This window comes from Pyxicephalus adspersus, chromosome 5, assembly GCF_032062135.1.
Source record: "Pyxicephalus adspersus chromosome 5, UCB_Pads_2.0, whole genome shotgun sequence".
NCBI classification, from domain to species: Eukaryota; Metazoa; Chordata; class Amphibia; order Anura; family Pyxicephalidae; genus Pyxicephalus; species Pyxicephalus adspersus.
Genome location: NC_092862.1, coordinates 31,125,225 through 31,245,322, shown reverse-complemented (window position 1 = coordinate 31,245,322; position 120,098 = coordinate 31,125,225). Strand labels below are relative to the sequence as shown.

The 120,098-nt window shown below is 38.4% G+C and overlaps 2 protein-coding genes across 2 annotated transcripts; one reads left to right on the top strand and one right to left on the bottom strand.

Annotated features, from left to right (window-relative positions):
* Positions 1-7,900: 7,900 nt before the first annotated feature.
* JPH1 (junctophilin 1) lies at positions 7,901-75,239 on the bottom strand. Its single transcript, XM_072411041.1, has 6 exons — positions 74,737-75,239; positions 56,834-57,587; positions 27,189-27,307; positions 20,626-21,257; positions 14,759-14,854; positions 7,901-13,719 (listed from the first exon to the last, which is right to left on the bottom strand). The coding sequence occupies exons 1-5, from the start codon at positions 75,113-75,115 to the stop codon at positions 14,774-14,776; spliced, it is 1,965 nt and encodes a 654-aa protein (XP_072267142.1). The 5' UTR covers positions 75,116-75,239; the 3' UTR covers positions 7,901-13,719; positions 14,759-14,773.
* A 13,844-nt stretch (positions 75,240-89,083) lies between these two features.
* GDAP1 (ganglioside induced differentiation associated protein 1) lies at positions 89,084-98,897 on the top strand. The gene is made up of 6 exons (XM_072411040.1): positions 89,084-89,219; positions 90,482-90,674; positions 92,291-92,464; positions 93,511-93,605; positions 94,802-94,916; positions 96,220-98,897. Exons 1-6 carry the CDS (start codon positions 89,136-89,138, stop codon positions 96,606-96,608), a joined length of 1,050 nt encoding a protein of 349 aa, XP_072267141.1. The 5' UTR covers positions 89,084-89,135; the 3' UTR covers positions 96,609-98,897.
* Positions 98,898-120,098: the final 21,201 nt, after the last annotated feature.

The window sequence follows — 120,098 nt, the reverse complement described above, 5'->3', positions numbered from 1 at the left end:
ATTCTGTTTGGGGCAGGAAAATAAAATATACAAATAGCAAAAATAATCTGCCGTTATCCAAAAACAAACAAAAACAGGTTTTGGCTTCATTAAGTTTTCCAGTGTGATAATAGTATAACAATAAAAGCTATTTACACAACATAGTAGATCAGAAACTCCAACATCAAGAACAAGGGCAGAATTTACACCCATTTTCAAGTATTACATGAAAAAGTAAGGCAGTTCACAGTCTGTAAGAAGCTAATTGTGATTTTTCTGATCTCCTGCAGATTTGGTTAGTTGTTCCAGGCTGAACATTTCATTTTCCATACTTCTCGGGAACTTTCCATGATACGTAATATTGTATTTCTGTAATTTTCTCTGTGAACAACCGTTTTTTCCATAACTCTTAATGAATTTCTGTAAACATCTTTATAAAGTCGCATCTGACAACAAGGTTCAAATAGGAAAATATAATTAAGGCAAAACATATTACTAGCAAGGAAAATGGCCTCAGTCTGGATAATGATATACTTATTGTATAATAGTTTATTGCACAATATAGCATAAATGAAGAAGATTACATATTCAGAAAAAGATTTTGTTCAGAACAATTGTAAGGATTGCAGCTTTTTGCTTTACCTTTTAGTAGACTGATATACCAAGGGTGCTGGGTGTAGGTTGTGAGGGTCCAGACAGCATTACAGGTTTCTAATTGCCTACAACTAGCTTTATAGTTTTCCCAGCATCAAATAAACCTATTCAGGATTGGATAAACACAGACAGCTGCACCAAAAACACAAAATGTAATCCTCTCTGGCATCATACACTTTGCTCAAGAAAGTATATCTTCTGGAAACATTATTCAATAAAGTTTAAAAGGTTCAAGAGTGAGAGAATGTTTTTTTAGCATCTATTAAATAATTAGGGGGCCAGTCCTAGAATAATAGGTAATTTGTCAAAAGTCAAAAAACTACTGCAAATGCTTGGGAGCCAAAAATGTTCCCTATCATCTTTAAACCATTGGGGTGTTTCATAAGGATGAACGACTCTGGCTTACCTATTAGTGCAAATACCCTACATTGATCACTGTATGCAGGTGATTTATATGTTTCAGATACCAGGCTACACTTGCCAAAAATCACAGATACTAATAAACAAATTGGGTAAGGTATCAGGGTATCTCATAGACCAGTTCATGCTCCTAATAGGGGAATGGACCTTCACAAAACAATCGTTGTGTACTTTTGCAGCTGCCACCACATTTGCAGATTCGTACATGGTTATATTCATAAAGTAAAACTGTGGCCAGACTATGATGCTGTAAGTATTTACGTGTTTATAATGCCCCCTGTAGCCATTGTGGAATGATCCATAACCTTCAGCTCAAGTTCTATTTTACATTCACTTTCTCTGAAGAGTTTTGCTCTCCACTCCTAGCAGTGACAGAGACCATCATGATGAGAACTAAACAGGATTTTAAAGACATATCAGAGGAAGAACAAAACAACATTTGTGTGATAACAAATATTGAAAATATATCTGTTATATAAAGGGAGAAAAGGGAAGGGGAAGAGAAGACTTCACAGCATTTAAGTATGGAGCTGAGAGAGAATCAATGCCGATGAACCGTTAAAAGAAATCCATGGCTCCCAAATACCATTGAATAATACCAGAGAGTTTTTTAGTGTGTGACAGTTTAATATTTATCATCACCCAGTTCAGTTTGGTATAGATGGGGTCTAGGGAAATTGAATTGGTTTTCCAGGCTTTGGCTAGGGGGATTCTACCTGCCAGGAGTATCAGCTTGGAGAGTTTTATTGTTGGTTTGGGAAGAGCCAAATTCAGTTTACCAAATAGAGCCGCTTTTGCAGAGCATTGGATCTCCTGACACAGGACCCCGGGAAATCAGGTTGAAAACCTCTTTCCAGAATTGCATAGCAATCAGACACAACCACCATATGTGTAGCATGAAGCCTCTAACCCCGTAAACACAGTGGGGAAGTGCATGGAAAAAATTTAGCCAATCTGTCCAGTACTAAGTACCATCTGAGTAGAACTTTGTAGTTGGCTTCTACCAGAGCAGAATTTAAAGAAACATTAGATATAGAGTAGACCAGTTAACACCATTCCTCTAGATCCCATGTTATTCCTAAATCATGTTCCCAGTCGGCCATATATTTAGGTTTTTCGGTTGGGGAAAACCAAGGCTAGATAAATGATAGATATTTGCCCTTTTGTGGTAGCTATGGACAAACAGGAGCTCTGAAATGGAGATGATTGCAGGGGTTTTGAGGCCTGTCTGATAATAGTATTGACAAAAGAGCATAATTGTCTATAGCTGAAATGTTCCTTAGGTGGTATTTCCTGTTTGCTGGAGAGATATTCCCAGGTCAGTACAGAGCGTACATCTATCAAGTCTTTTACTTTTGTAAAACCCTTCGAGATCCACTAGCTGAAATGTTCTGGGTTTAAATCCGGGGTAAATTCAGGGTTATGCCAGAACAGTGATAAGGGTGCATGGGGGGAGGAAAGCTTTGGGTGGCTGCGATATTTATCCCAGATTTGGACAGAGTGCAGTAATGAGGGGCAGCCTATAGTTCCCCTGGCCTTTTTCTGTATCTACATGAGGGATTTGATGGATCAAAGGAATCTATTGAGATCCTCTATCTCCACTCATTGGGGACAGGATCCTCGCAAAGTCCTCAGAGAAAATTGGGCCATCTGTGCCGCGACAGTAATATTTCAGGTTGGGAACACCCGAACCTCAAAAATTGTTAAGCGGCAAACAGAGTGGCTTTCTGGATTCTACCTATTTTGCCCGCCCAGATAAAGTGCATTATTTTAGATTGAAGGAGAGAGATCTCTTTCTGGGGGACTTGAATCGGAAGGGTACGGAATAAGTAAAGTAACCTGGGTAGGAGATTCATTTTTAAAGTAGCAATCCGCCCTAGCCAGGATAGGGGAGATTGGGACCAAAGCTGAAGATCTGTGTAAATTGTCCTAAATAGGGGCATGTAGTTGGCCCTAACAAGGGTGTTGTAGGTAGGCATCAATTTGATACCCAAATATTGGAGGGAGCTGTCATCCCAGCTAAAATCAAATTTTACTTTTGAGAGCGTCTACTGTCTTTGTTGATATTAAGAGCCTGAGACTTAGAACAATTACCTGTAGACCAGAAAATTAGGCAAACTCATCTAAAAGTTAAAAAGATTAGGGAGGGTACTGGACGGAGATGTTACATACATCAGTATGTCATCCGCACAATAAGGCACATTTATGTTCTACTTGACCACATTTTATTCCTTGTATATTTTGGTTAGCAGGGATAGCGATCGCTAATGGTTCAATTGCTTAGGAAAACAGGAGGGGGGGGGGGGGGGGGGGGAAGGACAACCCTGTCAGGTACCCCTTTTAACTGATATGGGGGAGGAGAAAAGGGGCCCTAGGGAGATTTTAGCCTCTGGAGTATCATGGAGAAATAGCAGGAGATTGGTGAAAAACGGGCCAAAACCCATAACTGAGAGAACTGTGAACAAATAAGGCCATGTCAAAAGCCTTCAGGAGATCTATGGAAAGCAACATAGCCAGCTGGGGGGAACCCCCATCCCAGTGTGAGTTTATTATAGAGATAAGGTCAATAACACGTCTCATTTGATCAGGGGCCTGTCTGTGTTGCATAAAGCCCACCTGGTCCGGATGGATATAAACCCCTAAAAAGGAGCCTAAATGTAATTTTAGAGAGAGAAAATTAGACGAGAGAATTTTCGTCATGATTTTGAGGTCACAATTAATCAAAGAAATTGGCCATTAAAAAGCAATACCCGAAGTGTCTTTCCCTGGTTTAGGAATCACATTTATATAGGCTTTATTTGAATTACAAGGGAGACGGCGACCCTCTCTCAGGAAAAGGATTTGTATTAAACATAAGAAAATCCGCTTGGGCCAGGAGAGCTTCCCATTTTAAGTAGTTTAATAGTAGAGACAGGTTCCCCAGAGGTGGATGGTCTTTCCACGATTTCTAAATCCAACAGGGACTTGGAGAGATTCTTTCCCCAACAATGCCATTGAAATCCCCCCCCATCCTCTCCCAAATCACTTGCCACAGACACAACATACAATGACTATGATTCAGCATGAAAGTGTTTCATTTCTCATGTAGAAAGATTTCGAATGTCCTTGTTGACTTTGTTGGGTGTAAACAGCACTTCCAGCACCATAGTTTTTTCCATGTAGTTCTGCATTTGTAGATTTCTTAATTACTGTTTAAAATCAATGATGAACAGGAGGCGTCTGCCATTCACATATCATGCAGGGCACATTTCCATTGCAGGGTGGTTATGCCATTCAGTCATTTTTCCAGCTGCCCTCCAGTCATTCTAATTGATTTGTAAAGATCGTGTCTGGACAGGCTCTACCTTATATAACCTTATCATCCAAGTCTGTTTTACTTGTGTTAATCAAACTAGAAAAATTGTATGCACACTATTAAAGCATTATTTTGGATTCTTGAAATAACAGATAAGCTTCCACATAAGGGTATAAGGTGAAGATTATGAAATGGTAACACCAACTTCAAGCCAATAATCCGGTTTGCTTTATAGTGATCAAATAACAAAGCAATGTCTCAATAAATTGTGCCTTTTGCTACCTAGCCCTGTAATTGTGCATATGGTGATTTATAGAAGTATGACAATGAAAATAGAATCTTTACCAAAGGCCTATTCCTAATTCCAAAATGAGAAACTATTTAAATATGGGCATTTTGTGCTGTGTTTTTGCACACGTTGCTATTGCCATCTATTTCATTTTTAACTAAATTAGCTGGTACATTCTGTTTAAATGTAACCAAAACTAAAATAGATTGTACTGTGTTATCTTTCCCTGGCTGACAGGAACAGCTGTGTTGACTGTGGAATTCATTCTAGAGCTGCAGCTCCCTTTGCAAGCTGCTATCTCGGACTCATGCATCCATTTCAAGCCGTATCTGAACTGGCCTGCAGCACTGTCACTTTTTAATTCAGAATTTTGGTTTAATTCATGCTAGTGATTGCTGTTTCAATTTTTATTCTAGAGATATATTATGATGTAGTTGGGTAAGCAGAAGGTTTGCACTCAGTGAAAATAAATGCATTACCAGAGGTCCCATAAATATTTTAAAATTATATTTATTCTGCATATTATACTTCAAAGCCTATGATTTGCTCAATATTTATGTAGTTTGTCTATTTATTTATTTTGATCTGATACTAAAAATGAATGATTCAGTGCTCTATGTGAAGTAAGATACTTATATAAATGTATGGGGATTTGGGGGGGTAACTATAATTTTCTAGGAGGCTATAAGTTAAATAAACATATAAAGTACACACACTTTCCAAATATAAAAAAACTAAAAGTGCTGTCAAAGAAAAAGGGTATAAACGTTCTTTTTACCGATTATTTTCCCACAATATATCCTTTCTATGTTGCCTTTGTAGAAGAAAACATTAGGAAAAGTTAATGGACTAGAGTTAGCCTTCAAACCTCAAAGTTAAAAACTGACCAGGTAGATCTTTAGCCTAAGTTCCCCTCTACCCCAGAACTTGATTTCTCAACTTGGGGCATAAACAGCACTATGCTTCTTCACCCGTAGTCTTCCTACCCAATGATAATGCTTTGTTGGCCAACAAGGTAGCGTAGTCTATTGCCTCAAGTCCAAGCCTCCATAGCAAAGTCACAGGTGTTCATTACTTTTTTTTCCCATAAAAGTGTATTGAGATAATTGTTAAGGTCTGGCATTTGCAGAGTGAAACAGAAAACATTTATGAGTTTTTTTTTTTAAATAATAGTACCAGTAGGCACCTAAAATCACAAAAAAAAAATAAATGTGCTAAAAGATATTTTACTAAAAAGACAACAGTTCAGTCATAATAAGGTCACATGGCTGCTATAATAATAAACCCATAAACCTAATGATAAATAGATGTGCTCCACCCAATTCCTGGACTAGGGAAGCATCGAGTTTTTCCCAACATCTTTCTTTCATTTGTTTTGCTGGTAGCATGTCAATGTTCAAAAACTTTTTGTTAAAAAACAAATTCTGTAACAATAGGGTGTGGAAAGTGTAAAGTAAATGTATTACTGAACTGCATTACAAGAGATGCTAAAAATATTGTGGAATTTTGGTGCTGCTTCTGTGAACAGGCAAAGGATGATGTCAGACAAGTTATTCTGCACTGTGTACCATAAAAAATAAAAGAAGAGAGACTTTTTGTTTTACATCACTACAAGATTAAACACGAGAGTCTGCTAAACTTACCACATATAATGATAATGTTTATTTGCCCATGCATTACAAAGCAAGAGGTGCCCCCTCCCCAGAAGCGTGAATCTTCTTTTCCTTGTTTGTTGCCCCGCTACCACTTTTTCCTAATAATATACAAACACACAAACAATTTATTGCTACAAATAAACTTTCAATACAGGAAGAAATCTTGGCATTCAATTTTCAACCTTAAGAAAGCTCACTATTAATATTTGTTGGGCAGTCTATATAAAACTGATGGTTTCTCTTGTTATTTAGAAGTCTGTGTATTTAGCTTTGTCTTATATTAGAGCTAATAAATATTTTTCAGAAAGCTGGTGATCTAAACACTCAACATCTGTTGGTCTTAATGCATTGAATTTATATTCTCTTTGTGCTCCACTGCTGCAGAAAAAATGTAATTGGTTTAAAACTATTTCAAAATTACATATCATATAGCTCTATTAACTGAAATCTCATATGAATAATAATGAGATAAGTGTTTAAAGCTACAGATTTTAGCTAAATATTATATAATGATCCTATTATGAAGGTTCTTGTTTAGTCACTTCCTCATGCAGGTTCACAGCTTTCTATATCCTAGTTTTGCTAGTATGCAGTCTGAAATTTAATGGAGATTAACCATTTCAATGCAATGCACAGAAAATTACATTACATTTAGAAAACCAGCCCAGAGAAATGCAACGCAGCCATCCCTGGAGGACATCCATAAAGACAGGAAGTGGCTGCATGAGGCTAATGAAAACTAATAGTTTACCTAAAAGAAAAAAAAATAAATATAAAAAACTAATATTTAAGCTACAATTCTACATTATATTATTTATATGGGAAGCTTTTGTTTTACTTTGGAGTTTAGCTACAGGGTTACATTAGGAGTAAGGGCATGTACACAGGCTAAATGTATGGAGCTGGAAACCATCTTTCCTGACCATTTTCCCTCAGTGGCTAGCAAAATTGTCTTTGCAGCACTGTGTCCTAGGTTTGGATCTTAGGTACAACACTATCTGCAAGGTGTTTGTGTGGGTTTCCTCCCACATCCCCCCTCCAAAAAAAAAAGACACACAATAAGGTTAAGTGGCTTTTCCTAGAAATTGGCCTTAGACTGTATTATTGACATGATAAGGCCCCTTTTTAAATACAGTTAGTGATATTACTATGTAAAGTGCTATATATTATGTTGGCGCTATATAAATACAAGGTATTTGAATGGTTTTATGGAGAGGAGAGGAGGAGCAAGGGGAACCTTGATTACCTTGAAGTTGAACCTTAAAGTTTACCAACTTGATTGTTTATTGATCCACCAGTATAGGAGTGTATGCCGCACATATGCCAGTTTTTCTCCTGAGACGATCATAATCGTTCATCTCCAGAGATAATTATCTAGTTGGTGTACATTAGAATAGAAAGAACAATTACAGCATCAATAGTCATGTTATCAATAGAGAGCTCTAAGCCATTTACATGTATTTTTGTATACTTTTTTTTTTAAATAAAAACTTTTTTATTTAATGAATAAATATATGAATTTAATTGTAACTGATGATCTTGCATTTATTAGTTTCCAAAGTCTAAAATGCTGGAAAAAGTTATTATATAAAAAAACAAAGAGAAAAAAAAGATGATAAACAATTTTATTGGATCTGGTAAACCATAAGTTCAACATATTGAGAATCATAAATTCAAAATTTCAGGTTTAGGTTTATAAATAGAGGAACCTTGAAGGAAAAAAAAAAAAAACCTTTTTCCACGGCAAGAAACTTAATTAAACAACATTCCATTGGTATGTACGTTGGCAGACTGCTTGCTGTCCAAAAACGTAGTGTACAGTATAACAACCAATTATAAATAGCCTTTTTATGTAAAATACAGCTGTGCACATCTTTAAAAAAATACCAACATTTTCTGTTTTAGCTTTGTGTTTTTTTTTTATAAAAGCCTATAAATCATACATATAAATTTATCCAACATATTTATTTCATTTATAAACATTGTTACAAGAGGTCTCTTACCCATTTTGTCAAAAGAAAAAAAAATATGGGAAACATTTTAAGAAACAGTATTTGAGTAAGAAACGTATAGACTTCCATTAAAAGAGGCATCTGGGCTTTACAGGAGGCAAATATATTGTCAAATATTTATATATATACACATAAAAGAATTTAAATAATTTAGTGTTTTATTACTCTAACTAAAACTATTTTGCAAAATATTTTAATAAATATATTATTTCAGTGTTTATTATCATAGTCTGATCAAACCAAGGGATAATTAAAATAAAAATTTTGTAAAATACACTGCTCCCATCCTCCTTAGTTTAAATGAATTCACATCATGCGTTATATGACACTTCAAAGGAAAGTTAATACCAGTATTACTAAGCACTTTCATTAAGCCATGCAGACTACTTAAAACTGTTACAGATAAACTCAAAACATCAAACAAACAAAAAAAAAAAAAAAAACTAATGGTGCAGTTCGATCTATTTTTTCCTACATCCAAGCCCTTTTTTTCAAGAATAACACCACAAATGTTTTTTGTTTTTAATCATATAAAAAATAAATAAAAATAAAATTAAAAAGAACTCTTAATGTAAGCTAGTAAACAGACATGCCTTGCCATATAAAATATAATGTCTTGTGTAAAAATTACACTTTAAAACCCAGCATGTCATTTGTAGGTAATATCAATTTAAGACACTACGCAGGACACAGCTAACAGTTAAAGCAAAAAATGAAGGACATGTGGCACTTTTTTTTGCGGTCATAAAAGGCGGCATACCCTGCTTTCCAATTGCCTCTTTTTTGGCAAGTCATTTCATTACATGGGAGCCAGAAACTGACAAAATTGGGTAAATAGTGTTACATTAGGAGAGTAAGGGTTCCATTGACTAATATCCTGCGGTACAGTATAGGGGATATTTAAAAGAACGCTATAACAAATACAACCTTGTTTAGGTTAAATTATCCTAGCATTGCCACTTACATACATCTATGTGTCCGTGTTGTCCACTTTCTTGACATTAAATCTTACTGGCTCCAAGGGGACTTGCAAATACACCAAGAGCTTTACAAAGGTTACGTGTGTGTGTGTAAATACACACACATAAAATATATATATATATATATAAAAGTCAATTTCATATGAGGGCCATTTGCCTCACTGGTGAGCTAATCCATGTTCATTATTTTTGAGTTGGAAGTAACATACAAAAGAGCTGCATAATTGTTTTGGGTCAGTGACCTGAAGTATGGAAGCCAGAGGGTCAATATTTTAGCCATGGTAGGGAATCAAAAGTAAATTGTGGGTTACCCTATTTTGTACTAGGATTTTTGGCATGCAAAAAGTAATTTTAGCAAGTCTTATGTATAAAACCTATTTTAATCTAGACAGCTAAATTAGCAGAAAAAGCCTCTTTTTTTGTCCCATAAAAAGTTATTTTCATGTAAAGTAGTTTTATAGAAAAGTAGAATTCTGATGTAAATGAGAAGCAATTAACATCACCAATCAACATTTTTAGTTCTGGTGGGGAATGTTGTGTTTGTGCTTTTTCCCCCACCAAGCTAACTAAACAGACAACAAAATTGTCCATACAAGAAGACAGGGTGTCATCTTGTGTAATGTGGGAGTGCAGCTATTCATTACCTAGGTTTAAGGTGATTCTAGCCATATTAGCGCACTTGCAACAACAAAAGAGTTAGGAAATTTTAGGACAAGCTTTCATGGGTATACCCCCACTCTGAGTATTAAAGAAGAACCAGACCAGAGAAAAAGTGGGGTTAGAACCCATTATTATTATTATTATTAATAAACAGGATTTATATAGCGCCAACATATTACGCAGCGCTGTACATTAATGAAACTCCATCCCTGCTACTGCAAAAAGAAAATAAAGTGTAAAAATATTTAACTCTGATGTTATTTTAAGATTCACACTTACAACTTCAAAATTCTTAGATGGAGAGGTAGCCACATGCAAGTTTTTAATATTTCTAATTTGTTTTTGACTATATGAAGGATGGAGCCCAATAAACAAGGTTTTAATTTATAAAAAGGTTCCTTCTTTTCTAAAATTGTATTTTAGAATACATATTGATTTTCTTTTGTGGTGAGAGTAGATACAAACAGTTCTTGGTTTTCTTATTAACAATTATACTATTATAATATTCATGTTTTAGGTAGTGACCTGGCTTTGTCAACAAATGAAAATGGAGCCAATCTGTGCAAGCCCAGTGAATCTGTAAATAGGTTGTTTGGTTTGCACAGATATTTATGCTATTGCATCTTTTTCAGCAGTTTGTCCTGCTTTAAGTACAAAAACATTACCAGTTTACCTGCCAATAAAAAGTACTCTGTGCTTTAGAAGTGAATAGTAAAAACAGATGTAGTCAGAAGAACAGAAAACATTTAGGCTAAGCTTTACAAATTAATATATTTTTAAATACATTTTGAATATTTTAAATATATTATTTCATTTTGGATACAGCAGGGAAACTTTTAGTGTCTCCTGCACCTTTTTGGAAAGTTTTCCTTACTATGTCATGTTACTGAGAAACCAAAGTGACAAGGATGCTAAACTTTTCCCAACTTTAGAAAATAAATAAAATAAAATGGATCAGTTAGAAATGATTATGTCTTTTACGTTGTGCAACATGTATGTAGGGTAATCCCAATGCCACTGCAAACATAACTAAATACAATTTTATAATATCCCCACACACAAAAACATTATTTAAAATATATTTTCTCTGGGTTGAACTGAATATGCAATTCTATCTCTTTTTTAGCATAAAAATAGCTAGCATTCAGGTGAACAATTCTCTTTAGTCAATCTTTAAAAAAACGAATGTGGGTGTTTTTAATTGTTAAAGGGCTGCACTCAAACACGCACAAACACGCACAAACTATCACTCTATGTATCAACTGCCACAAATATCATGTATTCAATGTGAATGCAAGAAAAATGATATTCTATAAAATGAATTATATAACAGGGATTAAGAAATAGGAGCACAGTCTCAGGATCACATCTGGTATTACAAATCATCAGCCAGAATAGAACTGCTGCCATACAGAATTTTTTTTCCTGAACTATAGTTCTAGAGTATGTTAGATATTCTGTGTCTACGGTTCCGGGGATTTGTCCAGCCATTATGCACATATCCATCTATATACATAAAAAAAAACAAAATGGTAACTAACACAAGCAAAAATACAATGTGAAAAAAATGTGTTCTTCTATACTACCAGAAAATAAATATAAGCACAAAAATCTTAATCATAAATTGTAAAATAAATGTAGGGCACTGGAGGGATCCATTTTGTACCCTGAAACAATTCTAAATACGGATAATACTTAAAGACACACTGTCTCATAGAGGTTACAGTGTGTTTGCAAAGGGCCCCCACTTCCCATACCTGCTTTCCCTTATCACTGTGGCCACAACTATCTGGCGACTATACCCGATGCTTAAAGCGATGAGGGAGCCTACAATCTCCAGCCATGTCACAGTGCTGAGGTCTAGGAACCAATTAAGCACTGTCACATGACCAGGTTAGAGATACGGCCATTCTCCTTAGCGTCCCAGCCAAGCCAACATCTGAGATTTCAATCTGCTGCAGGGGCTGATGGGGTGCTGGTAGGGTGAATATATAGGGGAATTGGGGCTCTTTAAAAACACATGGCCACTTTGTCTTGAATGAATATATATTTGTAGTCCACCAGTTTTGGACACAAAGGGAAGACAACCATTGAACTGAAGAAATAGGAAGTCATTTAGAAATGGTTGTGTGTGAAATTGTGGTGATGTGTGATAAACTATTAGTAAAATGAGAGGCTTGGTCCAGCCAACAATTGTGACCACACTGCACACTTTAAAGAGCAATTATACATACATTGCAAAATATTGGTGAATTTTTTTAATTCATAAATGGCTCCCTTTTTGGAAAATTAATGTAATACTGCCAACTCAAATAGTGTAAAAAATAAACAAAAAAGGGCAACGAGTAAATGATATAATCTTAACACAGTTTACATCTCACTTTTCATACTGTCATAAGTATTTTAACCTATATAATGAACTATATTGCTTCGTGGAATATGAGCTTTTATCCTGGTTAGACCTGCTTACCAAACACATGCTAAAGAGTGCAATGGCCACACAAACCTCCTCTCTTTTTAATGCTTTCAGATGTGCTTTGGTGAAAGCTTGTTTTTGTGAAAATTCTGTAATTGTGCCAGGGTTATGTTATATGAAGGGTTATATTAAGAAGTGCAGTTTTCATTAAATAAAAAATAATTATTCAACTAACAAAATGGATTCCTTCAATGTTTGAATGATTGGTTCAGTTATGTAAACCTTTTACAGTCATGGGCAATTCAAATTGGACATATAAGTGTATAGGCATTGGTTACATTCAAAGATAACGTCATGTCGAACAATAAGCAGACCCAGAAATATAGGTAGTTAATAGTGAATGCATTTATAAAAGATGTTTCTCTGTTTTTTTATTGATCTGGTTGGATATTCTGAACTTGTTTGCCTCCTGCTTCCTAATGATTGGCATCCTCAGTAACCATTAGGTGGGCTTAGGATGTGGGAAGGGCTAAACCCTGCTTCCCATTGTGGCATTATCAGTGAAGATAAACTGCTTAAGGATTTATTAATGCTAGGGTCTGTTTGAATTGCCCAGGTCTGTGACAGGTTTATGTTAACCTCAGAGTATAGGTTGATAATTTTACCAATATATAAACTAGTTAGCAATTGTTAAATCAGTGTGAAATTTTCGGTTTACCCTGTATTAAGATAGAACACTTATGTCTATATAGGTCCACTAGAACAGAGAAAGTAGCCTCCAAGCACAAGCACATGAAAGACTGTCTTCCAAAACGCTGCAGATGTTAAAAGCAGCAGGTAATGGAATAAGACTGGTGAGTGATGCTGCTAACTATTTCTTTGGAGATAGAAGCAAACTTTGGAACTGCATCCACAGCAACTGAATCCTCTGAGCACATTCTGCTGGCACCGGCTCTTCTATCTCCACTCTATAAACGTCAGGACAGTAAAATAGTAAGGCAGCTGTTAGCTTCCGTCAACAAAAAGTGCTGGTCTGTACATTTCCAGTTCAATCACACTCTGCTGGGACAGGAACAGCAGCCATCTTCACTGACTAGGCTGTTTCAGCAGATTTGTGTCTTCAAACATGGCGTCTGACCTCCTCGTTCTGTGGCGCCCAAGAATTATTAGCAGAGATCAGAGAGACCCACAGGCTTAGACATGTACATTTTTGTGTTTTAAAGTTTCAAGTATCTCTCTTCCCAAGCTGAAACACAAGCCTTCTCATTCCTGTCTCCGTATATGACAAGTGCCACAAAAGCGGTTTAGGGCACAAACAACAGGAACTGTGCGCCAACATCTCCGGTTGTCCAAACGTTACTGCAAAAAAGGAAGCAAGGGTAAGAGAGTTTACAGAATGAAACACTTTATTAACAATTTGTAAATATAACGGACCTAGACAAGTTAATAAAAGAGAAATGACTGTCTGTGGCCATCGAACATAAGGACTATACGTGCTTTTGGAACATCCCATAGCGAATACTATAGCTATTACTATAAATGCCTCCGAAACTATAAGAAAAAGTAAACCCAAAACAAAAAAAAAAATCACACCTTCAATTTTGCAGATTAGTCTATGCGTTCGGAGGTTTCTTCCATCGGGTCCTGCGTCGTCCCGGTATCCGTCTTTGGCCTGGCACAGAGGGGGCTCCGGGTGCCAACACCTTCTCCTCTTTTCTTCTGTGTTCTTCTTCCTACATCACCTGATCGTGTGATGTAAATTGGAAAAAGATCTTGCCGATCTCACTGCACATGCGTGAGATTGGCAGTTTTTTTCCAAAGTGATGAAATTCACTGCAGCATACACACATTCAAGTTTTGTTGCTTGAAATTATCTTTCATGATATTTTCCAATGGCATAAGAATGATGAATGGACGAGTGCTGTACATACACCGCTGTTCTATGGGGAGGGGTTAACAAGTCAGCAGCCCCCCGCTGTGCTCTTCTTCATTGGAGATACTGGGGGCAATGTAACTCCGGTACAGGGGTTAGTTAAATCATTAGAGGCCACCCAACAGCTGAAGAGGATCACCATGAACTCAGCAGACTCAGAAGATGGCAGCTTCTGGGGATGCAGCAGTGACAACTTTCTGAACCCGTCAAGCAGCATACTGAATAATAACAGTGAGTGAGCTAGCCCTTTAAAAAATCTAGTGTTACACTTTTAGGATGAATCTGACATTCATAGAAACATTCTCCGGTGGAGAATCTCCCAGGTCCGTGTGTTTCAATGGTAGTAGTTAATTCTCCACCAGGGAATGTTAGATTCAATGCTTTATAAATAGACAACTTGGAGCTATTTACTACAATTATGCAGACACAATCACTATTCAACAACGAAAACATATAAATTCTCACCTGTACCAGCAGCAATCAGGTAAGAAAATGGACGAAAAGTATAGCTAACCCAACATTTAGGAGCATCACCAAGGCAATCATGATTGAATTGGGTCTCTGGAAAAAAAGCAAACATCAGTATTAGTTATTAAAATGTTATGTTAAAATGTTAAGCAAAATCTCACTGTAAGTGATATACCTCTAGGATAGTGGATCTTTGTTGGAACAGTTTATGTGCAAAAAAATCCTTCATTATCAATACTGTGGCCTTGTGGCCCTACTCTTCTTCCTTTTTTTCTTTTTCTATACTGATCTAAATTAAGGGCTGGTCAATACTATTAACAAAATAGAGGAAGTGCTGTCCATCATTTTCATACTCTTTCCTGATCAGTTTTCCAATTCTTCTCCCACTTCAAGAACAACTGTAAAAAAACAGACAATATGATCCTCTCTGCTGATCAGGACATGTTCAATAACAGCATTAAGCTGCAGTGTCTGGGGGGGAAACTATATGTGACATAAATGAAGGAGGAATTGGCTCAGTCTGGGAAGGTAAAGTACATTTCTTTTGCTTGTTTATAACATGCATTGGATTGTAACAAGATTTGGTGCTTGTTCACACTGTCCTATGGAAATGTTTAGTTGTACTTCAGAACTTACACAAGTTAGTAAAGTCATGTCAGAACTGCAAAATACATTGTTTTATTGAAAAAAAGGTTCAAGTCACTAAAAAAAAAGTCCAGAGTAGGCAACCAAGCTTACTTAGTTTTTGGCAAATGGGTAGATTGTAGGTGCTTTATGGAATAAAGTGATTGAGTATAGATGTTTTAATATAACAGATCCCATCTGGAAGAATTGCAGTAAAAGAAAAAAAATCAAAGGAACATTTAGGGGGCAGAGATTTATATATATCGAATAAATATATACACATACCAACTATAAACAGATACAAGGCTTCCAAAATATTTTTGCTCACTGATAAGACTGTTTATCCCAAGTCTGAGAAACAGGAAACACACCATAGTTCTAAAAAAGTGAAAGTTGCACCACAGCTAGTAATCAGATTTCAACTTTCACTTCCAATGGTTATCACCAGCTACATAGAACACCCAACTAAACCTTACAATTAGCTGCTCCAACATCACCAAACAGAGAGAATGAAGGTAGTTGAGAATTTAATGCATATTGATATAGAATTCCTGTTAAAAAATATTGCTTATGTATTAGGATTTGTAGGAATAGGTAGATGCAGTGTGCTTTCAGATGCATTCAGTTTTAGATTGCTTTCTTCTGATATACTATGGGGGTGTTTTTAACCCCACTGTAAATTGATTGAGGCCTGCTTGACTCATAGAAAGATAAATTTATAATTTAAACTTAGATGACTGGTGCTTATCGTATGGGGAGGCTGATTACCAATTGTGTCTGCACCAGGTATGTTAATGCAACAGTGAAGACTTCTGTATTCAGTGGCAACACGCAGTACTTGAAATAAAATTGAACCTTAGGGGGGATAACTTTTGCTTTTGAATCAGAATTTATACCTGTCTGTAATGAATAATTTTACTGGAACCACTAGTCGTTGATGACCCATTGGTCATTGAAGACATCCAGTAAGAATTAATCAAAATTATTCTTAATCAATGCACAGGCTGCTTTCTGTTGAGGCCAGAGCAATTGGTGGATAGATCTCTTGAATACAACATTTATAATGTCCCGGCAGTCATGAAGTGTTCTCATACCTGCAGTGATGTTTTCTTCTTTGAGGTTTAATGAAGTAATTATTAAAAAGTTCTGCAAACCATTTAATGGTTATAAGAGCAATATTCAAGACTATGAACTCAATCCTATAAATCCTGTTGACTTCTGCTCCTTGGGAAAAGTGAGATATGGACACCAACACTTGCACCTCCAACTCTACTACACCTCAAAATTATTCCCATAATTCATGTCGATTTCTGCTCTTTAGGAAAAGTAAAGCTATGTACATACGTTCAAAAGACAAAATACTGAACAAACGCTGTACATACAGAGCCATTCTGCTTCATGGAGCGGAAAGGGGGGGGAGAATTGCGCTCTCTCCTCTTCACTTGTATTACGATCATTGGCCATCTGTGGATCCGTCAGGACGGATCTATAAATGACGTTGGATGAGCGCTGTACACACTGTACATGCTATATATATATATATATATATATATTATACAAAAAGGTAATCACTGGCAACCACAGCATAAAATAAAAAACAGCAACAATAATCTGGCATGGTGCAGTGAGGCTGTACACAGCTGTTTTCCCTGGAAACTGCAGATTTGCTGATTGTAGATCCCAATGTGTGTCCAAATCATTTACTATAACAGCGACTAAACTACACAGCCTTACATGCAAAATATGCAGCAGATTATTGTCTGACTGAGGCTACAAATAACATAAGTACTAAAATTATCATCGCCCCACAAAAGGTTCATTTACCACTGAGAAGAGAGACTGGCTCAAATTCTATTTACTCCAACTGCTAAGACAGCCTGGCAGTTAAGTTAATGAACATTAATATATTCATATTTCATTTTTAAAATGATTTGCAGAGACATTTGATCAGTTAAAAAGCTCCACTCTCACTCTAAAAAACTGGAAATGGAGTATAATGATTTCTAATGGAGAAATGTCCCTAAAGTATATATGTTGTTTGGAAATGAAGTATTGTTTTTAGAGATTTGCAGTTAAGCCTAATGCTATTAGTTTACAGATACAAAAATAACAGCGTTAAAATGAATACTTTCCTTTCTGGAAACCCTGTAAAATGAAATTCTGAATGAAATGCAGGCATTTACATGTAAACACAATTTTCATTATTTGCACTGCAGAGATCCCTGGACCTTGGTTCCTTTTTTTTTTAAGTAAATCTTCATTCTCCTGAGAATGTTAAGGGTGGGCCAGAAGTATACCTCTATAATGGGCTTTAAGACAGCCAAGGGACAAAACAAAAGGCAAGTCGTAGTGTCAGCCTATGGCATTCTAGGCAAAAGTAAAGACTTGTAGATTACAGTTTTTGGGCTATAAAAGCTTTTTAAGTCCTTGTGACAAAGTATGTGAGTACTGAAGGTGGCTTATTTTTTAAGACATATGAGAATATACAAAAGCTTTCTGCAGGTACCGGAATTCACATTACTGTCATATCTGTACCAGCATCACAGGTCTAGAAAGAAGATAATGCCATAGAATGAAAACAGAAAAAGATGGCTCCATCAATCAGGAAAAGAAAGCAGGTGAAGGCATTGTCTGGAGGATTACTGTGATCTCTATGCAAGGTAATGCACAACTGGAATTTTTACACTTAGACATTGTTTGACATGTATTTACAGGTCATAAAAATGTCTACTGCAGGGTTATATTTAAAAATAATAATTATACCCTCCTATCCTTCAGTGTCATCTTAGCCTGTACTTATATCAGTAGTTGTATTGGTGCTGCATAAGTGATCAGCTCGGATACCTGTGATTAGACATCTTTCACAAACCCTGAAGAAGCTTTATGGTTTTATGCAACAACACCGTTGAGTAATGTCCATTGTACTTGTTTTAATTTGCACATACAGGTATTTGTCGTAACAAGCTTTCAGAGGTCTACTCTCTGCTTCTAGGTTTAGTCAGTACTGATACATACTTCTAGAACGACTGAATTCTACAGAGGCGCATGGTTCTTCTAGAGTTTACTATGTATTTTTCGAGCTGTGGTCCATTGACCTCGGATTTAATGATGCCTGTATAGTTATAGGGACAACACTGCTTGGTAATGCCAGCTGCAGCCTATAACGCTGGTATTCTATCCAATAATGTAAGGATGGATACTCTTCCCAGTCGATTTTAAAAATGCAATATGCAATGGTTATATAATGGTATTTCTCAAAGTGAAGTTGCCCCCTAGTAGCCATAATGTGGCCATTTAAAGATTCACATTGCACTCTATGTTGCCCAGCGCTTCATTTGTGTTTGACATGCCTGGTATAGGTGAACATAACCTACAAACATTTGCTAGAAGTAAAATAAGTATGCAGTCTAAAAGTATCTATGAATTTTATTTACCGGTAATTACCTCCAAATACAAAGCCTACAAATGCAGAATGAATATAAAAATGCGTGGTGTTTTGATTGCATCTCTACTACTATAATTTTAAATCAATGTTCCATGTAGAAAAGTCTCATTCAATAGATTGTAATCCCCTTTAAGATGTAAATAACAAGCAGCTCGCACTGATGAAGTAATCATACCTCCCCAGGGCCATTGCTTCAATTCCAGAGCTATTTATACACTGCCTCCTAACCCTTTAGGTCTTCTATGGAACTGAAATGCACTGTGTCCTTTTTGCCTTGAGGGTGATGTCACATGGGAGATTTACATGCTGCAATTTTGGAATTATTTTTCCCATGCTGAGTTGACAACCTTAGCATCAGTTTCAATTGGGATCATTCCTTGCTAATGAGATGGAACTGTGAGAGCATTTTTTAAAATTATGGTTATATGAATCAGAACATGTGTGAAACAATTCATATCAAAACCTAGAAGTTAAAGCATAATGTATATTCTCAGGATTTAAAAAAAAATAGAAAAACTTTATTGATTAAAATATTCAGTGTGGGTATTTCCTGTGTGACAACATTCTGCAAGGCTAGGAACACATGTGCAATTGTTCTCGTCCAATAATCAGCTCAGGGCCAATATCGGATGAGAATCTGGCGTGTGTACAGCGCTCGTCGTCTATCGTCCCAACGACCGTCTTGGCGGATCCATGAATGATGGATGACGAACAATCTCAATGAAAGTCAAGGGGAGAGAGTGCAGCAGGGTGCCACTCCGTCATTCTCCCTCTCCATAGAGCGGAACGGTGATGTATGTACAGCACTCGTTCATGCACCGTGCAGTCGTTTGTCCTTGGAAAGGATCGTGAAAGATCTTTTTCAACGATAATTATTGCAGGTGTGTACATAGCCTAAGTGCTCGCTAAAGCAAACAAGTTTACTCAATTGGATTTGCAAGTCAGCAAAGGACACCTGCTGGTTCCTGCTTAGCTGTTACCTTTCAAGTATGGTGACAGGTGCAGGGTGCATTGTGTAGACTAAACTTATAGCTGACTTGTCTTTTCCCTGCAGACATGAAAAAAATGTTTTGTTCAGAGTGAGTCATATAATAAATGTAGCTTTAAAGCTGGACCACAGATTGGTATCAAATATTTTTGATACAGTTAATTCAAAATATGAAATGTATCTGAACTAAGTTATTTTTTTGCCTAAATCTTTCTTTTTGTATATGTCTAATACACAGTAGGAATAACAATACCTGCTGCTGCCTGGGGAACAATGCCAACTTCACAGCATTTCCCAGGCCGAGATGCAAAGTATAATATACAAAAAAAACACATCTGTGCATTTTGTTCTAAAGTTCCGAAGTTTTTTTTTTTGAGATTATATCAACAACATGAGTGTTGAGCGGTTGTGCTTAATCATTAGGATCATCATTAAGAGCTATGATGTAAAATACTTTTAGGCGTACTCACACAGGTGCTACCAATGTGATCTTTGATCATAAACTCCTAAACGTATCCTTTGTATGCTGACCCTACAGTACTCTGGAAGAATAAGGCTCAGTATTCTCCATCAATTAGGCTCTTTCCAACGCTAAATGTGCTGACAGGCAGCGAACGTGATCTCAGCTACTGCTGTTTGTCCAGTCAGCACCTGGGAGAGGCAACATTAACAATTCTGTCCTGCTAAAGAGTACACTCACCTGCTCCTATATACACATCCAGACAATGATTTTTAATTCCTTTTTATCAAGAAAGTCTGCTGGTAAATACAAAAGGTGTCACATTATATTATTGTGTCAAAACTTACCGAGTTAATTTCATTTTCAACTGGAGAAACTGAATTTTTATTGGCTTTATTCTTTGGTGCCACTTGCTCAAACTTCCTAACTTTTGGCTCAGGTGGGCTTTCTTTGGCTTCTGGCTTAGTCAGTGGCTTCTTGGGACTTTGCTTCTGGGGCGGTGGCACATTTGCAACTGTTGATGTTCTTTTGGGGTTGGAGTCTTCTTTAACAACTGAAGGCAATGATGGCTTCACATAGTAGTTGTGAAAGTCAGCATGCAGTTCCCCATTCCCTGTGCTGCTTGGATTAAGGCCAAAGGAAGCCTTTGGTGATGGTTTAGAAATGGCCTCCTCTTTCACAGGAGCTTTAGGAGGTATGGGTTTAATGGAAGAAATAGGTAGATTTTCAATTGATGCGCTTTTCCTTTCAAGAATAGCAGGTGGTTCCACAACAGAGTTAGAATTTTTTCTCTTTAATTCCTTTGGAGGAGGCTTTGAAGGCTCTTTTCGTTTTTCTTCTGGTGTTCCCGGAGGAGTTGTTCCTTTCCTGTAAAAATGTGGAGACTCTTTTGGAGATGGAGGTTTCTTAGGCAACTTTTCCTCAACGTTCTCTTTCACCTCTACAACTTCTTGAAACTTTTGCCTGACATAATCCGGTCCTGAAATAACAAAATGTGATATAAGACACTGCCTTTTAATTTATATGTAGATACAGGATATACATTGACAGAGATAAGCAAATGTTTTACTAATTTTTCCTGAGGGTATTTAATCTCAAGTTTTACATTTTCATTGTAAAAGGCAAAAAAAAAATTAGATCACAGAAAAAAAATGTGAATTAAGAAGATGTAATTAATTTATATGTACTATTTTTACTCTAATGATATCCCAACTTGTTTTCACAGTATGTATCAGAATAATATTTGTACAATCACAACTTCATTTTATAAAAACACTTATTAAACCACACTATGGTTATCTACATTTGTTACAAGGGTTCTCTGTTTGACTCTTGCACACAGACTGCAGAATAGTGAAACATTATTATATGCAATATGAACGTGTTAAGCTTCTCATAAAAACAGAATTATGTACAACAACCAGATACTGACAACATTGCAATATGTGCACTGTGAGGTGGCCAGGCAAATCTGTGGCCAGCATTTACACCCTGCAGCATTGGGCTCCCAAGTTTGAATCTAGCACTGGGGGTCTCAGGGTTGAAAGTTGGCCAAACATTATGGGCCTAATTTATTAAAGCTCTCCAAGACTGCTAAAGATAGACGGGTCACAGGTGAACTTGGGTGATCCAGCAAATCTGAAATGGATTTCCTAAAAAGCAAAAGCTTTCAATCTTGGACCTAATCCATTTAACGTTTGCTGGATTACCCAGGCCCCATATCAATAGACTTTGTATGTTCTCCCCATGTTTGTGTCGGTTTCTTCAAAATGCTAAAAACATACTGGTAGGTTAATTATCTACCCAAATTGGGCCTAAACTGTGGTAATGACATATAATTTTACAAGTAAAATTAGACCGTGTGCTTCTCTGAGTGACATGGCTAGGTAAAGTGCAGCCTGTGTTGGTGCTATTATCAATACATGCCAACAATAATATGTAGAATATTTATATTGTTTCTGTAATGATTGCTGTACATTTTATAATATCTGATCAAGCCAAGCGCCCTTAAATCATGCAGTAGAACTGCTACGGCATCAAAGAAAAAATGAGTGGGAAAAGGTTAGCTATTCTGTCAGACTTTTATTGTTGTCTGCATCAGGGAAAGTTTTCCTCACATTCTTCCAGCAACACTTCAGTGATAAAACATTTTCTAACCTAGATAAAGATACTTTCATTTAGGGTTGGTCAATCACCATGGGACTTTAGCAGCATTGTATGACTCCATCTTAATAACAATTCAATAATTTATTTAACAATCAAACAACAATTATTTATACAGATAAAACAATGCAGCGATAAAACCAAGAGTGGTATTCAGTAAATTAGTATGTAGTAGGTAGGCTTTAAAGTTCAAGTTCAACGCGTTTCTCGGATCTAAGTCCGCTTCATCAGGAACAAGACACGCCTACAATAGTAATAATAATAATAATAGCAATAGTAGGCGTGTCTTGCTCCTGACAAAGGACTACATAGGACAAAGTTATGGACTAGGCATTATGCTGGCAAGCATTTTGTTATTTCTTGTAAATTCAAGAAAATTGCAGGCACAACATGAATATATAGAAGAAAATTAGAGCTTAGCAGGTCAAATACAAGTCAGCTGCCCTGAGTAATCTGGAACACAATACTTTAATGTTCTTGATTGAAGAAGTCATTATACACTTCAAATAAACCACATCAGTGTCAAATCGTTCTGTACACAATGCAAATATCTCATAATGAAAATGGGAGTCCATTTATCGTGCCACAAAATGATGCTTTGCAATAACATTTCATGAGCCATATAGCTGAAACTAAACCCCCTCTATGACCTTACAAGCTGTCACATTTTATTAACGGTTATTAATAAAATCTTCACACAATATCATATTCAATACCCTTCTGTATTCTGTAAGCCCTCTGGACACTGGCTAAGCCTATTATAGTATGTGGCACTTGTTTTAGTGTCACCTAGTACACTGGAGACTTGTTGTGCAGTGAAAGTGTTTTTTATCTCCGACAGACTAAAGCAATTTTCTCTAAAGAGATGTATTATCCGAGTTGTCAACGCACAAAGCATCTTTGTATTTCTCTGCATCAGTCATGTTTGAGAAGGGAAGTCTCTAATCCTTCAAATAAGCAGACACATTAAAATATGAAAGTGAGGATTATTAAGATGCATTGATAATTCACTCTAATTGATAAAGCCAATCTCTTTCAAATGCAAGGAGAGAAACATTCTCTCAAGACAATAATGTGTTTGTCTTGCTTAGAGTTTCTGGCACTAAAAAGTGACAACTTGGCAAAACAGTTCGCTTCCTAAAAGAACTGCAGGTAGTCTACAAAAACAAGCTGGATGCACAATACTTGTTTCTTACATCAGGGACAGTGCACCGCTCTACAGTAGTACATATGAGTGCTAGGAGTATGCAAAGTGCTCATTTAGAGGTAAATACCTAAAGCTGTATCACAGCATGCTTCTGTAGAGGTTGCAAGACTCTAGATTGACTTGCAATATTTTATTACAAACACACACACACACATATATATGTCACACCAGCGTGTATACTTGTATGATATACTTTAATATACACCTCCCCACAGGCTACCCATGAGGATAGGAATTTTGATGCCATATTTATGACCTGCTGAGCAGTATTCTTTCTTATAAGACTTATGCAGCCACTATATATGTCTTGTTCCTATAAGCAAAAGCAAATGTAATAATATTAATGTCACACTTTAATGTGTCTGCTTATTTGAAGGCCCATTCAATCACTTAAAAGAAAAAAATGATCTATTAGCAGGTATAAAGTGTGCAGACCTGACAAGGTCTACGTGTAGGTACCAGGAAAATCTCGAGGTGGCCTCTGTTCTGGCCAAACGCCAGGCTGTTTTGGACATTGTTGGTGCTTGATATCTCTATCCCTCCATCTCAATAGTATTGGGCGTTAGTAAGAATTTGTGTACAGCAGGGGAGGCACATACATGTAGCTATATATACTATAAACTTTATTTATGGTATTCTGCATTGTTACACTCTGTGGATACCCTTAGCACCACCAAGAAAAATGATTCCAACTCTAGACTTTATCCTTTGTCTACTGTAGTCTCAAGGTATCCAAGGCTGCTTTCAATTTTGCCTGAACCTGGCCAAGTCAGCATGGTAAGACTGTGATATCCTTTACTGCTTTGACATAAGATTCAAAATTCTAAATGTCCTTTGCCAGTAACTAATTGAACACCTCATGGTAAGTACAAAAATTAAATTTTGCACTAAAGCTAAAATGTTTAAATTTTGTTGCATCTTGTGCAAAATGATAAATATGTTACAAAACATATTCAGCTACTCGTCCTTTGTGTCTTCATGCCTCATATGCATGGTTTATTTACTAAGGCATGTTATAGGGCACAAAAAGGTCTTGTGAACCTCTTGTGGTAACACAAAAGTCAGGACTCACCTGTAAAAGACAACGGTAAATACTCACCTGCTGCCTAAGCAAAGCTGCTCTGATTACTTAATGCCTCCCAATAAAAAGACAAAAGTAGAGTTTAGTAACATTGGGAGCGTCCTGGGCTGAGCTAGTCTCTGCTTTGTTTTGCTCTTCAAAACTAAAACAACCTTCATGCATTTAAACACCTCTTATACTATTCTACAGAACATGAAATATAAGGAAAAAAAAAACAACAGGGAGAGGGAGAACCCCTCATAATAGCGGGAGAAGGAGTGCAGAGCCAAATACTCATCAGAACACAATTCTGATGATTTTGTAAAGCTCTCTAAAGCTCTTCAAGACTGTAGAAGATAAACTATCATGGGAGAACCTGGGTGACCCAGCAAACCTGAAATGGATTTCTTTTTAAAAAACTTGCTGTTTGTTTGCAAATGTTTTAATTCAGTCCCAGATCCATTTCAGGTCTGCTAGATTGCCCCTATTCTCCCATGATAATCTATTTTCTCCAGTCTTGGAGATCTTTATTAAAACAGCCTCACTGTGTGATACCAAACAGATACACAGATACCAAAAAGATTGAGAAAATTTAATGTAGTACATGTGCTGTGAACACTTTTTCATTTAGTCACTGGGCAGTCTAGAAGATCTACCATATATGCGGGCCAACATCTAACTGAAGGAGCTTGGCTGGTTGAAATTAAAAAGTTTAAAAGAAAAATTTGAGTCCTCATTTTGGATGCCAGAAAAAACAGAATCCATCACTTCTAGATGTGTCAGATGCATGGGGTTCCTCTCACCAGGCTTCTACATCATTACATTGCTCTGTAGTGTCCTAGGGGCCTTCTAAGAGAACCTCAGTGGTAACAGACCAGGCATACAACACATTACAGGTATCAGATGTTGAAGATTGTATCGCAGGTTGTGGATCTTTAAGTCAGTGAAGTGTTTTTTTTTGCTGGCACCATTTTTTTCACAGAGAAAAATAAGACAGAGCTGTTGCAACCCTGAAGGATGCCAATGCCTGTAGTACCAAGCTAAAGAAGAAAGCGTTTTATGTAACATGAAGCTGTGCGTTTAATGAGGAACGATGTTAATTTTCACCTGCTACATCACTTGCAGGCAGATTTTTTAATTTGTGCCAAAGCTTGCTATTTATAAAGGATCACAATGTACCCACATTGGCAAGCTTAATTAAAGGTCCAATTAAAACCTGAAAGCCAGACAATAGAAACAAGCAACCTATGTGTATCCGCACTCTATGTTGTAAACAAATGCTGCAATCAGAAAGCAATATATAGATATTTGTATGCTCTGTGAGCAGGTCATTGTTACAAATGGGTAAGGGACAATGTAAAGCCATTCTTTTGTTTTAGTCAGCAGGCAGAGAAAAGAAGAAACATATTTATTTCACAATGGGAAAAATCTACTACTGATGGAGCCAATCCCTATGACACAAATGGAATGGTCAAACGCATTTCTCCATGAATTAAAACTTTGCATACACCGAGTGGGAAACCACATGCCTACAAAACCAATTTTTACAGCTTCACTTTATACTTGGGGTTATTTAGGTACCATAGATAAATTTGCTCTGTATAGCTAAAAATCATATATTTATTTATCTAATTTATTAATTTACATTTAGCATATAAAAAAGAAGACATTTTAATACATGAAGATATCCAAAAATAGATCACAAGATGCTTTTGCCTCTATGTTTTAAATCCCTAAACTTTGTGTCCTTTACAGGTTTCACCATTTGGCTTCATCAGGAGGACCAACTTTCATACATACCTACTCCACCATATATTTACCAAAAATCGCAATGTTCAATCCAAATCACCAGTGTAAAGCCTAATAAATTACCCCATTTTCATCGGTGTTGATACATCTATATTGCTTTCAACAAACAGCTAGATTTACAAGTAGCAGTATATTCCCCCCTCAAGATTAGGTATCACCACGTGGTGCAATAAGTACAATATCACCAATATACGTAGGATTTCGCTGCCAGTGATTCACTCACTTATAGATGCCTAACCATCAGGACAAAGGTGGAGAAAATTACTTTTCTGATACACACTGCTATAGTAAACAAAATCTCATGTCCAATTAGAATCCAGCAAACCTGGAATGGATTGCTGGATGACCCAGGTTCTTTCTTCTATCCTGGTGAGCTTTAATAAATCAGGCCTGATGTCTACATGAGGCTGTAGTTGGTTCAGAGACACAGGGCAGTGCTTAAGCAGCAGACACAATGGCTTCACTTACCATGAAATCAGATTTAGAAAGAGATAAGAGAAAGGCTTATATTTAGAGCCCATTTTATTCTGCACGGAATGGGATTCCAGAATAACTTTAAATAAAAAATGTCTCTACGTTTCATTTATCATGTTACATTTTTTCTGATTAAATGGTTTTTGGGACAAAAATGTTGTATGTTAATGCTATGGCACATAAAACTGTACACATACCTGGCTGGTGGAAGCTTGGTGAGAGTTCTCTTGCTACGGCTCTTGCAATATCCGATTCTTGACGTGCTGCCTGACTTGCTTGGTCAGCTGCATCACCTTTTGCACGTGCATGTGCTGTCCTGTGCAGAGAAAATGAACAAGATGGAAATCAGTATTTAGAGAACTGTACCAGCTGATCTTACAGGACAGTCTGACAGTAACTTTAAGGATGCCTGGGGGTTAAAGTAATATTCCATTACTTTGTTGTGACAATAGTCTGCCAGGTGCCCCAAGAAAATATTTACAGCTGTCAACAGGAAAAAATAGGCAGATGTCACTGAAGTGTGATTACAGGAACAGATACATTATCAGCTTATGGTAATAACAATGGACATGTTAAACATCGTTATTAAACTCCTAAATAACAGTTAGTTATTCGTCCTTCCCCTCAGTAACATTGTCTTGGCTTCACCTTCGATTCTGCTTTCTCATTTACCCCCCATATTCAGAACATTTCCAGGTCCTGTCACTTTCTCCTGCGCAACATCTCCAAAATCCACCCCTACCTTTCCCCAGAGACCACCAAACTCCTTGTTCACACCCTTATCATTTATTATGAATGGTGCATCCATCCTTCTCACCACTCCACTTCTGCTGCATCTCTTTGTAGTTCCCTTGATTGGCTTCCATTTTACCGTACAATCAAATTCAAGCTCCTGTGCTTTGCCTTTAAATCTCTCCACAGCTCTTGCTCCACTTACCTTTCTGACCTGTTAGAAAAATACTCCCCTAGCCACGCTCTTCGCTCCTCCAATTACCTAATAATGACTTCCTCACTCATAACCTCATCACACACACGGCTCCAAGACTTTTCTAGAGCTGCCCCGACTCTCTGGAATGGTCTTCCTCGTCCTACTCGGCTTGCTCCTACTTTCGGCTCATTTGAAAGAGCACTCAAAACCCATTTTTTCAAACTTACCTACCCATCTTTTTCTGGTTCTTAAACCCTCACCTACCATCCCATATCCCCTCCTATTATGTGCTACTTCCCTCTCCTCCTGGATTGTAAGTTTAATTGTATTTTATAATAATAATAATAAAAAAATCTTATGAGCACACTGCAGTCATGGCACAGTACAATGGCAAAACATTCAGGCCATTACTCAATTTGATGTGCCAGAAACACAAATCATTTTGCAATACGGGAATAATTGAAAAACACAACTTTCGAAATATTTTTTTCTACCTGTTTCATTTTTCTTTTGAGAATTCCTATTTCTCTATTTGATTTTTGCACTGTGCTTTGCCGGAACTCCCAAAAATAAGTACTAGAATAAAACTGTCTGGCCGCACCTTTTGCACAGGTAGAGCATTATCTGAAGAGGAAGCATGTCTGACCGCAAGTTTTTGGCAACCAATGAGGGATTCCAGAAACACAAACACAATGGAAGGTGACTATACTCAAGCCTCAAACTATGTGCACGGCAAGCTGTGGTCTGCAATGGCATACTTTTAAGGACCTAGAAAAAGGAAGGGGGCAGTTTAAAAGGGAAGTGTGATGCATCCTAAGATTGTTAGGTAACCAAGTAACTGAAAAATAAATCATATAAAAAAAAGAAACAAAAATAAGAATGCAATACCTGACTAGAAAAAAGAATATGCAATACAATGTCATATAAATATTAAAAATTGTTCTTGTCCAAGCATGATAACTGATATCTTTAAATGTGTAGTACTTGAGTAAAGATGTTGGCCTAAATTCAGATGCATGGGCGCATGGTTTTTACCATGTTTGTGCCTCTTCAGGTAGCAAAATTACACAGCCAATTTATTCCAAACAGATTAAGTTGAGTGGTCTCTGCCAGCACAGAATTTTTCAATGACGCAAATTGACATATTGGTTGCTTTCTACATTAAAACTATCCTATGTGAGCTGGAAAACAATCTGGACTTCTTGGAATCATCTTTGACAGTGAACAGCTGACATCTCTGTTTTTTTTAAGTCTAACCTGCTAGCTGACAGCACACAATGAAGAGTACACTCTGCCACATGCTCAGAAATGGAGATTTGAAAGGCACAGACAATTCCATGAACTCTTTTAGATTAACAAACTGTTTTTAACCCTGTTGTACATATCTCATTGTAAAATGTGCTGTCAGTTCTTGAAGGAAAACCTCAGTAGCAACCAAATGAATGAATGAGCATACCCACATGTGAGGTTTTACACTTTATTATTATTATTAATAATATTATCATCATCAATAAACAGGATTTATATAGCGCCAACATATTATGCAGCGCCGTACATTAAATATGATTGGTATTTCTTTGATTTATATATAAAATATAGAAGCTCCCTAGCAAATGATTTTGGGCAAAATGGCTCTCAAACTGCTGCAGTGCACATGACAATAATAATAAATAGCCAATACATTGCTCATGCTTGGCATACATAAGGGTACTGCTGCTCCAGAGTTCTGTCAAGTGATCTGAAGCCTAGGCAAGTTAGATCACATGGTCTCTGGTTAGCAAAAGAATTATGTACATCTCATTTTAGAAACTAGGTCCCCTTTCAATCAAACAGTTTAATTGGTGGGCAATACAAAAAGTTAGTACAGCGTTACTAAGCAGGAAGCAGTAACTGTACAAGCAATGGGTAAATATGGCTGCAGCCATATACATAAGTACATAATCGCACATTTTTTACATTGTTTTAATTGTAATTGCATAAAATGAATTACATAAAATCAAACCTAAACCTTTAACAAACTTCTTTAATGTACTGTGTACAATATTTCAACTTCTAGGGATCTATTTTTAAAGCAGTGAATCTGACAGTCACTGAAACATTCCTTGGTGAAGAATCCTGATGGACCTGGAAGATTTTTTTCATCTTGTTATAGTGTACTTCATGTTTTCACACATTGTATTGTAGAAGTCTTTATCTTGGGTGTGCAAAATCACTGTTTTTGTGAAATAGCACCCTACATACATGCTTGTTGGCTATGTTTGCATATTAAAGTTTTAAAATGGTATGCATAGAATCACAGTGGCTCAGGGGTTAGCACTCCAGCCTTTGCAGCACTGGGTCCCAGGTTTGAATCCCAGCCAGGACACTATCTGCATGGAGTTTGCAGGTTCTCCCCGTGTCTGTGTGGGTTTCCTCCCACATCCCAAAAACATGCTGTTAGGTTAATTGGCTTCCCCCTAAAAATTGACCTTGGACTACATTAATGACATATGACTATAGTAGAGACATTAGATTGTGAGCTCCTTTGACGGACAGTTAGTGATACGACTATGGACTGTGTACAGCGCTGTGTAATATGATGGCGCTATATAAATACTGTGCAATAATAATAATTTGTTTAATGTCTGTAGATCTCAACCATTGGGGTCCCAAAGGAAATAAAATCAAGAGGGAATGATCACTCATGTATAATCTGTACGTACAGATAAAACTATATTCGCCTGCTTAGTTTTAACTCTCTTTTTCAGTGTGTTGCTCTCTGTATCTGTAAAGTCACACTGTCATGAGAGAGGTGCGGAGGCTGTCCTTACTGGTCTCCTTCTAAAATTGGTAGTTGCCTTGCTGTGGCTGGTTTAGGTTCACTGATCCAGAACAAGCATGCTGTACCCAAGTGTAAGAATAGGTTTATGACTCCTTATCTCGGTTCTTGTTCTGGGTCAATAATGGGCAGCATTGAAGCTAAAGCATCAACATGACCGACAAAGAACTAGCATTCTCTACAGCAATGGCAGCCTCCACTATTCTCTTACAACAGATTCCCCTTAAGTCACAGAATTATAATATTTACAATGTAATTATGTAAGAAATGAAGGGTGTAAGCTTAGCTTTATTTCATCACTTCTTTATGTAACTGTAATAGTACGTAATAATTTGGGTACAATGTGAAACACATATCTACTGACATTGCTCCAATACTTCTGCACATTGCCTGTGGCTACAACTTGTCCAGTTAAAAATAGTATGGAATGAAATGCTTACAACAAATGGCAATGAGTAGGACATAGCAGGACGTAGCAAGAAGGACAGAGAACAGATGGCCAGGAAGAGTGATGCAGTAGTTGTGTTAGGCCGAAAAACACTACGGATACAGCCAAAATCTAATCAACAGGCTCAAGAGGGAAATAGGTCTGTTCGATCCCTGACAGAATAACATGAAACCTTACAAATTAAAGAGAAAAAGGAACAGGGTCTGGAAGCGCTGGATTATAGAGGCAGGAAGATCTGGATGATATTGAGACAGCTACAAGATCTAAAGCTAGACATATGTTCTAATCTTTTTACAATCCACATGTCCTATATGTTTTTTGTAGCATCTTTATAAGGTCACCGTGCACAGCATTAAAATGGTGCAATCTATTGGTAATAAGTGTTTAGCTGATCTAGGACTGAATATACAATTCTCTCTAGTCCTGGTGTACATAAGTGATTATTCTATTTCTGACGTATGTTTATGTAACATTTTTTAAGGATTGTTAACGGATCATTCTGCATCAAGTCTTATATACATTGTTTTGTTTTTCCATGCATATAATTAATTTTATACCTCCAGACACATCAAGTGAATGCATCTCAGGCAAATCCTTTACCTATGACCCCAATCTCATTGTTACCTCAACACCTTCACTATCCTCTTGGTAAGCTTTACCCTTATATAAACCATTTTTTATTGTACAGCGCTGTGTAATATGTTGGCGCTATATAAATCCTGGTATATATAAATCCCTGTAAGCAATACTCCATTATTGACACTCCCTGTAAGCCTTACACTAATGCTAACCCTCCCTGTAAGCAATACCCTTATATTAATCCTCCCTGTAAGCCTTCCCATATATAAACCCGTCCTGTGTGCCTTACTATTTTATTAACCCTTGTTGTATGCCTTACCCTTATGTGAACCCTCCATGTAAGCCTTACCATTTATTTTAGCCCTCTCTGTAACCTCAACATTCAATCTACATACAATAGATGCACAAATCTGATCCTTCATGAGAACATTGTGTGTGTGGATATTAGGAACAACACTCTTGTAACTGTGTCCTAAAGAAATGACTGCAACCTTGTAAGAGCCCTGAACACACAAAGAATGTCACTGTGCAATCCCTCTGATGCAGAATATCACATCAACAGCAACACGTTAGACAAAAATATAAAAAAAATCAACCTGAGACAAATGTTTAATGGTCTGGTTTTTCTTATGATGTATTTTTGATTGAAATTAATAAAAACACATCTCACTATGCATTGACACACATTGCAATGCACTTTGTATTGAATATTAACTGTGCATCATCACTAGTGTTTTCACCTTTTCTGGGAAAAATACCAGCCTTAGGGTCTTCTTCCTGCTAATAACAATGGCAGCAAGTCCAAGTTCACCAGCTGACAGCCTTAGTCATCTCATGTTGACTTGTGTCAGGACGCATCAACATCTTTGCACATTGGTTGACATGACTTTGCATCATGCAAAACCGTGATAATGTGAATCCAGACTAAGAAGGTAGTTTTCACTTTGTGTGTTTCTCTTACTTCTTTTTATATTTCTGGGATGTAAAGCAATGGGAGATCTCCCTGGCAAGACACAGATACAAATAAATGGATTGTAGCCATTTTCTACACTATTCCAAACCTAAAATAATACAATAAAATAACTTAAACCTATTTTTAAGAAAATAAATAAAAAATATAACTGGCTGGTGTGCAGATAAAATGTGTGGGGAAACCTGCAGGTGACCTAGGCGGATGAGAATTATATATTACTAGAATAATATTTCTGTATGGATGGAAATGTTACTTAGCTCCAAATGGGTCCATAAAAACACAATTGACGTAAACTGAAGGCAGAGTGCTGTAAATAAAAGTTTTACTTTATAAACTTATGGAGTGCATATTATAAGAATAACCATGTCTGCAATGTTTACACAGCAATGGAAATGTTCCTTTTTCAGTTGTAGCTTCCCTTTTCTATACACGGCTGTTGCTGTATTTATGAATATTCCCCAATTCCTTCCATAGACAGAAGCTGACATAAAGCGTTAATCCTAATTAAACATTCTTTCGTCATTCTCAGTGTATAATTGGACTTTCTACCCAATAAAACCAATGAAGGTTTTGTAAACTAATAAAAACACCAGGTGCTGGATGTGTGAATAATAAAGTCAATGTAAACAAGTTGATTGTACCAAACACTTTACATCTGGACCATTGCTCCTCTACATACTGACACATTTATTATACACAGCAATGCATGTCCATTTACACATATACATGAAATTAGAATAAAGATCATGCTTTGCTTGTAGCAATTCTGTTGATGTGGAAAACCAGGTTATATCAGATGAGATGGAAAGAACCATCTCCATAGCAACAATGCAGCTCTTAAAAGTGGAGGGGGAAGGGCAGCTCATCTTTTGCTAAAGGCCCCAGTAAACAATTTTAAGTCAGATTTTTTTAAATCTCAAGGGTATTGCTGTGACAGCACATAGTAATCCCCCCTGTTCAATCACCACCGGTGTGTTCGGAAATGTACACACGAGCGGGATGATCTGAAGCGGTGTTTCTCAACTTTTTTATGTTTTGTACACCATTATAATAGCACGTGTTTGCCAAGTTATTCTACTTTTGTAATTTAAAGTATAACTAAAAGTCTGCAAACTCTAAGCCAGTATGCTCCAAATATTTATTTACTTTTCTATGAGATCTGTGGTGTTTAAAAACATATTAGTTTACAAAGTGTTTTTGTTTTTCCAAAATTAGTGAGCACTTTGAAAATGTAAACCATACTTTCCCAAACTTTTTACCCCAAAGGGACCCTTGAAATCAATTTGGGGTCTGAGGAAACACCTGCTGCTGGGTACAAAGCTCTCCAAGACTGGAGAGGATACACTTTCATCAGTAAAGCTGGGTGATCCAGCAAACCTGGAATGGGTTTTTAAAAAAGTCTTTTGCTATTTGTTAGCAATTATTTTTAATCCTGGACCAGATCCATTCCAGGTTTGCTGCATCACCCAGCTTCAATGATTAAAGTGTATCCTCTTCAGCCTTGGAGAGCTTTCATATATCAGGCCCAAAGTGTGGATACCTGCAAATACCTGTGGCAGCAACCATCCATTGACTGGCAAAGGTCCAAAAAACCCAATAAAAGCTTGCATGTCTTTTTCTATCTCTTGTATATTACTATAAAGCAGGCAAGAGCAACCGAGTAATTGCTCCAATAAAGCAGGGCAGCAGTGAGGGAATAATGGTGGGTGTACCTTGCATTATTGGTTGAAATACCAAGAGACTTTGTAAAGGGGCAGAAATATGATCTGTCGATGGGCAAATGTTCACTTAAAAAAAAATGTTGTATTCTGCTATGTCTGGTGTATTCAACATGAGGTCCTTTTGTCAGCCCGTCAACCCAAACTTAATACTTAGCAGTCATTTGATGCTGTGACTCTAATCACTGACTTCTTCTGCTGGGCTTCCTGTGCTGACTTTGTTTACAGCGGTGAGTGGCTCCTGACCCTGTACATTACACACACCTGACCCCTGCAACATGTACAATACATACTTCCTATCTCTGTACTCTGGGCTGTAGGTTAGTTTTACTCTTGGCTACTCCAAGTAAACTAGACCTATAAAGCGCTACAAAGGTCAGGGAAGGCGTGTTTTAAAGCTCTTTTATTGCTTGTTAAGAATAAGTTAGTGGTTTAGTGCACAAAGTATGGACACTTTTACACTTTAAAGTTGCAATCAAAGATTTTTACTACTACTTTATAACTTACTACTGGAAGTTTGAAATTCTTTAGTAGTACCAGATGAGGTTTTTCATTTTAGGTGCATAAATGCAAAGATATAAATCAGGTAAGCCGGTTGGAACAGAACTAAGTGTAAAGCTACGTACACACATCAAATTTTTCTTTCGTCTTTCGGCTCAGGGTGGATATTGGGCGAGAATCTGGCGTGTGTACAGCCCGTGTAGTTCATTCTCTGTGGATCTGTCCTGGGGGATCCACGGACGATGAACCACAAGCGATCCTAATGCAAGGGAAGGGGGAGAGCGCGCAGCAGGGGGCCGCTCTGTCGCTCTCCCCCTCCCCTCTCCATGGAGTAGAACGGTGCTGTATGTACAGCACTTGTTCATGCATCGTGCGGTTTCTATCGTTGGAAAGGATTGTGAAAGATCCTGTCCAATGACAAGAATTGCACATGTTTACGCAGCTTAAGGGTTGGTCCACCCAAAAAGGATATTTCTCTCCCAGGAACAAAACCACTGCTCTTCTGAGTAGTACTCAGACAGGGTGCTGAGATGTTTTAAAGAAGATATAAACAGCACCTAGTGAAGTTTATTTTTAACATTTTATCATAATGGTAATGGTCTTCCAGGTAGCAATTGATACCATGTATTGTGCTATGTGTTTCATTCATCAACCCTAAAGAATTGTTGACGTATAATCTGTCTTTTTTTTCTCTCTAGTAAAATAACATTCTGTGAAGTAAAGAACAGATTTCAACAGATTTTTCCTTCCTCCATGTGGAATGAGACACCCTCTTTGTATTCTGTGGGCTGTTTCACAAGAAACAGATTTCTAGGCAATCGTTCCAAAAGATTGTTTTGATCTGTACATCTTCTCTCTACAGATCCCTAGAAATGGGACTTGTATGCTCACAGCTACAGCTCGCAAATCTGCAGGCTGAACTGTAATAAATAAATTTCTTGCATTTTTTGCTATTTTTTTGCACCAACGACAATTAGAAATTCTTGGAAGTCTTGGGAAACCCCTGGACCTAACGTTAGATATAACAGTGTCTGACTATTCCTTAAATCTTAACACACAGATATTTTATGAAAATTCTCATCATACATACACATGCTTGGTATCCATACAATACAATTCTTGATTTGTTATGTATGACTAAAAAACCATTAGATTGATTATACTTGTAAAGCTCTGAATAAACCTGTTATGTTTAAATAACTTTTTATAACAAGTCTTGGGCTGTTCTAAAGGAACTGATGAAAAAATCTTGTGCACTGTAATTCACAATCAATCCATCTAACTTGCATAGTTACTTTCTGCTATTGCATATGATATTATAACAATATAATATGATATGATATTAATATCACTACAGCACAATCAATGCTCCTTATTTGTAGTTATGTTTTTAATGTAAAACTAAAAATTGCAATCTCTTAATGTTTCCTGAAAACATTCAATATATTTAGACATCATTGGTGTAAATGGCTCCAGGCCCCAGCTCTACAGTCCAACTGTGCTACCTGCTGTGCTGCTTGGCTATACAACTGTATAGGACAGCTTGCTGGGTGGTGTGGGGTACCAATCAGCTATGTAACAAACAAATGGGACACATGCTTTAAATGGCTTCACCCACATCCCTCATGAAACATTTGCAATCCTTCTCTTCTCTATCATAACACCTTTCACAAATACATATGCCAGTATTTTACTGCCTCATCAGAGCTGTAAATTGTGGGGATAAGGCCGTGCAGTCCTGGGGATGGCATTGTTTTTCTCTCCATATATAGTTTATTAAACATACCCTTAACAAAGGCTTTGATTTTTCTGAAAACTGCAGAGAACAATAACTTTTTGAATATTTCAGTTTTGGGAGTAAGCCAGCAGAATGAATCACATACTAACTTCTCATATGTTTCATGGTCCTGTCTTTATTCTTTTCATTTGACAGGAAGTCAACTTGGAGGATTAATGCTAGGAAAAAAACTAGATGTATAGTCCATCCAGCAAACAAATGATTCCCTGATCAAAAATGTATTGGGAAATAGATTGTTTACCTATTTTTACAAAGTAATAATGATCCTTGATTTGCACAGAAAAAAAGCTACAATTATATTATAATATACAATTATCCAATTATTTATATAGTATTTATATCACATTATGAAGTATACCTGTCCAATGGCTTGCCAACAAAAATGTCTATAATCAGCCAATCATATGGCAGCAGCTCAACGCATTTGTCAAGATGACCTGCAGACAGGCAAGACGACCTGCTGAAGTTAAAAACTAAGCATCAGAATGGTGAAGAAGTGTGATTTACACTACTTTAAATGTGGCATAGTGGCACTGTTGCCAGAAAAATGGTTTGATAAGGGGAACGTAAGAGGCAGTTTTCTGGGTGAAAATGTGGTATTGGTGCCTGTGTGCGACATCTGAAGTGTGTGTGTGTAAATATATATATATATATACATATACACACACACACACACACACACACACATACATACACACAAGGTATATATATATATATATATACACACACATACACACACACACACACACACACACACACACACACACTTCAGATGTCTCACATTTACTATTCACATAGTGTCTACACACTCCCTTCTATGAATAGTAGTAGTTATTTTCTACCTAGGAACTTTGACTATTCGCTCTCGAGATCATCCAAATGCTCATCCTACAAAGAAACTTGAGAAGGAAACATTTTTTCAAATGCCAAAAATGAAGACAAGAAAAAGCAACCTCTCTAGATAGCTGATGTTAAAAATTACTTTTCACTTTAACTAACTGCCTACAATATTTATCAATATTACTGTATATTATAAGATTTGGGTCACTGTAAAAGATCCTGCTAACTTTTCCCATAATATGTTGTTAGCCATATTAAATGCTATTTTCAGTCAGGTGACTCATATTTTCTCCCCTATTTAATGTACAGCGCTGCGTAATATGTTGGCGCTATATAAATCCTGTTTAATTATAATAATTAATAATAACTTCTAATTGCTCAAAAAACATTGTATCTTGGGGATTATTCAAGCTTATAGTGTTTAAAAAGGTCATACTGCCTATGACATTATTATAAAACAGTCAGAAACCTAGGCAATTGAGCCTGAGCAAACAATGAAAACCTCTACAAGATAGTATGACAACCACATATCAAAGGCATCAGAAGATACAGTGATATAGGCACCTAAGGTTATGAGCAAATCCCCATTTGCCCTGTTTAAATCCATCCCCTCAGCCTGGTTATTGGGTCCATCATAGAGGCTTAAAAGATCCAAGCTTAACTTTTAAAGGAAATGGTGAGATCTGTGTATAACATAAGCTGCCAATTTTCACATGGTTTTTAACTATGAACATAGTTGGTAAGGCAGGGAGTTGGAGGGTGTTAATTAAGTCCACACTTAAAAATTTTCTTCCTAGGTAGAGGAAAAGAACTCATGATTCAACCAGGGGTGAAAGAATCAAATGAATCAACATTACTGTCACTTTTACCTGCCCCCAGAGACGACCAACTTCCTTGTACACGCTCTTATCATCTGACTCTGCAATCTATTATGAATGCTGCATCCATCCTTCCCACCGCTCCTCTTCTGCTGCATTTCTTTGTAGTTCTCTTCATCGGCTTTCATTTCACTTGAGAATCAAATTCAAGCTCCTGTGCTTTGCCTTCAAATCCCTCCACAGTTATTGTCCCACTTACATTTCTGACCTGATAGAAAAATACACTGCTAACTGCTCTCTTCGCTCCTCCAATGACCTACTACTGACTTCCTCACTCATAACCTCATCACACGCACGGCTCCAAGACTTTTCCAGAGCTGCCCTGACTCTCTGGAATGGTCTTCCTCATCCTATTCAGCTTGTTCCTACTTCCTGCTCCTTTAAAACGGCACTCAAGCCCATCTTTTCAAACTTTCCTACCCGTCATCTTCTGTCTCCTAAACCCTCACTACTTCCCATCATTCCATATCTTCCTTACTATTTTCTATTGTCAGATACTTCCCCCACCTCCTAGATTGTAAGCTCTTCGGGGCAGGGTCCTCTCCTCCTGTGTCACTGTCTGTATCTGTCTGTCATTTGAAACCCTTTTTCAATGTATTGTGCTGCCTAATATATTGGCACTATATAAATCCAGTTTAATAATAATAATAATAATAAATTATTAAAAACCAAGCATATTGCATTTATCACAGAAAATTACCGAAACCTGGAATTAGACTTAATGAAGATTTTTTTTTGAAATACGGATTGCATAATCCACATACAAAGTGTAAATTTGGCTTGTTCAACTGAGGCAGGGTTTATTTTTCTAGAAGACCTTACAAGCCGTCTTGTAGACGTGCACTGTAATTAGCTAAACCATTGTAAAAGCTGTTGAGGTTTCTACTAAATGCACAGTGGGATTTATCACACAAATACCCAAGACAGAAAACATGCTTATTTGATTTAAATGAACAAGAATAGGGTAACTGCATTGCTACAGCAATAATGCTTTATAGAACTACCTACTCCTTATCCAAGCAGCAACGGCCTTTATATTTGACACACACCCTGTAAATTTGTCCTGCTGCCTGATCATCAGACAAGATAGCCTCTCCTTATGGCTAAGGTCACGGTCAGTCGGTAAATTATTGTGACTATCCAGCATGATTAGTCCACAATAGTCTAGGAGTCAGGCCATTAGACAACATTGGCTTTAATAAGCAGCCCCGTCGTTACAGGAGCACTGCAGATGTGTATATGGGGGAAGGGGCTCTATTTTGTGCTTTCCAAGGCTTATAGGAAAATTGGGGTCTTTTAGCGGGTATGTATGTATCAAATACAGTCACTGTTAAATATGACTATATATTGATTATACAACAAATACATGATCATAGCTCCACAAATATTGTAGTGAACCCAAAAAGAGGCCTCTGCAGAAAATTGTGCTAATGATAGCAGGGAGAATATGGCATAATATATATATGCAGCTAGTGGACAATATTCCCGTCAAATGATGATAATGTCAGCTCCAGCATGGCCTTATTTAGGCAGACAACTCCGCTGACAAGCCGAAGCATCAAGCCCACGGTCTACTCTGAAGTGACAACTGTTTGTTTTCCTTAGCATGGTATAATAAAGCAGAAAAGTGTGCTATGCCGGCCGACAGATTACAACTGAAAATATACACCAGATCAAAGTGACAATGTATATAATGGAGGCGCTTAAAACATTTACACAAATATAGGCATTTTAATTAAATTTAACTAAATAATTATTTCATTTACTATATTAGAATCAAAATGATATTAGTGCCTATACAGATTAATTTTATTTTTACTTATATTTGTATTATAATAATGCAATTAAATATACACAAAAAACTAATATTTCTCGACCTACTATTATTATTATCATCATCATTTATTTATTTACATAAGGCTGATTTAATATGAAGCAACCTACAGAGTTCATAGTCAAGTCACCAACACACAAGCTAATGTCCCTAACATTGTGATAGTCTAGAGCTCAGCAAACATTTTTGGCCACTAGGCCATTTCAGGGGTAGACAGGAGCACACTAGGCCGGACTCCTCCCACCACCAGGAACACTTCCTGAAGGGAAATGTTTCTTCTTCGCAATGCATATGGAGAAGAGGGAATGTTCCCTTATTACCCCGGCAATGGAAGTGTTAGCGCCGGCCGCGGTAAACAGGGAACCGAGCCACAACACGAAGGCTCAGGAACCGCATGTGGCTCCAGAGCTCCGTCTCCGCCACGAGTTGCCGGCTGGGATTATGCCGGATCGGCCAGGGGTGTTAGGCCGGAACAAACTACCGAATAGGCTGTATCTGGCCTAAGGGTCGGAGTTTGCTGACCTGTTATAGTCTACTGCTGCCATTCTCTACCTGGATTCTGTGAAACCGTAGGGTTCCTTCAAAGGTAGCTAGGGATTTCTGCCCAGTTTGGGGTCCAACACCACTAAGAGGATCCAGCCATATTACGTCAATGGTCTGTAAAGGTGGTACATGAAACACCACTTGGTTCATTCATTAGGCCTGATTTATTAAACTCTCCAAGGCTAGAAGGGATACACTTTCATCAGTGAAGCTGGGTGATCCAACAAACCTGGAATGTAATTTTTCAAAGTAATTTTCTATTTGCTAGCAAATGTTTTGAATCCTGGAGCAGATTCATTACAGCTTCACTGGGGACCAGGGCCAATAGACTGACCCCAAATTAGTACTTTTTACTGGGGTTCCCTACAACTTGAAAATTACTTCAAGGGGTTCTCTTTGGTAAAAAGTATGTTGTAATGTCTGTTGTGTAGGGATAGCTAATAAAGCTTTGATTTTAGGATGTTAGAGGAGACGAAAATAATTAAAGGAAGCCGATTAAAACACAGGGAAACAAACTTCATGATGATATTGTCCTGACAGAAATCGGTATCTGGGATCCTAGTTTTCTATAAGAGTGGGAGTATAAGAACACAGCATAGGCCAGCCTTGGTAATGGTGCATGCCAATGTGGATCTGTCCAGTGATCCATATATACAGAAGAAACAATGGATTGTAGTTCCAACATGTTTATTTATAGAAATTTAGAAAACAAGGCTAAGCTCAGGTGGGCGAACCCTTATTAACTGCTCTTGGGTATGCACTTTTAACTGTAATGCACCCAGGAGTATTGATAGGAAGATATTGACATGCATTCATTAATATTTGCTGATGTTCTGATACACAGTCAAAATTCTCTTGCCACTTTTCAAGAAGGATCATGTGTAATCTGCTGCCCTTCTACTTGCTAATGCAGGTGCAAAGTGTTCCCATTCACATTTGGTAACCGTTTAGGGCAGATGATTTTTCTTAAACCCAATATCCAGTATCTAATATTATTGGTTTAAATTTGTATGGAGATACATTACACAAAGCTCCATCCGTACCTTACACTAATATTTCAGTTCCACCCTCTACATAACACAAGGGACATTTCATTTTTTAGAAAACATGAATCCAAAAGCTAGTTGCAGCTTGTATTTTCACACCATTGTTTGTCTTTGCCCCGTCTCTAACCAGCCAGTATTCTCACTGATTTTACCTGAAAATGTTTCAAGAGCAGCAAGGACTAAAGATTCATGTATTTTAATCTTTGTAATCATTACTATATCATCGCTCAGTGAATATTCGGTTAGTCATGCCTGACCTTTCCATCACCATTTATTATGCAAGTATGTAGGAAGAAAATGAAATAAAGTGAGTAACAAGAAAATTTCTTCAATACGAGTAAGGTGAAGAGGAGTCAATATAACCCGTGCTTTACAAGAAACCACTGACATGTGCATTGGGAGGGCTTTCATATTCCTTTACAGCTATAGAGTTTAGAGTTAACCCTAAAATAAGTGTGTTATTGCACTATAATTTCATTAACTCTTTTTTAAATATACATAATTGCTATCCCAAGGCAGTTGGCAACCACAGATAAAGCCAAATAAGTTCTATGTATTAGACATCTAAACACAAAACACTTTGCTTGATCTGCTCTTTCACCTGTGAAACACCACATAGGTTAAGTTGTCAAGTAAATGGCTTTACAGATGTTCAGATCACTTTTTTAATAAAGCCAGGTGCCATCCAAATGGTTCATGTTTGGCTGACTCATTACCAGCTCAATGGAAAAGCAGTGTCCTGGCCAGTTGGTAATCTATTTAAGGCTCATGGTAAGGCTGAAAGAACTGAACCCTTAAAAAACAACTTTCTCTTCCTGCCATTAAACATAAAATAGTGTTTAATTGCTATAAACAAAGTAAGCTGAATTTGCTGTAATGAATTTCAGTTGGGATTTCTCTCATTCTTTGCACTAATTCAGCAATGCAGGCACACTATGCCACTGAAGAGGAGGCAAAAGGTTATAAATGCATTTTGCTTCCACGATTTCAAAGAGCTTTCAGTGCAGCAAAAGCACGTGTTCTCAGCCAAAACAGGAAGTTAGATGCATACTGTATTTATGGCAGATTTCAGTATGTGTGGTAAAATGAGTATGTACTGCCAGAATGATATGTACTAAATATATAAATATACTTTGTTTTTTAACCCGAAATAAACTTCACGTCATATTGACATTATATTTGTGCAGTTTTTGTCCGACGTATGCCTATTTAGTTTAATAACATCTGACAAAAAAAAAGACTGGAAATCTCTTAGCAAATAACAAAATGGAAAATGTAGCTGATGAACAATACAAATGAACATGCTTTTGAAAATAGTATAAACAATAAAGTTGTAAAGGGTCAAATGTTTACACCAAAAGTGTAATATTACTATTCTCCCCTAAGATGTTATTGGCTCAAAAAAGTGCAGTATATCTCTGAAATGCAAGATTCTTTCAAACAATTATTGCACGTGTGCACCCAGCCTACAGCTAGGTACACAAGTGCAATAATTATCATTTGAAAACGAACGATCAATGATTCCCAAATTATTCCCGATTATTTTGAATGATCATATTAGTGTACATGCTGTAACGATATGATCGTTCAAATATAATCCACCAATAATGTACACACTAGATATGATCATTCAAACGATGCAGGAAGTGATATGTACAGGAGAAAGTGTATCACAGAACAATCCAGGATCACTGAACAGCCGCACACACAATAGATTACGAATGATCGTAGCCCAATCAGATCCACCGGGATGTTCATTCGTTTCCAGCGAGATTCCTCGTTCGTCTGTGTCGTTGTGCACTTTTTTTGGTAACAATTATCGATCTGTCGTAGATCGTTCATATCCAACGACAATTATTGCACGTTGTTGCACAGTACCTCAAAATTTCTAACAAAACCATTATTTCCTTTTTACCTAAAAAAAAAACAAAAAACAGCGGTATAATCAAATACTTGAAATGGTATGTTATATTTGATAAATATTTCTTTAGTTCTAGGAGCGATGGAAAATCCACTTTTATTTACCTTTTTTATTGGGTCCTGCAGGCTCCTCCTCCATGCAACCAGACTTCCACAACTTCTTTAAACGTGCTTTTTGCTGCGGTTGCAGGTACTGATGCCATCCCCTACAATGAAAGGACCAGTAGTCTTGCAATGTGAGAATGCCAATGAGCTACCCTCAACCCAGAGCATCAGATGGAAGCAGAAATTGCAAGCAACTGGGGAAGCAAAGGAAACATACCTTTCTTTGCTCCCCCTAAACTTAAAAAAACAAGAACATTTAACCCCTGTATTGTGGGATTTCTTTTGATTGTGGTTTGTGGCTTTAAGGGACACCTTCTAGACAGGGACAGTGGCAATAATAATAGCTTGAGTGAGAATATAAAAATCTTTACTACAAATTCTTCTCCAATTCACAACATTTAAGCCGCATACACACTTGCAATTATAGTCGTTGGGAAGGATCAGGAACGACTAAGCAATCCATGATGCATGAACGATGCCGTACATACAGCTCCGTTCTGCTCAATGCAGAGGGAAGGGGGAGAGTTCATCATCGTTCGTCGTTCATCGTCCGTGTATCCACCAGGACGGTTGTTTGGACGATGAACGATGCACGCTGTACACACTTCAGATTCCCGTTCGATATCGGCCTTGAGCCAATTATTGGGTGAGAACCATTGAAAGTGTGTACGTAGCATTAGGATGAAGTAAAACAAGCAAAGTACTGGATGTAATGGTTTGGGTGTATCTGGAATGCTTCTTCATTGTTATTTACTTTTGCTGAGCAGTGAGAAGTGTGGTAAACACAGTGATTGGAGATGTTGTACACACAGCTGTATCATTACATGGGGTAGATACACATGAGTTTCGAGCCCAGCTGCTTAGGAAATAATGAAGCATGCTCTGCTAATTAAAATGCCTTCGGACATTTGCTTTGTCAAGGAGTGGATAATTGTATTGTATTGTCAATATTTATGGTGACACAGCTATTGAAGCCAGGCATGCATGCAAATGTTAAGATTTTGCTTGATCGTGTTTTATCTGCATCTACAGAATAAATAAATGTTAAAACAGAATTTGAAATAATAACAAAAAAGATTTAAAAAAAAGACATTTGCCTTGGATTCATGATTCCAGCCCATTAGCCCAAGCACCAGCCATGTCACTTGTCTTCACCATAGACTCCTGGGTAAAATAGGGATCCCTAATCCCACAAGAACGCACATAGTGCAGTAATATCTGAACAAATTTGCCTGGATAGCAGTCCTGGTTCATTAATACAGTAAGTAGTAGTAAATGTGATTTATTTTAAACACACCATATTATCACACTTTCACTGTTCTTATCAAAGCCACAATGTATATTCATAATCTTTTAAAAAAAAAAAAACAATAATGGTTTTGGGTCAAGTATTAAAAAATTACAAATAAGTACTTCATCTCTGACCTTAGGTGGCTGTATGCATTGAAGAGAAATTTGTTGTCAAAGTGTAAATTTGTATTCAAAATATTTACAAAAATTGTAGCTATTATTTTATTATGTGGATCCTCGCAGTCGGACACTTTCTCACAATCTGTGAAAGCTGTTACAAACTAAATGTAAGGCTTAGTTTACATGGGTGGTTAGGATCAGTTACTTCTTCCTAGGTTACTTCAAACAGCATCTGTCTTGCCGCTCCCAATTGAGAATTATTTGAGGTGATTGATCACATTAAGACCACCTGGACACGCATTTGTTTTCGATCAAGCATGACAATGATGGCTTTTTGGTGGCTGGCACTGTCCAGAAGCTACTTGGGACTGTCCATATGAACAAAGCTTAAGTGAGATGCTTTCACATTAAAGGTACCTAGAGAGCTCAAAAATGGCTTCCTTTCAAGCTGAACCACACCTCCATCCTGGATGAATCTCCCCTCTCCTGGCTGCCCTTTTCTATCCGGCTGTGACCTCTTTCCATCCCAGCTGAGTTTCTGACTTTCCTCATTTGTGGATTATATCCTTAAGCTGACCTTCTCTATCCTTGCTGTAAGCGCTCTATTCTGTCTGTGATCCCTCCATCCTGCCCAAAACCCCTATTTCACTCTTCATTATTAGGCTCCTGTTTGAAAGGAGGGCAGAGTTGATGCATAGAGTTGTTGCATAGATTGTATAGTTCTGTAGGCTTAAGGGGGAGCCCAGGTGCAAATTTTGCATTGGGCACACAGGTCTGTAGCTATGCCACTAGGAAACCAGCCCCACAAAACAGTCCCAAATGACAAAACACTGAGGCATTGTAATAATTTACCATAATGTGACAGGGGGATGGATAGCTCATAGTCTTTATGAGGGATTGAGTGGTTCTATGTTTATTCTATGTTTATTTGAAACAGATCTCAAACAGAAAGGTAATTGCAATTCAGGTACAAAACAAAATCCAGCTCACTCAGCTTATTAACTCTAATGCTTGTATGAGTCCTTTTACTGCTCTTCATAGAGACCTACAGCAGCATTCATAAAACAAAATCTCCCCAAATCTCTGGTCACGGGCACAGCCACCTCCCGTAAGTTTTTCCCAGATATTTATTACAAGCCAGGTATTGTGGCTAGTGGAGTAGGGGACTGGGTGGCCTGGTTGTGGACCCTCCTAATTACTTCGGCATCCCAAACTTTGAACCCTATAGAGAAATCTTTTGATCAGCCTCTTAAAGGTAGACTAAACTTCATTCCTCACCAGTCTTCTCTAGAACCCACAAAAACCACAAATCTGCATTCCATGTATCGCCGTTACACCTTTCTGATATTTTTTACCATACCTACTTTATTGTACTATACAGGATATCACACAATAGACCATTCTATTGGTCATATAATCCAATAGCATTTTACATATTTATTACAAGTATTAGGGTTTCACACATAGAAAAATTTTGGAGATCATCAGTATGAGTGTTTTAAATAAAGCGTGCCCTCTTCAAGGAAAGTAAAGCAGTAAGTTACATATATGAGGCCAGGCTAAACAAATATTAGCAGCAGGTCATCTGGACACTTTGTATGGACTGAAGAGTATGCTGAAGGGTAAGAAGCTATTTCAAAGCCTTACTGTAGTTTGCACATCATCACTATTCTTTTGCACTGTCTTACCAAGAAGATGAAAGATGGACAATTAGAATGGCTTGTTGTAAAGGGTTTTTCCTCTAAGCCTCATGTATTAGTAGCATTACCAAAAAGTCCAATGACTGTCTGTCTGAATGTGTGGCTCTTGCACCCAGTCTGTAGTGAAAGTAGCAACATTGAGCTGTAAAATGGCAATAGCAGTGATTGCTATACCATATTCCCATGTCGTTTTCAGAATGTCCTTCGGCTCCGACCAATACTGTACTGTGTACCCATTCTCTGCCATTCCTCTAGAAAGCCTGATGGCCAACACTACAAATACTAAACATTATGTGTAACCTGTTAGTGGCTCCAGGGGCCACACTTGATGACAACCACTGGTTTACAAGCTCTATAATCACCATCAAGCTACCAGTGCCATTTAGCCATGGGCTTTGCGTTACTACAAAATTCCCAACAGACTGGCCACATCCGTGAAAACAGAGCGTTACCAATTCATTGCTAATTCATTAGGAAGGTCAGAAGCAGTGAACTATCCATGTATTCCAAACACATACCTGGGAAATAAAGTAGCACCGCAGACATAAACATAACACTAGTCACACTTGCTGTATAATACATACTGCAAGGTTTCTATCTGGTGCAGTAAAAATGACATCTGGTGTCTGAAATCACAATGAAAAAAATCCTGATTTATATAAAAAAACCACAGGCAAGATTATGCTGTTATCAGATAAAAATCCTGAACATAATGCTTTCTGTCATCCACTCAAGTTCACTGTCTAATCTAGAGAACACTGAAATAAATCCTCACCCGAAATGATCTAAGCCAACTGTTCTACAATGCAGGCTTATAAACAACTAGTGGGAGCAAGAACACACTCCGCTCTGTTTCCGACATACCCACACTGACAAAAGCTTTACCAAACAAGAGTTTTATCTTCAACTAATCAGGACTAGCTAGTAGGTATTTATAACCCCATCTAATGAGAAGGTTCATAAAACCCCCTGTATTACCTGGTCAAACACTATTATTTGGAAGAGCATACTTGAAGGCTGTAGTTTTCTTTTATAAGGAAATTTATTGGCTCATAAAAAAGTAAAAGTTAGCCGGACACAATATGCAATATCTTTGATGAATTAATGATCAATTTGATTACAAATTTCAATGAAATTAAATGTGTTTGTGACTGTATGACGGTACCTGCAAATTGCAATAGAAATCCATCATTGTTTTATAATGGATATTTTAATCATATGTAATGGTTCAAAGATTGTAATTTTAAGGCAATACAGGGTACCTTGGTTTACGGTACATTCCCAAGCAAAGGATAGGCTAGTAAATATACAGAAATTTTGCATACAGGACATTTTATTGATTTATTATGATAAGATTTCACAGAAAATTTTCTGCTGCAACAACTACAATTTTATTTGAAGGGAATATGTGTTGTTGATGGACTTGGCAGTGCCTGCTGAAGTACATTATGAAACAGTTGCCTCTGACCTATAGGTAGACTGATATAAGAATGGGGAAGAGAAGGAAGAAAGACTGAGGTTGAAACCTATCCTACAGCAATATGGGAACAAACCTGAATGTATAGACTGATTTACAACCTTTTATCTATTCTCTACACCTGCCACACTTGCTTGGCAAGTTTTTTTATCATCTATGCAGGGCATACACTGATCGATAGGTGCATTGCTAGATAAAAGGACAATGTCTTCCAGAAAGTCAATGTTTACCCGAAATTTAAGTGTATCAGCCCCATTCTTTACCAATCTGATCCTACCCCCCTTGGTCTGACCATCAATAGTGGGGATAGATTCCCTTACTGAAATAGATAGGTGGTTTACCTGGGGGGAAAGGCATAATTTGGGCAAAATTGGAAATTTCAGATCAATGTTTGATTAAGATGTTTCTGTACATGTCCTATTTTCAGATAGATTTTATGTTTATATGTGTAACATCAAAACTATTGGAAATTTTGATCTGTATGGCCAGTATTGCTCCCTCAACTTCTAGATAGCCCAATAATTGTGTATGCATGCATTTTTAGTTATGAAACTTTAAAGTTGCCCAATAGGGGCACCTGTTTTAGTGTCAACTGTCTAAGAGAGACATTACCCCTCACTTTAAAGAGATATTCCTTTATGTCTCTGGGGCAGAAAGAGAAGGAAATTCGTTCATACGTTCTTAACTTTAGCTTTGGTTACACTTAAACCAAGATAAAGCAAAGGTAAGCTTTAAGGCTAAAACTTACCAGCAAAGGAAATAGGTGACTACAGCTTTATAGAAGTACAATCAAATAGGAATTATTGGTTTGCAAAGTCAGCCTGCTAGCTTATTGAATGTACTGGCCAATTCTATCACCACCTATCTACAATTAGCTGGGTGACAACAAAAGTATTGCAGAATGGTCATTAAAAAATACATAATCTAATCAGCAGTTCTAAATACTTCCATCAATCCGTTCTAAATACTAATATCAATCCAAAAACCGCATTAAAAGCATTTACAATTTAAATTCGATTGATTTCATTACATTGGGGAAATAAATGTCCATTTACAAGCTGTCAAGTAATCACAGATCCTGAGCACTCCTAACCTTCATTGCCAAGTGCAGTCAGCCACAGAGGTATGAGCAGGATTACTGACAGAGGGAGTACTGTGATCAACTTGGAAGTTTTACATTTACACATTATTTAGTATTAATGCAATAAATACAAAAAGAAGTATATGTGATGCTAGGTTTACTTTAAGGGTTTATTTAAAACTATGTCAAGTAATCAAAGATCCTGAGCACTCATAACCTGCCAAGTACAGTCACCCACAGGGGTGCTTTTAGCTTTGGATAGAGTAAGAGAGTATTGGAACCTCTTTGTGGTTTTATGGCTATCCAGCTTGACCTTGACCTGGTTAATATAGGTACATTATGAATTTGATGCCTTTAGCAGGGAAGACTTCCATCCAGTGCTGGAGGTGGCAACTGCCCTGAAGAAGTCCTAGTTTTCCAAGTGTTAGTTTTGAACTCAATCAAATCAATGTCCAATGACTGCACAGAAATTGGAACCAGAACACAAGTATGGTATTGGAAGGTTTTAGTAATGAATAGGAGACCAGACTGTGGAAGTCATGGACCAGCCTTTAATAGGTGCAGGCCCCAAACATCCAGATATTTTATCTGTATACATATGAACTCAGACCTATATAAACATATAACATAATAAGGCCTGCTTAATAAAATTCCTACAAGGTGTAGACTGGCACATGATATCCATATACCTTGATTGATGTTTGCATACCCTTACAAAATACTGTCTAACATTCTATGACCCTGTGAGTGGTATCTCACTAATGCCACTTACCAACTAACCTACCTACCAACTACGAGACAGGAGAAATTCTGCTTAATAATGTAGCCTGCCAAATAGTAAATGTGAACATAGTTGGGACGTCCAGGCACATTTATTAGTAACTGCTCAAGACAATCTGGCTGCTAAACTCTTCTGATTTCTTTATTCATCTGTGACAAAGTTGATCACAGAAATTAGGGAGTTACCCTACCTTGGTGTGTCATGACCCTATGGGCACCTTTAGAGCTTTGCTTCTTGAATGTGTTCTCTAAGTGTTCATTCTCAAATGTGGCCAGAATTCTACAGATTTCATTTACCTAGCAGCCTGAGAGAACTCCACTGTTGGGTAGAAAAGAAAAGCAAGAATCACTAATTGAAGGAAATTATAGGGCTTCTACCAAACTCATGATAAATTAGGAACAATGGAGAAAATGTGGGGTGACGATGGTACTGGTGCAATACTGCAGTTGTAATGTAACAAAGAATGTCCTCAAAAAAGACCTAAATCAAACACTATTTTTTTATTGGCTAAGTAGGATCAGGTCAGGGTTTTTTCTTTGCCATCTATGTGTTTTTATGACAAAACAAGACATTGGAGGAATTATCTCGTAGGTAAAAGAAATGCAGTTGTAAACAGTAGTCATTGGAAAAAGTGTCCTCTGTCCTGGTAAAAGCTCACAATTTAGGATTTAGCAGAAGGGAATCTCCCTGCGGGCTGTAAAAAATACCCTCTTATAGGAAAGAAGAGTTAAAACTCCTAAAAAAGTTTTGACTTTTCACTTCACAAAGCAGGTTTGAACATGAAAGAAGAACCTGGTTGATTCAAACCTGTACTGGAAAGTGACATATGAATCGTATCGGTTGCTTTTCTTCCTTTGATTAATGAGCCCCATATGATCCTCATGACAACAAGGAAAAACATTCCGGGATGTCTCGGATTATAAAGGACGATCCATATACGGGCATTACAGAGACACAATGCATTGTACACCATTAAAGGAATTCAGCATTCACAATCATATGGAGGCCTACTAAAGCGGTTTAATTTGTCACATCAGATCTGTCACTGTGAGGCTTGCAGTATTCTTTATTCCAGTTTAAACAGATGCTAAAAAAGAACCTTTCTGTGTAATATTTTTTATCATTTAAATACCGATGCACAAAAGAGGTGAACATAAAACAGGTCATATAGCAATAGCAGATCATCGCACACAATGCACAATTAAACCTCCTACGGCTCCCTTCAAGATGACGGGAATTAGTCACTGTGAAAACTTTTGTGCAGAGTTTGGTCTTCTCCTTTACGGTCTGCTGGATATTGGAAAATAATGAAAGAGGAATGGTGGTAGTAGTGCAGCACATAATATGGGGTAACATGTAGGTAAATGTTCAATGAAGTGGCTATACCAGTAACAAGGCTGTCTATGAGCATGAATGTCATGTATGTAAACCTCAACAATGAACTTCTCTGACATTCTACCTTTTGGCCTGGTAAATACACAGTTGGATGTATTAAAAAAAAAAAAATTATTCTGCATGAAATCCAGGGCTGTCCTGTGCATTCTATAATGTTATCAGGCTTGTTCAGTTTACCTGTAAATTGCTAAACACCAAGGGAGGAGGTGTTATGTAGCCTGAATACACTCTCTGTTTTATGGTGACAATGCTGCTCCTCTTTAGATACAGTGAAAGAGCAGAAAATGAATTAATGGCAGGTGAAAATGAGAAAACTAGTTGGTAATCCAACATGATAAATCACTAACAACCTCCTCCAACCTCCAGTGTGTATTGACCCTAGGGACTGTTGTTTCTTCACTATCCAATCGGTTAGTGGAGGTGTGTCCCTGCCTAAGCTGTCCAGCTCCAGGGGTCCTTCATTGTCCAATCAGTCATTCAGGGGGGTGTCCCTGCCTAAGCTGTCCAGCTCCAGGGTTCCTTCATTGACCAATCAGTCATTCAGGGGTGTGTCCCTGTCTAAGCTGTACAGTTCCATTGTTCCTTCATTGTCCAATCAATACCTTGGTGGGTTGCCCCACTCCAAACTGTGCCGCTGCAAGGTTCCACCGTCTAGTCAGTAGGTTGGAGGTATGCCACTGCCTAAGCTGTGCGAATGCGGGCTCCTTTATTGTCAAATCGATTGTTGTCCCCTTTTAGCTAGGAGCATCACTCGGCACATTAGTGACCACCTGGCTGTTTTTGGGTGGTTATTGAAAAGTTGGGTCACAATGCCACCACACGCCTACAGCTACTTTCAGCTCAGCCCAAAAAAATATTCTAGGGAAAAGACTGCAATCAGTAATTTAGGGGCATGTCCCTGTTCTTTTATTGTCTGGTCGGTCATTTGGGGGTAAGTCCCTGCCCAAGCTGTACCACTGCAGGGTTCTCCTATTGTCTAATTAATAAGTTGTAGAGTGTCCTTGCCCAAGCTTTACGACTTAAGGGAAAGCAAAGCTCTCTGCAATCTGGAAGCTGTGCGGCACAGAATCACAAATCCTTTGGCAGGTATACCAGTTTGCATATATAAGTTTACACTTAGATTCTTCCTGAATTTTAACTTTAAATTACAGACAGAAAAAGCCCACGATGCGAGCAGCTCACTTCTTCACACAACACTGGCAAGTTAGCAGAGAGATAGAAGTCACAGGTTGCGATTATCATACACACACACTAAATCCAGCCATGGTAACAATCCTATTTTTAGAGCAGGCTTCAAGTTCTTGCATAGTATGCATATCCACACAGACATAGAACTTTACTGCTCTGTCACCTGGCAGCTCTGTAATCTCTTATTATTATTATTAGCTACTTGTCAGGGGGTCCTGCAATCCATCTAACTTAGCAGAATCGTAAACCCCATTAAATGAAGCCGAGACCCTCTGATTAGTATCAGTAGCATTGTCTCTTCTGTCGTAGGACATATTTAACAAAAAGCAGATGGATCTGGAAACATTCAGAAGGTGAAAGCAAGTAGGGATTATAAGGTTAAAAAGTTATTTGTATAATGTCACATACATAGCAATAAGCAATGATCAGGTACCTTTTATGTCTATTCAATAGATTTGAATCTGCAGCCTTTATTAAAAATTGCAAATAGTGATCCTGAAGGTCTTTCTCCCTGGCCCCCAAATAGGCTCCTGGCATCATTACCAGTCACATGGACTTCCAATATGTACCACAACTGGCTGTTTCATCAAATATTACTTAGACATGGTACATTACTGTCACCCACCCTGAGAAATGCTATGAAGTCGGTTCGGGAATGTGGATAGTGGCTGCAACAGAACAGGAATGTTGATATGCTACATGGGATGATGAAATAAAGTATTTTAAGATAAAAATGTCAATGATCTATGATACTCTGGGGAACATTTAATAAACAGCCTATCTTAGTTATTGGAGGTGTTAAAGAACATTTTGTAGACACACATTTTAATTTTCATAGAACTTCATTTATCGTGAACAGGAAAACAATTTGCCCTTAATTTGCATCATAACTAAAAAGATAAAGATGAACAACTACAACCAAAACACAGTTATAACAAATGCCCCCCTCGTTTTAGTAATTAAATGTCATCCAGTTGGGGTTAACATCTCTTTTACCATCTTGGAACAGCGAAGGTCAAAGCACAGCTTGGGTCCAGTGACCTTTATGTTCACTGTATACTTGCATTTTAATTGCAAATACTTCTCTGATTTGGATTTTCCTGATTAAGAATAGAACATTCAGGTCTATATAACACATGAAAATGAAACCAGCAAATGTGATTTAAATGACAGCAAATGATCTGATGGGCAAACTGTTGATCCCCAAATATTACTACAATAGATAAATTAAATATACTGTGTTGCCAGTTCAGGAATTGAAGAGGATTAGGGTCTGGTCACATTTGTGCCACTTTGGTCAGTGGACTGAATATTCACTGTGTTTGGTGTAGGCAACATTTGTGTTGCAATTAACAATTCTGGACATGTTTTATGTAACTTTTAAATACACTTTTTGTACTTCTACCTTGCAATTCCTACCCTGATGTCTTGATAATGCAAAAAAGTATGTATTCATGATCCATTTAAAGGAAACATTAGTATGTCTTCTGTGGGTCACTGCACTTTCCTATTGCTCTTTGCACTGCTGAAATTGGGTTATAATAGAACAAAGCTCATTATTAAAACCAATATGCAAAGTAATAACCCGTAGCAGGCAATGGACTGAAAGATGTATTATCTTCATTAGGGTCAATTACTAAACAATCGACTTTTAACCTTGCCTTGGAGAAACAGTATAATTGATTTGCTGGGTTTTAGTGAAAGAAGCTATTGTACCATTGCATGAGATATTTTCCAACATGGAGAAATAAGCATGTGAGCATGGATAGGTTAGTGGTTAGCACCATCATCTCTGCAGGTTTGAAATCTGACCAGGACACTATCTGCAAGGAGTTTGCAAATCCTCCTGTGGTTTCATATTGGCACTGGTGGCACTCTGGTTTCCCCCATACGTCTAAGTGGTTAGGTTATTTGGCTCCCCGAGAAACTGTCCTTGGAATGTGGGGAAAATAAGCAGTGCAAGCAAATATTAAAACTAATTACTAGTCCATCACTAACAACTACAATATAAATAGCAAAGACTGGATGCCATTTGAAGGACTGTAGTGAACTACTGAATGCTGATTGATCATTGAGGATTTCTATATTACAAGACTGAAGTCACAGAGGTAGGAATTTTTATTTGCACACAATAATGTTTTTAAATGTTAGTGTGCCTGATTCCTTGCTTTATGTAAGCAATACAAAATTTGAAAGAACATTCAGCTTCACACCTTCTATCACGTGCAACTCGTAACAGCTGAATATATAAATCATAAAACTGCTGGTGTGTATGTGATCTCTAAGAACAGTCTAAATCTAACCAACATAAACCAGGACCTGCACTGGGATTGCATAATACCCTAAAAGGCCTAACTGCACTCCTTTCTAAATGATAGACTAGAAGTGTGTTCCAAACATTTGTGGAAATACTACAGAAACCGTCAAACAATGTGGATCTGTACCTGTTATTCCACTACAGCTTAGCCTGCTCTTTTTCTGGCACTAGCTAATGATTCCTTAAATACTTTTCACCTAACAAATGTGGTCTTTACACACATCAAGAAGAAGCTAGTAATTCTGGTAATTGTATACCAAAAAGATAAAAATGCCATTGTAGAGAAAAAGAAAAGGAGGTGTTTCTGGACATATTTTTTTTTCATTGAGTGTCCCAGGGTGCAACCAATATGCATGGTCTGACATGAAACTCTAAAGTTGGCCTAGGTCAATGGTCAGCAAACTTTGATGTAGTTGTCCTGGTGAGCATGTAAAGCTACTTTCAGTGAAAACCAGAAGACTGATTGTTACATCTCCACCAAAATGGTTTGGCATTTCCCATTAAAATATGACTATAGTAAAGTTTGTTAAATATCATCCAGTCTGTAGAGGTTACCAGACAAATGTTTAGGTTTAAAAAAGTCGCCTTTTTCTTCAATCCACAAATACATACCTAGACTTTTTTTTCACACCCTGACTCATCTTGAAGTTGTCTTACAGCAGATTATTTAAAAATGTTTATAAAGTTTAAATGAACATACTATGAGCCAGCCATAACATAACTGAGCCATGAAAGACAGGAGCGCACTGTTTATTAAACGTTGGTTGTAAATATAAGCAAGGTATGTGTGTGACCGGTTTTTAAAATAATAATTTTTAGGTTTAACTTGGCATTAGCAGCACAAATATGGTTGCAAATTAAATAAAAACAACCTTTTGCCCCCTAGTGCTTGTAGATTGACACCTAATAATGTAAGGTTGTTGTCTCCTCTCCCATACTATTCAAGCCCCTCTACGGTTACAAAGGTGCAAAACAAAACAAAGGTATAAAGAGGGGCATTGGAGGGCTATGAACTGTCAGGATGGGGAGGAAAGTGTTGAGGGACCTCAGAGTAGAAAGTAAACGTAAATGGGGCTTAGTGGGTACATTTTATGGTATGGTATTTTTTTTGTTTTTCTTCTTTAAATAACATTCCAAAAATGACAGACAATATTTCTACGGATTAAAGAGACCCTGTCACCAATTAAAAAAAAAAAATCAGATAAAATGATGATTTGCATAGAAATGAATAGTGAAGAAATGGCGACATCACAACTGCTAAGATTTTATTTAAAAATGTTAGCATGCCGATGAGAGGAGGGACAAGGAAACTGTGAGGGTAAAATGGCAGCAAAATCAGGTTGGCAGTGTCCAGCAGCAGTATCAAGACTTTTGATGTACGAAATATTAAAAAAAATATATTCCCTTATGAAGATTGTTTAAAAGAATGGCTTGGTGACAGGGTCTTTTTAGGAGATAAAGTAATAATCTGATCATTATGATCACATAAACATATCTGAACAGATGTGATGTTTTTATTTACCAGAAACAAATAAAACCACATACGATGCCACAAGTTACCTACCTGGAGGCCGCTATCTCAACTTTTGTCCTTGCTACAGCTGCTGCTCTTTGAGCTCCTTCAATGGCTCGATCTACCTTTTCTTTTGTTTTTGTGTTCTTTATCGGGATAAGCTGTTTTCTTATTCCTCGCACTAAAACATTGTTTTTATACTTCCCCTCTTCTTTCGTGCCATCTGGGAATATGGTACATCCATATCCATGCCTCCTGTTGTTCAGCCATTCGCCCTCATACTTCATTCCATTTGAGCGCTCACTTACTCCAAATCCGGTGCGTTTGTCATTCTTCCATTCCCCCATGTAGGTCTCTGTGGTGGTGGCATCTACATGATCTTCTACAGGACAATAATCAGAATCAACATCTCCAAAGCTAATTGTAGAATTGGCATCGCTGGAGCTTATTCTACTCATAGCCGCATCACTTCTCACAGAGCTACGCTTGCTAGATATAGAGATCTTGGACTCAGACTTTCGTAGCTTTATGCTACCCAACAGTGATCCTCTTCTGAACAAACCTTTTTTCTTGCTGGTCATGAGCTCAGAGTCACTGTGAAAATTCAACACAAATCCTCCGCGAGTCCCCGCAGGACTATCAGCTCCAATGTCATGGAGCACTGTGCCATTGCTTTGTTCACTGCGCAATGAAGACAGAGAGGTTCGAAGAGGTGAACGGATCACTGTAGCCATGCCATAGGGAACACTCTGACGCACACCATATCCATGTCTCATGCCTCCCATCCATTGCCCTTGGTATGTACCTACAAAAAAGGAACACCATTGTCAACAAAAAAAAATAATTCAAATAATTTTTACAACTGACATTATCATCATTGCATATACTGCTTACATTTAAACAATCTAATGTTGCAGATACCCCAATATGTACGGGGGGATTCTGCACTTATAATATTTACAAACAACTGGAAACCAAGGAAGAATACCGATATACAGATAAATACTGTACATTAACTTTATGACCAGCTGTTTGTGCATATGGTAAGTGTGCAAGCCCCCCGGTCATTTTGGGGTAACTGCAACCTGTTTTAAAATGAACAGATAATAATACCCCAATGAAATTTCAGGCAGGTTGCCCTTGTAGCCAAAGCACATGTGGTGCTTGAAAGAGTTTACAGATAACAACTTCATAAGGATGCTTCCAACACATATACTTTGTTTTGATGCCAAGTCTACTATTTTCAACCCTTAGCAGTGTTAAGATTCATTGTTTAGACACAAACTTTAGCTGGGGTCAGGAGGTCACAAATTCCACCCCCTTCCTGCTCTGTAAAAAAATAAAACAATAACAAAAAATAAAAAAAAAACTTAAAAAAAGAACATAATGTATTAGAAATTTAAATAGAATTGTGGAGTAAAAATAGGGTAATTTTTATATTATAAATGGAATTCCAACTTTTACAACATTACAAATTTAGACTCTGTCTAAGGGTTATAGACACTTGGCAGCTACAAGGAGCGACTTGGATGGACCTAGTTAATATTAGGCTGTGCTACACTGCAATTCTTTTTTCTGGCAATGCTTTGCCTGCATCAGTATCATTAAACTTTAGGTTACTTTATTCTTCTGAATTAGATCAATGGTTGCTAGTGGTTCCTTGAGCAATGAGCAATTTGTGTCTGTCAGGTCAGTTTAATGGAAACCAATTATCTATTTGGCTATTTGTAAGGTAGGTAACTTTCCCAATGGCCAGCTCACTAAATGTTTTGCACTCTGTGTTCAGAATGCTACTCTGCAGAGTGTTCAGAACATGTGCAAAAGAGCTCAATCTATTCAAATGCTGACCCATCTGCGCTTGACTTCCACCCAGGAATAGGACATGTTGTTAAACCAGTACTAGAAAACTTCATCTTGTAAAATACATAGGGGATAGCAAGGCTGCATGCAGGATATCGCTATAAATGATCCATATCACTTTTAGGTGCTGCCCTAAATCATGTATTATACTTTAAGTGTGATCTACATATTTAGAGTTGGACACTGTGCTGGCAGGGCGATCTCTATAAAGAGTGTTCTCCCAGGACTGTTTTAGTCCGGTGCATTATAAAACATATTTCTAAGACTTCTAGGCATTTGTTTGCCTAGTAAAATCAAAGTTTTTTCTGGCCTCTATGGTCTCCTGACATCTAGCCATGTGTGGTGTATTAAGAATTGAAGTGTAAGTCATGTGAATATTACAAAAACATTATGTACACAATTTTTCAGATGTTCAGATCCTCAGCAGAAAGCCACACTTCCCTTTACACATCCAGAAGTCCCTCACATCCTGGAGTGACGGCTCTCCTTAAGCCATTTTCCTGTTTATCTGGTCATTCATCTCCATTTCTCGAAAGATGTTTTATCACATATAAGAGAAACTTCCTTTGTTCAGCTCCTAACCATTCAAGAATGACTTGCACGTGTTTCCACACCATAACATCCAAGCAACAAATCATGTCACTTCTCACACAACCTAGATGAAGCCACTGTGTTGTCCAGTTTCCTGACTAAAACAAACAGAAGCATGTGGCTGGTAATGTTTACAGGAGTGATAAGCTCTGAATGTATGAAGGAGGAAGAGAAATGCTTCATTCCTCAAGATTTCAGCACATACATACTTCATCTGCAAAGTCTACTTTGTGATTGTACGATGTGCATCAGAAAACATCAAAAAGGTTTCTGCCTAGTAAGTGCTACAAAAAGAATACGAAATTGGATGTATCAACTCTTAGTAAAGTAATATTTTTTACTTTACCAAATATAAATGCATGAGGCCTAAGGCTACGTACACACGTGATGATTCTCGTCCAATTATTACCTCAGGACTTATATCGTACTAAAAATCTGGCAGGTGTGGCGTGCCGCTCAGTCGTTCTCCCCCTCCCCTTGCCATAGGGCAGAACAGCTCTGTACACGACTAAGGCTACATAAACACATCAGATGATTCATGGCTGATATCGGACGATAATCTGGCATGTGTATAACGCTTGTCCGAATTCGTTCATGGATCCGTCATGGCGGATTCCCCAAGGATGAACAATCGTCATACAATTGAGGGGGGAGAGCACAGCGGGGTGCTGCTCCGTAGTTCTACCCCTCCCCTCTCCATAGAGGAGAAGGGCGCTGTATGTACAACGTTCATTCATGCATCTTTCAGTCTTTTGTTTTTCGTTGGAAAGAATAGTGAAAGATCTTTTCCAACGACAATTATTGCACGTGTGTACCCAGTCTTAGTGTTTGGCTCTCTCATGATTTGCTATAAGATTTGGAACAGAGATCATGGGTACTCCAAGAAGTCTCCGCTCAGGCAGCTCCCAAATGCAGACAGTTGTGTGCATAGCCTCAGGGGAAGTGTCTAGAAGCACTTCTCCAAGAACCAGTAGAAGTGCAGCAACATAAGACCTGTGACACATGTCTGGTGAATTCTGAAGTGCTTGCACAGATAAACAGAAAACAAGAGGTGTGAACAGCACATTGCAGAGAATAAGCAAGAACAGATGTAGACTATGACACAGGTTGGTTTTTGAAGGGCAAATTGTCTAATACCAAATTCTTTACTTGTTATGTCGCCTACACAGTACATAAGTAAAATAATAAAGCTAAGAATAATAAGGCTCCTAATTGGGCTTTGAAAAAAAGGTGTTTTTGCCCAACTTGAATCATATCAAGTATTCATCCTTGCCAGGCACAGTTTTTTTGGTTAATATTCCACTTTAAGCACCGAGCTGTAAATGAGCTCTGAAAAGCCTTTTCATGCTTGAGAATCCGGGAATTACCAGACAAGCCTGAAAACATTAAGTAAACAATCTTCAGGAAAATATGTTACAGCATTATGGAGTAACATGTGGAGACAAGCTGAGGGCAAGAAAGGAACATGTCACCAAGGCTAACCCTTATAACTTAGCTATGCCACATGCCATGGCAATGGAATAAAATATTTACATTTCCAGTGTAAGATGCTTCTGTTTTTTATGTGGATATTGTGTCAACAAGCCATATTTAAAGATCCAGAAGCAAATGGAGAATGCAGTGGTTTATTAAACATAAATATTGTACATGATTTCACCTTGTTTATTTGATCTGTATAAACATGTACATTTACAATAGTGCTCACCTCCCTGGCGCTAGATAAAATATATTTTACAATTACTTCCTCCCCCTCACTTTTACACACTGTTTAAACACAATCTTCCAGCTGCACTCGGTCATGTTAACCCTTAGGCTTTACTGTGGGAGGGTGAACCATATAAGCCAGTGTTTCACATCTAGGGTTCCTCCAGGGGTTGCAAGGGGTGCCTTGAGAAATTAGCAGTTTGGACCTCTCAGGTCAACTTAACTGACAGCAATGAACTTTTTGGTTGTAAGGGTGACATTCTTCCCACTGGCCAGCAATGTAAGAGCCATTCATTTCATTGAATACCATACTAATGTACTGTGGATATAGTAAATAAAGAAGGGGTTCCTTAAGACCTGAGGGGTATTTCAAGGGTTCCCCTATATTTTAAAATTTAAAAACACTGATATAAATTATAATAGGCATAAGTTGCCCTCATCTAACAACTTGGAACAAAGAATTATTTATTGCAATCACCGCTATCCACTGCAATAATGGATGACTTTTTATTCTCTTGATTTCCAGTATTTTATAAGAGGTGTGACTAATGCCATGCGGGGCATTATGGTTAGTTCAGTGGTTAGCACTCTTGTCCTTGCAGTAATAGAGTCCTAGGTTTGAACCTTGGCCAGGATACACTCTGCAAGGAAGTTGTATGTTCACCCTATGTTTGTGTGGTTTCCTCCAACATTGCCACCAACATGCACTTAGGCTTCCCCTCAAAAAATTGGCCTTAGACTGTATTAACAACATATGACTATGGTAGGGACATTAGATTGTGAGCCCCTTTGAGGGACAGTTAGTGATATGACTATGGACTTTGTAAAATGTTGCGTAATATGATGGCACTATATAAATAAAAGTTAATAATAAAAACAAGTAAAATACGTTCTTCAAATATTTCCATGCTGATGGCCTAAATAAAAATGTCATGGTAAAGCCCAAAGGACAATATGAGGTCAGAAGTAATAAAAAAAAGACTGTGTGTTGATCAAGTGTGTAATGCTTGGGGTAACTAATCTTCCTTTTATTTTTCCAGGGCAGGTTATGACCAGTTATTGAGCAACACAAATTAAGGTCCATTTCTAAATGGTTTCACCCAACTGTTACCAAAAATTCACACATTGTACACATTTTGGATTAAACTAGAAAAGTGTATGAATCAAGGATAAAAGTTAATTTACAAATTTACTAATTGAATTCAAAGTGAAAAAAATGTGTACATTTTGGGTAAAAGGTGAATAATAAGATAATACAATGGGGACTATTTTCTATTTATAAGGTCCACTGGGCTCCTAAAAGACAAATCATGGGAATTAATTCATTCATTCTCAAATCTTGAGGGGCATAAAGTACTACTATCTCAAATACTAAGGAAAAAAATGGGTATAGGGTATGAAAACTCTAAAATATATTGTTCTTAGCAATCTTTTACTTCTATTCTTTATGTTATAGGGAAGAGGTGGGACATAACACAAGGTGGAAACATAGGAAATAGTTGGGTATGTGACTGTATGTACACTCTTTCTTACTTTTTATAAACATTTTATTATTTTTACCTAGCTCTATTGCATGTACACATAGGGTCGGATTTATTTAAGCTCTCCAAGACTTGAAAAGATTGTGGTGAACTTAGGTGATCCAGCAAACCTAGAATAGTCCAAAAATCATTTGCTTTCAGTGTGCAAATTCTTTAAATCCTGGACCAGATCCTTTCCAGGTTTGCTGGATCACCCATGATAGTCTATCTTCTAAAGTCTTGGAGACCTTTAATAAATCAGGCCCATAGGCTTATAAGCACCTAACATGGTGCAGGTAACAAGCTCTATTACAGGTGTCATCAGGAGTCTAAAGAAACAATAACGTCTTTGTATTCTCTGTGCTTGATGAGCTTCTTACCTGACCAGACCAGCAAGGATTTAACAGCTCTGAACCTGGAAAAGTTCACAGTTGAGTGCTTCCAGGTTCATAGCACCTAGATCAACACTCTTCATCATGACACCTGCAATTAGACTTCCAGGCACCAGGCTAAGAGGGGCAGGTAATCCCAGGACACATGGTGGGGGCACAGACCTGATACAGAGGTAGAAGTGACTAGGCAGCTGTAATAATTTCTACTACAAAGCAGGCAGCCAGGAGAAAAATATAAACTGGCTGCTGGACCGGGGAATTAATGCGCTGCCCAACGCACATTTCTGATAACCCTGATGTTTGCGAGTCAGCCATGGCACTTCCCATATCTTTGACCGGATAGGTTTCCTTTAAAAGAACTTAACTTCTCCATTCCAAATACATTTTTTTTTTTGCTGGAAATGCGTTTTATACCGGACAGATGCTCCAAATGTCTTGATTATGCAACAGATGCCAGTTAACTAAATTTTTACATTCACTGATGACACTTTAACACTTTGCATATTTTTGGATTTTTATCAATTCTTCAAAGAGCTATTCCCATAGTAACCCTTCTTCATGATCACAAGGATACCGATGCAACAAGCAGCCCACACACATCAATCACATCCAAGATTCAGTAATGTGTGCATTCAGTGGAAGTGTGTTCAGCGAATTATGTGTCATAGAGCATGCAGGCTCGAAGAATGACTAGCAAAATACCAGTGATCCTGGTCACAGCAAATCTTTTACATTTATCTGTTATGCACATAGTGGTCATTTTTTGTGCCAACTGTGATTGTTTTGAAAATCAAAAATGTTATTGAAATTCCTCTTTATTTTACTGTGCACAATTTATACATGACCCATTAGAAAAAACGTATTAAGGAAGGGCCAAGTGCTGGAGCTCCATGCAAAATGCAGTAACACATTGCAATTTGATTTTCACATGACCTAACAATACTGAAATTAATGTCCAACATAGTTTTCTTTTTGTAGAATATATGCCTATGAACACACGAGCAGCATAAAATTCACTGGCAATGTAGATATGGACATAGGGGCTCCAGAACAATTTTAGATAACCATTATGGGGCCCATTAACAAAGAGAGGATATCATGGGACAACACTGCTTCACATTAGAGCAGAGAGAACTGGAGGATTGGAAGGGAGGTCAGTCAGATCACTTTAAAAGGTAATGCAATTTGGTTTTCCTCCCAGCTTTTTGTTTGCTGGAGCTCAATATTACTTTATGGATGCTTTTAGGTTTACTTTAAGAATACAAAATTGAAAAGGCAATCTCCCCATCAACTGTAAAAAATGTGGATTTCCATTTTTTTCTATCTCTGTATCAACAGTCACCAAAAAAAAAAAGAGGGTGAACTCCCCAGCAAGAACAAAGACCACATTACCAGCTATGTAGATGGTGTAACATCTTCCTAATCTATCCAAAACTGAAAAAAGAGTAAGGCTATGTATACACACACACACACGAGTTTTGTTGCTGGAAAGGTTTTTTTCACGAGCACTGTACATACAACGCAGTTCTGTTCTGTGGATAGTGGGGAAAACAAGCAGCACCCCGCTGTGCTCTCTCCCCTTGAATTCCATTACAGTTATTAATTTGTTAATCATTAAATGACATCGGTCGTCCGCTGTACACATGCCAGATTCTCATCCGATATCAGCCCTGAAGAGATAATCAGATGAGAATCATCTGATGTGTCTACATTTGCCTAAGTTTAGAACTGTGTGGTTCCTGCTGCGATCCAGGGCTCTGCCATACTTTGCCTGAAAATTCGGAAAAGTTTGTGAAGTCAGAGGCTTTTAGACTAAAGCTAGGTACACTTACAATAATTATCGTTAGAAAACAAACGATTACAACCGATGAACGATTATGCACGATTATACTTGAACAATCATATTGTGCACAATTCTGTACATACTGTAATGATACGATCGTTCAAATAAAATCCACCAACAGTGTCCACACGCTAGATACAATAGTTTGAACGATGCAGGAAGTGACATGTAAAGGAGAAAGTGTATTGCAGAAACATGCACAATCACTGAACGACTGTACACATGATAGATAATGAACGACAATCCTCGTTCGCCGGTCACCTTTCTTGTGAACGATTTTCGACCAGTCGGTCATTCGTTTCCAACGATAATTATTGGAAGTGTGTACGCAGCTTTATTTACGTTGCAGTACAAACTGATAGTTTAAAAAAATTGTTTTGGCTGAGTATACATTTTAGATAAAACCAAAACTCCTAAAAGAAAACAAAAACAATATATCATTTACCAAGTATCATTATAAAGCTATTCAAAGTAAATAAAAAATTATCACTAAATTATTTTTAACATGTTAAAGCTACACTCCATCCAAATGCTGTTTAAATACAAGGCAAATGTGTATTCTTTTGTGAATGTAAATCCTGTTATAAAGACCTTCTGCTCTCATGTTTGTGGTGATTGTCCAGGGGGACTGGTCTTGTACCTGCCACCGTCATTTTCTGCAAGCAACTTGTGGTTTTGATCCCAACGGTAGCTCTACTATTGGCCAAGGGTATGAGCAGCCAAGTGACGATGCCACTGGTACTCTCACAAGGTAATATCTGAGTTTGTAAATGTGTTTGATACATAAAAAGTGGATATATATCACTGGTGTCTATTAAAGCTCATATTTAAAAAAAACAAGTTTGTGCTCCAAATAGTTCTTTAAAGTTACTGTAGTTGTCACATTCAACTTGGCTTGTTTTGTAATGCTGAAGAGGTTTCACTGACCATTTCAACAGGCCTTCAATTACACCCAGGACCAAGACAAACATTTTTGGTGCAGCTGCTACTCATGGCTGCCCAAGGTTGAATATAGTATACATTTTCCATTGATGCCATTCAAGCCAATAATAGGGAAGGACCAATGTCTGGCATATGTTTTGCAAAGTTGCTGAACAGAGGAGCTTATTGTACCCATACCAAGAGAAAGAAAATGGGAGAGTGTGAGCATGCCTGTCAAGAGCACCATGGAAACTGTTATCAAGAAACAACTTGCACTCGATTTAAAAGAGAACATTGCTGAAGGTGCTGACGTTTTCCAGCTAAGTGGAAAAACAATAAAGTTAAAGCCAATCAATGTTCTTTATATGTACACGTGCATATTTCAGGCACACCAGATGGAATATACAGACCTCACAACCAGGGACAGATTAAAGAGGAATGGGGAACAACCTTTGTGATCTGACAGCAGATGCACAGTCTGGACCAACGTGCCAGCTCTCTGGATTTCTGCAGGAGAATGAAGGTTGTAGAAAGCCCCTCTGAACCCTAAATTTCTGTTTAGGTTGTCCCATGGATAATCCAGCTCTGGTGACAAATCTCTACTCACAAAGTTTGCATATATCTTTACAATAATTGATTTACACCACAATATGATATGAAAGTAAGAACATGTTCATCTTCATTAATATGCTCCATATTTGTGCGGGAATGTACAGAAGAACGCATTTAGTGTCCTGATCTGTACTGTAAAAAGCTGCTAATGCAAAAACTGAATAGATTGGCAGTACTAAATATGATTAGCAGACACTTGTGTCACATCAGGTAATTCAGTCATGAAGATGAGTCCTGTGGATGACACCAGTACCAGCATGCTTCATTCATCTGAGTCATCATCCACGATTAGGGACACAAATTGTTTGTCTGAATGGCGAAACACTGCACTTTGTGGGAATGAGAGCTCTGATCTCCTTCAACAGACTTCTAATTGTAACTCCATGAGAACAGCTGCATTTACAGGAAATGAAAGCTGCTTGTTATAACTGGCCCCACTAAGACTAATGTTTTCAGGCATTCTGTAGAATATACACATACACACACTATAAATATATGCACTTGAATGACCAACATTTTGTGGAACACAGCCCATCTTCCTAAGGATTGCAGGCCTCCATCCCCGAAAACCTCAGCTATAATAAAACTACACGTTTTACTTTCACGTCTCCATAAGTGATTCTCCATCTTTAATGGTCTCTACTTTTTATGTATCTAGATAGGTAAACCACTGCATTACTTAATTATTATATAGTCATACTGTGATTTGTTCATGGTCATCAGTGAACCTGGGTAATCCACCAAACCTGAAATGTATTTCTTATAAGTAATTTGCTTTTTGTTAGCAAATGTTTTGAATCCAGGACCACATCCATTCCAGGTTTGCTGGATCACCTAGGTTCACAGATGAAAGTGTATCCTCTCCAGCCTTGGAGAGAGTTTTAGAAATCAGGCCCAATTAATTAAACTGTGAGTAGCAATGTGCACAGTTACTGAGACAATGCTCTGATGGGGAAGAAACATTTGTATGAAATGAAACGTGTATGAAAAAAATTGTATGAAATGAGAAATCACTAAGATGGGGAAGGGAGATTTCAATAATTGACAGTCAAAATCTCACTGTATATCAAATTTTCAAAATTAACGGAAGGAGATTGTTCAGAACAGAATGAATTGTGAACTTGCCCTAAAAGCTGAACCCTAGGATAAAGTTTTTTTTTCATCCAATCTCTCCCCCTCCAAACCCCATCTATTTATTGATATATTTTGTTTAAATCATAAAGTAATGAGCAGTAATGTAAGCATTTCCTATCTGACCAATAGTTTATCTCCCAGCTGTTTTTTAGAAAGTTCTACAGTAGAGGAGGAGGAGGCAGATTGGTGACAGGGGAGTTCTCGTCTCCTCTGTCATCACACTAGGAGCAGGAAAGCTGCTTTTGTTCTGTAACTGCCCCTTAGCTATAAACTTTCCATTCCACCAGTTAGAGAGGCAGGCTCTAAGGTAGAGGCTATGTATAGTGGGGTAATGGACTATCAATATTTACCCCAAAAATACAATTATCTCTGTTGATATCTTTTCTTTTTTAATATAAAATAAAAAAATAAATATAAATATCACTAAAAATGTAATTTTTTTTTTTTTGCATACAGAATAAATCCTGGTCTCATGATTAGCAGTCTCTTTTAGTATAGAAAAGGTTGTGGATTCCAAGCTATCCAAAATTTCTAATATAGGATTATATCCAACATATAGGGTTAATATCCAAGATTTGAATAGGGTTGTAAAACCTGACAATTCTATACATTTTCATTGTTAATAATCAACGCTGTCCTGCATATTCTGGCTCCAGTCATTCACAGATTTGCAGTAAGTGTAAGACAGGGTCCAATATGTGCAGAAAAAAAGAAATGTTGACTATTAAAAGTAAGGTGAAAAACTGCCAAATGTGAATCACTTTCAGCAAAGCTAACTGTATCTATATAGAACACCACCACTAACCATTTCACCAGAGAAAACCATTGTGAACAGACAAACCAGTAAATAAAGATTCCCATCAAGAAGGATCAGAAGTTTCAGGCTGCAGGTTGGTAGTTTTTGTGTTTGGCTTGCCACAGTTAATGCCTATACGACACTGGGACTAAATAACTTAGAGATTTGAAAGCAAAATCTTAAAGGGGAGGACCATGGACAGCATATATTGGAAGGAGGGGGCTTAATGATGCTTGTAGTCCATCAAATAGGAAATAAGGTGGATGCCAGGATTTGTTTTTTGTCTTCCTCTGGATCAACTATGTTCATAGGGTTTTATATCTGGGATAGGTTTATTTCCCCAGTGGTTGAACTTGATGGATTTACTATGTACCATGTAACCTGTTGAAGATAAATTGTGCAGGGCAATGCAATTTTTTTCTGGATGGTCAATTCACAGGAGATGACTTCTTACAATTTCTGATAAAGAAAAGATAAAGGGCTGGCGTTCTGCTTTAACCAGACAGATCCATCTATAAAATGGTAACAACTGCTCAATGTGCAAGCTTAGCTTGTTTTCTATAGGGCTGTGAACAGATACTTAGCAAGAAGTGATAACTATAATTAGGTTTATATGCTGCATTAACAATTAAGCGCTCACTGAATTCAATTGCAGCACAAGGAAATGACTTCCCATTACTACATCATCCACATGTAACATATCAATACAACCGCAGGCCTCCCATCCGCTAATCTAATTCTTAGAAATGTTTAGGACAAATGTCAGTGTGCCGATACCTTCAGGGGCATTGTTATAAATAAGTAAACATTCACTTGTGGCAAATCAAACACTGCCATTTACAAATGCACCAGAAAGTTTTTCTGTTTTACAAATATACCCCTAAATGTAAATGATAATGGAATTTTGTTTACACATCTCCATGTATTGTGCTTCGTTGTTCACCCCCTTTTCACTGTAAAGTTGGTTGCAAACATTCATAGAGTGCAGTGAAATAAGTTTCATCCATATAAAGTGTACAAAAGAGTTTATTTCATAAAGCATTGCAACAAATACCAAAACCAAATACTAACCACAAACATTTCAGTGAGATCGGCAAATGTGGACTGGTTGCTGGATACTACTGATTCTCCAGTCTGATCAGGGTTTTAATTAATAAGCTTGATAGCAGTATAATGCCTCGGTGATCCCCAGTGAACCATAGGCACTTCTACAATTGTCTCCACAGCCTTGTCAGAGGAGCGAGTGCTTAGCTCCTAGAAAATGTACTGCAAAATTTAGAATTAGGCACTCAGCTATGCCAAGTCTAAAGAAACATAATCACTGGCCACCTGCTACCCCAAAAATGTCCCGAAAGCATTTAGGTTTATTCTGGAAATAACCGCGGTCTTATCAGCAGGGGTCTGGCTTCAATGGTGGGAACATTTGCTGCTAGACCACCAGGTACAATGCAAAGGGGACATTCACCAGAAGCCAAAACCTTGCTGTTCTTACAAAAGTAAACCTGTGGGGCAATTATGTTAGCTATGTGTTCTGTCTCTAAGGAGTTGAAACAAATGGTTCCTAATGGCCACAAGTAGCATGTAGTAGCAATAAGCTGAACATGATAGGAGCTTTGAGCGCCCATGTCAGACTAATCACAACTACCTGTGAAGTTAGAACAGCAGTCTTTAGTTTTACATATTTACAATAAATTGCTACTATATAATACTTTGCTGCCAAATAGTATAGTAGTAGTAAAGCTACTATAAATTGTCACACTAATATGGAAACCCCAAGTTCAAACAAGTAACTGACAGGAGCACAGGTAGCTGCTCCTGGGCGCTCAACTTCAACCACTATGCATCCAATAATTGGTGATGAGCAGGTATTGTCATGTACTCATGAGCATTTGATGAACGCTCTAGTAAGCAGTTGTGGTTCTCGTGCCACATTGTGTATTGGGTGTTGGGTCATCTGCTGCCTTTAGAACACTTTCAACTGATTTCTAACTGCAACAGTTTCCTTTCAAGTCTAAAGAATCAGTTCTGCATGAAGTTTCCTAAAAACCGCACAACAACCAGTGTTTGGTGTACTGCTTGACCAGTGATAAATGACAGTAGCACCACTAAAGTAAAAAAAAACAAAAAAAAAAAACATATGAACATTTAACCTTTTTAATGACATCAATTACAATGCTCTCAGTTATCCATAAGAACTGGAACCACACTCTGGTTTTAGGAATAATATTTCTACTGAGCTAATACAGAAGGGTAAGCGTTGCAGTCCTAGGACCAGAAGTGTGTATTGACAGAATTACAAAGTCAAAATAAGAAAAATTAAAAGTATAAATCCATATCTAAGGCATTGTGATATATATAGAATGCTTGTTTTTGGTCTTACGCTTTACTGGAGCAAATGGGGAATTAGAACACTAAGTAAATAGTTTTCTCTCATGTGACCACAATCTGCAGGTGACAAAGGTGCTAAAGACACTTAAGCCAAACCAGTTAGCTGGAGACTCCCCATAATCAAATCCTTTGGACAGGTGTAAAACAGTATAAATAAAATAAAGGCAGCACTTATTATAGACAGGTTAACACTAAGAGAGAATCTGTTGTTACCAGATGTCACCAGGTTCACCTAAATGTTCCTCTGTATACCTGCAGCAGCCTCCCATACCCTCCTATTATGCTGGAATACCTGAATCTTCCGACAAGACTACTGAATAGACCTTAAATAGACCTAAGCCCCATCCCCACTCTTTCCTAATGGCCCACGTTTTTGGTGACAGATCCTCTCTAAACACACATTAACGGAAAATGCATTATGAATCTGTCCCCAGTGGACATTCAGGAGTGTGTAAAGTAGCTCTGTACACAGTGGACACGTCATTTTAATGTTCTTGCCGAGATTAGCTGCGTTATTCTTGCAGTGCGTTACATATACTTCAATAGCACATGTGCATATGTAAGGAAACACGCATGCACGCAACTTTTTAATGGCTTCTATAAAGAGCACTTTTAGTGCATGCAAAGCAAAAACAAATGCCAGTTGTGTATTATTGTGCTATAATTGTTGTTTTTATAATGTTTTATCATTGTTCCATATTTGTATCCAAGTTTTGTATTGTTTGTTTTTAACAATTTCCCTAATGCATTTTCATGTACTTGAAAGACTTGCTTGTGTTTTTAAAAAAACAAAGATTATAAATAACACATAAGTATCTGAAAAACAACTTTACTTGTATGGGAAATGTATTTAGTGAACTCTGATGTGTAAACAGACCTCAAGATAGAAATACAGGAGGAGAAGGAAAATTATACAGGATATAGGACTACCCTTACAAATATGTCATAAATAAGTCATAGAGGTCCAATAATGATCATCTGAAATATTAAGGGAAAGGGATCAACAGGAAGGACAACCTTACAGCAGCACAGGGGGAAGGAACCCAACATGGGTGAATGTTCATGATATTTCATATATCTTCAGGGCCAAGAGAAGCTATGGTGAAAATGTGGGTTGCAAGCCTTGAGACTTTCATGCAATCCAATGGTATCTTCTGCCACCCTAAAAGATGTCCTAAAATCCTGAACTGCACCGATAAACTGAAGGCACAGTACTAAGAACTAATATTAAATATTAATTATTACTCATTTTGCCTATTGGGGATATTGAAGAATCCATTGAACCCAACAAGAAATGTGCAGCTTTAATTTGTCGCTGCCTGGAAGATGCAGATCATTACACGGAGTGTGAACAGACCCCCAGAGCCATTAAAAGAAAAGCAGAACATAAATATAAATGGACACTTATAGTAGACCTGTGCCTAGGCAATGCACATTCACACTGTTCATATTATGAACAAGTTAGAAAAGTTATATTGGGAAGGAACCCACCACAACCGAAATAAAATCTTCAGCCGCACACAATCCACTTTTGAACGGAATATGGGGATATCGTTGAGGCAATCCTCTCCATTAAACTTAATGAATTCCAAAAGAGGAAGCATGGTGGCAAAAAAAACACTTTATACAGCAGAATACGAACCCAGCAGAGATTCTGACCCAACACTACTCTGTCCAAAAGAAGCTTTGTCAATGGAAAAAGTCTTACTAGAAACCTTACCAGTTCTTAGCCCTACATATGGTGATCTGATGTCTCCCCATCCATTGTTCTTGGGGTGACATACACCATACACATAGATAAAGATTCATGAACAATCATTGATTCAAATAAAACAGATTTGTTCAAATTCAAATTGTACGTTCTACCAGGACCAATCAATACTCTTTTGTGGTCATTTATGGATCACACTGTCCATTTAGGTCTCGTACATGCTGAAAATATTTGAAAAACACAGTTTGGGTTATTATTACCCTCAGTACGATTTCTTCTTTCATTGAGATGATAGTAATTTACATAGGTGGGATTGCTAAACATAGAGTGAGCATTACCCCTACACAACACATTATTAGAATTGGGGAAATGGCACCTATAAGCAAGTCTTTTTGGCTGCTTGGAACGCTAGCCTTTTAAGAACTGGGATCCCAGGATTGAATCCCAACCAGAGAATCTACATGGAGTTTGTATGTTTTCCCCATGTTTATGTGGGTTTCCTCCAGGCACTTCTGTTTCATCCCACATCCTAAAAACATGGCTTCCCCTCAAAAGCGGTTAGACTGTGGTAATGACATATGACTATCGTAGGGACATTAGATTATGAGCTCCTCTGAGAGTAGGTGACATGACTATGGACTTTGTACAGCACTGCAAAATATGTTGGAGCTATATAAATACAAGGTAATATAAATAATTTATTTGTGATTTGTCCTGGTAATACCTCTGCTGGCATTAGGAGCAATATGCAGTAAATAGAGCACAGCTTTAATATTGGCTGACCAACTCGCTCACAACTTGTAGCTCAGCCGTGACTACAAGAAATATTTCCATGACAGGTGTCTAGTGCAGTTGGAAGTCGGATCGTCTTTGCTTTCCGGCTTCACATAATGATCTCTGAGCTGCAGAATTCCAGCCTGTGGGGAGTTCGCCAGTACCTGAGGCCCCCTACCGCTTCCACAACGATCCTTCTTCTTGTCTGGGCTCTGACCTGACCACCCAAATAATTTGGAAAAATGGAGAAAAAAAAAAATTGGCTCCGGTGCCCATAGCAACGGGAACATTTATGTGAAGGTGACACCTGATTATTTATCATATCTGTGTGGGAGAGGAACCACAGAAACTCATTAACCCCTTCAGGAGGAAAACGTCAGAGCCAACATTTCTTCCCAGCCTACATTCAGTCTGAGAGATTCCTTTTCTATAGAAGAGCAGAACACGATTAACCAGATCTTTGCTGCTTCCTCTTCTGTAACAAACACAGCCTAGCCTGAGATTATAAAGTAAAAGTCATTGCTGGGCTGGATGTGGTGACTGGCACATTGGAGACTGCCACAATGAACGATGCCTGGCACTACCATCAATCCACATGCAGCAAAATAATCTTCATTTTCAATATTGAATAATAAGTAACAAATGTGAATGTTACCCTGAACATAAAAATGGGGGTTACAGGTGAAAGTGATCCCTGCATAGTGATATGAAGATCCGGGGTGACTGTACAGAACCATGGACGGCCATCAATGGCCTGCCCACCCCACATACAGGGACAGGAGGGACCACATTTTGGCACTATTTGTTTTGCAGAATGATTATTGTAAACCTTTCAGCGTGCCATTACATAATACTCCATTCATCTCCAACAGCAGATTTAGTAGACAATTGGAAGAGAACATGTGAATGTTTGGAGTGCTGCACTGTGTGAAATATACAGAGACTACCCCAGGGGCAAATCACCAAAGCAATGGAAATGCCATGCCCATGGCTGGGGGTGCAGAACACAGGGGGCTGATACGATGAGTGATGGACAGGAGAGCAGGACATGCAATGTAAGTGACATGAAGGTAGGTAGGGATAGTAAGAGGGACCAATGTAGGTGAGCGAGGACATGATTGGAGACATAAGTGAGAAAGTCTCAGGTAGGTGAGCGGGGACATGCAATGCACATGATAAGTGACGCTCAGGTATGTATAAGAACAGGACAAGGTGACACACAGGTGAGTGGGACATGATATGTAAGTGACAGGTAAGTAAGCAGGGACATGCAATGTAGGTGATACGCAGGTAAGTGACATGTAATATAAGTGAGAGGTGAGCAGAGGCACATGTAAGTGACAGGTACGTAGGGGACACATGTGACAGGTAAGTGAACATGACCATGCAATGTAGATGACAGGTAAGGAGGGGACATGTGTAGGTGAAAGTAGGGGGCACATGTAGGGGACAGGTAAGTAGCGGACAGGTAAGTGAACATGCAATGTAGGTGACAGAGAAGTAGGGGATACATGTAAGTGACAGGTAAGTGAACATGGCCATGCAATGTAGATAAGTAGGGGACATGTGTTGGTGAAAGTAGGGGACAGGTAAGTGGGGGACACATGTAGGTGACAGGTAAGTGAACATGCCGTGTAGGGGACACCTGTAGGGGACAGGTAAACATGCAATGTAGGTGACACACAGGTAGGTCCCAGCCGTCACTTACCTCCATCCCCGTAGGTCTCGATGCCATAGCCGTCCTGCAGCCCGTTGCTCCAGGTGCCCTCATACCTGGCCGGGGTACACAGGCTCTGGCGGACTCCGTAGCGCCCCTTGAAGCCATGGGACCATTCTCCCCGGTACATCCACCTGCCCTTGGTCTCCACGCCCAGCCCATGTCTCTTGCCCTGCGCCCAGTAGCCCAGGTAGGTGTTACCGCTGGGCCAGGTGTACACCCCGACTACCTCAAAGCCGTGTGACCAGGAGCCCGAGTACTCCCCTTGCCCCTTGGGGCCCGTACAGATGCCGTGCCCGTGAGCTTTGCCATCCTCCCAGCCGCCGCAATAAGTGCCGCCATCGTCGAAATCAAAGCGTCCGCCCGTCATTCAGGGGAGCTGCAGGGTGAGCTGGGCGGTGCGGGGGGTGCTGGGTGAGGGGCGCTCAGAGCGGGGCAGCGGCGGCTCCCGGTACCGGCAGCGGCATGAACTCTCCTCTGTCTGCACCCCTCTACATCCCACTCACAGCGCCCAGCCGCCGGCCAATCACAGCGCAGCACCCCCAGCATCATCTGCCCATGACCACGCCCCCACCCCCCGCCAGCTGCCTTATTACAGGCTGGACGGGCACCCGGGCTGGGCGCGAGCTGCCAAAAATACAGAGGGGGAGGGGCTGCTCTCCGGGTACACCGGACACCAAACCCGGGGCGAAGTTTGCTGCTGCTCGAGGATAGTGCGGTACATACTGACATCTCAGAGATAATTCAAGAAAAGTGTCAGTATTTATGGTATTCTGAGTTCTCCAGCACTGTGTATAATGAAACATTTACATTGGAATCCTAATAAATCCTCTTTTTATCCCTTGTTGATGCTGTGGGTGAATCTTGTCATGTGAATCTGGGCACTGCCATGTACCAAGGTCGCAATAAAAAGAGCTTACTAGGGGCATGCCTAGGTATTATGGTAATGCCATGTGTGGGGGGGGGGGGGGGGCAGTATGAACACACCTGGTAGTGATCATGTGACCGGCGTCCAATCTGAGCTATTCCAATCTCAGATTGGAACTTGGAATTTGAGCAACTCCAACATAATAATAATATGGTTCAGCCACCGGATAATAACGGCTGTCATTGGTAGCTGGCCTTACTATACCCATCAATGCCTAATGGCAGCTGTCATTGTCTGGTGCCTTTACATACCTGTCATTGACCTAACATTCACCATATGACATGACTCATTAAAAAAAAATAATCTGTTGGATTTCTTGACTGCTACAACCAGATGCAATTTTTTCATTCCACTCACCTCTGATACCTGGGAAGCTGTCTGAAATGGCCCAGGAAACTCCAACTATTGAGTTAAGGTATTATGTTAAGTTGTTTCAGGTAGTAATGCCCAATACTAATTGGTACGTGCAAGCTGATTGGTGGCCAAAGTCTATGTGCCCCTGGGAGAGGAGAGAACATGGTGGCAGACAGGAGGAGGTTAAAGCGCACTATTACCACATATTTTTAACATTATATAGAAGGGTGGTGAAAAGCCCCCCTAGGAGTCTCTGGGATGCTCTTTTAGGCATGCACAGAAGGGGCTTTCCTGGAATATATAAAGGAAGTGTAAATCTCATGCATGTGCAATAAAAATTGGCATTTTTAAAATATTTTTAGAAAGACGCATCACCCGATCTTGGACTGCGCAGTGATGTGAGAAGAAGATGGCGGCACCTGCTATCCTGTCAGTGGAAAAGAAAGTCAGGACGGCACGAGACCAACTGGACTGGAGTTTGCGGAGAAATTGAGGGCTTTTCACCAGAAAAGTTACATAAATGGTATTTTTTTAATGAAAGATTTAGGCCAGCAGAATGGGTTGGTAAGAATGGGTTGGAAAGGAGTTGACTTCTCACAATGGAGTTGACTTCTCCATTGTGGCTGTGACCCTCTGTCTTGCTTGTTACCCCTCTGTCCTGTGACCCATCCATCTTGACTGTCTTTTCCATCCTGGCTGACCCCACCATCCTGGCTATGACCCCTCTAACTCATCCCGGCTGTGATCCCCCCTCCTTGGCTGTGAATTCTCTATCCTGGATGACCTCTTTATGTAGGAGGAATCATTCAGGAAGCCATTACCATTGCACTGGTAAGTAATTGCCTCCATCCTGACAGAGCCCTGCATCCTGGGTGTTGGTAATATCTGCAAGTCATAAGTGACATAAAATGTATGAGGCTGAAAACGGTCAGGCAAGTAGTAGAACTTTTTAATCAAGGTCTAAAAATGCTATTCTCCTTATTTCAATCTGTGCAGATTTTTATTTATTTCCAATGCAGATCTCAGGCAAGGACTGAAATTTGGGATACTCAAAGAATACAATTACATATGCCTTTTTCATTCTTAATGCTCGTGTTCTTACTCATCTTTTTTCCCTCTCTTTATCTATCTTCAGTGGAGCATGCAATTGCTTTATCAGCTTGAACTTTTACAGATGGATCCCCTATGCCCTACATATATACCTTTACTACCCCTACGCCTTCCATAGTCTCCTCATCTTTCCAAAGACAAGGCTTTGCATACTCCTGTGATTTATCAATTCCTGTGTTTTTGTACCCCATTCTTTATCATCATTTTCAAGTATGTTTTAATTTTGGATTGGATGAAAAGGATTGAAAAAGACAGTATGTGACAGCAGAGACTGCATAGGGAGCATGTTTGCAATAGATGTTGCTCCAATGAAATTCACTATTGTCCTCACTTTCACTGAATGCAACTGAAGGTAGCCATATAAAAGTATTCTGTTGCCAAATATTGCCAGCTGAGAAACAATTGCTCTTTGTATATAATGAACAATCAGAACAGTCAGAATAAAAACTGGGATCAGTTACATGGAGAAGGAGCGATTCCAAAAATAATACATCCATTGCTCAAGACCCACAGCAAGAACAGACAGTTAGGTGGGGATGCTGCCATCTCATTTAATCCCTGGAAGTATGCATTTCCAGAATTGATGAAGCCACCATGTAATAATGATTAGAGTCAGCCTTCCCTCAAGGTAAAAAGTCTCTTTTATTGTCAGTGCTCAGCTGTCCAAACATATAGCTTGATAAAAAAAATTAAACTTAGGTGCTAAAAGGTCCTGGCTGCAAACCTTCAGTATGCCAAGGGAGACATTTTGTGCATTACCACTGGCTCCCAGGAAAGCCAATTGCAGGAATACATTTATTCAAGTCATCCTTCTCCTCGCCCTGCCCTTTTCACAATTTCTGGCATTGGCCACATAGAAAGTACTTTTTTCAGTGTTTCATACATGTTTATTTGTATCATGAAATGGAGCAGCAAAGAACAAATCCTGTATAGCACTGCAGAGTAGGAAGTAAGACCTGGGAATTTAACTGACTCATAGGGTTGCTTATTGTACATATATTGCAAATGGTACATTGGGACATTCATTAATTAAATGTTTTTTTATATTTATACAACTTCAAATGTATTGGAAAGTTTAAAAAAAAAAGAAGAAATCTGTGCTAAGACTATTGTTGGTGCTCGCAATTGCTAAACTCCTTTTGAAAATGCTAGATTCCTGGCTGTTTTCTTTCCAGTAGATTCTGAGTCACTGACTTAGTACAAACATGCAGGTGTATCAGCAAAACAACCAGGCAACTTACATTTTCATATTTTAAAAGCACAAAATCCTCATATTGCTGGGGCCTTGATTAGAGTTAAATAAATGGGAGTAGTGGATTGTGAATGGGTGTGCCATATGGAAGGAAAAGATACAATGTAGTCATATTTGGAGTGGCGCTCCCCTCTGTTTCACATACTTGAACTAATAATTAAAATTCATAACATATACTGTAGGTTTATTTCTAGTAGACTCATTCTGATTAACAGCCATGCACCTGCTTCTTCCACCCCTCCTTCTCCACAACTCTTATTAGCTGCCTCAAAGCCATGGAAGTTTTCTAGGCAGTGCCAAGGGTGAGTATCAATCAGTCTTTGTCAAAACTTCCTGGACTCCAGCAGGGAGAAGCAAAAGAAGAATTGTGCACAAAAATTACAGTCATTTCGGAGCTATGTATATAAGTATGTAGTGCAAAAAGTTTTGCTTAACTCAAAACAGATGCTGATCGCAAAAAGTGTTCCATGTCTGATTATATTAATTAGTGTCCCCTGCCTGTAAAGGGGTTTAGGTGCAATGTGGAAGAGGCTGTGCAGTTGTGAAAAGAGGGAGGGGGAGTGCAGGTATAGTTTGAAAGTGGGTGGCTTTGTGCAGGTCTAATGATAGAGATGGGCCCATGGTGGTTAGAAGGGGTGGAAATGGCAGAAATGGCTAAGAGCACAAAGATCCAATACAAAGCAAAAATGTGGGCTTGTACTTGTGAGTAATGAGGAGTGAGAAGCATGCCAAGGTGATATTGCCAGGGGGGGGGGTTGGTGCAGTGGTGAGAGCAAAGGGGTGCACATATGATGGTGAAAGGGTTTTATGTGTACAGTGACGTGCAGCATGGTGACTCAACGGTTAGCACGCTGGCCCTTGCAGCACTAGGTCCCAGGTCCAAATCTCGGCCAGGACTGCATGGAGTTTGCAGGTTCTCCCATGTTTGCGTGGGTTTCCTCTGTTTCCTCAGTTTCCTCCCACACTCCAAAAAAAAAGCAGTTAGGTTAAATAGATTTCTCCCTAAAATTGACCTTAGACTGTATTAAAGACATATGACTATAGTAGGAACATTTGATTGTGAGCCCCTTTAAGGGGCATGACTATTGTCCCTGGGCACTGGAGAGTTGGGGGGTTGTATAGGTTTATTGGTGGAAGTTGGGGAGGGGGAGGCAGACAAGGTTTGTGGTGTGCACAGCACATTGGGAAGAGAAGGGTGGCATACAAAGCAGTGGTGAATGAGGGAGCACAGACATGGTAGATGGTTATAGAATGTGGAGTGCAGATGTGGATTGTGGTGAAGGAAAGAAAGTTTCAGGACCAGTGAGTTGTGAGATAACGTAGGGGGGCAGGAAAGAGTGTGCCAAAAGATGGTAGTGGCTTGCACAGTAGTTGGTAAAAAGGGGGAACTATATTTCCATTTGGTGGTGGTAGAAGAGGAAGGGGGTGCAGGTGCAGTGAGCTGAAAGAGAAGAGGAAGAAAAGTGTGGTGACTGGTGAAAGAAAATACAGGTTGACATTCAAAATTCCAGTTCCTTCAGTTTTCTGGCATAGATTTCGGAGCGCATTTTTAAATTTCCACTGTTTTCTGGAGGTGCCGTTGATGTTTCATGGCACTGTACACCAGATTCAACTGTTGGGTCTTGGTTGCACATGCTTACCTGCTCATTCCTTCTCATCTATTTGATGATCTATTTGATGGTGTATGCATTATAGATTCAGCAAAGAAAACAGGTGTAAAACGTAAACATTGTGCGTTGTCAATCGCAGAGAAAGTGGAAATGCTAAAAAAACTTGATAGCAATACATGATAATGTTAATGATAGCAAACATTAAATTTAATTTGCTTTTCTTTTAGTGTCATTTAATTTTAATATATACAGCATAAATAACTTTCGAAAATCCAGCACTCTTCAGGTCCGGAGGTTGCCGGATTTTTGAATATCAACCTGTACTTTCAGGCATATTGAGTGTTGGGAGTCCCCCAGTGGCAAAACAAATCTTTGAATTAGGGCTTGTTCAGAATAGGGACGGTAACAGGTAGCAGTGGGTAGTACTGAACAGCTCACCCCTGCACCCAGATACAATATCTTAGTAGTATCTTAGCCAAGGGCATGGTTCAGGAGTAACTGCACCACAACTTCACCACTAGTCTGAACTAACCCTTAGTCACTGCCCTAGTAGAAAATTAAACTGGGCTGAAAAAACGTATATATTATTAGGCATTAAATTAGTATGAGTTTTTTAGATATATACAGTATGAATATGTTAATAAAGAATGTGTTAAAAGCAAAACTTAGGAGGCAGTTCTTACAATTATTGAAGACCTAGAGATTAAAAACCAGTCCAACATTTTTTATAGTATGACCAAACATATGGAGTTCTTGCAGGTATAGAAATTACGAGTTTTACCTTGACATTCTGACATTCAGCCGCATGGAATGGACATTCAAAGACAGTGGGGTAGCTACACATCACAGATCACCTTTAAAACAAAAAACATTACAAAAGGAAATGTCTAATTAGGCATTCGATTCTGAGGGAAAGCCAAGCAAACACAAATCAGTACACGCCAAATCATTGGTATGACTATTCTTGGTTCATTTAACCCATGCATTTTGTTTTTCTGTGTGTCCTTGCATTTTGAATTATAAACCCAGCCCAGATATTCTTAATATGAGAATGCAGATGCTCACTAGCTTCCCCCCCCCCCCCATTTCCAAGACACTAATTGCTGGCTAGCTCCACAAATATTTAATGGAATCTCACTTTATGCCTTCAACACTCTGGCCTTTGGATGACTGATCCAAACTTCTGCCAGCTATTCATTCACCAGATATTTGATAATCAGATATAAATAAGAGCCGAGTGACGGAAAGGAAAGGGGGTGTGAATGTAACTGAGATTAAACGTGGTTGCATAAAACAGTCACTTGTCATAGCATGTTACTTCAGGGAAATGAACTCCTTAGTGTTGGCATTTTTATTTATCAGCATTATTATTATCGGCATTAAGTAACAATATTCTGCCACATCAGACCATAGTGTAGTGTTTTTTATTAATATTTAACAGTAGTTAAAAACATTTTTGTACTTACATTACATTTTTAATAAGAATTCTTCACTGCATTTGAAGTACTCTTAGATGCAAGTGGTTGTATCTAAATTGTATGGTCAACTCATGGTCCTTAATTTGGTCAATTTCAGAACTGCATCATTGAGATGCAGAGAAATCCGAAATACTACATGAGAAAGGTAATATATATATATATATATATATATATATATATATATCTTACATTAAAATGATGGGGCAGCGGGGTGGCTCAGTAGTTAGCACTCTGGCCAGAACGCTATCTGCATGAAGTTTGCAGGTTCCCTCCGTGTTTGTGTGGGTTTCCTCCCACATTCCAAAACCAGGCAGTTAGGCTATTTGGCTTCTCCCCCAAAATTGACCTTAGACTGTAATAATGACAAATGACTGTGCTAGGGACATTAGATTGGGAGGCCCTTTGAGGGACAGCTAGTGACATGAAAACAGACTTTGTACAGCGCTGCGTAATATGATGGCGCTGTCTTTGTGTCCATCCATGTCTCCTCAGCTCCAAGCTCTACTTCAGGTGAGCCTCTGATCCCCTACCAATAAACCTCCAAATTGACTTTGGATCAGCAATACTTTTACAGTTACATTACAGTTTAACAACAGCTTCTTTATTGTCCTCATATCATATCTCATTTCAGATCATATTTCAAATCATCTCATAATAGATTTATTTAAACAATATTTCATTTCAACAATAAATGACAAATCAACTAAATGTTTATGACAGTAGTACAGAGTGTAATATGCATTATATTTTACCATAAAACTAGTTCTACTCCTTTTAAACAAGTGAAATTTGTGAGCTGGATGTTTTTCTTCATTTTGAATTTTTATCTGCTTGTATTTAGCCTTGCCTGGTTCCACTCCACCCAGAAAAAAATACTAATAAAATTCCTAATTTAAGGAATAGGGCATCTACATTTCTCTAGCTGGAGTAGAAAAGGGTCAGAACAGTTTATTGACTTTTTTAACATGGGGAATCCTTGAAATAACTTTCAGGTCTTCAGGGAACCCCACCTATAATTATTATATCCACAGCATTGTAGTCATTGGGAAGATTGCTTTTTACATTGCTGGCCAGTGGGAAGATTGTCACCCTTATAGGTAAAGAAACACTGGGCTAGCACATCCAGCCAGGAACTATTAAAAGGGATAGGCCATGGACAGAGAGTAGGTGGGGAGAAAGGGGCTATGCCACATCCAGCCAGGAAATAAGACAGATTGTCACTGAGATACTGCAGCTTCTAATGCAAAGTGTGAGAAGCTGGCTGTATGCAGTAAAATCAGAGAAAGCAATTTCAGCATAGAAGTGGAACCTGAACAATTGTGCATGCTTGAATGTAAGGCTAGAGTTCACATTTAGGAAATACATTTTTATTGATGTTGATGCCTATTTATATTTTTAAATACATACAAAAATATCTATGTGCCCGTTGCATTGAGTGTTGTGATAAAACATAAGTCAGCAGATGCAGCTAGGCTAGAACAGAGCAGAACATGATTAAGTTGAGGAATGTCAGTGAGCGGAGGGGGTCTGTGTGACGGAGTTGAAGAGAGAATGCTCTGTGCTAGGCACATCCCAAGAATAGACTGGTGAATATGCCCATGTTCTCACTGCACATATCACATTTACTCGCTCAAACACTGCAGCTCACAGAGACACCCAGAGCCTTTCATTAAATATTTATACAATCAGTAATCCCATGTTATTCTGGAGAATATCTGGCTGCATGGATTACGCGTTTGTTACGCAAAATGATGCCACACACACACACATGCATACCATGTATGAGTATGATGGCTCTAAATATAGACTCAAAGAGGCCTACACTAGTTCAATGTCCATTATAAGAATGGCTAAGAAGAGGACATGTCCATTATAGTCAGATATGCCAATTTTTGGTTGGCACTAAAAAGTTGGTTTCCTAAAATGTCTCTTCTACAGTGTACAAGTCGATAGCTTTGCCATGTCAGTCCCCATGAGACACTTTTCTCCCTGGTAGAATTTGTTTCAATTTTTCAGAGGAATAAAACTTTATACACATTTTTGGGAAAATTATGGCTAAAGTGGTTTGTAACTCTGGTGCAATGGAGTGGCGTACACTGTATTAGATTATTTTTCATTTAAAACATCAGCTGAGAAACAACAAACCTTAAAAAAAAAACAAAGAAACAAGTAAAAATGTCTAAAAGTAACAACAATTTCTTCTCATAAGAGATAACCTATTAGCTGTTCAAAGTCAGTAACAATCTGCTTGAGGCAAGTGCAAAGTTTTCATCATGGCCCTAAAATTATTTCCCTCATTCCAGAATGCTCAGCTTTATGTAATAAGTGTTGCATAGTTGTCACTTACATACATTTATGCACACTAAGTCGTGTTTGTGTTCATTAATAATACATCTGGGGTCTAAATAATAGACCCCCTCATCTCTCTCTTGCCCTTCGCCCTAGAAGAATATACAAAACTGTGCTGAATCTGCTTCTTTCACTAAACAGAGAATTAGGGTTTGACAACTCTGATCTCAGAAGTGCTCATAGCTAAATGTCTATAGGCGTACTACATAGAGGAAGCACTTGTAAACAAAATTTTGATTGATCCTTTGTATTGTCAACATGCTGCTACACAAAAGTAAAAGGCAATCAGTTAGGGTCTCTGTGTGGTATACAAAAACCAGAAATATCTACCATGGTCCTCTAATGCTATAGCAGGACCAGGTAAACAGTTAACTAGTGTTTGCCATCACTAGTAGCCACCTTTGGCAAATGGATACTCATGCAATAAGCCCCAGTCATATAGAACAGGACCGGTATATACAATGATTGGTAAGATTCCAAAACACTAAAGTGAACTGCAAGTAACAGTAAAAAGTAACAGCTGCCAAAGCATGATGTATTAATGTCAAAAACAATAAGATATGAACTTTATACTTTGTTTTATTCATAACTCAACACATTCAGCTATTTTATATGCATGCAAGCTTATTCCTTTTCCATGTTTGACCTTGTTTAGCGAGCCATAGGTTTATGTAACTAAATCTAATTTTAGCCCTAATAGTGTGTATATAGATTTCTGTCCTCACTCCATTATTCTCAAATGTGTACTTAACTGCGTATGATCTGTTTATTATCACAGTAAAACATTCTACTGCCACTTTGTGCACCTCCAATAAAAGACTGAGCTTATAAATCTGGGACATGCCTTGTAAAGCACATTCTTGTTGGTACTGGCTGTAGACAGAAAGTCAGAGGTTTAAAAGTAAAGTGTTTTTACAAAGAATCAGGTGTCTGTTCTGGTCTTTGGTATGTAAGAATGACATCCTAACAGGTGTGCCTTCATCAGGATAAAGTACAGGCAACTCCCCAAAACCTTATCTTCTATTTATTGTAGAAAATGATGATCTGAGCACTGCATTCCTCCCATTTTAAAAGGAAATAAAGGGAGTTACTTATGAGATTTCTTTCTGAACAATAGTTAAAGTTTATGAGTGAAGGCATAACCAACCATCAGAGGTGCTTTTTCTTTCTTTTCATTCATGCAACTATAAGTTTCTTTGAAGATAACTTTGAGAATATTATGTAGGGTAATTGAAAAATGTATTAAGAGACCCACATTATTAAGAGACTATTCCCACACCAAGGTAAGAGCAATTCCAGTAAACTAATTAGTGAATCTCCAATGCTCTCCAGGAAACATAGAAGCTGTATTAAAATTCTTTCAATTTACCCACCAGCTACATGTATTCCATTGTGGCATACAGACAGCAAAATCAGAGAGAGCGGACAGTGCTGGAAATGGGACTGTGCAAGGCTCAGATTTAGGACCATTTACTGACATTCACCTAATTTAGGAGTTAAGCTAAAAATCAGTTTGAATGGAATCTACTTGCCTGTGATGTCTTTACAAGGGGTTGTATGAGATGAATATTATGAGCCTGATTTATTAAAGCTCTCCAAGTCTGGAGAGGATACACTTTCTTTAGTGAACCTGGGTTATCCAGCAAACCTGGAATTGATTTCTTAAAAGTCATTTGCTATTTGTTAGCAAATGTTTTTATTCCTGGACCAGATGTGTTCCAGATTTGCTGGATCACCTAGGTTCATTGATGAAAGTATATATGGAGCTTTAATAACTCAAGCCTAATGAGAGGATTTTTAGGCCTGGGGGTACTATCAGAAGGTATCTTTGGCCTCTAGGTGGGTATAAAAGTTCACAAAGCTCTAATGATGAGGGGTATCTTTATGGGTTTCTAAGTTCAGAAGATCCATTTGCAGATCCAAGGTGGCCTTTAATTTTCTTGTCTCCCCTTTTTCTGTCCCCTTGCTGTAGTTGGAAGCGCAGTATTGGTTTGAACCTTGTCAATGAGTAACAGTATTTATGTGCAAAACACTTTACAAAAAAGCATGCTGGACAAGCATGACCTCAGGAATCTCGAGGTGTACGTAGCCTAAGCACCACCAATGCCACCAACCTGTCCAGACTGCTTCTTTGACCAGCAAAGAGAAACAACAAATTGGTAGAGTTTACCTAAGTAGTCAGTCAGATAACTGGCTGGATAAACCGTTTGAAATATAAATGTATAAGAATGTAAAAATCCACTGAGCTTACTTGTACCAGTTGCTGTGGAAGGCTATTTCAGATTTTATACAACTTTTACAGTAAAGAATCGTTTTCTATCCATTTGTTAAACATCTTTTTCTCCAGTCTCCAAGATACTGTAATGTGAACAAGTGTCCAGTTTATGGCTATGTATATATTTATATCCCACTTTATTACTTTTTTTTCAAAGCTTTTATATTCTTTATTCATTTGTCTTTTTTTCTCTTAGCTTTTTCTAGCTCCACTACATCCTTTATATGAAATGGTGCCTAAACATTGAACTGTCTAACTGCAAAAAAGTGATATTGTAGGGGCAATATAATGTCTTATTTGTTTTATGCTTGTGCTTTTTGACCTTTTGGACAAAAGGTCACTACATAGTGATGTGACATCTGTATTTGTAATTCCAAATTCTATACAATCTATATGCAAAATAAAGAGTCATGGTCCCAAAAATGAATCTTTGCATACACATTATTAAGCAAATGAATTGCCACACTCAGAGTGTGCTCTTTAACCAAATTTTCTTTCATTTATAAGTGAATTGTCGAATCAGCAGACTTTATTTTACACACTGGCCATCTATGTATCTATGTAACAGATTTGGTTCTCCTATACATGTAATGAGGGGGACATCTAGTGGCAGGTTTTATATTAGCTGCTATGTAGAACAAATCCAAAAGGTTTAGAGTGGACCTACCATCAAAAAACTATCAAATCTATTCTAAAATACTAATTAACTGGCTGTAAAGCTGATTTTTTTTGGTTTCAGTATTTTCACATACAAATCTCACAGAGGTGTGCAGGTGTGTGATGATAAGCTAAACACCTGACCTGTATACTCAATCTGGGTCAGAGATTTAGAAGGTATGAAAGCCAAAGATCAGAACACCAACCTGGTTAATATTTTAGAACAGTGTCAGTAATGGCAGTTTACATAATCTCAAGTTGATAAATCTTGATGCTTGTTCACGTAAATTGGGTTGCAAACATATTTGGCACTACGCAATCTGAAAAAGTACTGGTCCCTGCAGGGAATCCTTCTGGGCATAGAACACTCAGTGAGCATCGCAACCGGTCTATGTTGTTTCAAACTACTGATAGGAGTAGATTCTTTTTGTTTTTATTTTTTAAACTTTTGCGCAAGCTGGAGCTGAGCCTTAAAGTTTCACTTTATTATTAGGCTGGACTAGAGCTTTACATTTATAATGTATTGGGCTTGATTTTTAGGATACACCCTAATAATGTCTAGTGAAAGTGGTAATACTGGCCACTGGGGAACCCTCATTGGATGTTGGAGTGGTAAACATCCAAAATCCAATAAGCCACAAATAAAAGTCAAAATAAAAAGACAAATTCTTGGCAGTGTGGAGCACAGGAATAAATACAAGGATTGGTATGAGCAGTGTAGAAGACTTGTAGACTAATTTATATATAATACAAGGAGCCAATACTAAGTGCTGCAACCCAATGCAATGAGTCTTATGACAGGTCAGTACAAGATGGATTCTAATTGGTTTTGGTGGGTATTGTATTTTGTTTTTTGCTTTGCATTGTAAAACAAATTAAATACATGTAGACGTATCATTTATTTTATACATGTGGGCACCCTAATAACAGAAAGGGGATCTGTGAATTACTCATGTCAAGCAGTTCTACCTGGAAGGTTGAGCATTTACTTGGTTAGTGTTATATGGCTAATGGTAGGCACCAAAAGTAAGGTCAAACTTAGGCACCAGACAGGAAGAGGAGGTTAGGGTTAAGCGGCAGGGCAGAATTTGAGGAAGTAGTTGAAGGTAGGACAGGATAGGTAATTTTGTACAAACAACAGCAGGAATGGGGAAATGGAAAGCTATAGTTCCTGCTAGCCATGTGGCCAGAGGGATTTGAGAGAGAAAAGATAAAGGTGAGCGAATACTGACCTCGGTTATCTGTAAGTTACACCTGATTACTGCACTCTGTACATTATACCTAACACAGCGCCATGTGCCTACACCTGCTCTATTCACAAGGTATTATTAAACCTGACTCCTGTACTACATTGCACCTCACTCAGGTACATCACACCTTTCCCCTACCCTCTGTACATTAAACATGATTCCTACACCCTTTATATTACACCTGACCCCTCTATGCTGTACATTATCCATGACTCCAGGATTTTGTATGGTACACCTGATCTATGCACACTGTATGTAAAATCTGACCCCTGTACTCTGTACACCTGAACCTTGCACCATGTACACAAAACCTGACCCCTGCACTCTGTACAATTCTACATGACTCTGTACATATACCTGACCCCTGTATCCTGTACATTAATAATTGGCCCTTGCCCATGCACATTATACATGACTCCAGCACCTTCTTTTTAATTATTGAGCCCTACACCATGTACAATATACATGTCCCCGGAACACTTACATTATACAATACTCCTGCACTCTGCACAAATTTACATGACTCCTGCACTCCTGTACATTATATGTGACCCTGAACCCTATATATTATATGTGACCCAGTGCTCTGTCCATTATTCGATTCCCCTTTACTCTGTACATTATACATTACCCATGTATTCTGTACATTATACAATACCCCTATACCCTGTACATTATACAATACCCCTATACCCCTGCACCCCGTACATTATACTATACCCCTATACTCTGTACATTATACAATACCCCTATACTCTGTACATTATACAATACCCCTGCACCCTGTACATTATACATAATAAGATGTTTAGCCATTAATAATTATTATTAGCTGATTGATAATGATTTTATCTGTCTTCTTTCTGATTTATATCATTATATGTATCCGCTTTGCCTCCTGTTCTGCTCCTTATGTCATGCTATGTCCCCCTATACCCTCTCTCTATATCACTGACACTGCATGGTAATGAATATTCTATAAGGGGCCCAGCCTGCATTACATATGTACACATATTATCACCAGGGTTACCCAGCAATGGCTGCAGCCTATAGGAGACGCTCTGCGCTCCCACAATGCTGTGCGGGAGGTGGCGGCCCCGGTGACGGAGGTTCTGTCCCCGGTAGATATGGATGAGGGTGCGGCGGATTCGGTGGCCGTGGAGGAGAAGCTGATTCTCTATCACTGGACTCAGTCCTTCACCTCACAGAAGGTGAGCTCAGCTTCAGCACCTGGACAGCTCAGTGCCCGGCCTCCATCACCGGCTGTGCGGTGTCAGTGCACGGACCGGGACCTCACCCACATAGCGGGGCCTATAGATGGGGTGTTATGGCACTGCTACCCAACCGATTCTTATTGCCATCACATTGCATCAATACCCAATGATGGGTAACCCCCTCCTCATTCAAAGAAAAGCTGGATTATAAACATACATGGGCACTCCGCACATGTGTATCAACCTTATAGCCTGCTGTGCATGTGCAATATTCCCTGACATTGGTTCTATGCACCACCCTAAATATTAGTCTCATCTGCACACCCTGATTTCCTTTGGAAAGTGTTATCTAAAAGGACAGACATGTCATATGTTGCTGCCTAATAATGCTTATAGGGTGGCTGTATTCATTGTGTAATGATCCACACCAGGGACAACCACAGTGCCCCGTGCAAATACCTGCAATGATGGGGGTTATTATAGCCTGACCCTGCCACTGACTGGCAATAGCCTGCCACTGACCGGCAATGATGGGGGTTATTATAGCCTGCCCCGCCACTGACTGGCAATGAAGGGGGTTATTACAGCCTAAGCCTGCCACTGACCGGCAATGATGGGGGTTATTACAGCCCGAGCCTGCCATGAACCAGCAATGATGGGGGTTATTACAACCTGAGCCTGCCACTGACCGGCAATGATGAGGGTTATACCAGCCTGACCCTTCCACAGACTGGCAATGATGGTGGTTATTACAGCCTGAGCTGCCACCGACTGGCAATGATGGGGGTTATTACAGCCCGAGTCTGCCATGGACCGGCAATGATGGGGGTTATTACAGCCTAAACCTGACACTGACCTGCAATAATGGGGGTTATTACAGCCTGAGCTTGCCACTCACCAGCAATGATGGGGGTGGTATTACAACCTGAGCTGCCACTGACCAGCAATGATGGGGGTGGTATTACAACGTGAGCTCCCACTGACAAGCAATGATGGGGAGGTTATTATAGCTAGAGCCCCCACTGACTAGCCTTACTCCTGGGCACATACTGTCCAAGAAGACACTTTTATAGCATTGCTTGTAATATCCCCATCTTTGCTATTTCTGAAACAAGCTAGCACAACCTTTGCGAAATTAGTGAGAAATTAGGCTATACTGAATATGATGCAGAGAGTACAGGAGAAATGGCTGATTAGGACCCATAACCATCTTTTATTCTGGTGACATCTGTGGCATTCCTCTTTCTGATTGATTTCAGGTACGACTGGTTATAGCGGAAAAAGGTCTGAAATGTCAAGAGCATGATGTTAGCCTACCATTGAATGAGCACAATGAGCCATGGTTTATGCGACTTAACCCATCAGGAGAAGTTCCTGTCCTTGTTCATGGAGAAAATATTATCTGTGAAGCTACACAAATTATTGATTATCTGGAACAGACATTTACTGATGGTAAGTTGTTGTCTCATGCATATAAGTAATATGTAATGTTGTATTCCAGATATATTACAATGTTGTTGGAACTCCTCAGACCTAATTTTTTGGTATGGATGAGTCAACAATATTTGTTATTTTGGTGAGTGATTCTTTTTCTAAACATGTTCGATTCACACACATAAAAATCCCTAAGGCTGCATACAGGCGTTCAATAATTGTTGTTGGAAAGGATGTTTCACAATCTATTTCAACCGCAAAAGACTGCACGGTGTATGAACAAGCGATGTACATACAGGGGAGGGGGAGAACAACGAATCCGCACCCAACTGCACTCTCTTCCCTTCACTATGATTGTTTGTCGTTGGTCGGATCGATAAAAAAATAATGACTAGCGCTGTACACATGCCAGATTCTTGCTCGATGTCAGCCCTAAAGCAATTATCAGATGAAAAGCTTCTGGCGTGTTTACATACCCTAGGATTTAGTTCAGACTGGCATTCCCAGGGGGTTTGCAGTGGTTTGCACCCCAACTTCTGTGCTGCTCCCTAATAAACCAGTGGTTGAACATTTTATTGTGTGAGAGTAATTAATAAATTACTTATTGCTGCCCCTTATAAATTCACATGGACAACCACAGATAAGATGCTACATGTAGTGCTTCAGTCACACATAGCTCACAGGCATGCACACCCACATGAACTAAGTCTTGTGTGCAAGGCTCATTTTCTCATGAATCGCTGTTATAGTATCTATAAATCATTTTTTATTACCACTTTAAGCATCTATTCCTTCCCTCTGCAATTAAACTTACTAATATAGGCAACTTAAAGCTTGTGGTATTTTAAAGAGATTCTGACACTGGGTAGTATGGGCGTCAAACTGCTGCAGGTAATAAAGAACAGTCACCTGCTCCAGCCTCCCAAAGATCCCTGTTCTAGCCAAATTTTAAACTATTTAATAAGCAAAGCTCTAACACTTGCAGGCAGTGTCATGGCTTGCTGCCCCATTTCTTAATGCATTTCTATTGACTCACCACTATGATTGGCATCTTCATATACCAATAAATATGGACAAGCGGCACAAGGAGTTGACAAGTTCAGCTTTTTCCTAAAGAGCCAAAGCTTTTTGTGTCAGGAAGGCCAAAGGTTTTCCTTTGAAGGGTGCTTCAGGTACAGTATGTGCAGCCAGCACTAAGTCTTTGTACTTCACACTCACAGAACACACTCCTGTGTCTGTTAAAGCCAACTTAAAGTACAATTAGCCTAACAGGTTTTCAGCAGTCAGACATTCCTCTTTCTAAAAAGCTAATCACCATCATGAAGGCATACCTTCTATGTCCTGCACATCAGTTAGTTTACATGCTGGGATTGGTACAACTCCCGCTGTATTTCTGGCCACTCTGCATGTAATCACTACAGGTCACATAGACTTTAGCATTGTAGTTGTGTTCGCATTTACCATTCATAAAACACATGGCCCCAGGCACGGTTTTTCGAATTATTTGAGGTTTAGTATTTGTAAAAATGAATAAAATGTAGTGTTTGCGGTAAACATTTCCAGGTGACTTCAAACTTCCATTTAATACTCCCATGGGTATTCATCTGATTATATTTCTTCTGTGTTATGTGCAGAAAAAACAGCAAGGCTTGTTCCAGAAGAAGGGAGCATGTACTACTTGAGGGTTCAGCACTATAGAGAACTACTGGACTCCTTACCCATTGATGCTTACACTCATGGATGTATCCTACACCCAGAGCTAACAGCAGAGTCCATGATTCCTGCATATGCCACATCCAGAATTCGTAGTATGTATCAAATTTTCATTTAATACTTATACTTTAATAAGTGACTTTGCTTTCACAGGATAATATTTTGGCAAACTGACAAATATAGTATTTGCCAGGGAATCTGAGAACTGTTCAAACTCCTTTTTTTGTGATAGAGAGGGGAAATCTTAAAACCAGGTATTATTCCAATCTTTTAATTATGGAGGAGATTTTTCTCACTTCCTGTAAGTATAGACAATGGGGAAGGAATAGAATTTCTGTGCCAGTAACAACAACTCCTCCTAGTTTTTTGTAGGAGCTATTAAGAGACAGAAAGTAAAAGTGAAAATTCTCCAATAGGGACATATATTAAAAATTGTGCCATCCACATCCACACAAACAATGATTACAGAAATCATAATGGGCCTGATTTATTAAAGCTCCCCAAGGCTGGAGAGGATACACTTTTATCAGTGAAGCTGGGTGATCCAGCAAACATGGAATTAATTTCTTCAAAGTCATTTGCTAATAATAAACTATATTTAAATAGCACAGCATACAATAGAAGAGGGCATTTGCTAACAAATGTTTTGAATCTTGAACCAGATTCATTCCATATTTTCTGGATCACTTCACTGATGAAAGTATATTCTCAGCCTTGGAGAGCTTTATTAAATCTGGGGTCTTCGAAGGCTTTAGATTTTTAGCAAAGTGACAATCCGAGTTAGTGAATACTGGAGAGGTTAGTATACAATCTAATTAGAAAAGAAAGTTCAGAAAGTCAGATTGGTTTTTAGCATCTGTAGAGGGACCTGCAGGTCCAAATGACTAGTAAAAAAAGAACTTGACCTTTGTGTGACTCTTTCAGTGCCTCACTTTGTCTTGGTGGGGCTCTGAGCAGCTGCTTACAAAATATTTTTGTGACTGAAAAATCTTCTTATGTAGACACTATATTGTGCTTTTCACACCAAAAGGGCTCAAGCTATTGTATATTCAACAGTTTAATTTCCTCTTCATGTTATTACATTATAATAGAGCAAAGAGTTATCCAAATAAACTTTCTGTCCAATTACATTTTCACCTAGCTCAAATTGGCAACACAGAATCTGAACTTAAGAAACTTGCTCAAGAAAATCCAGATCTTGAAGATGCTTACATTGCGAAACAGAAACGCCTAAAAGTAAGTCTTTCCTGTGTCCTATTTGTAGCTTTTCACACAGGTGGAAGTTTCATTTTTGACTAAAAAAATACTTTTTTTTATATATTTCCACTTTTTACTTTAATATGTTTGATATTCACAGGTATGTAGTATGCAATAAATCATTCTGCATGTGTTTCTCTTAAAAATGCCTGTAAAACTCCAGATAATGATAGGCTACTTCATAGAAGTTCAGTTTGCAACAGCCATTTCTCTAAATGCATGTTACCTAATGGGCATTGACTCACATTACTGCATTGTCTTGCTCCTTTGCGGGCAACATTGACAGACCAATATCTTACTAGTCTATCCAGTGTGGCAATGTTGCCATAGTAGAAGTTATCAGTGATCCTGGTGATGGTCAGTTCTCACCAGGGACTGGGAATTACTGGTAACATGGCTTCTCCTGCACCTGCCTTTGTGACTGCAAATGTGCTATTTACAGTAAAAAAAGTTTTGCAGACTGGGTAGAACAGTACACATAGCCTGCTAAAAACTTTGTTCTAAGTAAGTGACTGTACTTCTGTGACTATCATAATTAAAATGCACCTTTTAAAGCTGATAATTATTCTGAATATATTCCCCCTTTCCCCCACTGCATTAATATTCAATGTTTATTATATGTTTATATGTTTAATATGTTTATTATTTTTTTAAATCACACATCATTGATGCAATGCAGACAAGTAATGGCTGATAAAAGAGGTTATACATGAATGGTGGTAATGCCCACCTATGAGTTTTCATGAATAAAAAGACTGAGATCAAATAATTGAGTGTGGTGGACCAGGGACTCTTTTTACACATGACAAACTAATGCTTATCATGAATACAGATTTGGAAACTGAAGCCATGTATGCCCTTTAAAGCAAGTTTGTCACTTGATAAAATGTTTTTCAAAGTAGTCTGTAAAGAAGAGGCTTGTCACTTATATCAAATATACACCCATCTATTTCTAAGCTGGTGATGGAGTCAATTGTCAGTATTACTGTCACTGTTTGCAATGCTGAAGTCACATCAGTACATGATAAATTTTAATTAGTGGCTATACTCGTATATAAATGCTGTTGTAAATAATTGGATCCTGTAAACTGCTGCCAAACAGAGGATTTATGTTTAATCATCAGAATGTATTACCTTATGAGATATTTATTCTGCTTATGCATATGTCTCTGTAGAACAAATTGATGGAACATGATAACATAAAATACCTGACAAAAATACTGGATGAGCTGGAAAAGGTCCTGGATCAAGTTGAGGTGGAGTTACAGAGACGGAGTGAAGAAACTCCAGGTCAGTGCAATGTGTCATTACAAAAGGCACTGTGCAGTACATGGCAATCATTTAGATTCTCTCAGGTAAAAAATCTAATTGGCCAGTGTGGCAAAGCAGCATTCTCATCCATCCAGTTAAACCTCACCTTATTACCTGGGATTGCTACCCTGTAGCACTTGTTTACCCTGGAAAATGAATGTGACTAATTACTCTGTATCTCCAAAAACGCCAGTAGTGTTTAGGGTCCTTAACAGTGAATCCGTGTAGTGGGCTGCTCCATGACACACAGCAAATTTACTGCAGGTATCCAGATTTACACAAAAGTTGTTGCTTTTGAGATCTGTGCCGCGTTCACTTGAATGGGAGCAGATGGGAATGAGGGTGAACTGGCGGCAGAACACTTTGGCCCTAAGAGTGTTTTATATTGTTATAACATATTTTGCTAAATGCTTTTGTGCAGATTTATAGCTTCCAAATTAAAACATTTTTTTAATATATATATATTTTATTTGACCTCGTAATACCATTTAGTAAAACCAAATCAAATCCCAAACTAATTTATTTATTCTCATGCTGACTATTGTTTTATGCTGATGTTTTATTTTTCACTCTTTAAAATATATAAGATTATATACAGGAATATATTGCAGAAAATTGTTTTGTGTGTCCCACTGATGATACCTCAAACTATTTTCATAAATAAAGACATGGCAAATTAAAGGGCCATACCCCATGTAGAAAAGCCTGTGTGTGTCCTTAAGGGGTATGCAAGTATGAAAGCTCAAGTGGCTAAGACAATTCCAACATTCACCCTATACTTGTTATACTTGAGTATCTGGTAATGTGGGGGTACCAAGCTTTAGGGATTCTGGAATTCTGCTCAATAGCACATAAAGTAGGATAGATAGTAAACTAGAAGTGTTTCACATGCTGACAATTATTCTGCCACCATAAATCTTGAAGGCAGTAAAATTATACTCAATGTAAATATAATTTATTATAGATATTATTTTCTTTCAGCTGAAACTGTTAACTAATAGTCTCATTTCCTTATTTAAGTGAAATCTAATCTAATACACACAAAACCTCTCACCACTGACAGATGTCTATAATTGTTAGGTAGACAGATATAGGATGCAACCGGGTACCTGAATTCCCCCAGTCATATGAATGGATTGAGACTTTTGTCCATGAACTCTTCTCTGACCAAACTAACTAATGTGAATTAGTTTCTCAATATACCTAATGTGAATTTAGTTTGTTATGCTTACATGTTAGAAAAGTTTCTTAATAGATTAACTATTTTTTTTCTTGTCCGCAGAGGAGGAAGGCACAAGTAATGAATCCTGGCTGTGTGGACAATTCTTTAGCCTGGCAGATATTTCCCTAGCTGTCACTCTCCATCGGCTGAAATTCCTTGGATTTGCTAGAAGAAACTGGGGGAATGGCAAGCGCCCTCATCTGGAAACATATTATGAACGAATCCTGCAGAGGAAAACATTTAATCAAGTTCTGGGAAATGTAAACAATATTTTAATATCTGCTGTATTGCCAACTGCATTCCGTGTTGCAAAGAAAAGAGCACCCTCTATTCTTGGTTCTTCTCTCATGATGGGGTTAATAGCCGGGGCAGGGTACATCTTATTCATGTGTGTTAGAAAAAGATTGTTTAATGTCTTCTCCTCATTTAAGGCAAAACACTTTTTTTAGGTCTTTTTGTAAAGTATGTGCAAATATCATCGCAATGGCCTAGCAACTCACATATCTATGAAACTTTATAAATTATTTCCATAAAAAAGGAGACAACATTTAAGAAGTAAAGCTTTAATTAATTTGTCAAAAATGTGTTGTACTGTGTTCATCAGTGTGTACCTGAAAGGATAAAAATATTATTTATTGAACTCTATGAAGATAATACATTTTATTTCTCAAAAATGCCTACATTATTAGTTGTATCCAAACCCCCCCAAAAAATACTCAATTTTTAGCTAATAGGTTAATTAACTGTGGTTGAACATATGTGAAATAGAACAACAATAAAACAACAATAAATAAGAAGAATGCCATTAAATGCACACTGTAGTCCAGATTCTAAGACAATACTAGTTTGGCTTGTAATCTAAATGTAAAAACTGTGCATCTCTGCTGTTTTATTTTCTTTCTCCGTTTAAATGTTCTATGAAGTTTATCTGTCTGGCATTTCAATTTATTTTTTATGGGAAATAGAAGTCACAGATGACAACATTTAAGTCTTCTTAGGTTCATTGTCTATGGGTGCTTTTTAGGGTTTGTGTTGAGGGACTTTGGGCTTGTGAGGCCATTCACAATCCATTGACAGAAGCATTTGATCTGCAGTTTACCTGCTACTGACCTGGTTTTATATTTACATAAATCTGTATGGAAATGCAGAATTAAGCAAAAGCCAATGGCACAGGCCCTTAGCACAGAGGGGTTGTCCTACCTTAGAAGAACATTAAGGTAAAGTAAAATGCAACTAAAGCTCACCTGAACATGACACTTTGTGAAGTACAGGGGGTTTTCCCCTCTATGTCTTTTATGTAGTCATACAACCATGTCTGTCAGGTGATTTTTGCTCAACCTCAATTCTCTCTTCATCTTTGTCTCACACAAGCCTTTTTATTGGGTTGCTGGACACAAAAGAATTAAAAACTGATCGTTCTTGAAAATCTATTGTAACTGCGTGTAAAGCAGCGTTTCTGGACCTCTAACATAGAGGAACCCCTTGAAATAAATTTCAGGTAGGTAACCACTTCTATTATTACTATATCCACAACTCACAGTATATTGGTGTGATTGTCAGTAGGAAGGATACCTCTTACATTGCTGGCCAGTGGAAGGCTTCCATTCCTACAGATGGTCAAAACGAATATAGGTGTCTATTAATTTTATCTGAGAGTCACAGATTGCCTTTTGAACCCCTAGCAAACACTGGTGGAACCCCCAGCTGAAAAACACAGATGTAGGGGTAGCATATGTTGCAGGAAGTAGACATCTACATGAATTAGACAACATCATTTCTCCACCTGTCATTAGTCTGGCTTTGCTGCAGACACTGCAATATAGTAAGTTCTTCAAATGGAGATAACTGGGCAAAATATATGAGAATTGTTTAGGGTTCCTCTGTTTCTTCACTATCATCTCCAGTTTACAGCTCTTGCTTTCATTCACAAAGATTCCCAACTCAAAAAATGACAACTACTCCAATAATTAAAAAGGCTTTTTATATGTTTAAAACTTTTTCTGTCAATACCATTAGATTTAAAAAAAAAGAGGTGCTACTTAAAATACTTGTTCTTAAATAACAATTGTGCATTGTGAAGTTCATGTACACTTTTGCAATAGAATGAGATACTTATGAACTGTTGAACCCGTGCACGTGAGACTTTATGACTAGCCTTATGTTTCTGTGTTGTGGCAACAATGGTAAATGCAGGTTTTACTACACATTACCATAACACACAATAGGTGAGACCTTATTGCACATGCACTTTAGAACAATACAATGGGAAGGTCCATTATTACAAATTGCAGATTTTGAACTAGTGGGCTTCCTTGAACACAAAGTACATTTACATACACAATAACATGTTTGTGGCAATGAACTACAACCTATTGCACATCTTTAAATAGACATTGAATGTTTGTAGGAAAATATCCTAAACCCTCTCTGATCTCTGCACTACCAAGACCCTTCCCTTCTCCCAAAAACACAATATCTCAGCCATATAGCACATGGACTTGTGTGGGCTTAAATATTATATCTGAAAATCCACTGTATATCTTGTAATTCCATTGAAGATCTGAATCTCCACCACAAGATACATTCTAGCCATAAAACAAATCCATTTCATCAGTATGAGTAATCTGGATATATTTTAGAATATTTACATTTCTATGCAATCAGCAACAAAGAATTTACTTTGCTCAAATATGAACATTTGGATAATCATTCAAATAAATGTAAATATATATACAATATTTCTATTTATTGAATTTCTGAAAAAAGTTCAAGTCTCTTACAGTAAAGGTTTCACAGTAAAGGTTTTTAACCGTAGTTATAAATGCTATCTGCTAACAGATTCAATCTTTATGGCTACAAAACAATGAGCTGAGAATTGGGGTCATTGAAAAGAGCACTACATGCTCTTTTTTTGGGGGGAGAGAGAGGTCATTGCTATATATGATAAAATATTGTCTTATGCCTATTTATGTACTTTTTTTAAAAAACATCAAGGAAATCAAGATTTGCACTAATAGGTGTAAATCAGTACACCAGTAACGCTGGTTATATGAGAAAAATGCTATAAATGACCACCAGATGTCAGCAGTGCACCACCCGAATGAAATCATTACTCATTAAACTTTCTCCTGAACTACTATGGTCATTTTTATTCTGAAATTGTTCATAAACCAGTAGGAAAATTACTGTCATCATAAGGATATTACCACAATAAATTGCAAATGTTCCCTTTAGCCGAGGACATAGTATGCAACTATAGAAATGTTTGCAGGGGTCCTGCTCTACTACTGTACATGAACTGCCTGGGTCAGGACAATCCACCATCATCTGTTGATCAGCTCAGCCTGTCAACTATATGAATCTAGGCCTGGACAAAGGGTTCTGGCAGGCACTAGAATACCGGTTTATAGAAATCATTGTGGACTTTTCTAAGCTCAAGCTAAGCTTCAGTCTCTGTAAGTACCAGACCAAAACTATTTTAGGCAGGGTTTTAAACACAGGAGATACTCCATAAAAAACTTTAACAAGCAACATTTTATAGATCAAGTGACCCCCCTGATGATGCTGTTCCCTCTAGAGCTAATACTGCCAACTATTGCTGTTAATATGACAGCTGGAATTGCTTGGTATTTCAAAACTAGAAAAATGCTTTAAAGACAATCAAACCTAGTTTACCTTAAGTAATGACAAAGTTATCACTGAATAGACAGGCGATAACAATATATATATATTTAAAAACTGCTATTGCACATAAGGTGAATATAATTAAAGCAGACCTAAACTGAAAACACAAAAGAGGTAGAGCTAATTAACAAAAAGACATGCAAAGTCTCTTTTGCGAAAAAAAAAAAAAAATCCCTGGCTCCTGGTGGCATTTTGTTTTATCCCTACTGTATATGTGGCACTGCTGTTAATGGAGAAAGCCACAAGAAAAAAATATAACGTTTGCGCATATGGAGGCGTTATATCATCAATGACTGTCCAAAACAGAAAAAGATCACTGTGGCCAAAAAGTCGACAGCAAAAACCTGTCATTGCTTTCAGGGCACATGCAAACAGGTAAATGTAATTGTGTGGTATGGTATAATTGGCAATATGCTGGGCAAACTATGACAGAAGCTCACCACCCACCAATGACTTCAGTTCTGCTTTAAAAAAGCTGACTTGGTTAAAATGATTTTATATTGTTTAAGTTATGATTTTAGGATTCTAATAATTTACTGAAAGCAATTTTTTATTAAAACAATCCAGCATACATTAAACAGGCTTTAGAAAAAGGAAAAGTAAGAAATACATCAGCTGTATTCCAGCTAGTGAGACAGCTGCCAGTGACATGTGCTCTGCATCAACCTACTCAAACTTTTTCCTCTCTTCCATTTCTTGCACAGCCCTGATGACTCCCCTCCTCCTATTGAAATGTCATTCTAAAGTATGGGTAAATATTAAACTTAGCTTGTATGCAAATTTTATATTGAATTATACAAAGTAATTACACAAATAATTTGACTTTAAAGAAAAATATCCAACATGCATGGAACTAAGTATATGGCCTGACTCAACAAAAGGAAATTAAATCAGGAAAAATGGAGTTGTTGCAGTAGCAACCAGTTAGGTTTACTTTTAATTATATGGAAAATTTAATCATAAAATCTGATTCTACTTTTTTTGTGCAGCAGCGATTTCATGCTCAAGTTTTTTCTTCAATTTGAATTTGCTACAAAGTGCTTCAGTGTAATACCACGTAATCCCACAATCTTCCAGGCTTTCATTTGCTTCTTTTTTTGCCCACATAGCACAAAATCAGCACGGTTTAGAGCTAACATTATTTGATGTGAAGAATGGGGTTTTTCAGTCAATACCTCATGAGGATTTTACCACTACCATGACCTCACCAACATTATTGTCAACCCCATAGTCATGTAGTCATTACCAAGTCAATAGAAGCAGCTCACCTAAATGGTCCCTTTTTTCCTTATTTCCCGACCCTGGGTATGAATTCTCTGGTCACCATTGATATGTTTGAACTTCTACAATCATCTAAATCTTGGAAATTCTTGGTTTTTGTCAGAGAATCCTCCAATGAAATGTGACAATCATAGAGGTTTCTTGGACTCTGATAATATCTGACAAAAAATTTAAGTGAATAATTCTAAGAAACAATTAGAACGTAAAAGCCAAATGACAGGGCAGACAGTGTTGTAACATAGGGAGAAGACTGAAGCAGGCAGCAAACAGATGACTTTTTATTTCTGGCTGAAAGTCATTGGCCCTGCTTTATTAAAGTTCTCCAAGGCTGGAGAAAATACGCTTTCATCAGTGAAGCTTGCTGATCCAGCAAACCTGGAATGGAGTTCCTCAAACTCGTTTGCTATCTCCTATGTTTGCTATGCAAATGTTTTTAAACCTGGACCAGATCCATTCTACGTTTGCTGGATCACCCAGCTTCACTAATGAAAGTGTATTCTCCCCAGCCTTGGAGAGCTTCAATAAATCAGGCCCATTAAGTCAGTAGACAAAAAGAGGTCAGGACAGGTATAAGATGCCAGGAAAGGCCATTGTACTATCAAGCACACCAGAATAATGGAATGCAAAGGATCTGAAAAGCATACATTTCACAATACATTCACAATTCTTCAGAAGAAATGATATGTCCTTTAAGGTTTGTAAACTAAAGCAACCTTACTTTTTTGTTTTGGAAGAACCTCGTATGTTCAGGTCTCAAAGGGATCTCTGATAAAACCAATTTATTGGCAGCAAAAAAACATCTTACATTGGTGGCCAATGGAAAAAATGCCCCCTTACTGTTGTGGCTAGAATGCCCAAGGGGTACACAACTAAAATATCAGTAACCAATATCAATAACCCCTAACAACCTTTGGATGAACCCTAGACTAGAATTACTGCACCAAAGCATAACTGTGTTATTTTTGTTTTAATTATAGATTCAAGGTTTACCAGTTTAGCTATATTGTTCAACATTTCCAGATGTTTTTGTCATTGGGATATTGAAGTGACATGCATCTGTGTGGCATACTGAGACTGAGCCTCCTTGTGACCACTTACTTGTATTACCTAAGGGGACCTAACCCATGCTGATCTGGCTGCTATCATGAACATCAATTGGGACATTGGAGCACCACATGGACCTCCACTATTATAAAGCCTAACCCAATATGATCAATGCAAGGATCACATGGCAGTTCATCAAGTAGTACCTCAAGCCAATTAGGCCTAGTGTAGTACAAAAGGGACCTGCATTTAGGAATATCTTGTTCCCAACATCTTGCAGGACAGTCCCTGGATGTACAAAAAATGGACACAGAGAGGGGTGGTATACCATTCTCTAAAAAATCCATTTAGAGAAAACAGTGTATAAGAAAACAGATAAAACAGTCTAAGAGCATTTGATCATAAAGGGAAATACTCTAAAAATCTCTAAAAAATACCCCAAGAACTCTCAATCCTAACCAAAAAGCCATGGAACATTTATTTAAAAGAGAAAATACTCTGAAAATGTTCAGTCTTAACAGCCAAAGAACATTCAACTGGAAGTGAGAACTTTTTAATGTTTTACAAACGGTTACAGAAATAGCAAATGTCAAACAGAAATAGTTCATCTCGGACCCTCTGGGGGATTAACCTGAACCCTATCCTTAGTCAGCACTGGCAGAAAACATTCACAGTGTAACTTTTCCTTAAACTCTCAAGCAGCATGTGGAGTTCCCCTTCCAAACAGCTGGAGTTTTCCAGCACCCAGCCATAGATTTAGCCTACCAATTTCTACCTGCCCAAGTTTACAATTTGTCTGTATTCTTACAATTTGGCCTAAGGGAATTTAAGAACTGCTATTGGCATTTTAATAAAATTAATTGCTGACAGGAGTTTATTAATCTGAACACAATGCACTATCAATATATTCAGGATTATTTTATTAACCTTCTTCAGTTTTTTGCCAAAAGACAAAATTTCTCTTTCCCCAGTAAATCTTTTTTACATTTAGATTTCCTTATCAGCTGTTAAAACAATAGATTTCCACAACTGCTGTTTAGAATCCGAAGGGATTTCTGTAACCATTTTAAGTAATTAGGAACTTTTTAGATGCTAATGATTTGGGTAGTGTTGGTGTTCGAGTTGGGTTCGTCCTTATATTCGACCCGAATACGGCTGTTCAAATTCAGATAGACCCGACCCAAAAACACAGGATTCGACTTTATTCGTGTGTAAAAATATGTGTAAAAAAAAGAAAAAAGAGGCTTTAATGTTAAAGTAATTTATTTAATGTGTGTAATGTGTGTAACTTTTATTTTTTTTACAGGTTATCCCACAATGACAAGATGATTTCCACGGCTGCATTCATTCTGAGCACAGCCGTGGGAATCCTCCTCTCAGTGTGGGATCCCCGGGCACTAGAGGTTAAATGAGGACAAATCTCCCCATTCATTCACCTCTAGTGCTCTATGATTGGCTGAGGAAAGGAAAATCCTGATGACGCTAGAGCTGTCATAAGGGTTTACCTTCCCTCAGCCAATCACTCTCATCTGAGTTCAGTTCCCATTGATAAGTACAGCCCTGGAAAGGTGGGAACCTGCATTCACAGCTGATTGGAGGCACGCGAGTGACTGCAGCTGTGACTGCAGGCGAACTCTCAATTGAGTTTCTCCATTGAGAGTTCATCTGAGTTCAGTTCCCACGCTCCCAGGGTTGATAAGTACAGCCCGGAGAGTGTGGGAACCTGCGGTCACAGCTGATTGGAGGCATGCGAGTGTTTCCAATCAGCTGTGACTCTGGAGAAACTCCATTGAGAGTTCATCTGAGTTCAGTTCCCACAGTCACCAGGCTGATAAGTACAGGCGTGACCATAGGAACTTGCGGTCACAGCTGATTGGAGGCATGTGAGTGCTTCCAATTAGCTGTGACTCCAGATGAACTCTCAATGGAATTTCTCCATTGAGAGTTCATCTGAGTTCAGTTCCCACAATCACCGGGCTGTACTTATCATTGATAAGTACAGCCCGGTGATGGGGGAGCCGTGGTTACAGCTGATTGGAGGCACGCAAGTGCTTCCATCCAGCTGTGACTGCAGGCGAACTCCAGGTGAACTCTCAATGGAGTTTCTCTATTGAGAGTTAATCTGAATTTAGTTCCCACTGTCACCAGGCTGATAAGTACAGCCTGGGGAGCGTGGGACCTTCCCAACACGCTACACTGTTCTGTATGTGTCCTTGTGTCCTCTGTATGAGATTCCCTATCCAAGAGCACTGTGTTCTTGGATGGAGAATTTCTATGTAAGAACACATACTACAGTTACCCTAAAATAACCTGAATCCCCCCCCTATAGACTTTAATGGTGTTCAAATGCGGCGTTCGATCACCCAAAAAAATATAGGGCTATTCGATCGAATAGCCACCGAATCGATCACACTGAGCTATTCGTCCAACACTAGATTTAGGCCCAACATGTGTGCAGATCATGAATACAAATCTTGTGCTGTGCCATTTGTTTATCAGTCTTACCCACTGTTAAGGATAATCAGTTTATTCTAATGTGTGATCAGTACAAAACAGCTGAATTACCTTAAACTAGTGGAGAACAGGGTGTTCAGAAACTATATATGTTGATAACAAAGTTTGTGTAGTAGGGAAACGTGATAAATGGCAATGTAGGGGAGGGAAAGAAGGCTCCCAGGGTAATTTCACTCCAAATATCGCAGCCCAGATACGGGATATGAGATCCATGATTTGTTGATGTCTAAGCCAAAAGCAATATTCTTTTCCAGACACCACCTACAACTGTAGTAAAGAAGATTGTTAAAGTGACACTCCAATTTTACATGTAGAAAAGAAGAAATGATAACAAAATAATACTTTTCCATGGGCTCTTTTGGGGTGGGAATCAATTACTGCCATTGAAATGCATAAACCTGGAAAATTCCCACTAGGGAATATATGAGGGAATGTGTAATTCCCTGCTTTATAAATAGAGCCCTAAGTGTACTTTTGTTTTATTTAAATACTGACTGAAACCTGCTGTTTTGCTTTGGCACATTTACATGTCACCATGACAACTGTTTTAGCGGCAGTGGCGCGCGCGCTTTGGGCAGCGGTTGTGGTGTGCGTGCGCAGGTTGGTTCCGTGCATAATTACTTCCTTCGTTTAGTATATAGGATCTCCCTGCTTCATCTTCAAATTTATTGTGAGCTGTAATGTGCACAATTGCCAGTAATAGCAGTCAAAGTGCATCCAATGCCAAATTATTATTTTGGTTGGGAAGAGTTGAATATGGTTAAAGTTTATTTGACTTTCTTTAGTCAAAGATTAGCAATCCCCTGCTGTTAAATAATGGTAATGTATTCATGGTAGCTCCTAAAGAAGTTTCAAGTTTATAAAGAAGAGTTTCAACTGCTCTTCATTATCAGTATGAATCAGGGGAAGAGGGTTTTTTGACTATCAAGGTACTTATACTGGCTAATAAGATTTCTCAGTAAGAGATAAAAGCATTTTTATACACCTATTGAAAATCCAATAGTTACATTCATAAGGTGTAAATCCAGCTTTGTCTGAGGAAACAAAACATATTATACTATGAAAAAGTTTTGGTCCTGACACGTTTCACTATTTGTTTTTTTCAGGGGAGGTTAGGACAAGCAACAAAAAAAAGTACCTAAAAAATTCAAAGGACTTGGTAGATATCGTAATCTAATCCAACGAGGATCCTAAAACATGAATATACTCCTCAGATACTGGAGAATAAAAGGGTTAAATCAGGTAATAGTTAATAGTTAACAAGCTCTGCTGCTGGATATCACTAACCTGGTTTTATTACAAACCGATTCTTAATTGTGAGGGTTTATTATAACCAGCTAATAAAATCTCATTATTCTAATCAGGAAATTTGCAATATCTGTATCCCTTTCTAAGTAGTTGCCACACATACTAATCCACCCTTGTATGAAATACCTATTTTATTTTAGACTTCTGGAAAATAAATGAGCCACAACCACACAAGTATGAAATTACATTTATGGGCGATTTGTATATTCTTTGTACAGAATGCATTAAGGCTGCCATATTAAATGCAATAAATTTTGATGGTTTTTAGTAAACAACAAAATCTGCAGATTGAAATATAAAAACATGTTAGCAACACAAAATAATAAAATGACTTTAAGTAATTATATATGCAATATTTTGTGACAAAAGTGGAATTCCTCTTCAAAAATCAATATTTGCCTTATGAGGACCATCAATATGATTCTTCGCATTTAGATACTTTGGCAATTGGCATTTAGATACCCAGTGGTGGCCTCTGAATGACATTGACAATGCCGAAAATAAGTTCTTTATCGTCTTTTATACCATTTTACTTAGGGGTTAATCTTCCCCATGTGCCCTCAGTACTTCATGTACTTTACAGTGGCTGGTTTTCTAAATTGCTCTGGTAAGCTGATACTATATTTAAAATAATATGTCTTGTAATAAGTAATGCCCTGCCCTTACATAACTTGCAGCTCAAGTAACTGAAAGCCTCCAATTGTTTGCTGTCCAATTTGCTCACTAACAGAAGCAAAGCATTTTGTTCAGTACAGCGTGCCTCTGAATTCTGCAATGGTATCTGTTGGTTGTAGATGGTTGTCAGGTGCTTTTCCCACCCAAGTTAGTAAACTCACTCCTTCATTCAGTTTGCTGATTTATTTGAAGTGTTCCTATGATCTTTGTGCAGTAGAGTGTGCCATGTTCTGCCTTTGTTTAGACTGGGGTACGGTAACATTTAAGGTAACCCACTGAGAGAGAAACATGGCAGCTTCCACTGCTGACTATGTCATAAAAATTCTAGTTGCCTGGCTGTCCTCAGGCTTTAGAGACCATGGACAAGCATGTTTTCTGTCTTATGTTTTCTTATTTCTTCTGTCTTATACTTTCTAACCTGCATGTTCGTGCAGGTTGGTGACCTAAAATATATTAAAGTCAATGAGCTTGATTTATAAAGCTCTCCAAGACTGGAGAAGATATACTTTCATTAGTGAAGCTGGATGATCCAGCAAACCTGGAATGGATTTCTTCAGTTATTTGCTATTTACCGGCAAATGTTTTGAATCCTGGACCAGATCCGTTGCAGGTTTGCTGGATCAAAGTTCAAAGATCAGTTTATCGTCTCCAGTCTTGAAGAACTTTAATAAATCAGAGTCAGCATAGGATTTTTTTTTTTTGGGGGGGGGCAGCAGTAGGCAGCTCCATGTTTCTTCTCAATTTTAGGCAAACTGTTTAAAGCACATTATTTTACCTGCCTAGGATTATACACATTCCAAAAAAAATCATTGGACATAAACAAAGTTTAAGGAAGTTTAAAGTATCACACCTATTCACCATGGTATCATTTAAATAAGCAGTGCCACAACATTTTTCCACCCAGAATTGCATTCATTTTGCACCTTGTAATGATCTTGCAAGATCTTGTAATGATGATAGGTGAGTTAGACCTTTGCGTAAAGTCTTCTTCAGAACATCCCAAAGATTCTCAATGGGTTTAAGGTCTGGACTTGGCCCCTCTATGTGGAAAATGGATGTCTCATGCTCCCTAAACCACTCTTTCACAAAGAATTCTGAAATTGTCATCTTAGAATATGCCTGTGCCATCGGGGGAAAAAAATCAATTGATGAAAAAACGTTTTAAACATTTGATATGTGCATGTGGTTAGCTGATTCATATACCCCAGCTAGGTAGCACAGCTAGGTCCTGGACCTCTATTTCAGCTTCTTAGAAGTTTCATATAACAAAATATAGAAATGGCTGCTAGAAAAATATTAAGTTGTATTAGAATGCCTTTATATCATAGCTAAAAAACCCAGATCCACAAATCATCTTAAGGCTTCCCTGGACTTAGTGATATCTCTGGATGCCAAACCTTTGCCTAGACTAAATCTATTAGCTACTATATAAATGAATGAATCTTCTAGGGTTGGATGATATGAATATGAATAAAAGTATCTATCCCCCTAAAGAAAAGAAAATCTCAAAATAAAACACATATTAGCTCACCTTTGTAAAATAAGTCTTACAGCTAAAAAAGAAAATGTTTCATTTAAATGGGAAAGCAGATAAAATGACAGTTGCTCTCAAATATACAAAAAATGTAAATTAAAGACAAATTAGCTCCTAATATTATGAAAATTGACAAGCAAATCAGTTGATTGCCCAAAAAGCTAGCTAATCAGAATTGAAACAACCCCTAGTTAGACACTTCAGACCTATCCATTCTGTCCAGTAACCTTGCCTATTTACCCTTCAGGTAACAGATTTTACCCACTGAGCTAACAGGTCTTTGTAGCAAGTCCGAAAGCAAAACATGTTCAGTACAAACCTTTGTAATTACCAGCCTAGGAAACAACTAAATTAAGTTTCACTGCTAATGAGCTTGATGAGTTGCCATACTGTCTGCCTAGACAAAGTCTAAAGCTACGTACACACTTCCAATTATTATCGTTGGAAAACGAACGACGAACGATCCTGCACGATATATACGAACGATCGTATAGCACCGATCCTGCACATAGAGATAACGACACGATCGTTCGTAGATATTGTACACACAATAGATACGATCGTTTGAGCGATAGAGGAACTATGTGCACGACAGGAAAGTGAACGAACGTTCGTTCAGTACGCATGCTCAGAACATGGACGATCAACGAACGACCGTACACACGAACGATGTTCAACGATCGTCGTCCAATCCGATCCGCCGGTCCGGTCGTTCGTTTCCAACGAGTTTCCTCGTTCGTCGGCGTCGTTGGTTACTTTTTTACGAACGATTTTTTGCCCAATCGATCGTTCGTCGTTCGATTCGAACGATAAAAATTGGAAGTGTGTATGCACCTTTAGGACGCCTATTTCAAAATACTAGGCCTTTTGCAAGATCTGAAACAAAACCTTGATGACCCATAGATTCTAATCACAAAAAATATTTCTCTTGGATCCTATTTGGTAATGTGGGATCATTCAAAAGAGAATATGTAATGATCTGTACATATCAATAACACATATGCATTTATAGCAAAACAGATATAACTCTTAAAGTATCTTTTTAAAGCTTTGAAAAGCACACAACACAATCAGAATCTGAACAAAGTTTCCCTTTAGAGGAGAGGTCTTCCCAGTAATGGAACCTCTGTAATAATGGTTCCAGCAGTGATACAGCAGATCCTAGTATGGTGCCCCTTTAAACACCTCCCTCTGGGGTGTGAGCGCTGTTTGCCCACATCTGATTAAGTTCTAAATCCAAACAAACATAAGCATACATGTACAAATATGTTCTTTACACAGTAATAATATAGAGACATAATTATTATAGATGTAATCTAATACAATGCAGGTGAAAGACTGGTCTGCATATATTAATAATCACATCAACCAAGTTTTTCCTGGCATCCGTTTGCAATAATCACACAAGTGGCCTTTGCTAGCTGCTACATTCATACGCAATGGGAATCCCCACTCAATGACAGCATTTTGCAATGTGTGAGCCATCTGTTAACAACTTTGTTAATTGAGCAAGGCAAACACTATATTGAACTTCATGGCCCTGATTTGTTAAAGTTCTCCAAGGCTGGAGAGAATACACGTTCATCAGTGAAGCTGGGTGATCCAGCAAATCTGGAATGTATCTTCCAGGATTGAAAACATTTGCTAACAAATAGTTTGACTTTTAGGAAATCCATTCCAGGTTTGCTGGATTACCCAGCTTCACTGGTGAAAATGTATTCTCTCCAGCCTTGGAGAACCTTAATAAATCAGGGCCCTTAACTTCTTACCTTCTGTTGAAAGGAGGGAAAAGGATATTGTTTAATTACTGTGTTGGTTGCAGTACTTACAGCATTCACAAATTTTTAATGACATTGTTTTTAAATTAGTCTTGACTAGTTATCATACTATTGTATGAAACACAAGGGTATTGAAATAGTTTGGAATTATAAACCCTTTCTAAATTATGGCTGAGCTGGTAAGAAGAATGACATTAAACCTGAAAAAAATTACTCCTACGAGCCTTCAAAACATTTATGAGATGTAACTGAGCTGCTGTAAATTTCCATTGAATTTCTGTCATTTTCTACACAGTAAGAAGTTGAAATATTCAGTTTGAACTGGCAAATGTGCAGCACAGATTGATGTTGGTTGCATTCTTTTAACCACTGCTGTCATGCTCGGAGAGATCACGGTCTAGTGGTCTGCAGACTTTGGCTTTGGACCGGAGCATGGAGTGCTGGGTCATTTCAGAGTCTAATATATTTAATGGTCAGTCCATCCTGGTATTTAAATTTTTGGAAGAAGCTGGATGATTGACAACACTGCCAGCTAAGAATTTTCTCAATCTGTCCCCCCCAAGCAACAATATAAGGTTTCCCAGCACATTTACTAGCCAGCTTGAACCTAAGCCACGTACAAATGTCCAACGGTTCTTGCCCAATAATAGGCTCAGGGTCGATATCGGGCGAGAATCTGGCAAGTGTACAGCGCCAGTCGTCCATCATCTGAACGACCATCCTGGTGGATCCACGGACGATGGACAACTAATGATCCTAATGCAGGGGAAGGGGGAGAGTGTGCAGCAGGGTGCAGCTCTGTCGTTTTCCCCCTCCCCTCTGCATAGAGCAGAACAGTGCAGTATGTACGGCACTCATTCATGCATCGTGCAATAATAGTCAATAGAAAGGATCGTGAAAGATCCTTTTCAACGACTAATATTGCACGTGTGTATGTGGCTTTAAAGTCCAGCACAGCACCATGACAGCTAAGGACCCCTGGCATGTCCCCATATCAAATACAACAAATATGCTTGCCTTTAGGTGTTCCCACACCTAAATGAGTAACCCACAGGCATATCATGTCCAATCTATTGGTTGCTACATTTTCACTTGGAGTAACTCTGATAGCTTGGAGTTAGAGACCAAAATTTACAGAGGGGCCTTGGCGAAACAGCTTGGCTGTAACCATTCTTTGATTAAATACAGAGAATACCTAAGTGAAAAAAAAGACAGATGAAAAACCCACTGAATTCATTTCATTAGAAATCTGTAAGAGAAGATGCAAGGGTATTAAAAGATGCCAGACCATTGGATAATGGATATTGCCAAAGAAGAGACCTATTACAGGTCAGTAGAGAATCTTTTTACCCCAGGTATGGCAATCTTTAGTAGTTCCAGCCCAGTAACAATTTAGCCTTCAGATCTTCAAGAATAAATCCTCTTTCAAAGGTATAGCACAATTCTCGACATAATCTGTAATCAGTTAATATAAGGATCTGAATAAAAATGTAGTAAAAGGGTTTAAAGAGGGGTAAGAAGGGTTGAGGGCCTTAACACTGAGACCTATGTATACTCACAAACAATTTAACAGTCAGTAACCATCTATAAAAGACCTTGAATCACCCCACACACATGGCTATTATTTTAACTTCTGTTCTAATTTGTGCACAGATTGGCACAACAATTACCAGATACAATCTTACCACAATACCAGAAGTAAGCAAAATAAGAATTTGTTGACTTAAAGTCCAAAAAAATCTGGAACAGTTAAGGAATTTTTTCATTGTTCTGGGGTTATATATAAAAAACTATTTTATGCTGACTCATAAATATTTCTATGAAGAGTCATGAAAATTATATGCTTCCTTTCTAATAAATAAGGCCCCTAATGTATGGAAACATTTCAAGTATGTGATTTGCGTTCCAGCAGTAAGTATAGGTTACAAGTTGTAGCCAATTTTCCTATGGGACATATTTATCTATCCTTATAGTAAGTTAGAGAAAAGTTTTAAATGAGAAGTTTGTTGAAGAAATAAAAGTAATGGGCATTACTGTTAAAGCTCAGCTCTGGACATTTTCTGAATATTCCATAGAAAGAGTTTAATTTTCAGATGTATTTGTTTTGTTCTGAAAATATGTTGGGGGATATTTTTGCTTTCTTTCCACCCCGAGCAGCTCCTGGCACCTTGCTAGGAGCTCGGTCACTTATACTGCAGTGCTGGTTGTTAAAAGAAGCGTCTATACAGTTGACAGCAAGCTGTAGTAAGCGGTACTAGTGCTGAATCCCAACCCCCTTTTATTTTTTGTGGAGCTGTCATGGGGAGAAGCTACTTGTAGCGTCTCCCCAGAGGAAACAGTTCACTGGTATTAGGAAGCAGAGACCACACCACAAACTTTTGGCCAGTGTGAACAGTGTAGCCCAAATAAAAAATGGTGGGTGGAGGCTTCACATCCAGATTCTGCATCCAGATATAGGGGAATATACCTGTTATCCAGAATCCAACCGTGCCGTCCTGTACATTACTGAGAAATCTGTTTTTTTGTCCAATTCAACTTTGGCTTATAGCGTGTCAGAGTAACTGTCATGAGACAACAGTAATAGTTAGGTGAACACTTTTGCAGGGGTACATCAGGTGGCATTTTTTTTTCTGTGTCATGGGTGCACTTTCAATTAGATTACATATAATAAAAAAAATGATATCTAAAACTTTCATTTATAAGTTTAATTTATAACGAAGCCAAACCACAATTGTTTTCCTTGAAATATATTGAGAATGCCCCATAGGGATTTATCTTGTAGCTGTGGTTATAAATGTTCCTTTTTTATAGGTTGTATTGTGTTTGTTTTGTGATATGCAACATAATTATTTTTTTACCTAGAAGGTAAGAGTTTTTTTGGTAGTGGTAATATTTAGCATCCTCATAATCTTAAAGAGGGCACTGGGTCATTAATTTCTAAACCAATGAAATGATCAATTCATTTTTGAATTGTAGAACGATATTTGTGCCCTGTAGTAATCATCAAAAACACCTCAGTTTAGTTTGAAAGGGTTTCAACTGCTTTTAGAGAAAACCCAAAATTGGGGATAAATCTCACAGCAGACTGTATGGATTGAATCTTGTTAATAAATCAAATAAAAAAAATACTGTACAGCTGAGATAGTGTCCACTTTTTATGTTACTTCAAGAAGCCGCAGTTACAAAAACAAGCTAATAGAAGCTTAAACAGAATTTTACAGATTCTTAAAAGTCAGAACTTAAATAAATTAAATTTCAAGCTAAAAATTATTTTGTCTAATTTAGGTTTTAAAGTGACAGTTACATGTTAAAAATAAGACATTGGGTTCCCCTTATTATTGCAAGCAGACCCTTACACTGGCATGCAGCTTAGGTGGCAAGGAATAAGAAGGCATTTAGTGCATTCTCAATGAAATCAACTGGCACTATTGCTACAGCTGCTAAATCTGTCGTTCACTGACAGCACTGCTGTGAAAACATTGGCGGGCATCAGGCTATTGTGATTGTTTCCAATTTTATCACTGGTCATTGATGTAGATTGATGCTGATTTACATGGTTTGGCAATTTATGTGGATTCCCTCCTGAGGGCATTAACAACAGTATTTTTAAAAGTCAAGAAGTATCTGTTTGTGTTTTTTTTATTGAAAATAAAACTCATGGCGTGTGTATACCGACACTTGAAACTTTGTGGGAATGAGTAAGGGATTTCTTCACACCCCTGTTCCTATTTCCCTGGAAGGGGTCAGATATCTGGTTCTACCTTTATACACCTCTAAATCTTCCTTCTTTGCATCTTTCTTCTCCATATCCTCCGATCCAATTATGACAGGATGAGGCTTTGAGAAACTATTTTTTCATCTCACCAATGATAGCAAAGTAGCTATAAAGTCTTCATCTTCTTCCTCTTGGAAATGCTACTAATGCACACATTTCTTCTTTATCCTAATATTTTAAGCAGGGCCAGGAGCAAGCAGAGGCCTGGAACGACCAACTCCTCCAATCCATCTGGTGACAGATACCCCACTTGTACAAACCACCACTACCCACAGGGCAGCTTCATAGACCTTTGCAGTAAGGCTTTTTAAATGTTTTTGCTGCTAATGCAAAAGAAAAATGTCTCCAAATCACTCCATTCCAAAACATTTTTGATATTCAGTGATGGCAAAAGAATACTCACTAGTGGTTATAAGTGATATATATATTCTATATGAAGTGGGGAGGAGGGTCATGGAAGCACTGACCTCTGACCCACACCCTATGACTCCTAGGGACCAACAGGCCCACCTGCCAAGTGACCCAGAGTATTTGCAATATGCTAAACACTGCCATGCTGTGTTGCAGATTTTTGTCTGAGGAATGGGAGCCACACTAGGCTAAAGCTGGCAGATCTAGAGGCCTAGGGTGAGAAGACAATGGAACTAATCTGCTGGCTGTTATTCACCAGAAAGCAAATAAAACAAGTTCCTTGCCTGGCACATCACAACCTACCTCTACTTCACAAGGCCAGGAAGGTTTATGGCCACTTTAGACGGTCATATCAAGTCATGGCTTTTGTAGGCCAACATCAGCTGCTTGCGAACCATGAAAAGGCAGAGAGCAACACATGGAGGAAAAGGAAAATCTATGGCCAGATTGGGCAGCAGCATAACTTAGCAGAAGCAATAGCCACCTTTCCTAAAATTGGGATAGGTAAAAAATAGTGCCCTCTTTCTCCTCCTCTATCACCAATTTCTATAATAATTCCTCTAAGCCAAAACTTATTATGAACAGTGGAAACTGACATTTGCTGTCATTTTGTTTTAAGAAATGTTGTGTACACTGTTTTTAACTTCTTTTTGATGTATCTTTTTCCTGGTCAGACCACTCCTGTCTTAGTCAAACAAAAATGGCAGAGACAGCAATGCAAATGTGCTGAAGATATTGGCGGCTAAAAATAATGAAACAAAGGAAGGCCCAGCTGGATTTTTTGAGGTCTTATCTAATTTCTAGTCCTTCTCCTGGAGCAAATTAAACGTGGAAACCTAAGCCATAGGCTGCCTACCATGACCCAGAAAGAATAAAATTAAATGGCTTCAACACCCCCACACAACCAGGTGTAAGGTACTCACCTCGCCAGCGATCCTGTGTCGTCCTCGCCAAGGTGGACCCAGGGATCGCAAGCAGTATGGAGGAGACCGCTGCAGCAGACAGCGCAGCCGGGGCTACCACCACTCTGTTCGCAGCGTGTCTATTCTCACTGCCGGAGGGATCCGTCCCAGCCGAACTACTGTTCAGCGCACAGCATCCCCAGCATCCCTGCGGGTGTGCACAGTACAGCACGACCCAAGGGTCCTGCTGTAAGAGGCGTGCGCACTACTATGCGTGCCTCTTGTACCCCCTGAGGCAGCCGGCTGCCTCGCCACAAGCGGGGCAAGTATAGTTTGAATTCCCTGCGGTCAAATCGGCTGCAGGGGCTTAATTATTCAGTATGATTTCCTCCTATCCAATAGCGACAGGTGGCGCAATGTGATTGGGCACTGTGCCTATTTAATGAGACCCTGTCATTAGCACCCTTGCCTGGTAAAGCCTTTGTATTACAGTGTGCTTGGGTGTGTTGGATCACCATTTTGACCTCTGTTGTCTTCCCGTGTCTTGTCATCAGACCACTGCCTGCCCTGACTTCGGATTGTTCCTGACTACGCCTTCTGCCTCATCCCTTTGTACCTGGCTTATCTGATTGATCTATTGTGCTTAACCTCGGTCTGTACCTGGATTACGGAATAAAGTCTGTTGAAGTGTTTCCTGGAGTTGGCTGTGATTTGTGTGCCCAGGTGCATTACAGTATAACAGGCCCCACACCACTCAGCCCTAATGGAGGAGACCCAGCTGGGCCTACAGGAGCTTGCGTTAGAGGCTCCCACCGGTCACACCAAGAAGGTTCGCAAGCGCCTCCTTGAGATGGCAGGGGAGTTACGGGCGCTCTCAGGGCAAAATCCGGGCCCAAATTTATCCAGTTCTGTGGTACCAGTGAAACCTCCAATCCTATTAGCTGACAAGTTTACAGGGAACAGACAGGACTTCCCCAACTTCCGGCACTCTGCTTCCTCTGCCCATTCCTTTGGCTCCATGGACTTTATTACGGACCTTCCACGGTCCTCTGGCTTTTTGGTAGGCTGGGTGGTGGTAGATCGTTTTAGTAAACAAGTCCATTACATACCACTACTCAAGTTGCCCTCAGCCAAAAAATTGGCCAATGTATTTGTTTTTCATGTTATCCGTCTTCATGGGGCTCCGGAGAACATTGTTTCGGACTGGGGGTTTTAGTTTGTGTCACAGTTCTGGAGGGAGTTTTGTGCCCAACTGGGCATCAAGCTCCCCTTTTCATTGGGGCTCCACCCCGAGATGAATGGCTAAATCAAACGGAACAACCAGTCGCTGGAACAATATCTCCAGAGCTTTGTGGGCAGACTCCCCTCTCCCCTTTGCAGAAGTGGTGTATAACAATGCAGAACATTCCTCTACCAGGATCTGTCCCTTCGTGTGCTTTGTGGGTCAGAGTCCCAAAGTTTCCTCCCTGTCGGGTCTACCCTCTGATCTCCCAGCCCTTAATGATTGGGTGGAATGTTCCCAATCTGATTGGTACCAGGTCCAATGTAATCTCAGAAAAGCAGTAGCCCAGCAGAAGAGGTTTGCGGATTGCCATAGGTACCCTGAACCCCAGTTCCAACCCGGCGATCTGGTTTGGGTATCTACCCGCAATATTCCTCTCCGCCAACCCTTAACCAAGTTAGGACCCAAGTTTATCGGTCTGTTCCCCATATCCGAAAAAATAAATACAGTAACTTATAGGGTTAGGCTTCCCAGTTCCTTGAGAGGGGTAGACACATATTTCTTTAATAAAATCTGTTACTGACTCCCCTTTCAGATCCCTCTCCGCCAGTTGAGGTGCAGGGAGCACCCAAATAGAAAGTAAAGGGAATCCTGGACTCCTGTAAGGTGTGTAGCTCCCTGTAGTACCTTATTGATTGGAAAGGGTATGGCCCAGAGGAGAGGTGCTGGGTTCCGGCCTACCGCATGCATGTGGGGGAACTGGGATAACCTGGAGAAACTCCGACATGAGAGTCCTGAGGGCCCTCCTGAAGAGGGAAGTAGTGTAAGGTACTCACCCTGCCAGTGATCCCACGTTGTCCTCACCTGTGATGACCCCACGGATCGCGGGCAGCGTGGAAAAGACCGCTGCAGCAGACAGCGCGACCGGGGCTCTGCTCGCCGCTCTGTTCGCCTCTCTGCTCGCAGCGTGTCTCCTCTCACTGGCGGAGGGATCCGTCCCGGCCGAACTACTGTTCAGCCGAACAGCACCCCCCGAACGGCACCCCCATGTGCCGGAGTGCCGGATTTTCAAAAATTCCAGATTCCAGACAAATAAATGAGAGGGAATGAGCTGGAAAGCACGCGCAAGCAAGACCCAACAGCTGATTCTGAAATACAGCGCCTTCAAAACATAAACGGCGCCTTCAAAAAACAGTGTAAATTTGAAAATGCTCTCTGAAATCCATGCTGTAAATCTGAAGGAACCGGATTATTGATGGTCAGATTTTTGAATGTTAACCTGTATAAATATAGGGAGTGAGGGTTTACATATTCTATATTTCAGCATTTTTAAATTAAATTAGCAAGAAGACAATATATAATAATATATTATCTTATTTATATTATATTATAAAATTATATATAATATAATATATAAAGCTGGTTAGGAAGATGATCCTAATTTAACCAGGTACACAAATAATTTCCGGGTGATGCAAAAAGCTCTTCAGCTGCCCTGTACTCTACAACCATTCACAGTAATGTGCCAGTGCTCTGCTCTTATGAGTCACTGACTGATCTCATCTAATTTGAGTTCCTTAAAAGTGTTTTTTTGAGTTTTTTACTCTTAGTTCTGACATCACCGATCTGGCTAATTGCCACTCCAGTCTACATCCATTATGTTTATTAGTGAGGTATAGGTGAAACACCAAGTTCTTTAGCAGGGGTTACTGACAAATTCAATGTGTTAATATAAGATCGTGTAAAGCAAGTAATGTCTGAGCTAAGAGAAGTTTTAGTTTATTTCCTGGCCTGCTATACAGAACTGCATCATTAGGCCCATGGCATTGGCTTCTTCTCAGGAACATTTACCAAGCACATCTTGTTGCCACATGATTCTATGCACAGTGTTTTTTAGTAACAAGACACTGAAATAGAATAATTTCTATTCTTTTTTTTCCAACATGGATAGTTCAGGTGACATATTGGTTTATACTGGTATATATTTTTATACTGAGTACATTCTTTGTGTCAGGAGGAAAATAAATGTATTCTCCACAAAAGAAAGGGATTCTTCACTGTAAGGTCTATAAATGTGTGGAATAGGCTCCTTCGGGAAATAGTTTTAGAAAGTACTGGATGCTTTTCTAGAAGCACAGAATATAGCTGGGTAATAAAGTATTACAGTTAGGACAACAGCAACGGTTGATCCAGGGAACATCCGAACCAGGTGTTTTTTTTGTCATCAACTATGTCTATAGGTTTTTTTTATCTGGGATAAGATTATTTCCCCACACATTTGTATTTAGAATCTGTTGTAAAAAGGAAAAAGAGGTAAGTCTATGAAAACAGAGGCTATCAATAAAATATACATTTATATTATATACTGTATATCTATCTCTGTGACTTCAAATAGGCCTGCAAAGTAGGATTATGTAACAAATAATATTAATACAATGCATATGTCTACTAATTGGACCTAAATTGATAGTAATTGAATTCCTTGTAATGGTATAACATTGACGTATATAATGTCTTCCTGCTATTGACCTGAGGAACAACATATTTATCAATTACTAGGAAAAATAAATATTGTGCCATGTAGTAAAAGGGGTGTACTAAATGTCTTAGAGCCAGGACCAAAGCCAGAGCTCTGTGCAATGGCTCCTCTGATTCACATATGAGTTTGTTGCCAAGTGTCCCTATCACTGCAGGAGAGTGAAATTTGGTGCCCCCTCTGAAATACCCTAAAGGAAGCATAAATATGCCGCAAAGAAGCAGAAAAGGCCACAGGTGGGGCAAGTATAGTTCGAACTCCCTGCGGCCAAATCGGCTGCAGGGGATTAATTATTCAGTATGATTTCAGTTTGGAGATTTAAAAAACAATGAATATGTGCTGCTAATCTAGTGTAAGTATGATGGAATCTATAGCTAAATAGGATTGATGTGAGCCAAATTACTGTCCAAGAGTAAACCCAACACATGATAAAATTGTACAAACTCTGGATTAGAAGGAAGCCAATGCTGCGAGTTTCCATAATTGGTTACATGAGTAGAATCAAATGTAAATCTTAGAGAAACTCAATCTATTGTTATGAGAAATAGAGCATGAATCATTGTCAGCTGACACTTACTGAAAGAGCAGAGCATTCTATTTAGCAGAGAAATTACCGGTACAACGTGTGGACACAAATTCTATGTTCTTGCTCAATGTTCTTTACTGCACATAAGCTGGTTAGTGATTCTTGTGTTGAAGTCTGAAAGATAAAAATATGACAAATGTCTGAACTTCTTTCTGTGTCTCATTGTAATTTCTCCAAAGAATGAATAGGGTCTGAAAAAATAGATAATCCCTATACAACTTGTTTTGTGAATTTGATATAAAATTACAGATGATCTATCTTTTCCAATCTATAGCCAGGTATGATGTTCTGGTACCTGCTGATCAAAAGTTTTTAAAAGTTTTTGGATCACTGCAGGATCCAAAAATTGCAGGAGATATAGTAGTGGAACAGGTGTCTGGGGGGCCACAGTGTTGCTGGTGGAACAGGTATGAAGTTGGGAATACAGTTTGGTAGAACAGATGGTGGTGACAGAGGTAAGCTGGGAGTGCAGTGGTGGAAAAGGTGTGTTGTGGATGGAGATGTTGGGAATAATGAAAGAAGAGTACAGGGGAGCATTTGGAAATGAGGGGTACAGATGTAAGCACTGTAAATCAGGTGCAGGGTTAGGGAGGGAGCAGGGCATGCAGAGATCAGCAGTGGTTGGTAAAAGGTGAATTGAGTGGTATTGGTGCCTTAAGGGGAGTTTCTGTTTCATTCCTCTTGGGTAG

Bases quoted from the DNA above. Each gene is read 5' to 3' on its own strand.
- JPH1 (XM_072411041.1), bottom strand. From the start codon at position 75,115: ATGACGGGCGGACGCTTTGATTTCGACGATGGCGGCACTTATTGCGGC. The intron at 27,308-56,833 runs GTAGGTAACTTG...TTCTCTGCACAG, and splicing joins GTTGAGATAGCGGCCTCCAG to GACAGCACATGCACGTGCAA. The intron at 14,855-20,625 runs GTAAGTTTTGAC...CTTTTTTTCCAG, and splicing joins TTGAAAATGAAATTAACTCG to AGACCCAATTCAATCATGAT.
- GDAP1 (XM_072411040.1), top strand. From the start codon at position 89,136: ATGGATGAGGGTGCGGCGGATTCGGTGGCCGTGGAGGAGAAGCTGATT. The intron at 89,220-90,481 runs GTGAGCTCAGCT...GATTGATTTCAG, and splicing joins AGTCCTTCACCTCACAGAAG to GTACGACTGGTTATAGCGGA. The intron at 93,606-94,801 runs GTAAGTCTTTCC...ATGTCTCTGTAG, and splicing joins CGAAACAGAAACGCCTAAAA to AACAAATTGATGGAACATGA.